At 30.0% G+C, this 119,082-nt stretch overlaps 4 protein-coding genes across 9 annotated transcripts; 1 reads left to right on the top strand and 3 right to left on the bottom strand.

Moving 5' to 3' along the window:
- Window positions 1-6,784: 6,784 nt before the first annotated feature.
- LOC107441147 (lipopolysaccharide-induced tumor necrosis factor-alpha factor homolog) lies at window positions 6,785-23,031 on the bottom strand. Of its 4 annotated transcripts, none has more exons than XR_015432518.1 (4): window positions 22,283-23,031; window positions 13,167-13,196; window positions 9,773-9,932; window positions 6,785-7,260 (listed from the first exon to the last, which is right to left on the bottom strand). XR_015432518.1 is itself a non-coding variant. In XM_043052462.3 (4 exons), exons 2-4 carry the CDS (start codon window positions 13,174-13,176, stop codon window positions 7,158-7,160), a joined length of 273 nt encoding a protein of 90 aa, XP_042908396.1. In that variant the 5' UTR covers window positions 13,177-13,196; window positions 22,291-22,543; the 3' UTR covers window positions 6,785-7,157. The 4 variants fall into 4 exon arrangements, 3 of the variants coding, with proteins under 3 accessions (XP_042908396.1, XP_015909785.1, XP_087015323.1); XM_043052462.3 differs by having other exon boundaries at window positions 22,291-22,543; XM_016054299.4 differs by lacking the exon at window positions 22,283-23,031 and adding an exon at window positions 15,198-15,325.
- Window positions 23,032-34,582: 11,551 nt separating this feature from the next.
- LOC139424771 (lipopolysaccharide-induced tumor necrosis factor-alpha factor homolog) lies at window positions 34,583-115,404 on the bottom strand. 2 transcript variants are annotated; one of them, XM_087159171.1, is made up of 5 exons: window positions 115,293-115,404; window positions 43,762-43,790; window positions 37,941-38,097; window positions 37,304-37,463; window positions 34,583-34,757 (listed from the first exon to the last, which is right to left on the bottom strand). In XM_087159171.1, the coding sequence occupies exons 2-4, from the start codon at window positions 43,769-43,771 to the stop codon at window positions 37,361-37,363; spliced, it is 270 nt and encodes an 89-aa protein (XP_087015297.1). In that variant the 5' UTR covers window positions 43,772-43,790; window positions 115,293-115,404; the 3' UTR covers window positions 34,583-34,757; window positions 37,304-37,360. The 2 variants fall into 2 exon arrangements, with proteins under 2 accessions (XP_087015297.1, XP_015909789.3); XM_016054303.4 differs by lacking the exon at window positions 115,293-115,404 and adding an exon at window positions 51,684-51,861.
- On the bottom strand, window positions 56,758-115,425 carry LOC107441151 (lipopolysaccharide-induced tumor necrosis factor-alpha factor homolog). Of its 2 annotated transcripts, none has more exons than XM_071180204.2 (5): window positions 115,293-115,425; window positions 67,974-68,002; window positions 63,455-63,611; window positions 62,823-62,982; window positions 56,758-59,465 (listed from the first exon to the last, which is right to left on the bottom strand). In XM_071180204.2, exons 2-4 carry the CDS (start codon window positions 67,981-67,983, stop codon window positions 62,880-62,882), a joined length of 270 nt encoding a protein of 89 aa, XP_071036305.1. In that variant the 5' UTR covers window positions 67,984-68,002; window positions 115,293-115,425; the 3' UTR covers window positions 56,758-59,465; window positions 62,823-62,879. The 2 variants fall into 2 exon arrangements, with proteins under 2 accessions (XP_071036305.1, XP_071036304.1); XM_071180203.2 differs by lacking the exon at window positions 115,293-115,425 and adding an exon at window positions 101,656-101,948.
- On the top strand, window positions 76,843-80,346 carry LOC147816277 (uncharacterized). The gene is made up of 2 exons (XM_087165255.1): window positions 76,843-78,045; window positions 78,244-80,346. Exons 1-2 carry the CDS (start codon window positions 76,843-76,845, stop codon window positions 80,344-80,346), a joined length of 3,306 nt encoding a protein of 1,101 aa, XP_087021381.1.
- Window positions 115,426-119,082: the final 3,657 nt, after the last annotated feature.

Raw genomic sequence — 119,082 nt, 5'->3', positions numbered from 1 at the left:
TAAACTATTAGTTTTATTGGCTTGGGTTAGGTTAACTTAATTCCCAGTTTTTAAAAAAAAGGAAACAATTTACCGTCACTTAGAGTTACTCAAGCTACTTTTGAGTTTAAAACAGCTGCTAATAAATAAGAATTTGCTTTAGAGATCAATCAGTTGTTACAAATCTTGGTTCCACAGTTACTCTCTATACTTATGTAGATGAAAGTTTTCTACAGCATGCATGCTCAATACAAAAATAACTAACTTAATGAATGAAGCATGGTGACTTTAGTAATTCCACGTTCTAGTTTTGTCAACAACAACAACAACAAAAAATCACTATAAAAAAGGCTTAAATAATAGACTGCTCAATATACTTATTAGTTCCAATAATTTTATAGTCCAATCCTATACAAATCAAGGATTTTAATCGTCTAAGAGGAAATTGAGGAGAGGCGCAACATGAAAAGGATAAAGAAACTTCACGTAATATAAAGAAAAGGACCAGAATAAATAAGTACAAAAAAAGAAAATATCAATTTGAACTCATCAAATATAAAATGAAAGATAACTGCCTTCAAATCTATGTTAGTTAAACAATTTTAGATCATATTAGTTGTTTTTCATTAGTTTATTTGAAAATTTCTTCAGATACAGTTATTGACTATAACTTTTCTCCCAGCATTAAATTGTTGAAAAATAGGATTTCATATATCGATTAGTTCCCATCTTTCGATGCTCTCTCGTAGTGGCTCAAACCACCCTCCATCTAACCCAACTTCTAAATTTTTAAAAAATCTGTATTAGAAAGTATATTTTATAGCTTAAGTAATGATGTAAATATATGAAAAACATTAGAAGCTGTTAAATAGTTTCTACTTGAAAATTTTAATATATTTTAAAAATAAACAGTGAAACCGTCTATGTTTCTACTGCTTTTTAATTGAATGTAGTTAGCTGATAAAATTTAACATTTAAAACTGGGAAAATGTTTTTAAGGTCCCGACTTCGCACAACTGGACAATGTCAAAGCTTATTTGACAAATATTTAGTTAATTACACAGTACAAAATTTCTTCGCTTGACAGTGATCAGAGAACGTAAAAAAATTATATGAATTAAAAAAAATTATGTTCTGTAAAGCTATCTTGCCCATGAAAATAAATGTCTGCTCGAAAAAATTTTCTCTTAAAATATATATGGTCACTAACTGTAAAATTAAAATTAAGTTTGTAAAAATTATGTATTCAGGCTTTGACGTTGTTAGAGACTCAAAGCGATTATTGAATAACGCAAACCGCGTGACCAGGTAAAGTAGTGAGGTGCCTGCCATCTGTCGAGGAGTGAGAGAATTGCGTGTTCATTTTCTGTGGTCACTAATGTGGAGTGGGCGCGAGAGAGACGTTCTATGGCAACGTCTGGAATCAAACTTGGGTTGTTTTGCTCCAAAACCAGTTGCTGTTGCCACTATGAGAAACTGTGTACTCTGCGACCAGGAGGAGTTAGGAAGCTTTATTTTACGCAACTTTTTCTTTTGAAGAAGGAGCTGGCCGTAAAAACAACGGTCCTTCTGCTAAATTTGCTGAAATTTACGGACACTGGGATTTTTTCTAAGTAAAGGAACAAGCTGTATAAATTGACGATCCAATCTCAGAATTTTGCAGACATTTCTTAGAATGTAGAGTCAAAATAATATTAAGTTTTAAGTAATATTTTGGTATTTAAAAGAAACAGTTCACTCGAGACGAAACACACAGTAAACTCGGTTACTTATCGTAATTGTTTAGGTATAGGTTCTAGTTTGAAAAAAGCTGACAATTTCAATACCTTACACATTGTGTGTGTGACAAAGAAGCAATACATGATTATCTATCTTCTCATGAAAAAAAGAAAATAAACTCTTGTTGGAATTCTTTCATTTGTCAAGATATTATTGAGTTCTAAGTAATATTTCGGTTGTTGAAACATGTAATAACGCAGTTACTTCTTGTAAAAGGTTAGGTATAGGTTCTAGTCTGCTGACAATTTCAATACCTTTCACATTGCATGTGAAACAAAGAAGCAATACATGATTATCTATCTTCTCATGAAAAAAAAAGAAAATAAACTCTTGTTGTAATTCTTTCATTTGTCAAGATATTATTGAGTTCTAAGTAATATTTCGGTTGTTGAAACATGTAATAACGCAGTTACTTCTTGTAAAAGGTTAGGTATAGGTTCTAGTCTGCTGACAATTTCAATACCTTTCACATTGCATGTGAAACAAAGAAGCAATACATGATTATCTATCTTCTCATGAAAAAAAAAAGAAAATAAACTCTTGTTGGAATTCTTTCATTTATCAAGATATCATTGAGTTCTAAGTAATATTTCGGTTGCTGAAACATACAATAACACAGTTACTTCTTGTAAAAGGTTAGGTATCTGTTAGGTTCTAGTCCGAAAATTCCTGACAATTTCAATATCTTTCACACTGGAAGTGAAACAAAGAAGCAATACTTTCTTATCAATCCTCATCTAAAAATAAATAAATAAATTTTTAAACTTCCTTGGCGTGAGTGCAATACCTCTTAGTTTTAGTTTCTCTCATTTTATCTCATTATTATTCATCATTATGGTCATAATTTAATTTTATCACCACTTTGATTAATTTTTATCATTTTGATAGGATGCGAAATTCATAACGTTATGTTGAAACCCATCTTGATCATATTAAAAATCTCTAAAATTAGAATCAAAAGGGTTTTATTTTTTCCTAGTTTCATTTTATAATATCAAAATGTATAATATTAAAAAAGCGAGTTGACCTTCAATATTTTGTATCGTTATTCTGCGCTTTTATTTTATATCATCGTGACTTTTTCAAGACAGATTGTCTAAAGTAACAATGGTAATTTCAAGTTTTTAAGATAACCAGAGAAGGCGTTCCCCATCAAAACAATAGCACTGAAGAGATAAAGTTAATCTACTAACATCATTTTGTAGGCTTCCTTTTTGATGTTATGAAATTCTTTACAATTAAATAATCTAAAGCTTTATTTAATTTTTTTAATTGTATTCCGAAGCAAAGTGTCTTCTGCCAAATATACGAATTCAGAAAATTTTCGTGGAGAGTGCATCTCTCAATCTGATTACTCAAAAACTAATTGTTGAAATAATGCGAAATTTTGCAAATTGTTCGAGAAATGTTTAAAGAACTTTCGAATATCAAAAAATTATAACTGCAGTTATTATTGTTTGAGGTATACATGCCAAAAATAAAGTTGTTTTTGTTTGCTTCGTGTAGTTTTGTTTGGCGAAAATTATTAGCATTAGGATTATGAATTTACAGACATGCGGTATCTGAAAACGATCGATGACTTTTACTTTGTTTAAATTTCTAATTAGTTTTTGAGTAATGAAATTACAAAGTTGCTGTTTTTTACATCAATCCATTACAATCCATTCCAATATGTCTTGATATTTTTCCACTCTATATCAGTAATTCATCTTTCTGTGTGTTGAATAGGTGAAAAGAGCAAACGAAGCGAGCATCCGGCGTCGTCTCGAATTCAATTGAACTATAAAAGATATTCAAGCATAAGAACTGGAATATTAATCAAGACTAACGTAAAAGGAGTGAGTGTAGCTATCTGAAATTAATACCTTCTTCAGTTTCAGTGGTTGACAAGCATATGGTGGGGCCACTTTCAGAACATGCACATTAAATTCGCAAATTACTTTTTGAACGAAGAAAATCGAAATGTCATTAAAATATAACGCATCACCATTGGGAAAGTAGAAATTAAAAACATCAAAACCTATTTGATTGCTGCTGAAAACGTTGAACAACTCAATTGCGTTAGAAAAGGATAAAGTTTCCTTCAGCAATCAAATTAATTTTGTGTTTTTAATCCCGTCCAGAGCCGTTTTTAAGGATGGACCCTGGCCCAGGGTCCCGAGTTCTGATGGGGACTTCGAAAAGTCTGAAATCTCATTGCATTAATTGTTTTTTAAAATTCTAACTCATTTATTATTTATAACTTAAAAGGGCTCCCAGATCCCACTTTTCTTCTCTTTTTTTAAAGTTTTATTCAAAGCTGGGGCCCTCTGTAGCCCATAATATATATGTATATTTTTCTTTCTTACATTGTCGGATGCTTTTCAAAATCTAATCGAAGTGTTTACAAATATAAAATAACTGTTACTCTTCACTTTTCTAACCAAAAGAGCAGTAAAACGCTCTTTCCACTGATGAAAATATCCATACTTTCGTAGCTACCACCCACAGAGTTGTCAAATAGCCTTCTCACTTAACACTGTGAGAATATGTTTTTAGCTTCTTTATATTGGCTTGGGACTTTTTTTTTTCTTCCTAACTTCCGAAATATCAGATATCCACAGAAACACTCTTTTGTCTGATTTTTGGTCATAAATTTCTGGGAAGAAAAAATTTCTGGGGCTGTAAATACGGGGAGGGTCTTGTTAGTATTTCTTTGGGTCACTCTGTCTTGAGATTTCCATAGTTTCATTAAATTGGGCCTCGTTCAATTCAAAATTTTCTTTTTTACAAAATTTAGATATTTTTTCTAATTTATTATAAAAGCTTTTTTTCCTTTAATCATCCTAAATGTTTCAACTAGCCTAATTGTTTAATTTACTTAATTATTGTAGTTAATTTTATTTTGTTATTTTCTAATTCAATCGTAAACGAATCCGCGAACTAGGAATTTCTATATCAAATTTTCGTAAGATATTAAGAAGACATAAATCTTTAACTTTGGAGGTAAGCAAATATTTTTATTATATCAATTTTGGTTGTGGTTAGGGAAAACATGAAAGGTTTGCGCAGCTTTTTTATATATACATTGTGACTTTTTTTGTTTATTTATTTAAATGGCGGGCCACTGTTCAATTCCCTCTTTGACTGGCCGGTCTGCCAAAACTCTTGATTTGGTCTGTTCTGGATGAAATTGAGATAACAAAGTTAATTTTATTTTAATTTTACTTACTGCTAATGGACAGAAACAATATATGATTTTGCTTAATAGAGCATTGAAATCAAATGATCATCAGCTTAACAAATGTTTAAACATGAGAAAAAAATTGTTTAAACCTCCTGTATGACCAAATTTTTCATGTTTCCCCTAAATATGAAATATGTTCAATTTGTAATATTATATTAATTTATTTAGTTAGCTTATGATTTTATTGTTTATTGATCATATTTGTTTCTATTTTTAACTTCTTGATTTTTGTTGTTATTATGCGTTTAAAATTAATAAGGCTTCTCAATTTTTTAATTATTTAGGCTTTTAAATTTCCAAATCAAAGTCGAAACAATTACTTAAAATTGTAAATCGAAATTATATATGAAATTTTGATAGCTTTGTTTTTTATTTTAAACGTGTACATTTAATGTAATAAAATAAAAATAAAATTAAAAAATGAAAAAAAAAATACAAATAAATGACTGAATAAAATAAAAAAATTCGTTGTCATATAATCTTTTAATCAATTTGAAAATTAATAAATTATTTAAAAATAAGTTCGAATTCAGCCGTCTGAATAATACCCATGTGTTAAATGGTGACTGGTGCATGTTAAATCTGTCGGGGTCATAAACTCCTCCAAGTTCTCATAACAATTCAATACCTCTGGGTACTGATCTAGGAGTTCTTTTGTCTTCTAGATAGGTTTTAAAATTTCAAGGTCAAGTAGTTACACATTGGCTCAAAATTGAGTCAGTTTTTCAACGCCGATTATAAAAAAAAAGTTAAAAAAAACTAATAATCAAATTGCATTTTCTTGCTTTCTTCCTAACTCCTTGCATATTTTCTACACACCTTCATAATTTGATGTTTCTGAGTCTTACAGATTTTGAGCTACAAAGCAAAATGTACCGTAAAAAAAAATTGAAAACAATTTTGCAAAAAATCATTTAAAATTGCAAATAACATATACATATATTCAAAATTTATGTATAAAAAAAATTCAAACATTTTAAGCATTACTTGGCTCAGGAGAATAAGTTAGGACAATTAGGCATGAATGACATGCATAAAATAGTGAGAAACAATAATCTCGAAGATACATTTGCAAACATTGACATTTCACTTCGAATTTTTCTGTCACTCATAATGACTAATTGTAGTAGCGAAAGTTCATTCTCCAGACTAAAATTAATAAAAAATGAGTTAAGAAACAATATGACTCAAGAAAGATTGAGTCATTTGTCAATTATGAGCATTGAATATGACGTTTTGTAGGAAATTGATTTTGATGATGTGATAGAAGATTCGCCTCTCAAAAAGCGCGAAAAGTATTGTTACCTTAATTTTTTTTATAAAAATAATGTATATAAGCTTTTATAATTAATTTAAATGTTTTTCACTCTTAAAATAAAATAATTTTTAAAAATTATTCAAAAATAAATTTCCCCTCTCTAAATTTACTCATAAAGAACCCCCAGATAATGACAGGCCCAGGGCCCCTATAAACATAAAAACGGCTCTGATCCCATCAGATTCTTAACGTCAGATTTCGAGATACGTTTTAGCTTTTCTATGCTAAAATATTTATCCAAATGTGTATGCATGTTTGAGAAGGATTCAAAAAATAAATATTAAAGGCGGTGAAGGCAGAACACTTTGTATACATTTTTAAAGTAGACATTGTAGATCTTTTTACTTCGCTTTAGTTACGAAAATATTTTAAATCAAGGTTTGTGCCTTTTGTACAAATATATCACCATGTAAACCATTCTTGAATTGAAAAACATCACCGTTCTTTTTATAGATAACAAATAAAATAAGAATGCTACTCAATTAATTCAAAATATTTTATTTTAATAAATTTCAGCAATGATTATTTTTAAAATTCTGAACATAAATGTGTTAAAGAACTTGTTTCATATTATTCATAGCTTAATCTAAAAATGTTACAAAAGTGTGTTTAATAATAGTCGGACATTTTTTAAAAGCAAAGAAAAAACATTTTAGATATAGAAACGTTTTAATTTTTTCTTCCTCCTAAGAATAACGTTTTTTTTAAAACAAATTAATTATTAAAATACACTATTGGTGGTAAATTCCTGTTCTTTTTCCAAGCATACGAGTATAATACATGATAGTTTTAGTTTCTAACATAAAAGATCTTGATTGTTATGGAAGAATAAATGTAGATAAAGTTCCGTTTTCGTTATATTTTTTTGTATACACCAAGATGTGCATTGCAGTTAGGACACTTGTGATGAATATCAGAGCATGAGTCGATGCACAGCGGTACCCAGAAGAATGGAAAACTAGAAAATTCAAAACAAGTTTTAATTTTATTGATATCTTATATTGATATTGATACGTTTTAATTTTATTGATATCTGTGATACAAACATGTATTTACATGTTTAAAATTACAATATAATCACATTTCAAAATTTTATAATTCAAATTATTTATGAAATGAATAAATATAAAACATTGAATAGTAATATATATCTATATAATTCCTTTGTACATAATTTCCTAAACGACGCGTTGATGCAATATTCCCCTTCAGAGACAGAATTGTTTATTTATTTATTATTGCCACCTACATTTGGAGGCTTGTGTGCTCAATTAAGATTTATAAACCATTATCAAATAGGAGGACAGATAGCACAATATTGAGAAGGACAACATCCTGGGTAATAGCGGGTTTTGAACCCACTACCACCACGTTTGGCATAGCGTTTGGTGGGCGATAACGCTCGGTCAGGGGAGCCCCGACAGAATTGAGTTAGAACCTGTGAGTGATTTAACAAAACGTGAGTGATTTTGAACAAGGAGTGTTGAGTTTTAGCTGCGTTGTTCAACACTACATTTAAAGGGCTGAATAAGGCTGAGTTAGTATCTATAGTGGAGCCATCTGGTGTGAGAGAGTGCCAGAGTGTATCATAAAGTTATTCGGATGAATGTGAAGGTATAATATAGATATGCTGCTTTATGTACTAGAATTAAAGATTTGTGTTTTTATACCACGTCCCGGTCACTGAGTAAAGTGTGACCTGAGCACTAAATGAAAAAAAAAAGGTTTTTCCGAATTGAGAAAAACTGTGTCAAAATAGTTTCGAAACAAATAATAGGGAATTTGAAAACACCATGTATTCAAAATTAAAACAGCATATGTGTGACTGAGATATTGTGCTCGTTGGCTGCAGGCAGGACCTACGGGTTCGTAGTAAAACGCTCCGACCACCGTAGTTGTACACCTCAGTTCAGGGTGAGTTAGGAAGGTTTATTTAGTAGCCGTCCCAAAGACGCATCATGAAATACATTCCATTCACTTGAAAGATATTAAGATTAAGCAAATAATTAAAATAACTGATTTCCCGACATAGCTATTTGGACCATATTCGAATTCGAATATCACAATTATTCAATTATTACAATCCTTTGTACCATCATTGAAATTGGATATTAGCAGCCATTGATGCAATGATGAGTCGTTACGGTGACCACTTTATAAAGGTTTTTAACTCTACCTGGACTCAGCTGAACATATACGGTGGTATTCTACTAAGAACCCGGAGTTCCTGGGTTCGAATCCCATCGGCAGTCCACGAACATCTCTCTCACAATTTCCTCCCTCCCTTTTACTTTTGAAACTATGTATTTTGGTCAAAAATGAATGTATGCTGTTTCAATTTTGATTACATGAGGTTTTCAAATTCGATTATTATTTGTTTCGGAGTTATTTTAACACATTTTTGGTCAGTTTTGAGAAATATCTCGTGACGGTGAAGGATGAGACCTGGGTTTTCAATCGAAGGCGATTGCGAGCTTTTTTTTTTTTTTTAAAAAAAAGCTGCGTGATTGCCATCTTTTATGAAACTGGCACGTCACAGACAGTAAAAATCGTGATACTTTCCTTGTGTTCCTCGTTCCTGAAATTACATTAAGTCTGTTTTATGAATTTAATATTTTTAGATTGAATAATAAGTCTTGAATCTGAATTTTTTAGATGAAATTTATTTTAAACAAAAAAATAATTAAATTTTCCTATTGAAAAAAATATTTGTTAAAATAAAAAAAATTAAAAATATTTTTTTATTTTTTTATTTTCAAAAATGTATTAATAATAAAACATAAAAATAGAGTGAATATTAAACATATTTTTTCTTCGTCTTTTTTTTAAATGTCAGTTTGATATCGCCTTTATAATATTTTTCCTGATATTTAAATGATATCATATTTTAGATTGCATGTCGTCCCCATTTAATTACATATCGGATAATCGCATTAAAATTACATACGATTAACATACGAGTAAAATTTTATGGAACCAAATCATTTTACACGAAACTAATGTAAAATTTCCTCGTCTAATTGCATAGATAAGAGAGACTAAAAAGAAAAAAAATATTTATTTAAAAATAATTTAAAAAAATATTTCACCGAATAGAATGTAATTTCAGTTTTTTCATTAAGAAGATGAGAATACAATGGTGGCTACTTCAACGAGGACTTCCTGTTCATTTACTGCTCTAAACAGATGTTAGGGACATAGTTTAAGAATTTAATCAAATTTTGTCAGCAGTTACACATTGGAATAAACTAAGGGGGATATATCCCTCTTTCTGTCTCTCTAGAGATCTATCTCTCTAGAAGTTTCTCACTTCTTTCACTCATCATTTAGAATGTAGGAAGGAACAGAGTAATTTATTTTGCGATCAAGACTTGTGCCCCTTCCTGGTACGCTATTAGCTTTGATAATAAAATTTTTCATATTCCTTTAAGCGGGGTTGACTGTATTGGATATTTGATCAAGGTACCTACCAAATCAATAATACTATTAAAGCAGCGATCCAAGCAGCTGCCCCATTTTCTGAAGTTGTAGTTGTAACAACGGTGGTATGGCAGACAGGGCAAGTTACTTGTACTGGAGTATCTCCAAAAGGTAATTGCGACACAATCACTACAGGTGGATTAGGATAGCCTGAAAATTAAAGTGAAATTACAAAATGTACGTGAAAATTAAGTGAAGTACAAAAATATTCTATAAGGGAATCTTATAAGATCTCTAATGAATCGTGAAACTCTTAGCAGGCAAAACTGTATTTAAATTTTTGATTCTTTGAGATGTCCAACTTGTGAAGTTGAACTGGATCAGTTGCTCTTCAGCAGTCCATCAATTGTTTGCGTCTTTTGGTTGATAACGTAAACGATGCAGTTTCTCTATTTAGTCTTGTTGCCATTGCCGTCAAATGAATAAATTGTTGTACAATTGAAAGGGAGGTATTTTAACATGTTTTCAAGTTACAACATTTAAATTAGGAACTGATTTGTGTGATAGGAATGCAAGTAAGTATTAATTCAAAGTAAAAAAATTGAGATTGATTCAATAATTATGTGAAACTATGTGACTGTGACTTATGAATAGTGATCAAAATAATTAGTTTAATAAAGCGTAATGCTATTTTGCATATTATACTGAACGCGCTATGCTTTCTCAGAGAAGAAATTTTCTTTACTGCAGTTCAACTCGGAAATAGATAGAATGAATGCAGATTGTGCCGTAGATTGGATTTACTTTTATACAACAATCAAAAATCGATATGTAATTTTTTCTAATATTTAATCGAAATATTAAGGAGAAATTTTTGATTTAAAAAAAATAATCGTGTCTTTAATAAGGGCCCGGTTTACTGATCTAGGGGCCCTGTGCCTTTTAAAAGAGTTGACATGTTTCAGTTAGCATACATGTTTTTTGATCACAATGAATATTAATTTTCCGACAACAGAGAGAAGTAAACAACTTGATATCTTAATTAAGAGTATATCATATAAATTCAAAATTCAATTCAGTTAAATTATGAAAAAAAATACTAAAATTTAATAGAAAGAGTAACAATTTTAGCAACATTGATGAAAATTGTGCAGGATACAAGATATTTATTCGAATTACCTAGCAAACCATCTCTATAATTCTAAAATAAAATCATTTGTAATATTTATTATTTTCATAAAAAAACATTATTTATCAAATTTATTTGAGGTAATAATAATTTTATGAAATTTAAACAACTCGCAATAAAAGTATTTCCCATTTTAAAACCTTTGCATGAAAGTTGACATTATAATATATAAAAAGTCAAAGAAAATTTTGGATGGCTTATAAATTAATGACTAAACTAATTTTGAAAAAATATTTATTTCATCTTATGTAATTTGAGGTGGGGCCCCTCACAAGTTGAGAAATCTGAGCATGTGTTCCGAGCCCTTCCGTAAATAAGTCCTTGGCTTTAATAAAAATAGATTCTATTGTAATTTTTTTTTTTGGAATTTGTGTGATGTTGTAATAGTTACGCAGGAGATATTATGAACGCCGTAAAACAAATAATACAAGATTTTTAAATCTATAACATTTAACAGTGCAATCTATACTGCAAAATCTGTTCATTTTTCTTATCACTTCATTTTTTATCTAATTTAATGCAAACAATGATAATAAGAGGTAAGCGGTTAAAGTACGTTTGGAACGAAAAAAATAAAACACTGTTTTAAAAATAAAAAAAAAATATTTGTGCAACCTCTTTTTTCTATCCTTTCAGAAATCTGTCACATAACCTTATCTTTCATCGAACATTACGGAGTAGGCGTTGATATCGATTTATGTAAAATGTTATGTGTGTAGAATATAATACTGAAGATTAGTTTAACGCAACTATTTAAAAGTAAAATAGTATGAGTAAAGATTTTGTTTCTAGATGTTAAGATATTGAGAGTGCAGTATGAAGTGAAAAATTTATAGTTCTTGTTCGTTTTTAATTGTTATTTTAGTATGCTCAATAAAATATTATTACAGGATAGACAGATAATACTTTAATATCTTAATAATAAAACTTCATTATAAGTATGAACATACATTTAAAGACATACATACTGGTGTGTTCTAAAAATATTCGATATAATAAGAGGGCTCGACCCCCTGCTTGCAATTACTCTCTAACGCCAAATAATTTTTGTTTGCTTCCTGATAAATATTTTATCGTAATTTTATCCGGTTAACATAAAACAGTTTTTTTTTTTACAAAAGTGGAAAATATTCATTTCTATATATGTTACGCTTCCCTACGGACAACATTTCCCTACGGACTCTATTAATATCTATTAGTGAACTTAAATAATTTGCTTAGTAATTATTTCCTAAAATAATATTTAAAGTTTATTGTTATAATAAATTTGGTCAGTTCACTAACCGCAATTTAATATTTTTGCTTACGAAACAGGCTGATATATTAAATACAATTTTGCATGCATCATCACATTGCGCCTGAAACTGATCCTTAAGTTCTAAGTCATTTAACGAATATCTTTAACTATAATTTATATTAGCATATTAATGTAATTTACATTAAAAATGAAAATAATAACGCAAGTTGTATAATGGTTAATGAATTAAGACACCATTTTAAATAAGTTTACCATAAAATGTAGCGTAATAAGGTAATATCGTGGAATTACGTTATAATAAAGATACAGCTCTTTTAAACACTTAATTTAGAAATATTCAAAATCAAAAACTTAATAATAGGAGAGTAAAATAAAAGAAATAAATATTATAGGCAAATTTTCATTTTAAATAAATACAATTTTCTCCTCCAAATAGCACAGCATACAAGAGAAAAATGCATAAAATTGTTTTCTCTTGTATATTACACCATTCCCTCAGAAAATATTTGCAAAAACAAATACTCATTAGACGAATGCTCATGTTGCGCCATCTGTTAACAGTAATGTAATTAATTTTGAGACTTGTCGGAAGTAAAAGAACTAGTTTTCTAAGCAGAATTCAACAAGCAGTACATTTATATCTCCTTCCGTTTTTTAAGTTTATTTTTTTAAATCACCTACCATTTTTGTAACTACCGGTACTTAAAAATAACTTTTAAATTTTTAATGGATATTTTAAAATAAGAAAATACCGTAATACGAGAACAGAAAAAGTGAAATGCCTCAGTTAATAAAACTTTTTAGAATCTTTTCGTTTACTTTTATTTGCTTTTTTTTTTGCTAAATTTATCGTAATAAAATTATTACACCAATTGAGTAAAATACTTTTAAACTACACCATTACATTTGATAAAGCAATTGGGTGACAATGTTTAGTTAAAAGTAGATAACAGGTATAGTCTCATATTATAAAAAGGAATACCAATAAAATACTTACTTTTTTCCATTATCTTTCGTATTTAAGAAGCTGAAAAAAAGAACTATATTTAGTTTTTATATGCGTTATTTAGGAGAGAAATGTTAGAAAAAAAAATTATTAGAAATCTTGCAACGAAACATTTTCTTACCTACTTGTGATATATTAACGAAGTCGGTTTTCTAAGTCGATAAAAATACCTAAATACTTATATTTATTATTTTATAAATCCTGATAATAAAGCACCTAAATAGAATGTCTAAAATATAGATTTTACATTAAAACACTTGTTATTTTAAGCACTTTATCTTTCGCTTACCAGCCCACGTAATTGCTTTTCATTCATTACCGTTTTTTTCCCCTTCTAAACGTCAATATATTCTTCAGAAACACAGAGTATTTTGTTTCCCAAATATATAAATACTGTAGTTTTATGTAAGAATATTTTGTTAATATGTCAATTGCAACGAAATTAACGTTTACCTAGATTTGAAAATTAAAAAAAAATATATTAACTAAAGAGTACAATTTGTGTAACTTTTTTCTTTCCAATGCCCACCTGGAAAATGACCCTTCGTCATACAGGCATCTGAAGGGCAGATTTGTTGGTCACTTTTTCAGGGGCACCATATTAGGTTTGCCAATGTTGCTCTCACAGTAAGGACAGATAATACAGAGAATGAAAGAGCATCCATGCCTTGCCCAGGATTCGAACCCAGAGCCTTTTTGATGCAAGGCCAGTTCCCTCACCCGATCCCTACACAGGCCGGTCGTCCCATTTGTGCAACTGAATATAATCAAATAAATAAGAAGTAGTTTTACGCTTTGCAAAGATATAGACTAATAACAATTCAAATAAGGAAAGGTTTTTATTTTGTTTTTAAGCGTTTTTTTATTTTTAAAATTTTCAATGTAAATGTTAAGATTTATATCTGAAAACATGCAATTTTTTCTCTTTTTATTTATTATTTTTATTTTGCTACTTTTGTTTGTTTAATTTTATAGTTCCATCATATTCAAATTAAGGACTCTAATCATCAGAGTAGTATAACATGAAAAAATAAAGAAACTTCATAAAATGTAAAATAAAAGGCCAGAAAAAAAATTAAGACATGAAAACGGAAAATATCAATTTGAATACCTCAAATATAGAGACAATGAGAAAAAAGAAAGATAATTGTCTTCTGAAAACTAATATGATTTTGGTAAATTAACAATCAAATTATATTTGATTGTTAATTAACCAAAATCGTTACCAAATCACTTTGGTAAAATTACCGAACTTTTCAGTGCTTCCATGGAGTCAGAAACACGATCAATTTTACCATATTCTGGTAGACTTTTCCAACCTTTTTTTCTCTGTGTGTGAGTTTTGTAAGTTTCTTATATATACACTTTTTGAAAGATATTAACGTGCATGACAAAACCAAAATTTATTAACATCAAACTTTCTTTAAGAATATTTTTTAAAAATTATTTTAGTCATTTAAAATGAAATTTCTGTAGTATGAAACGTAATTCAAAAAACCAAACAAACAAGCATCTGGGTATTACGACAATAAAAATTACATCGAAGAAAAAGAATAAATGAATTAACTCTCATCAACTATTTATTATTGTCTGTATCTTTTTATGAAAGATAGTTTCTTAAATATTGTTCAAGTTTCTATAAAGTTATAGAGATTTGGTGGCAAAGCAAATGAGCCTGAGCTGTTGTTTATTTAAAAATAATATGTTAATTTAATACGTAATACATATGGAATGTTATGTTCTTCAACCAAATCTTTATATTCAAAATTTTTATCGAATTTAAAGCATATTGGAACAGAATTATTAAAATTTTTATTCGAGTTAAATGGGAAATAAATTATTTATACTCATCCGAATTAATAAAACGTAAAGTAATGATAATAAATGCTATGATTTTTATATTTTATGATTATTGCATTAAGAATAATTGTTTTCTTTTAAAATAAGAATAATGAATTTAATATTAGATTGAAGTGTCATGATATTAAGCTGTAAACAAAGATAGAAACTAACCTCACTTACTTCGAATTGGCAAAAACAAATGATTTATTTTTGTCAGATGGGCATATCTTTACACATTTTTATCTAAGACTGATAAATGATTTTTTCTAAGTTAAGGTGAAATACGATTGTGTGTATCTCAAGAATATTTCTCTCAATAACTACATATTAGCAACTAAATGAAACCAGATTACTAACCTTTGTAAAATCAGTCTTCACTCTACCTCAACTAGATTAATTGGAGTGACTAGACTTTAGCCATATATCTATATATATATATATATAATCTTCGTTTCGGGCTAATAAAAAGCACTCTATCATGGTTAGTAATGTGTAATACTTTAGCCGTATATTTATTTATAATCTGTGTTTTGAGTTAGGGAGTCAGTAAAAAACATTCTTTCTTAAAGTGAAATACTTTAGCCGCGTATCTATATATAATCTATGTTTTTTACTAATAAAAAGCACTCTATCTTAATGTGTAAAACTTCAGACGTATGTCTATAGATTATCTACGTTTTGAGTTTATAAAAAGCACTCTTTCTTAAACACTTTTTCGTTGTTTTTTTCCTTTTCTTTTAATTTACTGGGCTGTTCTACCCCCTGCTAGCTGTCACTCATAAAACACGGAAAAAAATTCTGGTAAAATTATTTTACTGTATGACATATTTGGTAATAGGAGACATAAGTTAGGTTAATAAAGCCGAAATATACAGTATTTAAAACATTCATTTGGTAATTTTTCTGTCCATTTGGTAACGGTTTAGCGGAAATTCTGATTTTAAAAATTATAGTTCTTAATGCCACACATTTAGTAAAAATACAAAACTGAAAAACAAATTTATGGTTTTAATGGCCAATTTTAATGGCCATATTTAATCATAGATTTAAAAACCATATTTTATTGTTGATTTTATCAAAATCGTAGTGAAAGAGCTCTGGTAAAAGTTATCGAGATTTTTGGACTTTTATAGAGCCAGAAACACGTTAAATTTTACCATATTCTAGTAGTTTTTAACACATTTTTTTCTCAGTGTGATAGCGCAAATTTTTTAGTTTGCTTTAAGCCGTTTAAATCCAAAATATTTCGTACTTTGTTTATACTTTATTTTAAATATATTAGAGGTTGCGTAACATCTTTTATACACCTAGTTTCTGCTTCAGCTTACATGGCTCTTCAACCCTTAAATGTAGAAAAAAATTTAACTTGGGCATCAGTTTATTCAAAAATTAACGTCTGAATTTTCATATCAGAATGCTTAAATATTTCTCCTAAATTCCACAAAATTTCATAGTTTTTTTAAAAAATAGTTTTTGCGTTTTCAGACTAAGAATTGCGATCAATGAAATCTTTTAAACAGCATAAACGGTACTAATTTTTTTTAATAAAAAATAAATACTTTTTCTAACAATTCCCTCTTTTTGGCAGTCTGTGTATATTTTGAATTTCTGCATGTTTCAAGTGTTTTAGAGCAAGTTAAACTGTGTTGTAAAAAAACAATCAAAATGGATTATAAAAATGTGCAAAAATGTTACTATTTAATATTATAAAAATGTGCAAAATGTTATTAATTATTTCTATTGATATATCTTCGAAAAAGAAATACAATAATTTCAAAGTTTTTGTTCTTATAGGCATTTTTTCTTCAAAAGAAATTAATTGCAAACTGCTCTTTTGATCATCAATTATTTTATAATCAGCTAAGGAGGCTTCGCTGAGTAAAGTATCTAATTATTATAATTCTATTTAAGTGCATTTTGTTAAAGCTAACATTAAAAAAAAATAAGGATTACCTGCATTTTATTAATAATCAACTGTATTTGAAAAAAATTTAAACTTCGAAATAATGTGACACAATTAGAAGAAATAACTGAGAAATAAATTTAACTTGTTGTTGTTGTTGTCGTCGTCGACCATTAAGGCAGAGAAGGTGCGACAGTACTTGTTTCTCAATGGTGCCATCTATGGTCAAGAATTCGACTTTGCCACATCCATACGTCATACCCGTTTTTTAGGGTGGACCCATTCACACTTCCATTCATTCATCCACAGATCGTAATTTTGACCTGAACCAGAGAACGATCAATCTCCAATTCAGTACCCCCAGAGGTACAATTTGTCATGGGAACTTGGAGGGCTTTGTGACCCGACAAATTTAGCGTGCACCAGTCACCATTTACTACACGGGGAGTCTTCAGCCGGATGGATTCGTACTCGTATTTTCATGAACATGAGTCCAGCGCCTGCCAACTAGGCTATCCCAGCCTAATACATTTTACTCGTTAACATAAATAATGATAGCTTCATAACGTTATTTACAGTTGAAATATGAAGTGGTTTTTAATTTCTCTTGAATTAGTTTTATTATTTTTTTATATAAATGTCAATCTAAGTATTAAGATTTAGATCTGGAAATATAAAATCTCTCTCTTTCAGTTATTTTCAGCATTAACTAAAACACGAGCTTATAAAATAAACACCTCGAGAAAGATAAATAAATGGTCATTATATGGAAAAATAGTCATTATTTGAATTTTTTTTAAAATGTTTAAAAATATTCACGAAGAAAGCACTTAAAATTATAGTAATTTTCGAAAAGAATTGTTTCACAGTTTTAATTCTCGTGTTTAACTATAAATTAAGAACAGGAATTTTTAAATTTAAAACTTGTAATTTTTTTCGACAAGTTCGCAGTTCATTTCTCAAAGAAATTGTTAATTCTTTTTTTATTCTATCAACTCACAGTACATTTTTTTACACATCTTTGTAATTTCAAATTTCTGAATGTTATAGTTTTGCACAGTTAAGAAAATGTAACGTAAAATCGACCACGGTTTGTTAGTAGAGATAGATGATACAATGACATAGTTTTGTTTGACACAATAGATATTGACTCGAGTGAAGATATATTGTATGATTATTAACACACCAGGGTTTTTTTTCCTTCTTTTTGCTGACATGATTTGTTTGTTCCTCATTCGAAAACAAAATTAATCCAAACAAAATTCTATGCATGGAAGTAGCTAAAAAGCAATAATTCCAATAGGAAAAAATTCTTTTAGAATTAAATGAGTCATTCACTGCACACATTAAATGAATTCATAAAACAGAATGTAGAAAGCGCGACAAAAATGTACATTATTTTTCAAATTTCCTCTAATAATGAATTTTTTTATAAAAATTTTGTTGTTTAAACTTTTCTCTGTTAGCACAATTATTCTAAATGGAAAAAGCTATGACAAATCGAAGAGTTTTGACACTAAGAAAAAAATCTAGTAAAATTACTGTACTGTATGGTAAACATTTTTGGTAAAAAAAAAATAAATAAATAAACCAGAATTCTGATTAGTGAAACCAAAATTATTATGGTATTTAAACCATTCATTTGATAATTTTTCCATTCATATGGTAATGATTTGCTGTAAATTCTGGCTTTCAAAATTATAGTCTTATTACCACACATTTTAAGAAATACAAAACTGAAAAGGAAATTTAACCGAAAAAAATGGTTTTTATGGCACGCTCTAAGGTTTCATGCAACCGACAGACTATTCCAACCTTCAACTATCAAATGAAGTTACGATTAAGTTAACATGTGTTATATACTAGTGAATCGATATTTAATAATTGTAGTGGTAGTTACGCCACAACTTACAAAATATTACCACGTTTTCTAAATTTTGTGACATATATGAAATCACATTTTATTAATTTTATCAAAATTATTGCTAAAGCGTTTCGGTAAAAATTACAGAGTTTTTTTGTTCTCATAGACGCAGAAACACAGTAAATTTGACCATATTCTAGAAGTTTAAACCATATTTTCCTCCGTGCCTTTAAACTTAAGAAGTGAAAATAATCGATTTGCCAGTGAATGGCTCATAAATATCTAGAGTTTAATAGTCTAAAAAACAATAAATAAAGAAATTTAGAATGTATCTTCGTTTTTAGTTTTATTAATTAATTTTTACTTCCATGAAGTTCAGTTGAAGTTGGCAACAACTAAATTCAACAAGGCCTCTGGGCGGACATTATGTCATGAAAGAGAACAAAATCATAGGTATTTTAAATAGAACTATTGTGTCTACTTCATATTATGTTTGATGTAGCACGTTTAATTATGATGAGATGTGAATGGCTATAACTGGATTTAACCTTGAGAGTTTTTCAATGCCACTTAATAGTTTCTAGTGTATATTTTTGAGCAATCTTTTGTAAATTTCCATGAAATGTGAGGGCATGCAGACAATTACTTTGATTTTTTTTCTTTCGAATCTTTTCATAAATAGTTTAAAATAAGTAGATAGTGTTAATACAGCAACAGACAAAATCGTCTGTGGCTGTATTAGAATTATTACAAATCACAGTTAAAATTTTTAACTTTTGTATCGTTTTAACGATTCATTTTTACTGTTCATTGTTAGATAATCCATGGTCATTAGTTAAATACCTTTATAAGAATTTTGATTCATTACATGTTTCTCTGAAAATTTTTTTAAAGACGTTGCCTAATCCGGGAAAGCATAGATTTTCACAACATCGTTTGACTCTGTATTAGAGTTATTATACGCTCAATCCACAAAAAAGTGAACATGAGTATGGAAATTTAAACTCCCTAAAATATGGTTTAAACCTTTCACATTACTCTAAACGTGTTTATATTTTAATGAAAAAGAATGCATTTTTGTCATTAGCCTGCTAATTTTACTTTTATAAAGTGACACTTCCCTGTATAAAATCGTTATGTTTCATGGTTTCGAACAGCTGAACAAATAATTCTGTAAATTTCTAAACTTATGTGTATAATCTGACATCTATTATTGAGATTTAAACTCTCTTAAATATATTTTAATGAAAAAGGAATGACATTTTTGTAATTAGCTCGCTAATTTTAAATTATAAAGTGGCACTTTGTCTCTTTGAAATCTTTATGTTTCATGGTTTCGAACAGCTGAACAAATAATTCTATAAATCCCTAAACTTATGTGTATAATCAGACATCTATTATTGAGATTTTTTGCTGGCTGAAAAGTGTTCACCAATATTCGTTTCAAAACATAAGCATATTTAATATTATTCTTAATTATTGTCACACGCGCAACAAAAAGTCACATTTATATCACCGCAGAAAAATTTCTTTGAGTGTGAGTTTTGAAACTTAATGTTTAAAAATAGTTTAAGGCCTTTTGAATTACAAACACAAAAAAATTATTTAATATTTTAATTATAGTTATTAAGCGATGCGGGTGAGACATGCATTCGACATACCAGCGACATCTTTTTAAATTGAGCGAAAATTTAATATAAATAAATTATTTACTAAATTTATGTAAAATAATATGCTGAATAACACGCCGATGGCATCAATAACTATGCCCTTTGAGTTACTTGTGTCAACCCTAGTTAATAAATCACAGAGTCTCATTCGAACATGTGAAATTGAGTACATTCAGTTTGGATTAAGGTGCAGCTTTTATATATTTGCAAATAATGTATGATTCTATAAATAAATTGGAAAAAAAAATTCTATTGAAACTGAAATGAAAAAACAAGAATTTTTTTTAATGTATTTGCATAATTGTGTTATTTTATAGCATTTTTTTTTTTTTTTACTTTTTAAAATAAATAGATTATATTCCCTTTTTACTATAAATATAAAAAACGAAACCATAAGAAAATAAAAATCATTGAAACAGTTATTCAAATATTTATGAGGTTATCATAAAATGTATAGTTTGAAATAAAACAAAATTTAACATAACCTTTCTCTAAGATAAAAAATTTCAAAACATTTCAACAATAAATATTAAAATTTTTTTAAATATATATTTTTGGAATTTTAGTGTTATATAATTATTTAACATATACTATATACATATAATAGTTATATGTATATATAACTTACACACTGTATATATAACTTACAATTACAGTCAAACCCCGCTACAGTGAACCTTCCAGGGACCAAAATTTCGGTTCACTATAACCGAGGGTTCACTATATCCGTAATGCAAACAATCTTAACTAATTTTTCCGAGCCTTTCCCTTTTATTGCACATCATTTAAATAAATGTCGAATAAAAAGAAATACAAAAATGATTAAAAAACAATATGTAGTAACAAAAAATGTGTTAACTTTTATTTTAACTTACTCTTCGTCTTGCGTACAAAAAATTTAGAGATGGGAAATTGTGATAGCACTTAGCAAACAATTAAAAAACGCTTATTTCTACATTCCACGTAATAGATGGTTTTAAAAATCGGTATATGCGGTTTATGTCGAAATTTCAAAATTACCAAAAATTGAAGAAGAAAAAATCAATCGAAGACAGAAAAAAGTTCACAATACCCGATTTCCTCTCTTCTTTTAGTTCACTATATCCACAAAAAATAATATTATGTGTGTATAGAAGTATAGCAAGGTACGGGCGGAGCGAACATTTCGTTCACTATATCCGGGAATTCACTATAAACCATGCTCACTATAACGGGGTTAGACTGTATTTCATTTCAGAAACATCATGAAATCTTCGGGAAAAGATTAAAGAAAACCCTTTTTTTATGCAGATTATCGACAAAAGAAACAAAGCAGGGGGGGGGGGGGGTAAAAACAGCAGCAGTACAACCAAGAAGGAAAAACAAAACAACAGTCAGTTTGTTAGGGATTAAATTAGTTTGAATTGCTTTACTGCCTATCTGTTCTGATTTTGTAGAAAGAAATGGATTTTCAATGGATATAGAGCAGTGGTTCCCAACCTTTTGTGAACCATCGCCCCCCTCTTGGGGTTGGCTGACACATATCGCCCCTTTCTCTTTTTGCTCAAAAAACCATTCATTGTTGCTTGTGAGCAACCAAACACTGAAAATATGCTATGTTATTTGATTTTAATTTAAATTGTAATGGAAATAAGGAGGCACATTTATCCTGTCATTTTTATTAATTAAAAAAAAATTTGCATCTTTTTTTTCGAAAAGGAAATGATATTTAAAACGGAATAATAAAAACAAAAGTACATTTTTTTAAATTCATATTTTAATGTAATAAAAAAAAGTTAAAACGTTAACAACTAAAATTTGAGAAAAAAAATGAAAAGGGAGAAAGTACATTTTTACCTGTGCCCTGTGCTTGGTGTCAGGTTTAATGCTCGTCAGATTTAAAGGCGGATCTCCTTTGAAGCAAATGTACAACCTATCTCTTTGCTTTGTGAGCAGCTGGAAGACAGAACTAAATCCTCTCTCCACTAAATATGTTGACGGGAACGAGATGAGAAGCGGCTCAGTTTGTTTCCACAATTGTGGATAAGTGTCCATAAGCTTTACCCAAGCTAACTCGTAACCGTATTTTTTAAAGACGACTTAAGCCTCACAGTCATACTTCAAATCTGAAATCTTAGTCTACAAAGAGGAAGTGAGCTTATCCACAACTTCAAAAGAGAAGGGATCGAAAATCCAATCCGGAATTTCTAATTTCATCAAATCTTTAAATCTTGTAACTGATCAAGGTGATCAGTAAAAATTAAGATTTTATTTTCGAGAATCTCGATATCTGCCATTGAACACTTTTTAAGAGTTGGAAATTGCATTAGCTCTTTGCGACCAATGTTTGACTTGTAGATATCAAACTTGGCGATGAATGAAGATATGATTCCCTTAGCCTTGATAATGTTCATTTTATTTCCTTGAAGTTTTTCGTTGATTTACTTCATTTTTTCAAAACTATCAGTGAAGTACGTAGCTTCCAACTTGTTTTGCTTCAAACTCTCACTTAAAACAGGATCAGTGGTGTCGAGAAACTCGGTAACCGAATCCATCAATTCGAAGAAACGGCTCAGTTTCCTTTTGAAAGCCATCTCACAGTTGCATGTAGGAGCAGGAATTCAAAATCTTCATCATTTTCATGGCAAAATTCTCGAAACAAACGGTTATTAGGAGAATTAGCTTTTATTTTACTGATGCCAAAGATAACCAATTTTTCGCAGCCAAAAGTTGACGATGACTGACATAATGAATGGTGAGATAACTTCTGGTACTTTTTTTTTAAGGTGACCCAGAAACCCAGTATGACAACCAGACATGGTTGAAGCACCATCTGTTGTACAAACACTAACATTTGTGAGGGGAATTTTGTTTTACCTCAAAATAATCTTTGACCAATTTAAAAATCGACGATCCTTTTGTATCTGTGTTCAAAGTTCTCGTAAACAACATTTCCTCGTTAATCTCCTTACTCTCATTTATGAATCTCACGTAAGCTAAAACAGCTTTGTTATCTATCACAGTTGATTCCAAGAGTGGCGCTAGACTTAGCCCGACAGGGGGTCAGCAATGCCCCGACAGGGGGGCTAAGATAATTTTGAAAATAAGCAATAATTTTTAATATACGAAAAATAATTAATATGACATAGACATATTTGTTCTGTCATGATTCAAATATTAACAAAGAAAAAATATAAAAGTGATATCTGAATAAATAAACAATATATGCACATCCATCATAAGATTCTACACTGTTCTCAATTAAATATTCTACTCAAACAATGCAACTCAAACAATAAAAAATTTATGCACAACTAGAAAAAATTCCAAAAATTCGAGCTTACTACTACTAATATTTAATTCCGTAGCCTTGTAATTTTGAACCTAATCCAGCAGACAAGAGAACTCCAGGATCAAGTACTGGAAGAAATTTTTGCATTCGTGGAGGACGTTTTGATAGCCCGCATTTGAGTTACATGGAGAGGAAAACCACGAAATCCTCCTACGGTTAGTCTGATACCAAGGGAACTCTAAGAAATGATCCGCTTACCACTGAGGATATTTCACGTCAGCACTGTGGTCGATAAAAGCCGGGTGTGGAATTCATATCACTCAGCCATCACTGGGATTCGAACTCGGTGCACCTCATTCGGAGGAGAATGCTCTATCCCTTGAGTCCAACTTTATTGAGTAATAACTCTGCGGCAGGTACCAATTTTATTGATTTACTTAAATTTAATCACCTTCAAAATGTAAATGGTAATTCAATCATAATTTTTGTAGAAAAAAAGGGAAATAAACCATTTTTCCTCTAAACCTGCAATGAATGCAGAAGCAACCACGAGGGTTAGTGAGCAAAATGAACAGGTAGCGGAGCCTTCCAGTTCTTTAAATAATTGTTAAATTACTAGTTAGTAACATGCATACTTAAAAAAATACGAAAAACATTTTTCAGTATTAAGAAATAATAATTAAAAACTGCCATCAGGTGGAATAGAGCCCCCGATCTCACAGTTTTGTGTTAGATTTCATAATCATCAGCCCCAAATATACAAACCTGCCTTGCGGATATTTTTTAAAATTTTTTTTTAAATTCAATAAATTAAGTCATTTGGATACTTAACATTCTTGAAAAATGCTTTCCAAATTGATCAGTTCATTTAGAAGTAAACCATAATTCGGCTTATCTTATTCATTTTCAGCTTTTGTAAACTGCAGCATACACCAAAAATTATTCAAAACTAGATTAGATATAACTCAAGGACTGCAAACTTAATTGTCGAATATAAAACCTTATTTAAGATTGAAAATGGTAAAACGAGGAAAAATCTACATTCCTCGAATTAAATATTTTAAAAATAGTCTGTTTTTAGGTTATAATATTCGTAATTACCTTAATAAACTTTAATCGTAATGTCGGGGTTCCGCCGATGGAAGACATTTAATATATACACACTAACGCTTTATATCAATTAGTTTTAGAATTACAATTATAGAATAATTATTATAAGATTATTATAGAATTAATATAGAATTAATAATTATTATAGAGTGAAAGGTTTTAAAAGACAAATATTTGTTAATGTTTAATATTTAATCTATGAAAAAACATAACACATATTGAAATCTAACGAATAGCCCCTGATAAATTTTGTGACAAAAAAAAGAAGAAAAGAAATTGAAGCTTGATTGATTTCCGGATTTTAGAAACACCTTCTAGTTTTACTATTCAATCAAATTGGTTTCGATGTCGTTCATCCCACCTGTCTCACTAGTGATTCAGCATATATTGATATCATTTTTGTTTCGTTCTTACTTAATATTAATTTGCTTGCGACAATTATTTTTTTACGTATTAATTGTTTAAATATTAATTGATTTTTGAATTGACAATTTCAATCATCTCTTAGGTATTTAAAACTGCAGCATATCACATGAAAATACTAAGTATATATCATTTTTACAATAAAGTAAAATGAAAAAGAATTCTGATCCTTAGGAACAGATATTAAATAGTCTCATGATCGAATGATGGAGCATAATTACCTTTTAAACAAATCAAATTTTTTTTTTACCTTTTAAACTAAAAATTTGCTTATTTTTATATAACTTATTAATACTCAAATTATTCAAAAGATGATATGACAGCGAAGTTTTTTTTTTTTATTTAGTCATTTATTTACATTTTTTTCACTTCTTTATTTAATTTTATTTCATTAAATTAAATGCACACGGTTAAAATAAAAACAAAGCTGTCAAATTTTTATATATAGTTTCGATTTATAACTTTAAGAAATTGCTTCGACTTTGATTAGGAAATTTAAAAGCCTTATTAATGAAAAAATTGAGAAGCCTTATTAACTTTAAACACATAATAACAACAAAAAGGAGTTAAAAATAGAATGATCAATAAACAATAAAATCGTAAGCTAACTAAATTAATTAATTTCGTGTACGAACTATAATATTACAAATTAAACATATTTCATATTTAGGGGAAACATGGAAAATTTGATCATACAGGAGTTTTAGACAATTTTTTTCTCATGTTGTAACATTTTTTTAGCTGATGATCATTTGATTTCAATGCTTTATTAAACAAAATCATATGTTGTTTCTGTCTATTAGCAGTAAGTAAAATTAAAATTAAATTACATTTGTTATATCAATTTTATCCGGAACAGACCAAATCAAGAGTTTTGGCAAACAGGCCAGTCAAAGAGGGAATTGAATAGTGGCCCGCCATTTAAATAAATAAACAAAACAAAAAAATCTCAATGTATATATAAAAAACTGCTCAAATCTTTCACGTTTTGATTGATTTACCAAAATTGATTTAATAGAAACATTTGCTTACCTCCATGTGAAAGATTTATGTCTTCTTAATATCCTACAAAAAGTTGATATAGAAATTCCTATTTCATTCTCTTACGATTGATTTGAAAAATAACAGAATTAAACCAACTACAATAATTAAATAAAGTAAACAATTATGCTAGTTGAAACATTTAGGATGATTAAAGGAAAGAAAAGCTTTTATAATAAATTAGAAAAAATATCTTCTAAATTTTGTAAGAGAGAAAAATTCGAATTGAACGAGTCCCAATTTAAGGACAGTATGGAAATCTCAAGACAGATTCTAACAAGACCCTCCCCCTATCTACAGCCCTAGAAATGTTTTCTTCTTAGAAATTTATGACCAGAAATCAAACAAAAGGGTGTTTCTGTGGATATCTGATATTTCCGAAGTTAGGAGAAAAGAGCCCCTAGGCAATATCAAGAAGCTAAAAACATATTCTCACAGTGTAAAGTGAGGAGGCTATTTAATAACTCTGTGGGTGGTAGCTACGAAAGTGGGGATATTTTCATCAGTAGAAAAAGCGTTTTATTGCTCTTTTGGTTAGAAAAGAAGAATAACAATTATTTTATGTTTGTAAGCACTTCGATTAGATTTTGAAAAGCATCCAACTATGTAAAAAAGAAAAAATAATCTGAATAAATCTCTGAATAAAACTTTAAAAAAAGAAGAAAAAAGTGGGATCTGGTGGCCCTCTTGAGTTATAAATAATAAATGAGTTAGAATTTTTTTTTTAAAAAAAAAAAAAAATTAATGCAATGAGATTTTAGACTATTCGGGGGCCCCATCAGAACTCGGGGCCCTGGGCCAGGACCCAATGAGCCCATCCTTAAAAATGGCTCTGGTTCAAAATTACAAGGCTATGGAGTTAAACTTTAGTAGTCGTAAACCCGAAAATTAGGTCAGCTGTTCAACGACGGATAGAATAAAATAAAATAGCAAGATATACAAATTTTTATATTATTTTGTGGAAGGTAATTTTAAATTGTAAAATACAAAATTTGAATAAAATTGATTGAATAAAAGATAAATGAAATTTAAACAAACCGACGTTTTTAAAATTTGAACTCAGAAACTAATCGATCGATTGCTCTGAAAGTTTGTGTTTTGAAATTAAAAGGATGTAAAAATATGTAGAACATGCAATTCAATATATTTTATTATTATTTAATAAACTAGTAAAAAATAACAAATAATTATTTAAAATTATTTTTGCTTAAAAATTTGTCCATAATTTTTTCTTCTTTTTTTTGTAATTTAATGTATACATTTTTCAATACACTCAAGAAGTTCTCGAGATAATGCGCAATAATCGAAGCATGAAGTTAAAATTAAAGGACCCAAACTTTCCATCTCTCTTTTTGCCATAACTTTGGACACTATCATCTTCCAGATTGCGGCTGTTTCCGCATTTTGAAAATTAAAAACCTAAAACTAAACTTTTGACAAACTTGCATGTTTATCCTGAACAAAATGCGCTTTAGTGCTCTTTTTCGTAAAAATATGGTATTGACTCTTTATACGTGAATATACGATTAAATCAAAAGTTAATCAAGGTGTTCCCTTTTTCCATTTCATACACTGTACATAAAATAAGTCAATGAGAATCTATTATGTTGATTAATATATATTTTAAGATATTGAATACGGACAGTTTAATTGTTTCTCTGAATCAATCAACAATCTTTTTACTACTAAGAAAATGATTAAAAAAAATAATAAATTAAATCTGCCAAAAAAATTAAAATAAATTACAAATATTTTGTTAATGTTTGTTTTTCTTTTTTTCCGACTGCTTATTTAATGCGTTGATTAAAATATAAACCTTGAATCCGAATAAGTAAATGATTTTCCTCATTTAAAAGTATTAAAAAAATGAAAAAATTAAAACTGAATTTTTTTTATTTAATTCTTTTACTTTCATTTTGCTTGAAAATTTCACAAAGCAATTATGTGATCCCATAAACCATTAATAAACATGTTACATAAAAAAGGATTTGTAAAGAGGACCTGCCTCTCTCTCTCTCTGTCCCTCAGGCTTTTGTCAGTTATTCTCCCAGTAAAGAGGGGTGATTATCTATCCCCTCCTCAGTTCTCGAGAAAAAAGAATAGCAGTTTGAAAGATAAGTTTCCAAGAAAATCAAGATGTGTTTGAGGGGAAAGGATTTCTATGGGTCTTCGAAAAGTCTTCAATTTCAACCATGTCTGATCGCATCCGGACTCTTGTTTAACAATGTATGAGCAAAGTTAGGAGTAGTGCAGTGAAACTACAATTACATAGAATTTACAATATATTTTACTAAATTTTGTTACTAATTCTTAAAAATAAATAAATAAAAAGTCAACTACAAAAATTTTAATTAGGCATTTGTAAATGAATTTTTGACATTTTTTAGAAAAAAAATGTGACCAGACTATTTTCCTGACGAGACTTTAAATTTTTCCCGATGGGGGGGCTGGCCATGCCCGACGGGGGTGCTCCAGCCCTCCCTGACCCCCTACTGGCGCCGCCCTTGGTTGATTCATCAATCTGCAACGCAAATTTACCTTCTTTCAGAAATTTGATGAGTTTTGATTCAACGTCTGCGGCCATCTCATCAATACGCCTGGAAACAGTATTATTGCTCAGAAGAGCAGAGTGACTTATCAGATTTCCGCCTGCGATACCAAAACGTATGACGAAAACGATCCTGCACTTGAATTTTTTTTAAATTTTTAACTATCATAATTCTTTGTCTACACCAGAACCATAGGTTTCATATATATTTTTAATTTCATTCTCAAATAGCCTTTATTATTAATATTATTAGCAATTTTTATCTTTGGAGTACTCGTCGCCCCCTGATCGCCCCCCTAAGGATTATCGCCCCCTTGAGAAGCTCCATCGCCCCCTTTGGGGCGATCGCCCCCAGGCTGGGAACCACTGATATAGAGGATTAGCCAAATTTCTAGTTATTTTTTTAAGAAATTTTCAACAATTTTGATAAAAACATGTATTGTAACAAAAATGACATGTGTTGTAACACATTTCTACAAATATTCAATAATATATAATTAAAATGCTGTTAGTGTTCTAGTAAAACAATTTCTGATGATAAAACAGTTAGAAAATTCAAAAATAAGAAGTTGGGAAAAACTGTTTTAACTTAATTGCTTATCATACTAATTTTAAAATAGATGCCACAAAACATCTCAACTATTAATCATCACATCCACTTTGTCTCCGTTAAGAGTAATGGATTTGTTTATAAACTTGAAAACTCAATATTCAATAATTAGTTTGAAAGTCAATTATTTTTATCAAATGATTCAATATTAGCATTTAAATTGATAAGAAATTAATTTCATGTTGTATTTCTTTATTGTACAACTAGATGGCAGCACTATTTTTGTTAATAATATTCAATTTTATCTGATGTTATTTTTGAAGAATGAAAATAATAGAAATAGCATTTTTTTTCAGTATTTCTTTACTTATTTTCTTGTTGTAGTTCTATACAAACCTATTAAAAGGTTTAAAGAAGCTCCCATTTTTTTCCTTTGTGAAAGAAATTAATGTTTTTAAAAATTGTTAGATTTCTTCTAGGTGCCGTGGAATTAGAATTTTAGTTATTAAGACGTCAATAAGATTTAGACAACAAAACTGTTTTTAACTTATAATTATATGTTGAAAAAACAGCATTGTGAATAGATTGGTTAATCCCAAGATAAATATTTCTAGTAAATTCATACTTTTTTCAAAGTTACAGTACTTGTCTATAATTTGACGTCTATAATTCAAATTATAGACAACAAAACTGTTTTTAACTTATAATTATATGTTGAAAAAACAGCATTGTGAATAGATTGGTTAATCCCAAGATAAATATTTCTAGTAAATTCATACTTTTTTCAAAGTTACAGTACTTGTCTATAATTTGACGCCAACTTAAAACGGTATTAAATTAAATAGTTTAGTGCAAATAAGTAATTCTTAAACGTGACAGCACAATAAATAGAAATTCTAAATTTAACATCTGAATTAAAGTTGCCCGCAACAATTTAATATTATTGAAGTTCCACGTAAAAGTGTTTAATATATTTGAGAAAAAAGAAAGAACACAGTATTTCAAGTATAGTTAAATTTACTGTAATTTTTTTATTTTTGTTGAAAGAATTAAAATAATTTGTTTGCTCATTTGTAAGGATATTTCCTTTAAATTTTTTAAATTCTTACCGTGCAAAGAAAATGTATTTCAAAATAGTGATAAAAATATTGATGTTAGAGAAATAATAGTAGAGCAATTATTTTTGTCTTAAGTGGAAATTTTTTCTGTTGATTAGAGATGAAGTTTGAAGTTTTTGAACAGAGGACATATTTTTAAAATGCTAACATATCATTCCGGGTATCAATAATTGTTTTAATTCTACAATCTTATCAATACGTTAATCATGAAATTTTTTGTATTCTAAGTGGGGTATCAGAATATATTCTCTATATTTTAAATTCCGACATTTAAGTGCACAGCGAAAAAAGAAATCAGAGTAAAATTATCATACTGTACGGTAATAACATCTCTGGTAAAAAAAATAATAATTCCTGTAAATAAAACCAAAATACACAGACCATTCATATGATGACAGTTTACGATATTTAAGAGCTGGATGATAGTAGTGCAATTATTCTTGTTTTAAGTGGAAAATTTTTTCTGTTGACTAGAGATGAAATTTTTGAACAGAGGACATATTTTTAAAATACTAACATATCATTCAGGGTATCAATAATTGTTTTGATTCTACAATCAACTAAGAATAATTTCAACTAGAATTCAGCTATTCTGTTTTTAAGCTACATATTCAAATTCACATCGAGATATTACAATTATAAAATTTTGATGTGTGGTATGTTATCTAAAAGTAATAAAGGGATAATCTATGCATATATTTTTTGAAAATAAAATTTTCAAACGAAGAGTATTTCACTTGGAATTCTGCGGATTTATAAAATAGGTGAGTGTTATGATTTTTATAATAAAAAATTTGCTTGTAATTCTTTTTCTTATTTGATGATCGTCTCTACAGAATGGTTTTTGACGTCTGATTAAGAACTATAAGAATGAAAAAAAAGAAACAATATGAAAGTTTTTATTTCAATATGAAGAATTTTTAAAATCGTTTTTTATAATAAGAATTCCTTATTTTACGTTGTTTAGTGTGTAGTTTTTTGAAAAAAATTGTTGTCAAAATACTTTTTTTGAAAAATTAAATGGTATAACATTATGTGTTTATGTATACTTCTTGCATATTCTAATGTTTGAAGTATTATGATTCAGAAAAGTATGGAATAAAAATTCGATACTTACGTATTAACGCCACCGCGCAGCTACAGATTTGGCGGTTTTTAAGTGCCGCCAATCTACACTTAAAATTTTTGTGACAAATCATAAAATGAAACACTTTATTTAAAATCAAAGTAGTGAATCGGATTTTGGTGGAAAATGGGTAGATATAGACTTTAGCATAGATTCAAAACAATCTTTTATTTTCTTTCACTTGGTCGCTATATAAACTCTAATAAATAAGATTTCAAATGAAATTACATTTCCAAAACGTACGTTTACAAAGATAAAGCTTCATGTTATGGGAATTGGTACATTTTCGTTTTTTCGGTAAAATATTTCGCTCCTGAAAAAATAAAATTGTTTTTTTTTTTTTGGCGAATTCCAAAGACGCATTTTCGTAGCACTAAAAAATGGCGTCAAAAAAGAATTTTTTCGTTTTTTGTTTCGTAAGCATTCTTTATTTTACGTTTTTAGTTTCTAAATAATGATTTTTATTGAAACTTGAAATTTTTGATATAAATTGTTGTCAAAAAACTTTGTTTACAAAATTAAATTATATAAAATTATGTCCCACTTTTTGTTCATTTTAGTTTTTGAAGTAATATGATTCTTAAAACCATGGAATGTAAAGTTTAAATGTTAAGTTAAAGTTTAATTAACCTTTCATGCTATATCATTGAATTTGGTAAAACTATTTCTCAGGCATAAGGTTTTAACTCTAATAAGAATATACATATTTTTTTCTGCTTATTTACAAACATTTTTCTGATGTGTTTTGGATGTTCCTTCTCTGAAAAAAAAAGAGATACCATTTTGTTTCCGTTTGCATAAGAAAGAATATTAAGTATTTTTCTTTTTTAAATTTAATGAGCCACTATAAAGAAGGAACGCTGCAATGCTACACGCTACATTAAAGGCGTCTCAACAGTAACTGAATGACTGTTCATATAGAAATCGCAGGTATTTGTCTCATACAACAACGCCCCCTATAGTTCGTTGCGATCGCGAATACAGATCCAACTCTAGAGAGACTTCATTTTATTTGTTCACTGTAATTTGGTTATAGCTTTTTCTGTTTACCTCTTATTTTGTCTGCAGTTGTCTTTGTAATGCCATTAATAAAAATAAAAAAAAAAGACTAACTCTACTTTGAGGAACATTTTGACTGAAATTTACATTGCATGAAATTGAGAGGCCCCAAACCTATACTTGAGTATATCGGCTAGGGGACTCAAACCCTTGATTGGTCAACCACCGAGGATACTTTTGTTCATTCTGTGGTGCACTCTCATTCTTGATAATTGAGCAATCCTTGTGCAAGTATTTCGTTAATTTTAAGAATCATTTCGTCCCGAAATGACGTGATTTATGGCGAAAAGCGAAATTTCAAATGTAAGACGAAAATGTTTAAAATCGAAGCATCATCGCTGTGCATTTAGGGTGAAGTCACGGTGACTTCACCGTCAATTACTCATTCACAGACCAGCAGTTGCAGTGTGAACAGTTTTGTCTTATCTACCGTGTCTTCCGTTGTCCTGTCTTATTAAAAAGTTGTTGTATTTTTCAATCTAGCTGCGCATCTTACAGGTATTTTTATACGATTTTATTACACCTGCTATGTATGTTTGTGGTACAAAATTTGTAATCGATTTTTGATAACTTCTATTTGTCCAAATGTATGAAGTTTTCTTCCGATGCTTTGCAATAATTTTAATATGAGGGAAGCATTTCTCAGCAGGTTTCAGGAATTAAAAAACAGTAGAGCAACTTCAGCATTTGTCGAAAATCCTTTCAATACTACGATAACCGAGTTGAAATTTTCTCCTTTTGAAATTGACATTGGTAGCTTTGAAATACGATTGCTGGATTTAAAAAACAAGGAGATATGGCGCTCTAAATTCGAACGTCTTTGTGTTGAATTGGAAATATTGGAGAAGAAAAAATGTGATCTCAACACAAGTGGTCTGCTTTGAATGACCTGGAGAAGGAAGACATGATCATTTTCAACGCTTGGAATAGTATTCCTGACTCTTACGATCAGCTGAAAAAGCTCGTGTTTGCTGTTCTTTCCCTTTTCGGTTCTACACATACATACGAACAATCTTTTTAAAGCATGAACATTATCAAGAGTAAACTGAGAAGTCGTCGTTATTGATGAGAACTTGGAATCATTCCAAGGAGATGCAAGCACTTTGTTCGCATTAATAAATATTTATTAAGCATGAAATTTAATTTTATTTAGTGTACTACTTGTTTAGTGTAATAAAAGTTTACTAAACAAGCAGATTTGGCTCCCAATTTTTAAAAAAAAATTGTTGTAAAGTTCATATTTGGCTAATAAGTTTGCCGACCACTGCTCTAGACAATCAAAAATAAAGCGACAAAATAAGCCAATCGATTGTATGGCGGTCAAGGCTTTGTACCAGAAAGATCCGGAGATCGTTTCCCAGTTTGGGTGTTATTGTAATACATTCATTTTTTTCTATCTGTTTTTGTTGTGTTGTGCCACGGTTAGAGAGCCCAAGTGAAGTGATTATTAGAAAAGGATTAAGGAAGGATTTTTAAGAAGATTAGGCACTTTAAAGTTTTTTTTGGGGGGGAGGGGGGGAGGGGGGGAGAATAGAATGACGATTTATTTTTTTAAAAAACTTTGATGAAATTTGTTTTCTTGAAGAAGTCATTTCATCACTTGATTTTTTTCCCCTCTCATAGCACATACCAGGAATCGGCTTCGTCAAAAATGACGAAAGTTTTTACAATATGTGAAGAGGAGCAGTATACTAATAAACCTGGTTCCACCGATTGAACTAAATTGCTTGATTTTGAGCCGAGTGCTATATCTAATGCTCTTAATTATGACAAACCTTTTTAAATATAAAATTTTTCCGTAAAACTACAAGTAAAAAAAATCTCAAAGAAATAAAACACAAGTTGCACACTTACTAAAAAAAAAAAAAAAATACAAATCACATAAGCAAAAATATTTACTCGTACAAATTCACATTTATATAGTTTTCAAGAAATCACATATTATTTATATGTAGTTCCAAAAGAAGCTCAAAAATTCTATAACTCTTTATAAACACTATTTATCAGCATTTTCCTTAATATTTGAAAACAGGGGTAGGAATATGAGGACTATGAATCTGAAAAAAAAAAAAAAGAAAATAAGCAACCTTAAAACTTTTCGAATTATAATTTAGTGATTAAGACTTACATAAACTATAATTGATGAATTTAAAAACGAATCTTTAAACTCTGAAGCAGTGGTCGGAAAAACTACATTTTTTTAAAAGTTTATTACAATTGCAGCTACTTTGTTACAAACGTAGTTAACTACAACTCCTCTTTTTTTTTAAATGCAGTGACAACAAACTTTCAAAAGGTAGTCAATATTTCATTACTTTAAGGAACCAAACTTTGCACGAGAAATTAATTTACTCCTAGGTTCATAATTGTTTTGAATGAAAAGTTGGCTTGCATTAAACATGAAGAATTATTCAGAAATATTTATTCATGTTTGCACGAGCCAATTCGTTATTCTGAAGCATTTTTTTAGAATTTGTTCATTTAATCCAACTTTTTATGCTGTTATCGACAGTGAATATTTAGTTAAAAAAATGTTAGGAAATAGTCAATAAATTCCAATTTCGTGAGGTGTTTAATGTTCTCTTATTACTTCTATGAAATGAAGTGCATCGAAAATATGTTTCCCTCTTTAAAAATAACATCAATATTTCACAAGTGTGCATTCGCATGTGAAAATGTGACCAAGGGTAATAAATTATATATTATTCATAATATTTAACTCAAATATTAGTTATACGTGACGCTACAGGACATTCTTGTGAAAAAAAATCTTAACTAGGAACTGTGCAATAACAAAAATCATTTTTTCTACCTCTTAAAGTTCTTAATTTAAAAACATAAAATCAATAAAAATTCAAAAACTTTGCATAATTATGATAAAATAACTAGTTTCTGATAAATATTGCAGAGAAAATTATAAAAATCATGAATTTTTTGTAATTTAAAACGACAATCGAAACGCAAAGAAAAAATCTCTTTTTAAAAGATAAAAAATTGAGCACTTTTTACAAACACCATATAAAAAAAGCACCTTTAAGGGCGTTTAAAAAACGTAAAACAAAAATAATCGAATTCTTGGCCATAGATGGCGCCACTGAAAAACAAGAAACGCACACTCTGCTTTAAATTTGCTCGGTTTCATCAAGCAGGCTTGCCCGTGTGGCAAGTGGCATTTGAACCAACCAAATTGCGTCCATTGACAGAGCCGCGAAGATTTTATACAAATCAAATTCATAGAGTTAGTTCTGTCTGTTTATTTTACTGTGTTAATGTAAAAAGTAGTTGCTAGGAATCGCTACAAACAACTGTTTTTCTGTATTACACTACTCACTACTTTTCTTTTTTTTAAAAAAAAGTAACACACTACACTACATAAAAAGGGAGCGACTACAGTAGTTTCACTACTTGTAGGTCGTGCGCTTCTTCCGACCACTGTCCTGAAGCATAAAACTTTTATTTCTGACGATTCGACAACCCTACCCTTCATCTGAATGTTATTTTTGAAAATCATTAAATCAAAAATCACATGACTTTCGACGAAAAGTAAATTCTTGAATATTTGAAGGCACTGTTTTCTCAATCGTGAGTCATGCTAGTACATTCTGGGAATTCTACAACATTTTCCACCTGAATTCAAAACCGTTAACACTTAATGACGCTATTGGGCAGGGATCAATTCTGTTAGTCAATTAGATTTTCTGGGATTGATTCCAATAGATGATTGAGTGATCCAATGATGAATAGATATTTAAAAGTGTATTATTTATTATAATTTGTGTAATTGATATGTTGGATTAAACATGTTTTTGACGAAATTCGTATTTTCGAAAAAATGAAGATAATAATTTCATCAATTTGACAAAATGTTCGCTGGGAGCATTGGCTAGAAAGCATTTTCGTCAAAAACGAAGATATTTTCGAGAATTTTGATTATATATTTTTAACAGTATATTAGTATCACTAACCAATATTAAAAATTTGGCGAAACTATTTCCTCATTCGTGCATCTCAATGCATTGCGGGAGTTTTTCAAAAAAATTTTATTTCAGTTTAAAACCATTTACTCAAAATGACAGAATGGTGCAGAGGTTAACATTTGTAGTAATTCTACAAGCTTTGGTTTGAGATCATGAATGAGTAATTACTCACTCAAACTCTTTTTATTTTATGTTGCACTTCTTAATCAATCTTGTAATCAATACGTTGTACTAAGCTTAATGCCGCTGGCGAAAGTACTACCTCCCAAACAAGTGACGATATTAACTTCCTCAATTTGACAAAATACTAGCTCGGAGTTTTACCCAGCATACTGTTTTGTCAAAATTTTTATACCTTTCGTGATTTTGAGCAACCATTTTTACAGCGTAGAAAAACAAATTCATTTTTTTTCAAAGGAAAAAAATGCATTGAAAAATCACTTGATTACTATATGTAAGGTAAATACTGCTGTGTTTAAAATTAATAAATTTCTGATAATATTCTTATGTATTTCAAAAATTAGAGAAAATATTTTTACTTTTAAATCCTTAAGTTTGAGATTTAATATTAAACGTAATAACAATATATTTTTTTTCAAGTAGAAAAGGCGTTAAAAAATCTATACCTTTAAAACACCGAAAAATAATCCACAATAAGAATACTTTGTCCAGTTTGGTTGAATTCAAATTCTCTTGTAAGCACCAAGGTATGCTCCACACGACGGACACTGATGTTGGACATCTTTACAAGAATCACTAAAAAGAGGTACCCAGAAAAGAGGACAGCTGTAGGGAAACAAAGGTTTTTAATTTATATGATTAGTATACTACATTTTTCATATTAACTACGGAAAACTAAATGATTGACCTTCTTTTGACAGAAACTCGACTTGAGTTTACCAAATATATGGGTCAAATAAGCCGATTTCATAAGATATTGCTCACCGTACAATGCAATGGTTATAGTTCAAAATGATTCCTGGATTAAAAATTGTTAGATCATTTAAGAAATTCGTATGCTCGTCGTCATGTTGCTCCAATAGTCTTGCTAAGATTTTTCCTGTGAAAGAACATCTCACCGAGTAGAAGGACTGATTGAGGACGAATTAAGGAAGATTGAGGAAGAGTTAAAAAGTGAAATAGGGATATAGCGTATATAACAATTAACTTATAAACTAGTTCACATGAGAGCATTTAAAGTGAATGCAAAAACATGTAAAAGAGGAATGCACTAAGATAAAAAAAATGGTAGGTTTTATTTACCATAACATGCAAACCAATAATGCTGCTATCCAAGCATAAGCACCATTAGAAGCGACAGTTGTAGTTACAATAGCTTTGTGGCAGTTTCCACACGTTATTTGCATAGGATCGGGTCCAAAGGGAGCTACAGGCATGACCACAACAGTTGGTTGAGGTGCTAGGAAAAAGACACAAAAATTATAAAATAAAAGTATACTGTTATCAAATACTTAACCATTGAATCTTGGTATATTTTCTATAAATATACATAGAATGCAACTGTATTAAAAAATACGTCACGTGTTATTTCTAACAACATTCCGGATCTATTCGAGTTTTCATCAGATTACTATGAAAAAAGTGTCTCTTTGTGAAAAGTTACTTAAATTCAGAAATTAAGGATTTTTTAAGTAGCAACATCTTTACAAATGAGGTGAAGAGTTTGTCAGTGTAGTTAGATGGCTAAAAATCTTGTTCTGGCAAATTGGAGATTCCAGGTTCGCTCCCTCCAAGATGTTAGAAATGGTAAACCTTTGAAAAACAAGACAAATAAATTAAGGTTCAATTTATTACTTAAACGTCTTCTAGAAGTTTATAGAACATTCTATAAAATCATTTATAGTTAACTGTTTAAAAGTTTATGTGTTTCAATAAATTTGTTCTGTTGTCAGGATTAAGTTCGATTCTTAATATTTATGAGTATAATTATATATGTAATGTAATGTTGCATATTACTTACATTTTATTTTACATACTCATACATTAATAATTAAACCTTGAATATTAAGGTAATATTTTTAATAACCTTAATTTATCTAATAATCTAAATTCTGAGTTAAAATTTTATAAAAATATTTGCTCTTTGAAACCGGTTCTTGAGAATAGCCGAATAACAAATAGGCATTTTCTGGGTAAAGTAATTTGTAAAGGATCCTTTTTTATGATAAAATAATTTGTTAAGGATATTTTTTACGGTAAAAGCATCCGAGAGATGCTCTATTTCTATGATAAAATAATTTGAGAAGGTTCTTTTTTACGGTAAAAACGTCCGCGAAGTGCTCTATTTCTATGATAAAATAATTTGTGAAGGGTCATTTTTAAATAAAATAATATGGTAGGATCTGCTTAATTTGCGGAGCGACTTTTATGATAAAAATGATTTATAAAGGATCTCTTTTTTTTAAAAAAAATTAAAAGTTGAACAAAACTTGATGACAGGTTACGTGTTTGTCGTGCATCAAGAAGGTCACACCTCGAATATTTGTAATTGAAAAAACAAACTTTTGGTACAATCTCAGTCATATATGGCAACGTTGCTTTTAAAAGGTAACGAGTAAAAGTACAAGTATTTTTAAATAAAGTAACGAGTAAAAAGTTCTTATTTTAAAAAGTAACGAGTAAAAAGTACAAGTAAAAGTACAAGTACTAAACAAAAAAAGTAACGATTTAAAAGTACATTTCTAGAAAATCGAAAATTCAAAGTAACCTAAAATTTTATTGAATAATATTCTTATATTCTTTAAAGTTTTTGCAATATTGATCGTATTTATTTAATTATTTTTAATTTTGAAAGTTATGGACACTAATTTATTTTTAAATTCGGAAGAATATTATAATATAATTTTATAATATAATCGTATAATATAATTTTAAAAATAAATATAATTTTAATATCAAATTTTTGTGGATTTGCACGAAGAAGAAATTTTATCTATTGATTTTAATTTTTAGTTTATTATTTTTATTTATTTCAATTACCATTGATTTAAAATTGTTTTACTCTATAGAAACGCGTTTTAAAAGCAGAAAAATAGACAAAGCAAACACTGTGTTTCAGAAAGCTTTGTGATCTTTGAGCTAGTAAAAAATAATTGAATGTGCAGTATAAGTTGAAACAGAACAGTCCACAGTTTCATTTGTAACAATGGCTAATGCTGAAGTCATGCGAGAAAATCATTTTCCGAGCAATTCTGCCTAATGGAATAATTAAAATTTGTAAGCGAATTTTAGTATCAGCGGCTAAATTAATACCTTCGAAATTTCAAGAGTTTAAAAAACCAATTATAATAGTTTTCAATAGCACAAATAGTTCAAAAGTTCTTAGAGATTTGACTGGGCGTTGTTTGACAAGGTCGGGCATAAACATAATTTTAGTAAAAAATGTACTAGATAAAAGTGAATTAAGACAAAAATGTATTATCAGTGAGTTCAAAAAGAAAATTGAAAAACGTAATAACAAAATCCAACGTTTTTCATTTAAAATGTATTAAATAAATGCATAAAACTCGAAAATGAATGAAAATAACTTGCTAATTAATATTTTTTTTCATTTTGCAAAATAATTGGAGTGGTGTCACTGAATTTTCAGAGAGTCACGAGAATTTCTCAGAACGTGCTTACCCACGCTGAATAAGCGCTCCACGGGAGCACTAGAAGGCACTGTAGTATTATATTTCACATATAATTTTTTTAAGATTGGATATCGATTCAAAATTTATATGCTTTCCGTTTCGACATTTGAGCTCATGCATGCCATAAATACTTCTGCCGCTGTTGATTGGTATGATGTTTTCAGCTTTAGAAAATTTAAAATCCCTGGTTTTTTTTTTTCCTGTTACGTTATTAGTTATAGCAGGATGTTCAGCTTGGACAATTCTTTCCAATTTTTTTGTAGTCTCCTCCCTAGCTTTTTCTTCCAACCAATTAAATTTGTTGCAAAATACCAGACCAGCAGCAAACTTTTTTTAATTAAATTTTTTTTATTTTTAGAAAGCTTACCGAGTTTTAGAAAAAAGTAACGATTTCATTCGACATTTCCGTTACAAATACTTGTACTTTTTCCCTAAAAAAGTAACGAAAGTACAAGTAAAAGTACTGAATTTAAAAAGTAACGAAGTACAAGTAAAAGTACGTACTTTTTACTTGTACCGGCGGTACAAGTAACGAAAGTAAAAGTACTGCCATATATGATCTCAGTGGCAGAATTTGTTCGAGCTATCTGAGAAAAAACGAACTTTTAGTACAATCCCTGTGGCAGAATTTTTTCGAGCTATCTGCGACAAAACTCCCTAACACTGATATCTTTTAGCAAAATACTTTTAATAATACATAATATATGTTACTAATTTAAAATAACAAAAGCGTTGTGTTTACTAAAAAAAAAACTACAATATTTTTTTAATTGAACATGCGATAATTTTTTATTCTGATATTATTGGTGATATTCTTGCATTTGGTCGGGGGGGGGGATGCACAATTATTACCTTTTTCGCATTTTGTAAATAATCATCACTATAAAAATAATTAAGAAAACCCGTAGTAGTAATTGCGAAAAAAAGATCGATTACGAAATCACGCGAATCGGACTTCTCAAATGCGTGTTTGGTTTGGAGATTAGTTGCTTTAATTAATATCATATAAAAATATCGGATTTAAAAACTATGGAGAAATCAATAGCAATAACTGTCGAAAATTCTTCAGAATTAAAAAGTAAGAACTCAAATGCACGATATGAATTTTCCATGCTGTTTGAAATGTATCGGGATATTTAAGATCTATGCAGTTACACACAAACTTTTCGTTTATAATGTATGTAATAATTTCAAAAGTATAAATATTTAAAATACATTTGTGCTAGCCCTGTACTTCTTGTATCCCTGAACTCTTTTTATGCTAGCATTGTACTGCGCTGGAAATCCATTATTTGCTCGACATACGAGGGCTGTAAATTAAATAGTGGCAACTTAACCTTGAAACTCACAGAAGGGCGGGCATGCGAAATAGGATATGGGAACGGTGAAGTGGAGCTGTTGTCGATGTGTAGAGTGCAAAAAAACAGTCGATCTGCTTAGAAGGGTAGTTGTTGTGTGGCGTTAAAGTGAGGAGTTTCGTGTCCATCGCTGTAAAGCATGTTTTCAAAAGGTGATCAGCGGTTGTCGCTTAAAATCGAGGTTGTCCGTGGCAAAAATGCAACAGAATGCTATCCAGGATTAGTGGAAACCTGTGACGCAAATGCTTTACCGTATTGGTCAGTAGAACGATGGGTTCAAGCATCTCGTCTTTTTCGTCATTAAGCCTTTTGAAAACATGCTTTAGAGCGATGGAAACGAAACTCCTCACTTTAACGCCACACAACAACTACCCTTCTAAGCAGATCGACTGTATTTTGCACGCTACACATCGACAACAGCTCCACCTCACCTCTCCCATATCCTACTTGCGCATGCCCACCCTTCTGTGAGTTTCAAGGTTAAGTTGCCACTATTTAATTTACAACCCTCGTATAATTCCTAACTATCTTGAATCTATATAAAAAAAAATTTTACTAAATTTTAATGAACATTCAAAAAACTTTAATTTCATTCCTCTCTGAAAGCTTTAAGCTGGTCTTGTCTTCTTAACATCCTCCGATTTCATGATTCAAAACCTTCCAGATTTTTCGTGATGCAAACAAACAGAAATGTCCGTTAGATAAATTTCTTACGTTTGTCTGTAAATAAGGGTAGGATTTGCTAATTAAATTAGATTAAGTTTTAAATGTGATAACGGATACGAATGACATATCTTTGTATGAAAAATAACAGATATTTGATATAATTTTTGAAAGCGGTTCTTAATGCTAGAAGAATTTCTGAAACTGCACCCTCTGTTTGGTTGATTTCTTCTGAGTTCATTATGAAGATATTAATAAAAGGAGATAAAGTGTCAAGCTTTTGAATCATTTTTAGTAACAGTTTTTGGATTTTGCGGCGGCAGAATCGCTAAGAACTGATTAATAAGTTCCGAAGTTTCACTTTTTTCTCAACATGAGCTGATGTTAAAAGTAATATTTATTAGAATATACAGGGAACCCTAAACTAGACGGACGATTTTCCAAAATTTATAATCGGAAAACGGTTAAGGTAAAAAATAAGTCTAGCAGAAAATTCATGTGTCAGAACATATATTTTATTTTCCAGGGTTTTTGATTTCAGGTCAAAACTTTTCAGACGGATGACACAACAGATAGCAAAACCTGTAAATCAAAAAGAAAAAAAAAATAACTGAAAACAACTTCAAAGTGCTTCGAAATCTTTCATGAATGAACGTTAAAATTACAATATTTAAATACAGAAATAAGCAGCTCTCAATTGTCGCAATGAAAGGGTAGAGACTTACAGCTCCATCTTTCGAAAACTTTTTGAACTAAAATTAAAAACTCCGAGAATATAAATTTTGTCCCGTCACATGAATTTGCTGCAACGATTGTTTCTTTTAGCCTTAAGCTGACTGTAATAAATTTCTTTTTATTTAACTGTAGTTAGTAATAAAACTTGGATAAATTTTTACACATTGAGTTTTTTTTTAATAAATTACACTTTGAACGTGTCTTTTTATATTATATGTCAACTTAATTTGCAATTTTACTTTATTAGCATGGTTAAAAAATCAACTTTAAAGATTGACACGTTTAGAATATTATATTAGGAAAAATACACAAACGATAATTATAAAAAAAGTTTAATTTCACAAATGCTCTTTTCATTAAAAAAATTAAAATATTTCCTACAATAACCAAAGTAATGGTGTATAATAAAATAGATTTATAACATTGAGCGTGTAACTGGACGAAACAGTTGAAATATTATGGAACATAAAACATGTTCTTTTTCTATTTTTAGTGATAAAGCAGGAAGAAATGTTAACAACTAGCAGCTTTGCTAAAAACTTGTGTAATACGAACCAAATCTCAGGAAATAATAAATAAAATTGCCTATTATATATGCGAGAAATATATAAATATAAAAATGTAATGCAAATATAAAATATTGTTTTAAAATATAACATAAAAAAGTTAACATACTTTGCTCCATATTTCACTGCAGTAAAAAGCTGAAATAAAAAAATATGTATAAATATTTTGCGGAAATACAATAAAGAAAAATGTTAAGGGTTTGGAGTAGTATTGAGTTAGATCATGCATTTTCCAAAGGTTAAATTTTTATATTAAGCTGTTTATTGCTATTCCAAATCCGTTCTTAACAAGTCTTTGGAATCTCCGCTAGGAAACAGTACTATACACAACAAAAACTTACTGCTTACGTGGAAATCGTGGTGTCCCCCAAAATATTAATACAGTACTGAACAATTCGAAAATGTGGCCTATCAAATCGGCCTCAGGCCTTTATATCTGTGTTTTGTAATATTACAATTTAAAGTTAATTATAAAAAAATTTTAAATATAAAAAACTTTATTTTATATAGATAAAATCATTTCCTGTTTGTCTCTTGTCTCATTATATTGTATACATAATCGATATGTTACCGGCAAAGTATGAAATCCGGCATTGTATAGAATGACTAGGCATTGTATAGATTGCCTAAAATTAGCCGGCAAAGTATGAAATGATTTATATTTCACACATTTCCTAAGTATTCTATAGATTCAATTTTCTTTCAACGTTTTGCAATGGCACTCTCAGTATTTTTTCAGAATAACATTTTTATTTTTGTGAAATCCATGTTACTGTGAATGACCGAAATTAGTAGTTTTACATTTATTCGATATTTTAATACTTACTGACGATAGATTAGAAGAAACATCAGTGTAGTGTATACCGGGCAGTGGCACTTCACTTTACAAAAAACATCAGTGCATGGTATACCGGGCAAATTTATACCGGGCAATGGCATTTAACTGGAATTAGTATGACTGGACCTTTGGTAAATGTCCGAAATATATACTAGATCTAGTTAAGCGCCATTGCCTGGTATACCCTACACTGTTGTTTTTTTTAAGATCAAGTGCCATTGCCCGGTATATATTTGCCCGGTATACTCTACACTGATGTTTTTTTAAGATCAAGGGTCACTGCCAGGTATACATTTGCCCGATACTCCAAACACTGATGTTTCTTCTAATCTATCGTCAGTAAGTATTAAAATCTTGAATAAATGTAATTATATCCACGAATAAATTAATATAATATCGGATGTAATAAATATTTCGGACATTCACCAAAGCGACTATGTGATTGTCAACATTCACCGGTGAAAGTCAACAACCACCGATGTCGCTCATTCACAACAACATGCACATCATTTGCGTAATAACTTCATCAGGACGTTTATTTCATACTTTGCCTAAATACCATCCGACATTGTATAGAATGCCTAGGCATTCTATACAATGCCTAGGCAAAGTATGTAATACTTCTCACATTTTATACTTTGCCAAAAAACGTCAGGCATTCTATACAATGCCTAGTCATTCTATACAATGCCGGCGTTTCATACTTTGCCGGTAACAAATATAAAGATATACGGTTATCATTAGACATCGTTAACGAGCAAAATTACTTCTCTATTATTCCCTCTTATTTTGTTGCACATTCTATTTTCCAAACTTTACTTTTTTTCAAGAACTTATGAATGTCAAAGTAATCAATTATTTCAATACGATTAACATATGAAAAAAATGGGCTTACAAAAATTATAATAATTTTATATTTTTTAACTCACTATGCGCCAAAGCTCCGATTATAGGAACATTGATTGTAACCACCATTTATTTCAAATAATGCATCACTAAATATAAGCTTATTTGATTATATTTCTATGAAAAGGAAAAAGATTTCTTGAGTTTAAATTTTTTATAATGAAAATAGGCCAAAACTTATAACTTTTTTTTCTATTCCATTTTTGAACACAGTCCTAAAGTATATTTTTTTCTATAATTGTAGAAGATCTTTAGAAGTTAGTTATCTTCTATTCTAGTTAAAAGATGATTTAAATAATTATTTAAAGTAGTTGATAACAACCTTACTGTTCATAAGTTCCGATTTGGGAGCTTTAGCGGGAAGTTTGAATCTTAAACTAATTAATATTTTAGGGCAAAATCTTTTATAATGCTTCACACGTACATTATTAAATGCAATTATTGTAAAAAAATTAAACAAAATATGTATTGTTCTTTGACACAATGGAGCTTAATGGGTTTTGACAAAATGATTAACATTTTGAAATATAAATAACTTAATTCAAGAGAAATAAAAAATAACTTCCTATATTTGAATAGTTATGAAGATATAAATCTCATAAAATTACTAATTTCTGATACACATTCTGTATTACAGAGTTTTAGTTATTATTATTTTCTTAAAGTACAAAGTACAATTGAATATTTTACAAATCCAGGAAATAGTTTATTTTAACAAAATGTGCACTGCGAATATATATATATATATATATATATATATATATATATATATATATATATATATATATATATATACAACAAAACACGAAGAAAATTAAGAAAAATAATAAGTTTAATTTATTGGGCATAAGCTGCAAGTAAACAGAACTCATTAGATAAGTTCAAAATGAAGATAAAACAAAGGAAAATTACAGACATATTAAAAAAAGGGGGAAAAGAAAAATAATAATGAAAAAAAAAACAAACAAACTGGGAGAAAAAGGGATAAAATTTTTTTTCATCAGCCCACACGATTATTTTCGCAAAAAAGAGTGCTTTCTGATATTGTATCAATGTAGTCAAAGAAAAATATATTAATACAATAGTGTGAGGAGCACTCAAAAAATTACTACAAATAAAATAGAACGCAATAATTAAAAATAACTCGTAAAAACAGAAAATAAGATAAAAAGAAAAAACAGAATAAAACAAAAACTATAAGGCAAGTAGCGAATTCAAATGTACTTACATGAACGAAAATTTTTTCAAGAATGATTTAAAAAATATTTTCGTAACAAGATTGCCATATTGAAAATATGGCAATCTTGTGATATGAAAACTAAAACGCGAACCGAGCGTAACTAGAGGAGTTTTGTTTTAAAGTGCCGTTCTTACTGCATTGCTGAAGTGCGTTTGACTTGTTAGTTACCAAGGATGGGCCCGAAATGGATATGTGCAACGCAGTTTTATACTGGATAATTTAAAGAAGTTGACCATAAATAATTTTAGAAAATGAATATTTATTTAAGAAAAATATAGAAAATAGAAAAGAGAAACATGAATTGCCTGTTTTGCACATAATTTTAACCATGGATTTGCCCGAAATGGATTTGCACATGAAAAAATTGTATAAATTTATAAAGAAATTTATACTAAATAATTTTTGCCATGGATTGGCCCGAAATGGATTTGCTCATGGAAAAATTATATAAATTAACAAAGGAATTTTTTTTTAGTAAATGAATTGTTTGGTAAATAATTTTGACCACGGATTTGCCCGATAAGGATTTGCACATGGAAAAATTATACAAATTAACAAAGAAATTATTTAGTAAATAATTTTGGCAACGGATTTACCCGAAATGGATTTGCACATGGGAAAATTATATAAATTAACAAATAAAATGTTTAGTAAATATATCCACAAAAATATGAAATTGTTAGGTAAATTGTGAGATAATTGTGATACAAATAATAAGGAGAAATAAAAGAGAAGGAATTATATTCGTTAATGATACTAAATGATTACCTTACATCAGGGGTCCCCAACCCTTCGCCCGCGGGCACCATGGTGCCGGTCGATCGGTCTTGGTGCTCCCGCTGCTTGTGCCCAATAATAAAATATTTCAGTTTTCCATTTTCCCGTTAAATGCTATGCAACTTTTATTCTATGCAAATACATACTGAATTACGCTGACTCAGTAAAGACAAAGTACTTGATAGATTTCTACATTTAATTGAAGAAATAAAAAATAATCTTGCAATCAAAAATCAAATATTTTTAGAACTAAGAGATCCTCTTTGGCTAGCAGATTTGTCTTTCATAACGGACATAATGGAAAAACTAAATAATTTAAACTTGGCGCTGCAGGGAAAGGACAAACATATGGCAAAAATGATAGAGGCTATAAACTCGTTCAGAGCTAAGCTAGTTTTGTGGGTATCACATTTGAAAATGAAGTCTCTTGTGCATTTTCCAAACATAAAAAAAATGATAGGTGGCAGTGAAACTCGCTTATCAACATTTGTCATCAATCTCCAATTGCTTCAAGATCAATTTGAAAAGCGATTTCAACAATTTAATACCATCAAGCCATTGATAATCTTTTTTGCTAATCTTTTTACCAACCAAATAAACGTAACCGTAACAGCAACATACATTTCAGAATGTCTTCAAGTAAGAGAGAAGAAGTGGAGATAGAAATTGCGGATCTGCAGAATGACATTATCCTAAAAACTATTATATCAGATAAGAAATTCTGGAATATAGTTGAAGGAATAAATTCCATTCTTAAAAAGAGCAGCATAAAATAAAGTAGTTTTTTCGTTCCACATACTTCATTGTTTTTGACAATGAATATCATAAAATCAAAATGTCCGACCCCGACTTACAGATGAACACCTTGACGATTGCTTGCGACCAGGAATTTCATCATATTGGCTGGCCAGTGAAATACCATGCCTAAGACCACATTGACTGTATTTTATAAATAATTTTTATACTTCGTATGTTTTGAAAGCAATTTAATAATAATTTATTCTACACAAGAATATTAATACTTATTATATTCATATGTTAGATTAATTTTTTCAATTACATTTTTGTGCATTATATGTAGTGTGTATTATTACTTATGTCTATCATCTATAAATTTATCTTGAAAAAATAAATGGTGCACGCCATTCGACCGATATTCTGGTATTTGCTCGTAGGTACAAAAAGGTTGGGAACCCCTGCCTTACATCATTTATAAAGCCAGAAAACAAAAATCATAAAAATTAAGATATGTGTGTTAGCAGAACAGCACTTCATCAGGAGACACACTGCCTGCAAACACACAGGAGCCTTTCTGTTGTCAGTAGTGAAACCAAAAATTGACAGTGCCCCGAATGGAAAATCAAGTATGAAAAAGCAATTAGAAAAATTGAAATGTAAATGCAAAGAAAAATAAATGACAAACAATCACAAAGTAATTCTTAATAATAACTTAAAAGTGCACAAAATAAGGCATAATGAAGAGACGCCCACAAATAAGAAAAATAAGATAAAGTTACAGTTAGAATAGCCACATTAAAATAAAATATAAATTGAAAAATAATTAAGAAAATTTTAGAAATAAATCAAGTGATGACCCTTTTTTTTTGAAAATCTTGAAAAAATAAAACAGAAAAAAAAATTCAAGGAGTAAACACAGAAAAACATTCAATGAGTAAACACAGAAAAGCATTTAATGAGTATTATTTTTGATATCAAGCAAAGTGCGAGCTTATAAAAAAGAAGATCTCAATAAAGATAAATGCATTTTTTTTGACACTGGATTAATAACCATTTTTAAAGCGAAAAAGGTAGATAAAAATTTCATATAAAGCACTTAAAATTGCAATAAATTTCGAAAAAAAAAAAACTGATTCGGTTTAGGTTGATAAATGAAAATGGCTTTTTCAGCGCGTCAAATTTTAATTTCGTAGTTGCTTTTCAGCTAGCTGTAGATCGGCCCATGATGTATTTTTACTTACAAGTTTAATAGATAATTATTCTCGAATTAATAATCAAATTTTAATTTCTCTTAATCCATCGTACTCTCTATATATTTTTCTACACACTTTCATAATTTCCTGTTTTCTTATAGTTTTTGCGGTGTTGAAAAAATACCAAGCGAAAAGCAAGAAGTCGTTACTGAGTGACTTAAAAAACAATTTTTATGATGACTTCTATTGATTAATATGATTACGTAAAATCAATGCTTTTTTATTTTTCATATTACTAGCATTTATTAGCAGAAATAAAGTCGTCAATTGATTAAAATGTTTATATACATGCAGTATCATCTATTTATTTGCTCAATCTAACACATCACCTAATTTTTTATGCACAAAAATTTATCACGGCGCACAGAGTAAAATAATATTGCATTTTTTTATTAGATTCATGCATGCAACGTACAAATTAAGAGTTCATAAATTATGACATTTTGTATTTACTTTCAAAATGTTTCAGTTGTTATTATTTATATAGTTTTTTAGAAAATAAAAAATTGTGACTATTCTTAAGATCTGTTCGACTATAGAATGACTTTGGAGATTGGGTAAGAGTTTATAGAATGACTTTATATAGTTTATTGAATGTAATATTTACTGAGAAAGGAACAAAATAGTGCAAGAAATGCGTGACTATTGAACGCATGATTATTGATCACAGCATCGATTAACAATGAATTTTGTGAAATGTGTTAGTATTTGTTACACCTAGCTACCATGACTCACTAAGTCACTAATCTACTTTTTTTTCATATTAACATTTTTAATAAAATCAGAATTAACTTTCTTTTTATTCTAAGTTTGTTACTATAAGTATTTTATGGCCGTTAATTAGGAATCCAATGTATATAAATATTTTTCTCATGTAAATAGATAGTTCATTTAAAAAATAATAATTTACAGCAATACAGGGATTTATTTAAAGAATTAATAAGAAGCTAACTGAAAGAAAATTTTGATATTTTGTATTATAAGTATCCTCTATGATAACATTATACTGTAAAATTATCAATTAACAATAGCCTCTAATCATTGTAAATCTCATGAGAAATTAAAAACGTTTACGAAAATCGGCCGAATCTCTAGATGAAAAGTATTTTTACACGATTAATATATGATAATGCGATAAGTGAAATTATTGGACTCTAGAATTTTTTGTGCGGCTAAGATTCCTAATCATTCTGTTAGAAATTACTAAATGAAGAAATTTAATTTGCTTTTATTTTCCAATAAATCCATGTTTATTAATTAAGTTTGCAAACATATTTCATTACAGTCGAATAAGTGTTCATTTTCATAAAATTTGCGCCAAACAGCTCCAATCAAATTAATTTTATTTTATAATTTTATAACCGGCGTTTAACAGTTGACCTTCTCTTGAGTTTTCAACTATAAAAATTCAACTTCGCATCCTTATAATTTTCAACCCAGAATACATGGGAACTCTTGGATAAAATATTGGAATGAGCTAACCTTCGTGGAAGACTTATTGATGGAACAATTAAACCTCATATGTGTTATATGGAGAGGAAAACCACAAAATGCTCGCACGGTTAGCCATACGACAAGGGGAATCTAACCCATGATTCGTCAATTTTCTACCATTAAGAATATTTTACGTCAGCACTGTAGTTGGTGCGAGCCGAAGGCAGAATTCGTATCAACCAGCCACAGCTGGGATTCGAACCCATGTAACCTTATTGGAAGACGAACGCTCTTTTCCTTGAGCCACCACGGTTCTTTTCGTTGTTCATAAAAGTAAAAGAGGGTTTAAAAAAAACAATTTTGACTATAACAAGAGCCGTAAATTTTTAAATGTCTAAACAATATTTCTCTATAGATCTAATTTTAGATTGAGCAAAGCTATGTTGTAAAACATGCTGTTTTGACAGTTCCGTAGAATATTTAAAATTGATTTAGTCTATATATTGGTGCACTGATTTCAAAAAATTTTTAGTCTCTATTTTGAAAAATTTATTTCAAGTTTAAGCAACACTTTGAGTAGATACACTAAAATTCTAAAATTAGAATAATTAACAAAGAGAATTTCAGTTTTTAAAATATGCACATCGAATATAATTGAAATAATTCCAAAGTATCAGACAATTTAGCTGTGATGAATATCCGAAAAAATAACAGATGAAAGTATATTTGAAACCAACGTAATACTCCGAATGAAGATCAGTTACAAACTTTCCTGCATCAAACGAAATAAAAAAAATTGTAAATCTGAGTAACATTTTATACAATGAAAGTATAATATTTCTTACCTATTTTCGTAGGTGGATAGCTAAATGTATAGCAATTGAAAATGGAAGCTTATTGATATGTTTAAAACTAAACGAATTTTAGTAAACAAGACACAAACGTTGTGTACATTATTTCTGATTTTACAACGGAAACTTGAAAGGAAGAGAATCTACTGATGAATCTGTAGATATTAAGAGTATCTCTTTGGAAATATTAAAGGCATTGTTCGCTTCGGCCGGAAATTTACCGTTGAGCTTCCTCTGTTAGAGATTCCTTTCCAACAAAAATATAGATTTGAATCTAACATAAAAAATAAATGCATTTCTGGGAGCAGTTACACTGTAGTTTTTGATAGTCAACTGTTCTATATAGCATCAAGTTCTCCCTAAGCGTTTTTAGAAGGACTGCTTGCCCTGCCTGCTTTTTGATCCCTCTTAGCCCTTTTTGAAAAAGTAAGCTGCCATACCTTTAAAACACTGCCGTTTAATTCATATTTCATTTTTATGAAAAATTAATTAACTGTAAAAATAATAATTACACTCAAAAATTAACTGCGTCTATAGGTTTAATTCTGGTTACTATTAAAAATATTCACTTTTTTTCGGGTTATTCTCAACTAGTTAAATTCTTATAAGTTTCTCTTTTTTTCTCAAGGTGGTATATTAATAAATTTGTAAGTAATTTTAAAATTATTTCTTGAATAAAAACTTTTTATTTAAAAAAATAGCATTTTAAATGTTTATCCTCCAATAATTTTCAACATAAATTATAAAAAAAAATTTTTCATTTTTTTTTTAAAAATGCAGTCAGCGGGATTGTCTCTTAGCATGCCTTTTATTATTGATTAATAGATATTGAATAATATGATAATTATTGATTGATCCTTATTGATAACTATTTTTGGAAATATACACATAAAATAGGTAGCTTAAAAATTTTTGAGGATCAACCTTAATTATTGCATGATATTACAGATTTTAATAAATTTTGACGGTGTTGAGTGAGTTCCCTTTCAAAACTCAAATTTCTGTGAGGAAGTAAGTCTTTTTATTATTACCACGTTTATATAAACTTGCCTTAGTGTATGTCTGTCCGGGTGGAATTTTGTAATCGATTTTAAACTAACTTCCCGACTAGCTACAAACTTCAAATTTGGCACATAGTTCAGAATTGGATGACAATGCATGAAAATGAAGAGAAAAAAGACATACAAAGTAAAATAAAATTAAAAAAATTTTGAGATTGTCTTTTGTTGTCGATTCCATTATTTCAAATTAGTATTACATGTCAGGTGAAAAGATTTTTATTGTCGGAGTATCTTTATTGGCTGAAAAATCACGTGGTAGGATCCAGTTTTTCCTCATTCATTTCCGGATTGTTTTGGTTGTCATCAGCATAAAACTAATGAAAGTCGTAAAGGTACTGTTTTTCTATAAAGATTTTTGTATCCCTAATTTAAAATGAAAGTTCTATTATTTTAGTAGTGGTCTTGTAGTAGTCTTGACTACTCTTGACTAAGAAAAATAATCTAAATAAAAATATATATTTTTAAAAACCACGTTTTTTGTAGTGAAGAATATTAATTGAAAAGTAATAATTTTTAAAAAATATAAAATAAAAATTAAAAAAATTATAATTTAAAATAAAAAAATTCAAAATAAAAAATAATATTTTTAAAAACCACGTTTTTGTAGTGGAGAATAATAATTAAAAAGAAATTGAAAAACGTGGGGCGCATGAAATACATAACAGTATACATGCACATATATATACACATTTTCTTACTCATACACATGCACAGCCACATATACATATGCATATACACAAACATATTCCACATCCACATACAATTACAGATATACCATACACATATTCTCAAGAGCACATATACACACACTATAACATTACTGTTATGTATTTCATGCGCCCCACGTTTTTCGTTTTCCAATTTTTTTTAAAATTATTATTCTCCACTACAAAAACGTGGTTTTTAAAAATATTATTTATAACTAGGGAGAACTATGAATCGAGGATACATTCCTTTATAACTTATGAAAGATATCTTCCTTCACGTGATACCATTAACAAACATACACTCTACATCAGAGGTTTTTAAAAGGTATTCCGCGGAGCCTTAGGGTTCCGTAGAAGGGTTGCTCCCAGTAACTTAATATCATTAAAGTTCAGCGTAAAACGTTAAAGAAAGAAGGAAAAAACACAGTTTTTCAAATATAGTTACATTTATTGCAATTTTTTGTTGTTGTTGAAAGAATAAAAAAAATTTATTTGTTCATATGTAGTGATATTTCCTTTAAATTTTTTAAATTCGTATCTCGCAAAGAAAATGTATTTCAAAATAGTGATGAAAATACTGATGTTAGAGGGATAATAGTAGAGCAATTATTATTGTTTCAAGTGGAAATTTTTTCTGTTTAATTAGAGATGAAGTTTTTGAACAGAGGGCATATTTTTTAAACGTTAACATATCATTCCGGGTATCAATAATTGTTTTGAATCCTACGATCTTATAAATACGCTAATCATGAAATTTTGAAAAAATTGTATTAAAAGTGGGGTATCAGAATTATTCTCTATATTTTAAATTTTAACATTTAAGTGCACAGCGAAAAAAAAAATCCGAGTAAAATTATCATACTGTACGGTAATGACATTTCTGGTACAAAGAAAAAAAAACAATTCTGGTAAATAAAAGCAAAATACACGGTATTTAAACCATTCATTTGGTTATTTTTCCGTTCATAGGATAACAGTTTACGATATATTCTGGTTTTCAAAATTATTGTTTTCATTATTGCCCATTTAATTAAAAATATACACAACTGAGAAGTAAATTTAACCAAATAAATGGTTTTTATACCATGCGCAAAGGTATCATGGCAAAATTACCAAATTTTACCACACTTCACAAATTATAAAACCAGTTTTATTGTTCATTTTATCTAATTAATTACCAAAGCTCTTCAATAAAAATAACGAAACTTCTTGGTGATCCCATAGAACCCAAAACACGGTAAATTCTGGTAGTTTTGACAATAAAATTTTTTGCAGCGTGACGCAAAATTTAAAAAAAAAATTAAGATGAAGAATCTGGGAACGCAACGATATTTTCAAAGACAAGTAATTTATGTCGTTGTAAATGGAAATAAATTGAACTGAATGATTATTTTTTTAATATAAAACGTTTATTAACATCAATAAACATTAAATATAATAAGCATAAAAACATTTAGGGCAGTATAACACAACAACTGAGAACATTATAAAAATTAGACCAAAACACAGAACACAAATTTTACGAATCAGAACAAAACGGGATTAAAACTCCACAATTTAATAATCATAATCTTTATAACATGATAAAAATAAGTAAATATATATAAGATTAAAGCTTATATTTTAAAAGGCAGTGATTTTAAACAAGTGATGTTAAATACCACTTTATAATCATTAGTCATGTAATAGAAAAAATAATAATTTGAATAATAATTACAATTATACTCATTACATTAAAAATATTAATTATATTCATAACATTAAAAATATTAATTATACTCATTACATTCGTTTATTAAAAATTGTCTTCATAACATTTTACAATTTAGATAATATTAAAATTTAATGCATTTATGAAGATGAAGTTTCAGAATAGCTTTATTGTTCTTAGGAATAAAAAGTATCAATTTCTACATTAAAAATAATTTTTTATGCATAATACAATATGCCTTTTAGCTATATACTAAAATACATTGTATTAAAAATAATTTTGCTTCACATGTAATTAAGTTTTTTGTTTATTCATACTTTTTTGCAAAATTTAAAGTACGTCTTAAATTAACTATAAAATTACAACTATAATAATCAAACAGAAAGTTTTATTTATAAATCGATGTACATGTTAGATTCACATTTTTGTAAAAGCTCATTTCAAATATAATATAAAAATTCTAGGTGGTATATAGTGAATATATAACAATATAATTATCTGAGATTATTTTTGTAAATTTTTATTAAGCTTAGAGAAAAATAAAAAACCAAAAATAAATTTTTTAATGAAAACAAAAATCATGTAACAAATTAAAGAAAAAACTCGAAAAGTTGTTTGTAAAAATCATACATAATTTACAATTTAAAAACATAAAAGCAACATTCAAAAAAATAGTACAACACACAAGTAGTACACCATACAAAAAATTAGTATTACACAAGTAGAAAATTATAACAGGGTGGCCACAAGCACAGAGAAAAAAAAATCCCGACTTTTCTAATCTGATTTATCGAATTTCCCTAATTTTTGTAAACGAGGGCACACACTTAATATTCAATTTTCAGCTGCACGTTATTTTTATGCGCAAAATTTTGTTTTATTATATATTATATTGATGTATTTTATTTCATGTTAAAGGGTTGAAAATAAACAAGTTTTAAAAAAAATAATTAAAAAAAAAATTACTAATTCAATAACATTTTGAGTATTTTAATTCAATTCTCTAACTTTTTCCTGTTGTGTGGCCACCCTGCAAAAATAAAATTTTGGTGCACAACATTAAGTAAATTTAATTTTCGCACTAGTGCGAGGTTTGAGTCTTAAAGTTAGCATGCAACTTTATTACATTTCTAAGAAAGCATAAGCCGTTCTATTTCACTGAATAATTTTATATTTCAAAATAGATTCAAAGCAAAGTATATATTGTTCTTTTTATTTTACTGCAAAATCGTTATTGTCTTCAATGTATGGGGAAAGTTAAAACGATGCGCCACTTTTGAATTACAGGAATCTTAAAATCCTTTAAATGAAGGTAGAATTAGCAAATTGTGTTTTTTTTTTTTTGACTAAAGAGAAAATTTTATCTTATTACTGGCATTGACTAAATTTATGGAATTTGGATTTATGGACATCTTCACGCTCAACAATTTTAAACCCAATTCTAGATTTTTCGGAAAGTTTTTTGTTTTTGCAAATGTAAAATTTTGCGAATTCTTAAAAATAGAGCTCAGAATTTGCAAAAGAAATTAGAATTTTGTAAAAAATTAAAGTCTGTTTAGAATTGTTAAAAAGGTTATTGTGAATCTGAGAAAAATTTACTCATAATTTTCTAAGTCTTAAATTATTACAGAATCAGATTTTTTCTGCCAGAATTCTATTTTTCTGAATAAGCGAAGACAAGGTCCTGTTCTTATGAAGAAAAAAAAAAACCTTAAACAAACAATGTCTTTCAGGGGGCTGCGGTTAGAAATTCCAAATTTAAGACAACTTGCGTTTATCAAACGATTAATGAAGTGGAAAAAGTTGTTCAATTTCCTAATGAGATAATGGTCAGTCATGATGGTGGTCACCAGTTTATTCCTGTTGGTAAATCATAGAAAAACCGAACAACCTTGATCGGTCAACCACCGAGGATACTTTTGTTCATACTGTTGGTGCATTCAGAGAAATGAAACTCTCATTCTTGATAATTGAGCAAGTATTTCTTTAATTTTGAGAATCATTTCGTCCCGAAATGACGTGATTTACGGCGAACTCTCAAATGTAAGACGAAAATGTCGAATTCAAATCGAAACACCATCGCTGTGCATTTAGGGTGAGTGTTAACAAGAATGACAAAACTAGAATAACGTCTAGACAAGGGATCTATGCTCGCGGGCACCATAGCGCCCGTCGATCGGCCTATGTGCGCCAGCTGCTTGTGCCCAACGATAAAATATTTCAGTTTTCCATTTTCCCATAAAATGATATGCAAAAATTAATGCGGTAAATTACTACAATTGCTACACGTAATGAAATTTATTACCGAAATAGTTAACTTAATTCTAGCAGCTCCTTTGCAACTTCGAATTTTCAAGGCAACAAAAACCTGATGATGCTGACCTCATTTTACATACTGAAGTACGCTGGCTCCATAAAGGCAAAGTACTTGAAAGATTTAATCGAAGAAATAAAAATTTATCTTGCAGCCAAAAATCAAATATTTTTAGAAGTAACAGATCCTCTTTGGCTAGGAGATTTGTCTTCCGTAACAGACATAATTGAAAAACTTAATAATTTAAACTTGGAGCTGCAGGGAAAAGACTAACTTATAGCAAGAATGATAAGAGCTATACACTCGTTCAGAACTAAATTAGTTTTCTGGATATCACATTTGAAAATGTCACATTTGAAGTCTCTTTTGCATTTTCATAATTGACAACAACTGCAATTTCATTTTGCAACATAAAAAAAATGATAGGTGACAGTGAAATTGTCTTATTGACATTTGTCATCAACCTCCAATTGCTTCAAGATCAATTTGAAAAGCGCTCTTAGCAATTTAATATCATCGAGCCTATGGTCACATTTTCTGGAAATCCTTTTACCATCAAATAAACGTAACCGAAATAGCAAAATGCATTTCAGAATGTCTTCAGGTTAGGCGAGAAGAAGTGGAGATAGAAATTTTGTATCTTCAGAATGACATTATCCTCAAAACGATTATATCAGATGAGAAATTCTGGAATATAGTTGACAGAAATAATTTTCCATTCATAAAAAGGGCAACATATATAATAAAGTAGTTTTGTGGTTTCACATACTTGTGAGTATCATTGTTTTCGACAAAGAATTCAAAATATAGATCCCGATTTACAGATAAACACCTTGACGATTTCTTGCAAGTAGGAATTTCATCATGTTCTCTCAATTATGAAGCGATGGCCAGTGAAATGCAATGACAAAGATCACATTGACTGTATTTTATAAATAATTTTTATAGTTTCGTATGTTTTGCAAGCAATTCAGTAATAATTTATTTTACACAAGAATATTAATACAAATTATATTCATATGTTAAATTAATTGTTAAAATTAAATTTCGTGTGCGCTATATGTAGTGTGTGTATTATTACCTATGTCTACCAACTATAAATTTATCTTGAAAAAATAAATGGTGCCCACCATTCGAGCGATATTCTGGTATTTGCTCTTGGTACAAAAAGGTTGAGGACCTCTGGTCTAGACTATAGACAATCGAAAATAAAGCGACAAAATAAGCCGATCGATTGTATGGCGGTCAAGGACTTGGCTTTGCACTAGGAGGATCCGGGAATCGTTTCCCAGTTCGGGTGTTATTGTAATACATTCATTTTTTTCGATCTGTTCTTGTTGTGTTGCGCCACGGTTAGAGAGCCCAAGTGAAGTGATTATTAGAAAAGGATTAAGGAAGGATTTTTAAGAAGATTAGGCACTTTAAAGCTTTTTTTTTGGGGGGGGGGGACGGAAAATAGAATGACGAATTATTTTTTTAAAAAATTTGATGAAATTTGTTTCCTTGAAGAAGGGACGATAGTTATTTCATCATCTGATTTTTTTTAACGCTCATAGCACATACCAGGAAACGGTTTCGTCAAAAATGACGAACGTTTTTACAATATGTGAAGAGGAGCAGTATACTAATAAACCTAGTTCCACCGATTGAACTAAATTGCTTAATTTTGAGGCGAGTGTTATATCTAATGCCCTTAAATGTGACAAACCTTTTTAAATATAAAATTTTTCCGTAAAACTACAAATAAAACAATCTTAAAGAAATAAAACACAAGTTGCACACATACTGGAAAAAAATACAAATCGCATAAGCATAAATATTTACTCGTACAAATTCACATTTATATGTATAGTTTTCAAGAAATTACATATTGTTTATATGCAGTTTAAGAAGCTCCAAAGTTCTATTAATCTTTATAAACACTATTTATCAGCATTTTCTTTAATATTTGAAAACAGGGGTAGGAATTTGAGGACTATGAATCTGAAAAAAAAAATAAGCAACCTTATAACTTTTTGAATTATAATTTAGAGATTAAGACTTACATAAACTATAACTGATGAATTTAAAAACGAATCTTTAAACTCTCAAGCAGTGGTCGGAAAAACTACATTTTTTTAAAAGTTTTATTACAATTGCAGCTACTTTGTTACAAACGTAGGTAACTACAACTCCTTTTTTATAAATGCAGTGACTACAAACTTTCAAAAAGTAGTCAATACTTCATTACTTTAAGGAACCAAACTTTGCACGAGAAATTAATTTACTCCTAGGTTCATAATTGTTTTGAATGAAAAGTTGGCTTGCATTAAACATGAAGAATTACGAGGAGCATCCAGAAAGTAAGTTTCCCTAATTTATAAAAAAAAAACGAACTAGCACGTTCAGAATCATATTTAATGGCAACAAGTACAACAATGTTTCAGCTATTTTTCAACATAGCCACTAGCAGAATTGAGACACTTTTCGTATCGTGGGATCAACTTTTGTATCCCTCTGTCGAAGAACTCTGCCGCCGGTGAATGGAACCAACGTTTGACAGACGTCTTCAGTTCTTCGTCGTTGCCAAAACGCTCACCGGAAGACAGGAATTTCTTGAGGTGCCAGAAAACGTGAAGATCACTGGGGGCAATATCAGGGCTGTAGGGTGGATGATCAAACAACTTCCAGCCAAATTCCGTCAAAACAGCTGCTGTGCGTCATGCCGTATGTGGACAAGCATTGTCATGGAGGAGCGCAACACCTGCAGTAAACATTCCACGACTCCTGTTTTGAAAGGCAAGTCACATTTTCCGCAGTGTTTCGCAGTAACAGTAGACGTCTGTCACACGCTGGTTCCATTCACAGGCGGCAGAGTTCTACGGCAGAGGGATACAAAAGTTGTTCCCACGATACGACAAGTGTCCCAGTTCTGCTAGTGGCTAAGTTAAAAAGTTACTTAAACATTGGTGTACTTGTTGCCAATAAATATGATTCTGAAAGTGTGAGTTCTTTTTTTTTATAAATTAGGAAAACTTACTTTCTGGATGCTCCTTGTATTCAGAAATATTTATTCATATTTACATGAGCCATTTTGTTATTCTGAAAATTTTCTTTCGAATATGTTCATTTAATCCAACTTTTTATGCCGTTATCGACAGTGAATATTTAATTAAAAAAACGTTAGGAAATAATAAATAAATTCCAATTTCGTGAAGTGTTCAATGCTCTCTTATTACTTCTATGAAATGAAGTGGATCGAAAATATGTTTCCCTCTTTAAAAATAACATCAATATTTCACAAGTGTGCATTCGCATGTGAAAGTGTGACCAAGTGTAATAAATTATATATTATTCATAATGGCTAACTCAAATATTAGTTACACGTGACTCTAAATAAGCAATTCTTGTTAACTCACAGCTCACAGTCACAGGGGCATTCTAAATTGCGTCCGGCGCCGGGATAGCTTGGTCGGTAGGGCGTTGGGCTCATGTCCGAGAGTTCGTGGGTTCGAACCCCGCCGGCCGAAGACCCCGTGTAGTAAAGTGAATGATGCACGTTAAATCTGTCGAGGCGCAAAAGTCCTCCACGTTCCCATAACAAATCAATAGCTCTGGGGGTACTGGGAGATCGACCGTTCTCTGATTCAGGTCAAAATTACGATCTGTGGATGGAAGTATAAATGGGTTCGCGCTATAAACGGGTACGACGCATGGTGTGGCAGAAGTCGAATTCTTGACCATAGATGGCGCCACTGAAAAACAAAAAACGCACACTCTGCCTTAAATTTGCTCGGTTTCACCAAGCAGGCTTGCCCGTGTGGCAAGTGGCATTAGAACCAACCAAATTACGTTCGTTGACAGAGCCGCGAAGATTTTGTACAAATTAAATTCGAAGAGTTAGTTGTGTTAGTATCCTGTTTATTTACTGTGTTAACGTAAAAAGTAGTTGCTAGGAATCGCTACAAACAACTGTTTTTCTGTATTGCACTACTCACTACTTTTCTTTTTTTTAAAAAAAGTAACACATTACACTACATAAAAAGGGAGCGACTACAGTAGATTCACTACTTGTAGGTCGTGCTCTACTTCCGACCACTGTCCTGAAGCATTAAACTTTTATTTCTGACGATTCGACAACCCTACCAATGATCCGAATTTTATTTTTGAAAATCATTAAATCAAAAATCACATAACTTTCGACGAAAAGTAAATTCTTGAATATTTGAAGGCACTGTTTTCTCAATCGTGAGTCATGCTAGTACATTCTGGGAGTTCTACAACACTTTCTACCTGAATTCAAAACCGTTAACACTGAATGACGGTATTGGGCAGGGATCAATTCTGTTAGTCAATTAGATTTCCTGGGATTGATTCCAATAGATGATTGAGAGATCCAATAATGTATTAGTTGTAGTGTATCATTTATTATCATTTGTGTAATTGATATGTTGGATTAAGCATGTTTTTGACGAAATTCGTATTTTCGAAAAAATGAAGATAATAATTTCATCAATTTGACAAAATGTTCGCTGGGAGCATCGGCTAGAAAACATTTTCGTCAAAAACGAAGATATTTTCGAGAATTTTGATTATATATTTTTACAGTATATTAGCATCAATAACCACACTAACCAATATTAAAAATTTGGCGAAACTATTTCCTCATTCGAGCCTCTCAATGCATTGTGGGAGTTTTTCAAATTTTTTTATTTCAGTTTAAAACCATTTATTCAAAATGACAGAATGGTGCAGAGGTTAGCATCTGTAGTAATTCTACAAGCTTTGGTTTGTGATCATGAATGAGTATTTATTCACTCTAAAAGTTTTTATTTTATGTTGTACTTCTTAATCAATCTAGTAATCAATACGTTGTACTCCGCTTAATGCCGTTGACGAAAGTATTACCCCCAAACAAGTGACGATAGTAACTTCCTCAATTTGACAAAATACTAGCCGGAGTTTTACCCAGCAAACTGTTTTGTCAAAATTTTTAAACATTTCGTGATTTTGAGCAACCATTTTTACAGCGTCGTGGGAAAAAAAAAGAAATAAACAAAATTAACGTGTTGATTAGTGATACTTCTTCTTTCCAAGTTATGATTATTGTTCCACTAAGAAAAACAAATTCAATTTTTTCAAAAAAAAGGAAAAAAAAAATATTGAAAAATCATTTGCTTATTATATGTAAGGTAAATACTGCTGTGTAGTGAAATTTTAATAAATTTGTGATATTATTCTTACATAATTCAAAAGTTTAAGAAAATATTATTACTTTCGAATCCTGAATTTTGAGACTTAATATTAAACGTAATAACAACATATTTGTTTCAAATAGAAAAGGCGGTAAAAATGCTATACCTTTAAAATAGCGAAAAATAATCCACAATAAGAATACTTTGTCCACTTTGGTTTATTTCAAATTTTCTTGTAAGCACCAAGGTATGCTCCACATGACGGACACTGATGTTGGACATCTTTACAAGAATCAATACAAAGAGGTACCCAGAAAAGAGGACAGCTGTAGGGAAACAAAGATTTTTAATTCATATGATTTATATACTACAATTTTCATATAAACTATGGAATACTAAATGATTGACCTTCTTTTGACAGAAACTCGACTTGAGTTTACCAAACATATGGGTCAAATAAGTCGATTTCATAAGATATTGCTAACTGCACAATGCAATAGTTCAATAGGATCCATGGATTAAAAATTGTTAGATCATTTAAGAAATTCATAAGGTCGTCGTCACGTTGTTCAAATAGTCTTGCTAAAATTTTTGCTCTGAAAGAACATCTCACCGAGTAGAAGGACTGATTGAGGAAGAATTAATGAAGATTGAGGAAGAGTTAAAAAGTGAAATAGGGATATAGCGCAAATAACAGTTAACTTATAAACTAGTTCACACGAGAGCATTTAAAGTGAATGCAAAAACATGCAAAAGAGAAATGCACTAAGAACAGAAAAATGGTATGGTTTTACTTACCAACAAATGCAAACCATTATTGCTGCTATCCAAGCACAAGCACCATTAGTAGCGACAGTTGTAGTTACAACAGCTTTATGGCAGTTTCCACACGTTATTTGCATAGGATCGGGTCCAAACGGAGTTACAGGCATGACCACAACAGTTGTTTGAGGTGCTAGGAAAAAGACACAAAAATTATAAAATAAAAGCATACCGTTATCGCATACTTAACATTGAATCTTGGTATATTTTCTATAAATATAGGTAAAATGCGACTGTATAAGAAAATACGTCACGAGTTATTTCTAACAACATTCCGGATCAATTCGGGTTTTCATCAGATTACTACGAAAATAGTGCTTCTTAGAGTAAAGTTACTTAAATTCAGAAATTAAGTATTTTTTAAGTGACAGCATCTCTATGAATGAGGTGAAGAGTTTGTCAGTGTAGTTAGATGGTCAAAATCCCTGTTCTGGCGAAAATCCCTGTTCTGGCATTTAAAAAATAAAACTAATAAATTAAGGTTTAATTTATTATTTAAATGTCTTCTAGAAGTTTATAGAACATTCTATTAAGACCTTCATAGCAAATTGCATATAAGCTTATGCGTTTCAAGTGAAAAGGCTATTTATCCTGCATTCTATAAGCTGGAAGTGTTTCAATAAATTTGTTCTGCTGTCAGGATTAAGCTCGATTCTTAATATTTATGACATATAATGCATATTACTTACATTTTATATTATATACTCATACATTAATAATTAAACCTTGAATATTAAGGTAATTTTGTTTTTTAATGACTTTTCTAAAGTCCGAGTTGAAATTTTATAAAGCTATTTGCTCTCTGAAACCGGTTCTTGAGAATAGCCGAATAACGAATACGGATTTTCTGTCATTTTCACGGTAAAGTAATTTGTGAAGGATCCTTTTTAATCATTAAATAATTTGTTAAGGATATTTTTTACTGTAAAAACATCCGCGGGGTGTTCTATTTCTATGATAAAATAGTTTGTGAAGGTTCTTTTTTACGGTAAAAATGTCCGCGAAGTGCTTTATTTCGATGATAAAATAATTTATACGAGGGTTGCTATCTATATTTCTGGCCTAATAATGAAGAAACAAATATGTAGGATCGAAATTGGTTTTATTGTTTTTCAAAATATTCTCCATGATGATCAATACACTTTTGCATGCGTTTGAACCAATTTTCAAAGCACTTTTTCCAGTCCGATTGAGGTAACTCCAAAACATGCGTTTTGAATGCATCAACCGCTTCTTCGGGGGTCGAAAATCGTTGTCCACGTAAATTATTTTTGATGTGTTGGAATAAGAAGAAGTCATTGGGTGACAAATCAGGGCTGTACGGCGGATGACCCATCAGTTCTTTGTTTGAGTCGATGTGTGAGAGCTCGCATTGTCATGATGAAGAATGATTAGCCTGTTCTTCTGCTTTTTTCGAATTTCTCCGATGACTTCTGGCAAACAAATGGTCGTGTACCATTCAGAATTGACCGTCCTGCGTTGCTCTAAAGCCACTGTTGCCATATGACCGTTAATGCCGAAGAAACAGGCAATCATTTGCTTCGATGTGCTTCTTCCTCGAACAACTTTTGTTGGTTTTGCCTCGTCTTGGAAGACCCATACAGTTGATTGCTGTTTTGTTTCCGGCTCATATGCATAGATCCATGATTCGTCACCTGTGTAGATGTTAAACACAGCCTTTGATGTACCTTGAACGTATTTTTCCAACATTTCCTCGCACCAATCGACACGAGCCTTTTTTTGAGCGTTTGTCAGATTATGCGGGATCCAACGCGAACAAATTTTTTTTACGCTCAAATGTTCATGCAATATTTTATTGAGGCTAGTCATTCTAATGTCCAAAGACGCCTCTATCTCACGGTATGTCACATGACGATCTTGCTTTATCAGTTCACGCACAGCATCGATCTTTTCTGGCACAACAACGGATTTTGGACGACCTGCACGGGATTCGTCCTGGATCGAACATCGACCACGATTAAATTCGTTATACCAATTTTTTACAGTGCTGTATGATGGCGCTTTATCGCTGAATAAAGAATTAAGTTCATCGAAGCACTCTTGTCTTGACAATCCCCGTCGAAAGTTATGAAAAATAATGGCACGAAAATTTTCATGATTCAATTCCATTTTTTGAAAGAGAAGAACTTTTCAATTTACTGTCAACAACACAAATGAAGCTATAATGGTAAATCGTCTGCTGAATTTATGTTTAAAAATATCAAACTTTCGATTAAAATCGTCTGCGGTCGCCTAGCAACACTTACTGTTGCCAAGGCCAGAAATATAAATAGCAACCCTCATAAAAGGACATTTTAAATAAAATAATATGGAAGGGTCTGTTTAATTTGGGAACGGATTTTTATCATAAAAATGATTTATAAAAGATCCTTTTTTTTTTAGAAAAAAATTAAATGTTGAACAAAACTTGATAACAGGTTGCATGTTTGTCGTGCAACTAGGTCACACATCGAATATTTGTAACTGAAAAAAACAAACTTTTGGTACAATTTTCGTGAAACTATGCAGTTACAAATAAACTTTTCATTCATAATATGATAGTTTCAAAAGTATAAATATTTAAAATTCTGTCATTCATTTGTGCTAGCCCTGTACTTTTTGTAGCCATGTACTCCTTTTGCGCTAGCTCTGTACTGCCTAGAAATCCATTTTTTGATTGACATCTAAATCATAACTAGCTTGAATCTATATAAAAACTGAGAATGAAGTTCGATACATTCAAACAATTGGTATGATGTTTGTTGTTTATCACACATTTTCTCTTTCTGTACCTCTTTGATTTTGCTTATTTTTCAATCAATTTTACTTTCGTTTCTAAGATATTGTTTGCATTCAAAAAACTTTAGTTTCATTCTTCTCTGAAAACTTTAAGCCAATCTTCTCGCCTTAATACCCTCCAATTTTATGGTTCAAAACCTTCCAGATTTTTCGTGATGTAAACAAACAGAAATGATCGTTAGATAAATTACCAGTGAGTTTTTTTTTCAAGAAATTTCTTACGTTTGTCTGAAAACATTGGTAGAATTTGTTGATTAAATTAAATTATGATATAATATTAGATTATGATTTAAATGTGATGATAGATACGAATGCTACATTTTTGGATGAAAAAGAACAGATATTTGATATAACTTTTAAAAGTGGTTTTTAGTGCTAGAAAAATTTCTGAAACTGCAGCCTCTGTCTAGTTGAATTCTTCAGTGTTAATTATGAAGATATAAATAAAAGAAGATAAAGCCTAATGCTTTTAAATCATTTTTAGTAGATATCCAAATGTTTTGGATTACGCGAAGACAGACTCGCTACAATCTGATTAATAATTTCTGAAGTTGGGCTTTTTTCTCAACAAGAGCCGATGTTACAAGCAATATTTATTAGAATATACAGGGAACCCTAAACTAGACCGACGGTTTTCCAAAATTTATAATCGAAAATCGGTTAAGGTAAAAAAATAATAATTCTAGCGGCAATTCAAGAGTCAATATATAGTTTTTATGTTCCAGGGTTTTTGATTTCAGGTCAAAACTTTTCCGACGGATGACACAACAGATAGCAAAACCTGCAAATCAAAAAGGGGAAGAAAAAAACTGAAAACAACTTCAAAGTCTTTCGAAATCTTTTATGAATGAACGTTAAAATTACAATATTTTCGAAGTGACAGAAATAAGCCGCTATCAATTGTCGAAATCAAAGGGTAGAGACTTACAGTTCCATCTCTCGAAAACTTTTTGAACTAAAATTAAAAACTCCGAGAGTATAAATTTTGTTCTGTCACATGAATTTGCTGCAACGATTGTTTCTTTTAGCCTTAAGCTGACTGTAATAAATTTCTTTTTATTTAACTGTAGTTAGTAATAAAACTAGGATAAATTTTTACACATCGAGTTTTTTTTAATAAATTACACTGTGAACGTGTCTTTTTATATTATATGTCAAATAATGAGAGTGCTTAATATTTTAATTTAATTTTAATATTTTAATTTACTTAATTTTAATATTTTAGTTCTTAATATTTTAATTTACAATTTCACTTTATTAGAATGGTTAAAAAATCAACTATAAAGATTGACACGTTTAGAATATTGTATTAGGAAAAATACACAAACGATAATTATAAAAAAAATTTAATTTCACAAATGCTCTTTTCATTAAAAAAAATTAAAATATTTCTTACAATAAAGGAAGTAATGGTGCATAATAAAATAGATATATAACATTGAACGAGTAACTGGACGAAACAATTGAAATATTATGAAACATAAAACATGTTTTTTTTCCTCGATTTTCAGTTATAACGCAGGAAGAAATGTTAACAACTAGCAGCTTTGCTAAAAACTTGTGTAATACGAACCAAATCTCAGGGAATAATGAATGAAATTACCTATTATATATGCAAGGAATAGTATAAATATAAAAAAAGTAATGCAAATATAAAATATTGCTTTCAAATATAACAAAAAAAAAGTTAACATACTTTGCTCCATATTTCACTGCAGTAAAAAGCTGAAATGAAAAAAAAAAATATTAATATTTTACGGAAATACAATAAAGAGAAATATTAAGGGTTTGGAGTAGTATTGAGTTAAAGGTGAAATTTTTATATTAAACTGTTTATTGATTCCAAATCCGTGCTTAACAAGTTTTTGGAATCTCCGCTAGGAAACAGTACTATACTCAACAGAAACTTATTGCTTACATGGAAATCGTGGTGTCCCTCTCCCCTCCCCCCAAAAAAATTAATACTGTATTGAACAATTCGAAAATGTGGCCTATCAAATTGGCCTCAGCTCTTCTACGTAATGCACGTAATGGCCTCAGCAAGTCTATATAATGCGGATATGTCATCTGTGTCAAATCAACACCATTTTCGGCAAAATTTTATCATACCCTGTTGGATTTAGATCAAATTTGGCACAGTGGCAATGTTTGTAAATAAACATACCAAATTTTACTCGAAAATATTGATTCATTTTAGAAATAAGGCCTTTCAAAAATTTAAAAAAAAATGACCAAAAAACCTTCACAGACCAATGATTAAAATGACTCTCCTAGTTTAACTAGAGAGTTGTGCAAGGTACCAATTTAAAGCTTTTTTCAAGACCTTTACAATGATACACAACACATTCACTAATAAAAAAAGATTCTCATTTAATTAAAATTAATTTTTTTAAAAATGGATAAAAATTTAATTTTTTTAAAAATGGAATTAAAATTTAAGTTTCAAAACTTGATGGGTTCCTGGTGAAATAATTATTTGAATTGTGATTTGCTTGTTAAAAAAAATATGCGACTACACAATAGAAATTAGATAATATATGAAAATAAAAAAATCAGTTTCTCAAATATAGTTTTAGTAATTTTTATATGACTAGTGTCAGCAAGAAGGGGGTTAAGCCCCCTGCTTGCTGACACTCACCAACCCCAATAATTGCTGTTTCTTGGCATAAAACAGTTGAAACCATTCAACTAAAAATATATGTACTAAAAAGCATTGAAATAAGTAGACCATTACCAGAAATAAAAGATTGCATGAGAAAATGGAGAGAAATTGAAGTGTCTAAACTATTAAGTTTGTGCAACTTGACGGAGGTTTACAGAGTTTACAAAAAAAAACTTCCTAATTTGAAAGTCAGTTTTTCGAAATTTGTTGAACTCAGACCAAAGTATTCCATATTGGCCAGTCAAAGTGGAACTCATACAGTTTGTATATGGACTATCCACCTGATTGTGAAATGCTATTACTAATTGGAATAAGTATTTGATGAAAACATGATTGAGAAGGTAACTTTTCGACAATGGAAGAAAAAAAAATGTGTTGATGCTGTGGGGATACGAGTAATCTGCAATGTCAACCTTCATCTATGAAAAGTTACCCCGTCATAGAATCTAGTTAACATGCCTTATATACTAGTGAATTGTAATTGTAATTTTGTAGTGGTAGATACGTTACAGTACTCCCCCACCAGAATTATATCTGTGGCAGAATTCGATACATGGATACCAGTAGTTGCTGTATTTGTGACAGACTGGGAGAGCTGGATTAAGGTCACCGGGTTTGAAACATTAGTCATGAGAGCTGTATTAAGATCATGGTCGTAGTCGCTCCTGTGTTGCCTTTAGCAGTCGAGTGTATGCAGGCTAACGTTGTGTGTGATTGATACGAGACTGAGTAGCAATAGTGCGAGAAGGTGGATACGCTACAGATGTTATTTAGAAACTCTATTAAAAAACCCGGAAAGGAATTGTTTCCCGAAGAAATTAATTAATGCTTAAAAATTAAGTTTGATGGAAGGATTAAAAAGATTTTTCACTTTTTCGACGATTCAGCTGCTGAATATAAAAATATGAAAAACTACACTAATTTGTGTTTCCATCAAGAAGATTTTCATATTAGAGCTGAGTGGCACTTCGCTTATAAGGCTACGGAGTTGTACATTAGTAGTCGTTAACCCAAAATGGAGTCGCCTGTTCAATGACGGTTGTAAAAAAAGTATAGGGGAGAGTGGGGTCAATTGTAACAGGGTACGATTGTAACAGAGCAAAAATTTCGAGTGTCGGGTTCTAGATTTGGTTCCTCGGTGGCGCACAAGGTGTATTTAATAAATCTACATGTACACCCCTGTTGGCAACCATTTTTATGTACTTTTGAAAGAGTTACATCACAAAAGATATTTTCACGGCACGCAAGTACTTTTTTTGGTATTAGAATGTTATATTGTAACAAAGTAATTTCGTTTAAACAAATAAAAATTAGTAACCGAATATGTAAGTGGACACCTTAATTAACATTTCAATAAAAAAAAAGATTAGTTTTGCTAATTAACTAGCATTGTTTTTAACAAATGAAGCTAAAATGGCGTCTTGGGGACAATTGTAACAATAAGTAACGGGACGATTGTAACAGCTGAAAATAAATAATCTTATGTTAACAAACCATTACTTAACTCTTTAAGAACCACCAATAGTTTCCTATATCATTTATATTATGTTGCATGTGCATTATTTTATTTGTCACCTTTCACAGCATAAATTAAAATTTTTAACCCCTTAAAGTTAAAAGTTTAACCCTTTAGGTCTCTGCTCATTATTATTTTTACTCCTAAAATATCACTACTATTTTGATCAATAAAAAAATATATCACAACTATGATAACATATATAATTAACTATGTTTTAGTTGAATTTATGAACTGTTACAATTGTCCCCACTTACGGGGTCAATTGTAACAGTTGAACGACTGTCAAAAATTGTTAATAACTAATATAATAATATTTAAAATTAGGTATTTATTTTTTTTTCTAGTAGAGGATAGTCTACTTTACTCGTCTGTCAATTAGTACTAATAATATATTGAATTTTTTGTTAGTTAAAAATAGTTAAGTAAAAAATGTTACAATTGACCCCACTCTCCCCTACCTATCAGAGCAGTGATGGCTCAGGGGAGGGAGAGTTCGCCTTCTAATGAGGTGAGCCGGGTTCGAATCCCGGCGATGGCTGGTCGATACGAATTCCGCATCCGGCTTGCACCGACCACAATGCTGACGTGAAGTATCCTCAGTGGTAGACGGATCATGGGTTAGAGTCCCTTTGCCGTCAGACAATCCGTGGGAGGTTTTCCTCTACGTGTAACGTAAATGGGGGTTAGTTCCATAAAAAAAAATTAAAAAGAACTCCACGACTAAAAGACACATTTCTCCCAATACTTGATCCAAGAGTTCCCTTGTCTTCTTGATTGGGCTCAAAATTAAAAGGCTACGGAGTTGAACATTAGTAGTCGCAAACCCGAAAATTGGGTCGGCTGTTCAACGACGGTTATAAAATAAAAAGTAAACCTATTACTGGTTATTTTAAAATGAAGAAGAAGTGAAAGTACTTTTCCGACATCCAGCAGAACGTTCACCCTTTTTTTTGCTCACATAAGAAGGCCAGATGTAGTTTGGGTTTCTGCCAGTGAAATTGTTTGTTTAGTTAACCTCATAACTCCAACAGGAGATTGCCAGAAATTGAAATTTTACGTATCAATGAAACATACAAGAATATAAAGCAATAGGTACTCACAGTTTCATTATTATTTGCTTTATATTGATACAAAACAAATGTCAATTTTTAAATATTAAAAAAGCGTATTAATTTCTTAATTATGTTTTTTTTTTCTTCATAACTTGAACCATTTTGTAATGTAGTTACCCACATTCAAACATACCCAATCACTTTAGTATTATAATAAGTATTATTCAAATAATTTTTTTATATTTTCTTATTTTGCGCATTTTAAAAAATTAAAATTTTTATATTTCAATTTAAAAAAAATTTTAAACTATCATTTCAGAATTCAAAGTGTGTAAAATAAGTTTGTATTTGCAATTTAGAATGATTAAATGAAAAACACAAAAAAAGGGGGGGGGGGAAGAAATATATAAAGATTTCAGGAAAATATATATTATGTAATTGTTAGCTTGATATTATATGAAAAGTACTACAATTAAATTTGCACAGCTTATTTAGTACTTTTTATTTTCCTTTATTATCTAATTTCTATTGTGCAATTGCACATTTTTTTAACAAGCAAATCTCAGTTCAATAAATTATTTTTCCATGAACCCATTTATTTTACCATGAACCCATCAAGTTCCCACCTTTAAACTTTCACAATCACTTTATTATGCAAAGTATTATTCAAATTTTTTTGAAAATGTTTGAAGCAGAGCATTTAAAAAAACTTAAGTTTTAATTAAAATTTAATTTAGGAAACATTTTTATAAGTAAATGTGTTTCATATCATTGTAAAGGTATTGAAAATAACTTTAAATCGGTAACTAGCAAAACTCTCTAGGTAAATTAGAAACTTTTTTAGATCATTTTAAAAAGTGCTTTGTAAAGATTTTTAAAATTTTTGTAGGGCCATATTTTCAAAATGAGTAGATATTTTCAAATAAAAATTGGTATGCTTCTTTACCTACACAAATACTACCTCTATGTCGAATTTTATTTAAATCTAGAAGGGTGATGTAAAATGAGTGGGTTGACATGGAATGAATTACCCTTATACACTACTGGCCATTAAAATTGCTACACCAGGAAGGAATGCAAATAACAGAATGGTATTTATGGGCCACATACATTATAGTTGGAAGAACAAGTGATTAAATTTTCAGGATACTTGGATGTATAGATCCTGAGGAATCAGTACTCAAAGCAGAGGCTGCAGCAATAACAGCAGTTATTCTCCTGGGCATCGAGTCGAACAGAGAATGGATAGCATGGACGGGTACAGCATTCCATGCAGCTTCAACATTATGGCACAATTCATAGACCGTAGTGACTGATGAGTGGTGGCGTGCCAGTCGTTTGGAAACCACTGACCAGACGTTTTCAATTAGTGAGGGATCAGGATAACGTGCTGGCTGGGGCAACAGGCGAACATGTTCTATGTCAAAGAAGGTCAGAGCAGTACAGGCAACACGTGGTCGTGCATTGTCCTGCTGAAACGTAGCGTTATGGAGACCTCGAAGATAAGGCAGAGCAACTGGCCCTAACACATCAGAAATGTAGCGGCTGCTGTTCTAAGTGCCGGCAATGCGAACAAGAGGTGATTGAGACCTGTATCCAATAGCACCCCATATCATTACTCCAGGTGATGGGCCAGTATGACGATGTCGAATGCAAGCTACCAATGGGCGTCCTCCGCGATGTTTCCAAACACGGATGCGGCCATTATGATACTGTATACAGAACCTGGATTCGTCAGAAAAAAAATACGTCCTCATGCGGATAACATGTCTGTCTTCTCGGCTGTTAGTGATGGGGGGGGGCACTGAGATCCTGTACGGCGTTCCATATGACCGTCATGAACCCATCGATTCCATATTCTGCTAACAGTCATGGGATCTCGACCAACGCGGGCAGCAATACGTCGGTATTATAAACCGCAATCCCGGTAGGCCACAATTCGACCTCGATCAAACTCAGACACGTACTGGTAGGCTATTCTCCTTTTTACAGCGGCATAACAAAAACTTTTTACCCAAGAACAATGCTCAAATTCAATTTCTGTAAGAGAAACTTAGTGTCAAATTTCTTATTTTATACACATTGTAGGTGTCGTTACCGCCGCTTGCTTTGCATGAATGTGCTGATAAGCTAATCATTTGCATACCCAACATGCTTCATCCATCCTGCGAATTTCACGTTCGTGGTGTGTCGCTTTTCTGGTGTAGCAATTTTAATGGCCAATAGTGTACACAATTCAGGATGCCCTGTATGCATTTTTAAAAATCAAAGCTATGCGCGTTAAGAGAATTAAATCAAAATTTTAAAGAGAGAAAAAAAATTTCTAAAAATCTGGCGAATTACTGTAGATGAATGAGATATTAAAAACATTCAAAACACTCAATCTAAACTTTGAGAGCACATGCTTAAACAATATTACACTTTTTCTTGTATTTTCCTTAAGGAAGGAAATTATTTAAAATATAAATCAAAGATTTAAATTAAGTAAATTACATAATGAATAATAAAGAGAAGTTGAGAACTATTTTATTTTAATTATACTAGTATTAAACTAGTTTCAATTCTTTTCTAAAAATTATTATCCTCTTCTTTTTATGTATCCTTATCCCAGTGGCAGAATTGTTTTTGAGCTATGCGACTAAACTCTCTAGCACTAATATATTTCTGCAAGATGCTTTTAATACTAACAAACATATGTTACTAATTTAAAATAACAAATACGCTGTGTTTACAAAAAAAAACTATAATTTTCTTATGTAATAATTTCCTAATTTTATATTATGGGTGATATTCTCGTATTTTGTTGGGGGGGGGGGAAACGCACATATTAATTACTTCTTCGCATTTTGTAAATAATCATCACTGTTTAGTTTTAAAAAATTTATTATTCATTGCTATTTAATTTTCAATCTGAATATAGTATTTTTTATTTCTTAATTGTAACTTTAAACGCTAGCAGCATCAATTCATCATATATCATTTTATTTTGTTTAATTCAAATTCAGAGATGTCAGCACAATTTTTGTTTGAGTCTGCGCAGTAGTAAGTTTCATTTTCGAACCTTTACCTTTACTTTGTTTTTCGCCACGGAGCAAATAATATATACGAATTCGATGTGTTGTAGATGGTTATAATTTTCTTTTCGGGACCAGCTCCCAAAGATATTACGATGATACATTCAAAATTGTTATTTATCGATAGCTATTAGCTATATTAATTTACGAGGTGAGTCGTTTTTATGTTTTGTTGTCATTAGTTGTGCTGAACTGTCTGAAATCGTTTTCATGTTTAATTAACTAAATAATTTGCTGCTATCTTATTTTCAACTTGTTTACTGTTAAAAATTTCAATTCAAGTTTATATTTTGTGAAATCAATTATTATCCAGTATTGTTAATTGTTCAATATATTATTTGCAGAATAAATGTTCTTAAGATTCTTAATTTGTCAGGGTTTAAATTTTACAATATATTTTTTTCTTTCTCTTTTTTTATTTTGGTAATTAATTTTACCTGGTCCGTCGTTTTACAATTTACAACTATACATTTTTTGGTCCGTCGAGCCGGAGACGGCCACTGAGCTATTGTTTTGTCGTGAGAATTTGCATTTTCGTGCTTTTGATTTCGTACCGGAAACGACGCTGAGTCTTTTGTTTGTTTTGATTAGCATTTCGTATTTTCGATTTCGATATGGATATGTTAAAAAAGAAGTGTGTTAAAGGGGAAAATTACTAGAATTTCAAACATTCTTCATTTGATGTTGTTTTTATTGATGTCGCAGAATTAGAAGTATTTAAAGAACAAATTAACGAAATTTGGTCTGAATTAAACAGCATACATAACGATATTATGTTACAATGTAAAGAAGATGAATTTGAAACGAATTCAAATGAATTTGATGAAATCGCATCTAAAATTGATTTATTAAAAATCAAAATTGCTCGTGAATTTTCAAAGAGTAAAACGGAAGTATGTAGTAATAATGCCGCTAATGTTAGTAATAATAAATCGAAACTTTCAGAAACTTGTTTAAGGCTCCCAAAATTTGAATTACCAACGTTTTTTGGTGAAAGCGAGAAATGGTTGTCATTTAAAGAATTATTTTTGACGTCTATCGATAAAAATTCTGATTTAACGGAACTTCAGAAATTTCAGTATTTATACGCTAGCGTAAAGGGATCCGCTCTTAAATTAATTTCAGGTTTTTCACTTACCGAAGAAAATTATAAGCATGCTTGGGAAACTTTAAATTTAAGATTTGATAATAAAAGAGAATTAGCGTTTGCTCAAATTTCCAAATTATTTCGATTAAAGTCTATGAAACCGAATTCAGCTAAGTCTATTTTTGAAATTTTAGACACTTGTAACGAAGTTACGCGAATTTTATTAACTTTAGGTTTAGAAGTAAACTCGTTTGTCGATTTAATTTTAATTCATTTTATTTTGGGTAAATTAGACGAAACACTTAGGCAAAGATGGGAACTAAGTTTGACAAATCAAGATTTTCCAAAATTTTCTGATTTGGCTAAATTTTTAGAGCAACAGGCGAAAGGTTTATCTTGTAAAGATGGAATGCAAACGGAAATAAAACAAAATTCGATTCCTAAGAAAGCATTCGTTAACAATATTGTTCTGAATAAAAAAGAAAATTCATGTTTTACATGCAGTGAAAGTCATCCAATTTTTAAATGTCCTATTTATGGTAAAATGACCATCGATGACAGGTGGAATCTCATAAAAAGCCACAAAATTTGTGCTAATTGTTTAAGGAAGGGTCATTTTCCGAATTCTTGTTCTTCGAACTCTACTTGTAAATCTTGTCAAAAAAGACATCACACTTCACTGCATCGATTTTACCCTATAAATTCTAATGTTTACAATTCAGTTAGGCAAAATTCAAATTCATTTGCTAATACTGCAGCCAGATCTGAAAATTTAGTTGAAGCTAGGGATAATATTCAGCTCAGCACAACTTGTCAACAAAACTTTAAAAGTGAGGAACATACTTTATTATCAACAGCTTTAATAAAGGTTAAAAATGCTGAGGGGCATTTCGTTAATTGCCGAGCGCTGATTGACAACGGCAGTCAGAAATCTCTAGTGAGCAAAAACTGTGTTAAAAGACTGCAATTATCAAAGACTGTTACAAATCATTCGATTTCAGGAATTAATAATACGCTAGTAAAATCTTCTTTATCTGAAGTATCTTTGGTCTTTTCTCCACATTTTAATGAGAACATTTTTTGCTGTAAAGCTTTAATTGTAGACTGCATAACAAGTGATTTACCGAACTTCACATTTTCTTCATGCAACTGGCCACACCTGCATGGTCTAATGCTTGCAGATCCAACATTTCATGCAACTGGTCCAATAGACATTCTGTTAGGAGCCGACTTATACGCTGACTTGCTAATTGGAGAACCAATTTTAGGGAAGAAAGGTACTCCATCTGCACTCAATTCTCATCTAGGCTGGCTATTATCAGGAAGAGTGTTCTCAAACTCCAATAAGGAAAACTCCTTTGTGAACTGTCATCTTACCTCATCTTTGGATTGTCAGTTGGCTAAATTCTGGGAGCTCGAATCTTTACCTCAAGCTGAACTGAAATCAAAGAATGATATAGATTGTGAAGCATTTTACGAAAAAACGGTTGCTAGAGATCCATCTGGACGGTATATTGTGAGAATACCTTTCAAACATTCTATGGAATTTGGTGACTCAGCTACTCAAGCAAGTAAAAGATTCAATTACATTGAAAGAAAACTAAGTAAGAATAATGAACTTGAACATCAGTACACAACTTTCATGTCGGAATATCTTCAACTAGGTCATATGGAAAGAGTTCCTTCCGACGAACTGATTAAGAAATCAACATTTTATCTACCTCATCATTTCGTTATTAAAGAAGACAGCAACACAACCAAACTAAGAGTGGTCTTCGATGCGTCAGCTAAGGATTCTTCAGGGAATTCTCTCAACAATGCATTGCATGCAGGTCCTCGTTTGCAGCCCGAATTATTTTCTCTATTACTAAAATTTAGAACTTTCAAAGTTGCATTTACTGCTGACATCGAGAAAATGTTTCGCCAAATTCGTATTCATGAAGAGGATGCTGATTACCAACGAATACTCTGGAGGTTCAAACCTGAAGAAGAAATCCAGATATACAGATTATTAACTGTCACCTATGGAACAGCCTGTGCTCCCTATCTTGCTGTAACAACACTTCAACAACTCGCTAAGGACGAAGAGAAAGCTTTTCCTGATGCTTCAAGAGTTCTTAAGGAAGAATTTTATGTTGATGATCTGTTATCAGGTACAGATTCCATCCCCAATGCCAAAAATCTAGTTTCAAACTTAAAATCACTTTTGCAACGAGGAGGTTTCAATCTCAGAAAATGGTCGTCTAACTGTTCAGAGGTTTTATCAGATCTTTCCAAAGACTCTCTCTCACAGCAGCACAATGTTACTATAGAAGAAAATCGATGTCAGAAGGTCTTAGGACTGTATTGGAATACACAACAAGATACTTTTCAGGTCAACATTTCATTTCCAGAGATAGTTACCTCAAAAAGAGAACTGCTTTCTGTCATAGCTAGGATTTTTGATCCCCTGGGCTTTCTTTCACCTGCCACAATCATCTTAAAAATTTTGATGCAAAGCCTATGGAAAAATAAATTAACTTGGGACGAACCTTTAACCGAAGAACTCTTATGTGTCTGGAAAACCTTCCAGGCTGAAAAACAAGCTCTAAAGGAAATAGCAATTCAAAGAAGACTGATCTCTATAAATAATATAATCATTGATGCCCAGTTACACGGATTTTGCGACGCCTCACTCAAAGCATATTCAGCTGTTTTTTATTTGAAAGTAGTGGACAACGAAAATAGAGCTTCAGTGAACATAGTGGCAGCAAAAACCAGGGTCGCCCCTTTGAAAACAGTACCACTACCTCGCCTCGAACTGTGTGCAGCTCATTTGCTAGCAAAATTGTATAGTAATCTTCAAATTTCGATAGATCAATTTTGGAAGCAAGTGTTCTTATGGTCGGATTCAGAAATCGTTCTGAGTTGGATTCGATCAGACTCTTTAAAGGATCAGTTCGTAAAAAATAGAGTTGCAGCCATATCATCACTTACTAATATTGGCGACTGGAACCATGTGGCTGGTATTACCAATCCTGCCGACTGCGCCACTCGAGGAATTTTTCCAAAGAAGCTTATGGACTTGGAACTTTGGTGGCAGGGCCCGGAGTGGCTATCTAATGCAAAATCAGCATTCACTGAAGAGGTTAAACCAAACTCTGTTCACACTTCCAACCCTGACACTTTAATACATGCCTCAGCAGTTGAAAGTAATTCGATGCAAGAGTTAACTCAAAAATATTCATCATTCAGCAAATTAATAAGAGTGATTGCTTGGTGTAAAAGATTCGTGTTCAACTCGAGAAATTCGGAAAATCTGATAAACGGTTGCCTTCAGGTTTGTGAACTGGATAATGCTCTTATCGCAATTATTAAAGAAATTCAAAGGGTGGAATTCAGTGCTGAAATTAAGTCAATCAAAAATAAAGGCTGTGTTCCAAGAAACTCTAAAATAATAACCCTTTCACCTTTTCTAGATTCTGACAAGGTCTTAAGAATTGGTGGGAGACTCAAAAATTCAAATCTGCCACTGTCGGCTAAACATCCTATTCTTTGGCCGAAAAGTCATCATTTTGTCACGCTTATTATAGAATATTATCATAAGCTTTCGTTACATTCTGGCATTTCTGTAGTTTTATCTTTAATTCGGCAAAAATTTTGGTTTCCAGCTGGGAGAAACACAGTAAGAAAGATCCTCAGAGGCTGTATAACTTGTTTAAAGGTAAATGCTGTTTCTTCAAGCCAGCTCATGGCCGATTTGCCACGTGATCGAGTTATTCCATCTAAACCTTTCCAACGTGTTGGGTTGGACTTTGCAGGTCCAATTTCAACCAAACCAAATTTACCAAGATCTAAAGTCACCTTAAAGTCGTACATTACACTTTTCATTTGTTTTGCTACGAAGGCTGTCCACTTGGAACTTGTCTCTGATTTGTCAACAGAAACCTTCCTAGCATCCTTTCGTCGATTTATTGCTAGACGAGGGTTGCCATCTGATGTATACAGTGATAATGCCACAAATTTTAAAGGAGCCAGTAACTATTTAAAGTCTCTGTACAAAATTGTTCGAGACAATTCAGTTCAAGATTTTTCCAGCAATCTTCAAATCTCTTGGCACTTTATTCCTCCTGCAACACCTCATTTTGGCGGACTCTGGGAGTCTAATATTAAATCAACCAAGAGACATCTGCTAAAAGTATGCGGCTCAGCTATACTAAATTTCGAAGAACTGGCTACGCTCTTGTGCCAAATTGAGGCTTGCCTCAATTCTCGACCGTTATGCCCCTTAACCTCAGAAATAAGTGATCTAGAGGCTCTTACCCCTGGACATTTTATTGTGGGTGCTCCACTTCTTTCATTGCCTGAGAGAGACCCATCACCATCCATGTGTCTCAAGTCTAGATGGTCTTTAATTCAAAAACTTCGTGCTCAATTTTGGAACAAATGGAGTAAAGATTATCTCCAAACTCTACAAACTAAATCTAAGTGGACTGGTACATTAACGAATGTTGCCGTTGGGGACTTAGTTCTCTTAAAAACTGACTCGATCTCCACACCTTTAAAATGGACTTCAGCCCGAATAGTAAGGACTTTTCCTGGCAGTGACGGACTGGTTCGGGTCGTAGAAGTCAAGACTTCCAATGGACAATTCACCAGACCCATTACAAAAATCTGCCCATTACCGAAGAACTGACTCCTCCACCGCCTTGGCCGGCAGGATGTTTAGTTTTAAAAAATTTATTATTCATTGCTATTTAATTTTCAATCTGAATATAGTATTTTTTATTTCTTAATTGTAACTTTAAACGCTAGCAGCATCAATTCATCATATATCATTTTATTTTGTTTAATTCAAATTCAGAGATGTCAGCACAATTTTTGTTTGAGTCTGCGCAGTAGTAAGTTTCATTTTCGAACCTTTACCTTTACTTTGTTTTTCGCCACGGAGCAAATAATATATACGAATTCGATGTGTTGTAGATGGTTATAATTTTCTTTTCGGGACCAGCTCCCAAAGATATTACGATGATACATTCAAAATTGTTATTTATCGATAGCTATTAGCTATATTAATTTACGAGGTGAGTCGTTTTTATGTTTTGTTGTCATTAGTTGTGCTGAACTGTCTGAAATCGTTTTCATGTTTAATTAACTAAATAATTTGCTGCTATCTTATTTTCAACTTGTTTACTGTTAAAAATTTCAATTCAAGTTTATATTTTGTGAAATCAATTATTATCCAGTATTGTTAATTGTTCAATATATTATTTGCAGAATAAATGTTCTTAAGATTCTTAATTTGTCAGGGTTTAAATTTTACAATATATTTTTTTCTTTCTCTTTTTTTATTTTGGTAATTAATTTTACCTGGTCCGTCGTTTTACAATTTACAACTATACAATCACAATAAAAAAATTGATAAATATCATGAAATTCGTAGTAGTAATAGCCAAATAAAAAGATCGACGACCAAATCACGTAAATCGGACTCCTCAAACGCGTGTTTCGTTTCAAGATTAAGTTGTTGTAATAAATAATATCGTATAAAAAATATCGGATTTAAAAACTATGGAGGAATCAATAGCAATAACTTCCAAAAATTCGACAGAATGATTGCCTTAAAAAATAAATACTCAAATGCACGATTCGAATTTTCTATATTGTTTGAAATATATCAAGATGCTTAAAAACCACGTGGAAATCAATATCAATAACTGCCGAAAACAAAATCGAAACATTACATCGATTTTCGATACTATCGGTGTAAATTTAGCGAGTCAAAAAGTGATTATCTAAATTCAAATATTACGTGTAAATTTCTGTAAAAGAGAAAAGTAAAATTTTTTACTTTTCAAAAGAAAAATCTATCTGCAAGAACTATGTAAAGCTCTGCAACAATGTCGCCGTGTCGCTGAGATTCTGCCATGGGGATCCTTATCAACATGGGGATCCTTATTATTGTGAGCCCAACTCAAAAATCCTGAGTAAAATCCTTAATGCCGCATTTCAAAAAATTAAGGTCTTTATTAATTTAACTGGCCCCACCCCTGACCAGCAAGCATTTGGCAGGCAGTCAGTCAACACAAGCTGTTGTCCGTGAGGCAAATAAAATTTAAAAAAAAAAAAAAAAAAAAAAAAAAAAACTCAAGCCCGATCCACACAAACAAGAGATGGCTTAACTGTCTATAAACGCACACACAATAAAAAACAGTAATCTATATCATGATCCGCCACAACACTGCCTCAACTACTACTCATAAGAAAAATAGGTAAAACACGCAACACAACATAAACAAAACATACATACCACACAAGCCTCACCACTGACCCTGCTCCCAGTACCTGGGGACAGACAGTGAGTCCGGAGCTTTTCAGCTACCCGTGATGGCCATTTATGTTAAATGTTTAAAAAAAAAATACCTGTGACGTGGCTAGCTATTTTATATTGTACTGTTATTGTCGATGTCCATTCTTTGTGGCTGTAATGTAACGCTGCTAGTTAATCTATGTAAAATTAAATTGTCGCTACTAGGCCGGGATAGCCTGGTCAGTGGGGTGCCGGGCCCATGTCCAAGAGTTCGTGGGTTCGGTCCCTGCTGGTCGAAAACTCCCCGTGTAGTAAATGGTGACTGATGCACGTTAAATCTGTCGAGTCTCAAAGTCCTCCATGTTCCCATAACAAATCAATACCTCTGGGGGTACCGATCCAGGAGTTTCCTTGTCTTCTGGATTGGTTCAAAATTACAAGGCTACGGCGTTGAACATTTGTAGTCGTAAACCCAAAAATTGGGTCGACTGTTCAACGGCGGTCATAAAATAAAATAAAATATAAAACATGGCATTCTAAATAAATTGTATACAGCATAATTAAAATGAATAATTACGCATAAGTTAACTTTTATCTCTAATCACATTTATTATTCTACCAGAAAAAATATTTACAAATGAAAGAGATGCCAAATATAAATTCTAGATCCAATATTTTTAAATAAAATTTACAAGAACAGGGTGCGTAGCGAAATTATTCAACAAAAATAAGCACCTTTTAAGCACTTTTCAAGCACTCAAAAATATTTTTAAGCACTTTAAAAAAATATCATAACCAGGCAAGGTTGGAAAGTTTTTGACAATTGACGGTTTTACCTTGTTTTAACCTACATGTCGAAAAAAAAAAAAAAACCTTTTGGCATTGTTTTTGACTATTGTCAAAAAGCATGAAGTTTTGAATCATGTAAAAAGAATGGCGTTTCCATACGCTACAGACAGACTGACAATACGCCGAAGTAGATTGATTGGGTTTGAATTAATTGTGAAAACGTTGAATAGAACAATGTGAACTGTGTTTTTTTGCATAATTCGTAGCGAAAATCAACACGGTAAAGGAAAAATCTCATTTTGAAAAAAGAAAAATTAAGCACTTTTTGAAAACACCCAATAAAAAAAGCACCTTTAAGGGCTTTTAAAAGACGAAAATCGAAAATAAGCACCTTTAATCACTTTTTAAAAACGCTACGCACCCTGAAGAATTTTTATACATAAATGTGGTTGATGATTTCTTGAAACTTCTGGATCGCGGTTAACGAAAAATCCGGTAATTCAGGATTTAATCCTGAGCAAAATTATCTCTGCATACAATACAGAAATACTGTTCTTGAAAACATGTAGAAAATAAAGGTATTCACTTGATTAAAAGCGTATTGTAAAAAAAAAAAAGAAAAGAAAAATGCAACAAAGAACGATTATAGAGTGAAAAATAGAGCGAGATACATTTTTTTCGTGATTAACGTTTTTTGTTTATCTAAGCGCATACTTATCTAAGGAGATTCATAATAATAATAATAAAAACTTAGACAGGCGTTTTTATGCATATCTAACAGATGTCATTCATGACCTTGTCACCTCTGCCTATCCTTCTATTTAAATATATGCAAAAACACAGATAAGAACGAATCAGTTTATGACGAAGTGCTTTTTTCCTCGAAATATATTTATTTCATAACACATATGTAAAATACTTAGCTTATTGTTTGCCACAGAAGAATTAAAACAAAATTTTCTGTGGCAGTTTTCATTTGCCACAGAGAAGTTTATAATACAAAAACAGAGAATAAAAAAGATTTCTTTAGTTTTAAATATTTGTTCATTCTTATAATGCAGTTTCATTTTTATATTGAAGTAGTTATTCAACAGAAAATAGATTTAACTATTCGTTGGCACTTGGCTCTGCCTTCATCACGACGAAACTATTACCCTATTTTTGAGAGAAGGATGCGAACAATTCAAAACGAGGTTGCTATTTGGCTATCGTATGACAAAAATATTTATTTCGCTAACTTCTTGTGCATTTCTTATTATATATTTCAAAAATTTGATGATATTTCTCTCTTTTGAGTGAATAGTTTGTCCTTCTTGAAACATTTTGCTGGGAAAACAGCAGTTTTTAAATTTAAAATATATTTAATTAGCTAGAGAAACGAAAGGTATAATAGCAGAGGATAAAGCAAAGTAAGTGACTAAAAAAGAATTCACTGTTTGGGTTTGGAGCTCATTAAGGGTTGTCTCAAATTCAAGAGCGGAGATGTTTCTCTTCTTACTCCTGCGCTGAAATGAACTCAGCGTCCGAGGAGGTGCGAACTAGGATACTAAATTTAAATTGCTCCCCTTTTATTACCGTTTTCGCATCTAAAGCTTAAGATAAACAAAAAATTTCAGTCAATGACGTTACGGCGGAGCAGCATCAACTTTTCCCTTTAAAAATAAATTGTTTCGCATGTAACTAGCATTCTTTTTTGAAAATTATTTCAAGGCAATTTTTGTTTTCCCTAATTGAGTATTTTGAGTTAATTTTCTTCTTATCTGATTGCAAACATTTAATAGTAGTAGTCAAATATCACAGGCAAGAATTATTATAAAACACAAAATGAGAAAACGTAATTTTCCATGTTTTACTTCAGAAAATATAAAGGTGACATCAAATAAATTATAAAATGAATACAAGAAGAATTTATCCTGCTGTGAATAACGAAGCATTCTGCTTTATGTTTTTCGTTTAGACATTTAAGAACTTAAATTAGAATTTCGCCATTGAAATCGAATCCGTCTCGTAACTTATAACAGAAAAGAAGAAAAAAATGTACTAAGTCAAAGAATAGAATACTCTGAAGTTCAAAAATTAAACTTATTAATGCAAAAAACATTCGTTAAATTTCACTATGTCACTATTCAAAATATTTAGGTGTTTTAATTATAATGCATTCATTTTAAATATTTATAAGAAAGTGTAATATTTCCATTATTATAGGCTCGAAGATTATTTTTTTTAGTAATTAGCATCTAAGACTTTTGTTTCTTAGTGATAATGTATAAAAAAAAATTTGCCATTATATTCATATATATAAATTAAGACATCCCCATTAATGAACTATTGTTATCGAACAATGAACTAAACTCAGTGGCGCGACAGCACACAGAGAGCCAAGGCCTACTTTGCCCATCTCAGTTTTCTTGACCTTTGGGCTCTAGGGTGCAAGAGCAGATGTTCCGGTTGGGTAGTCAGCCCAACGTGGAATCCTGAGTGTTTAGTTCTCAAGCATGCTTGGTACTCATTTTATCGACCCACTAAAGGAATGAAAGACTGAGTCAACCTTGTCCGGCCCGAGAATCGAACCAAAAACTAGTGGCACGTCAAAGCGAAGAGCTACCACTCAGCCACCGGGCGTCGCTATCGAACAACATGTAACTATAAAACTGCTTTTATATGCTTTCTTTTATTTAACAGCAAAAGTTAAAAACTAAAATTAGAAAACGACAATGAAACGATGACGACAGAATGAGATAGACAGTTAGAGAAATTTTTCGAACTTGTTTCCTGGATTGGTTCAAAATTACAAGGCTACGGAGTTGAGTAATAGTAGTCGTTAAATAAAGCATTTTTGATAGAGTTAATTCTTTTACTGTCACGTATTTCCTGTACTGTGAGACAGATTACCAGTAACATAGAAAACAGTGATTTTCAACTTAGAGTTTTATTTTAAGATTTGAGAAATTTTTTTGTCTATTTATGCACTGCTGTTTTTGTTAACTTTCTTTTTATCAGCGTTCTTAATATGACAGCATTTTTTAAAAAGCGTTTCTTATGAAAGTTATTTTTTTATCGTCCGTTTTTTCTAAAAAATACTGCTACGTGAAGAAGTTAAATTGAAATTTTTAGCGTTAAAATTTTCTCATCTAAAAAGTAATATTGATTTCTTTTTAGCTTTTTCTTTTTCAAAAAACTTTTGATTTAATCAACATTTTTACTATGACACTGCATTTAGGCTTAATTTTTTCTTCTTCAGCTTTTCTTGAAAATACGGCAATTGGAAAACTGAGATGTCCAGTTTTAAACCTTTCGTTCAAAAATTAAGATAGATTTTTATTTTTTCTGTTTCCCTTTTGTATAAGTCTTTTAATTCTCGGCCGTTTTTACGATAGCGTGGCATTTTTAAAGGCGTTTCTGATAGACTATATCTCTTTTAAGACGTTTTCTGGATAGTTTTTTCCCCCCGAAAAATATTAATTTTAGCATTCAAGTTTTGTCTTAAGAATGAAGAGGATTTTTCCCCATTTCTATTTTTTTAAACTTCTTTTCAACTTTAGTCTTTTTTAATAGTTATTAGTTAGTTTTTTATTTATCTCAAATATTTCTAATGGATAACTATTATAGTTTTTTCTCCTTTAACCTATACTAATAATATAGCTAAGTTTTGATTGATTATTTTTCAATAATGACTAAACTTATTTATAAATAAAAAATAATATTTAAGAATGATTTTAAAAAAATGATGCAATTCGGCAGAATTTTTTGGTCGAATATTCGGCTTTTGGCTATTCGGCAAAATCACTATTCGTTACATCCCTAATAAATGGGATACCGGTGTCCCATTAGCGTCAAAGGGTTACAATAAATTTGAAATACTTGATTTTGAAACTCAATTTTTATTTATTTTTCCGTATAGGAAGATCTGAGTGTAAATTTCTTGCCAGAAATAAATATTTCAGTAAGGAAAAAAAAAAGATTTTTTAATAGTTTCCAAAGATGCCAAGTTTTTCCAACCAGGTTGGGATCTAACCAGGAAATAGCACACTCATAAAAAATAATTAATTCACCAACCAAAATATATTCTTTTAATTAATATTAAATAATTTTTATTTTTGAACATGAAGAGCTTGTTTTTCATTCGAATAAAAATGTAAATAATTTTATTCACTTAGTTAGGAGTTAGAACTCAGTTCTATCCAACTTTCTTTTATTCTGTGTCTTTATTATAAGGCATTCCAGAAGAAAAATGCACACTTAAGGACAAGAACAAAAAGTTTTCAAAAGCGGCTGATGTTAATCCATGACCTTGTCAGGTCTAACTTCTCTACCCTTTTCATCACAAAATGTCTTAATTTATAACGGATCAGCTTGAAATATTCTCGGTGCACTATTTTTACAACAAGCAACTTTTGTTGTTGTTACAGCTTAGCTGAAACAATGCGTTCTGACTAGGACTGGGCGATATTAGAAATTATATATCGTGATATATCGTCAGTTTTGCATCGCGATATAGCGATGTATTGCGATATAGTATTTTTGAATTTCATTTACTTTAAGGCACAGAAAGTCAGATTTCTATCAAGACTTCATACGCATATTGATTTAAATCAATTTATAAATTTGAAAATATATATGTTTTGCTAAAGAAAGATATTAAATAAATTGACTAAGATGTACAAATCTTACTTAAAATATTTATTGAAAAAATGTGTGTAGATACAGAATGAAATATTTGCACTTCTTTATCGTTTATAAGGTATAAGCAGTCTTAATTTAAGTTAACCCCTAAAACACCCTTAATGAAAAAAAATATTGTTATTAAACAAAAGCTGATTTTAAAATTTCAAAATATATTTTAATTAAAATAAAAGTTAGATTGACTAAAAGCCGAAGTTTAAAATTAAAAATGTTCGAATTTTAAACTAAAAAGTAAACATAAGATTTGTAATAATTTCTTAAAATTTTCGTTCTCTGAAATATTTCACAGTTTAAAAATAAAAAGGGAATTTTATAAAGATATCTAGCTGAAATTATTGAAAGAAAATTTAAAAAATTAAAAAAAAAGCTTGTTAAGAAATTCATTATACACTTAAAACAAAGTGTTAAAAATATTTTTCTTTTTTTAAAAAAAGAAACTTTTTTTAACAAATCAATATTTGCTTGTACTATTATGCGTAAATAATTACAGAATTATTAAGTTCGATCGTAATGTTCAAATTCTTAATGAAGAAGTAAACACAAGTTTTGTTATATTTTCTAAAAATGATTACGCGAATAACTAAAGATTTCTTAGTTTAAAAATAAAAGTGAAATTTATCAATATATTTACCTAACAGCATAGGAACAAAATTTAAAAAATAAGTTCGTTAAAAAATTATTTGTATGCTTAAAACAAAGAGCTAAATAAATTTTAGGAAAAAAAAATGCTTCTTAAACACTATTATTATTATTATTTCATATAAATAATTAAATTAAATTAAATAATGACCGAATTATGAACGAAAAACAAAGTAAGGCAAAGTTTCTTAATTAAATTCTTAAAAATAAAAACAAAAGAATTGTGATATTCGGTAATATATTTAGCTAATTAACTAATAATATAAAACGAAAATTAAAAAAAATAATGATTTTACTCTCTAATAAAACGAAGTAGTAATTGATAAAAAAAAAAAAAAAAAAAAAAAAAAAAAAATGAATAAAATTCGCAAACTTTTCAAATTCTTTTGAACAAATAAAGTTTATTGACTTATGTCCAAAAAATAAGTTTTGTTTTAACTTTATTTCTAAAAATAAAAACAACTCAAGATTTATAAATTTAAAATCAGTAATAGAAGCCCATTAAATTATTAGAAGTTTTATCCGAAAGGTTTTTAATAAATTAAAAGAAAGTAAAAAAATAACCTAACAAATTTATTTACTTTGTAATTTAATTCCTTATGGGTGCCTTAAATTAGATTTCCGATAATTTTCACATTTAAAAATATAAAAAAAGTTTTGTCAGAAAATAAATAAAAAACTTACCTAATTAATGAAGAAACTTTTCTTTATAAATTCTTTTCAATAATAGATTGCGTTCAGAACAAGGTTACGACGGCGATCACGAAGTTAATCCCATTGAAAATAATCTACAAGAAACGATTTCAAATCGCGAAGTTGCGAAAACGAACATGTGATATAACGATATAAGGTCTCAAAAGTGATTCTGATTCTACCGCTCATCAGTCAAGGCCGTCTCAACATAACGAAACAATATCGTCTTCCACAGCGCGAGTTGACATCGGAACGTAAGAGAAAGTCCTTGCGTGTATCGCTATATCGTTATATCGTCTTCTTCCCTCGACGGCTTAAATCAGATTTCTGATGCATCGCTTGGAATGAAAGTCGCTGTAGCGGTTTGCCGATATAGGCGTTAAATCGATATGTCGCGATATATCGATTTATAGCCCAGTCCTAGTTCTGACTTACTTTAGCTAGAAAAAAAATGCACAGAAGCGGTACAGAAAATGCTTTGAACTTTCTTACATTATTCATTTTTTTTAACTGTATCAGAACTCTCAGAAATAAACATTAAATCTGGTTTAAGTATTTTTTGGTTAGCCAGAGGCAAGCGAATAGTCGCCAAAAAAATGAAGCCATTCACCAACTTTATTAAAAAAAAATTTTACTAATTATTTTATTTTAATTATTTTTTAAAACACTGAACAAATTGATGTTTATAAAAAACTGAAAAAAGGAGATAAAAAAAGAATAGTTTAATTTTCTTGCTCCCGGCTAACCGAAAAGTACCCGGATTAAAAATCCAATGAAAATTGTATACAAATAAAGAATGCTCCACGAACATCACTTATCTTTTGTTTGTAGCCGTGCTTATCATTTAATTACCTAGAATTGGCATTAAAATTGTTTGAGGTTTATTTTAATTCAGCTTATATTTAATTCGGAATATATTTATAAATAGTGAATACTTTATCCGGTGTTAAATTGAATATAATTTTGGCAGAAGAAAAATATCACTCTCAATATCTCAAACTTCGATGTCCCGCAAACCTTGTTATGGCAAAGAAATATTTCCCCCTTAGCATTATTAATCCACCTTATGTTAATTTGAATTTCTGTGTCGAAGAGTTACGTCGTTTGATTGATTTTTTTTACCCTTTAATTACAGATTTTCCTATTCCGATAATTTTAATTCGGTATTGTGATAGAGGATTGCTGTGTACTAATTTGGCACCGAATCAAGCCTAAGTTTTACTGCTTGCTTAATATTATTTGAATTTTGGAGTAGCTTAGCTCAATTTTAGAAAAAAGCGGCATTTCATTTCGTCGCAGTTTGCGCATACACTTTTACCCTGTAATCAGGGGTCTGTCCAGACATTTTGTGAAAGGTTCGTTTTTCGTGAAATTGTGAAAAAATTACTCACATTCTTTCAACCAGGGTCCGCTTTTATGAATTTGTGCAAATAGGGTCCGGTTATTGCAAAAAACTTTTTCAATGACTTTTTAAATTCTAAATAGATACAAGATTATGCTCGGCACTGTAAAATTATAATAAAAAAATTAAAAATTTTCCAAAAAAAAAAAAAGCAGTTGCTGCTTCTAAATTAGAGATGCAACATTTGGTATTTAGCCTATACTGCTGAACGCAGAATATTCATTTCGGACGAAAAATGGAAGAATCGTCTGCCGAAGACAAAACTTAATTCGTTTACATCCATCTTTCTTGTTTTCTGCCCTGGGAAGGGTTTATTCGATTAACAAAACAATAATGAAGATAAACAAATTTGTGAAGGGTCCAATTAAAAGAAAAATCATTTTGTGAAGGGTCCGTTTTTAAATTAAAATATTTTGTGAAGGGTCCGTTTTTAAGTTAAAATATTTTGTGAAGGGTCCGTTTTTAAGTTAAAATATTTTGTGAAGGGTCCGTTTTTATGAAAAGATATTTTGTGAAGGGTCCGTCAACGGACCCAAATTTCCTCTAAACAGACCCCTGGTAATGATTGTCATTAATTTACCCATAATTGACACTAAACATTATTTTAACTTACTTTTTTTTCAGCTTCGAATATTCAACACTGCCACATGTTATAAATCCAGGTTTATAATATGACAACCATGTTCATATATTAGTTAATAACTGATCACGTAGTACTTATGGAAAAAAGATAGTTATTCTATTCTTAGGAAAGAAAGGGAATTTAGAAAAGCCAGTTTATTTTAGTCCTTGACCTTGTCACATCAGTCAGCTCGCTCATTTTCATCAGATATGTCATAAATGAAAACGGATGAGCTAACCGGAAGCGAGACAAATATTTCTCCACCAGAAACGTTGAAATCATTCAACACCTGTAGTTATTAAAATGAGGATGTGGCCTTTCGTGTGCATAGAGTGTTTAACAGAATTATTATTTCTCAGTTATTGTAACGGGAAAAAAAAAAAAGATTCGAGAGTTGTTGTAGCAGCAAAATAGTTTGGTGGGTGGAGCTGACATTGGGTGTAACTTATTTTACCATCACGGCACATATTTATTTTATCTGCTTTAGTCTCTTGTATGTTCATGAATCCATTTATTTTTCTGCATATATTTGACATCATGGGTTGCCATAGCTACCTGAAGCTTTAAGAGGAACACATTGTGTTTGTTTTGAATTTTTATTTAGTTATTTTTTTTTTTTTTTTCAGAATTGATCAATTCTTTTTTTTTTTATGTCAAACTCTGATATTATTTTTATTTAAAATGCTTCATTTTATAGTATCACTGAAAAACTATATTTTTTTGTTCCTTTGAACTAAATCGTGAAACTGTTTGTAACATATTAATGAATAAAAATCATCTCTCTTGATAATCTCTTGTAAATTATGCATATACCTATACTATTTATTTTTCATTCATTCCTGATAATATTTTCTGTTATTACGTTTTTAATTTTGATAATTACTCAAAATTGAAAGGCATTAAACTTAAAAGTATTTTTCTTTGAATATAAAGTGATGGTATTGTTATCATGCACTTTTATGAAGGACAGGGGATCGATTATCAATGCCGGCTTGAGGCCCACCCAGCTACATATCGATCGATGCCCCCAGTAAGTTTATAAATTATTGCAGTCGCCATATGTTTTTAAAATTAAATTTTGAAAATTATTCAAGGTACTTTTTAAATTTAGCAAACACTTTTTAAGAAATCATACCGAACAATATTAAATTACATTTAAATTTCAAAAATTAAAATTTTATGTATCAAAAATTAATTGGTTTCAAATAAAGTTTATTTCCTACGTCAATATTTAACTTATAGTATTTATAACAGATCACTTGTAGATTAAATTTAAAAGTACATCATGCATTAGAAAAATTTGAGAAATAGATCAGAAATTTTTATGAGTTCTGAATTGGGGAAAAAATATGACAAGCTGAAAAAAACGGATGAGAGTTTTGAGGCAATTTAATGTCATAATCTATGTAGCAAAGATATGATCTCCCCTTTTAAAGTAGAGCAATTTATTAAATATAAAAAAAGCATAATTCAGTTTTTTCCAAAATATCTTGGCTATCTCCAGAGAATTGGGCTGGCACCTCATATAAATGATTATGCACAATACGCATTAAATTAAATTGTTATAATAAAACAATTGTTATATTATATGCAACAAAAATTATAAAATATAAAGGATTGCAGATCTTAAAATGTTATCTTTAAGTTTAAATGTGAATTAACTTTACATAGAATCATCCTTATCAATCAATTCCATCAAGTATAAATCAATTTAAATAGAATTCGATAAATACTCTGATACGCATGAATGTTGTTCTAAACAACTGTTAGTATAGACTGTTAGTTACAATATAAAAACGTTAAAATTAAAGTAATATGACAGAAAAGTAACTTGAATTAACATGCCTTAACTCAAACGATGGTTGTCTTATTTACAGACGCATGACATTTTTTTAAAAAAATAAATATGTTACAGAACGTCTAGTGTGTAATGCATTAATATGCCATAAAACACGAACAGTGTTCATTTCAAAAGCATAAAGAAATTCGAAGAAAAAAATGAAAGAAACAAAATAAACCGAAAAAAAAACTAAATGCACTATGAAGTCGAAGTCAGGTTAAGTGTCATTTAAACAAGGAATGTGTTGTTTGTGTGATGAAGCTTCATACGAGATGAAGGACAAATGCTTTAAAGAACGTAATATCTGCAGTTTCAGTTTATTCCATGGTTATATTTAATTAAACTGTTAGGACAGTTGATATGAATAGCTAAGTGCTTTAGTGATATCATTTATCTGCAATAATGAAAACAAATCGAAGATTGATAACTAGGTGTCGGTAAACATTCAACTTCTAGAGTAGGCGATTTATGGTTTTATTAGTTTTTATCCTTTAATGCTTATCTTAAGACACTTTTTTTTAGTGAAAACGGCGATCTTTTTGTCTGATTGTATAGTTTTTTAATATGTTCCTTATTCTCTCTATATTAAATAATCGTAAGAATGCTGGCTTTGCTTGAGTGTTCAACTTTACGTACATATGAGTTAGAAAATTGAAATTAGCAAGTTGTGTATAAAAATGCTAAGGGAATACGATGGAATAAAAAATGTTCTATAATTTATTAATTGCTAAATTCTTAGTAAGTATAACCTGTGGGCTAGTAAGAAGAATGTAATTTAAGAGTTGAATTTTGACTTGCAAAAAGATATAGTTTTATTTCTGAGCTAGATCCGAAGTTTTACAATGTGCTTTTCTCGTAATTTTTTTTATTTTTTTTTATTTTGCTTAAAATAATGATTATCCATTTGTTATTGAAACCTTTTTATCATCTCTCACAAATTTTATATGTCCGCGTTTGAGTTGATTTCAAAAGTAACAAAAGAAATAACAATAATAAGTTAGAAGCAAAGATATTAGATGTTGCTAGATATACGTTTTGTAATATTAAAATTTAAAATTTATTACAAAAATTTTTTAAAATATAAAAACTTGATTTGATATAGATAAAACCATTTCCTGTTTGTCTCTTGTCTCGTTAGAATCGATATAAAGATATACGGTTATCATTAGACATCGTCTAAGCGGAAAATTACTTTTCTATTATTCCTTCTTATTTTGTTGCGCATTCTATTTTCCAAACTTTTTTTTTCAAGAACTTATGAATGTCAAAGTAATCAATTATTTCAATACGATTAACATATGAATAAAATAGGCTTACAAAAATTATATTTTCCCAAGTTTACTTTTTTTCAAGAACTTATGAATGTCAAAGTAATCAATTATTTCAATACGATTAACATATGAAAAAAATGGGCTTACAAAAATTATAATAATTTTACATTTTATTAACTCATTAGGCTCCAAAGCTCCTATTATGGGAATATTCATTCAAAACCTTCATTGATTCCAATAATGCTGTGTTTCCCAAAGTGTGGTACGCGTGCCCCCAGGGGTACGGGAACAGTTGAGCGGGGGTATGCTTTCTTAAGCGAAATATCTTGCAACAAACTAAAATTTCAAAACATTTTATTTGAAAACAAAGCTAGCCATGAAAATTCACGATTGCGTATTTTTCCATTGGCTATTTTTTTGCAGAGTTAACAGTTAATAACTAGTGATGTCAACAGCCAGTTGTGATTTTTAACTTTTGTGCAATTTTCTTATGGTAAAGGTTTTTAATAAATTCTACTTATTTTGATTATTTTTAAAAAATATAATTTTTATCCCTAACATAGAATATGGATCGCTGGTTAGTATCTACAAAACTTTGTACCAAAAAATAAAAATGTTTTTAAAAAAATACATTCATTTTTTTAATTAGTGGTACGCAGCGTTACGAAAAATTTAGAAAGGGTACACATAAGTCATAATTTTGGGAAACACTGCAATAATGCACCACTAAGTATAAGCTTATTTAATAATCTTTTTTATGAAAAGGAAAAAGATTTCTTAAGTTTAAAATTTTTATATTAAAAATAGACAAAACTTAAAACTTTTTTTTTCGATTCCGTTTTTGAACACAATCTTAAAGAATATTTTTACTATAAATGTCGAAGATCTTTAGAAGTTAGTTATCTTTAATACTAGTTAAAAGCTGATTCAAAAAATTATTTAAAGTAGTTGATAACCACCATCGTGTTCATCATTCCCGATATGGGAGCTTTGATTGGAAGTTTGAATTTTAAATTTAACTAATTAATATTTTAGTGCGAAATCTTTTATTCTGCTTTACACGTACATTATTAAATGCAATAATTCTAAAAAAATTAAAGAAAATATGTATTTTCCTTTGACACAGTGGCGGTTAATGGGTTTTAACAAAATGATTAACATTTTAAAAATATAAAGAATTTAATTCAAGAGAAATAAAAAACAACTTCCTTTATTTGAATAGTTATGAAGATATAAATCTCATAAAATTATTAATTTCTCACACTTTTATTTATTATTATTTTCTTAAAGTACAATTGAATATTTCTCAAATCCAGGAAATCGTTTATTTTAACTAAGTGCACTGCGCAAAAAAAAAAAGATATCTCATTTGATAACTTTTGTTCCAATGATCGGAATTTTACGGGTGTTTCTGGGTGTGAGCATTAGCCACATTCTGGCACGCACACACATATATATATACTATAGATATTATAAAAAAAGTGTACTAATCACATAGTTGAAAAAATATTTTAGATTTCATGTCGTAATTTGGTGAAATTTTTAAAGACTTGAAAGATTGGCTTGCTACAAATACTCATTAAGTAAAAAATTGTAGAAAATTTGTGCTTATTTGCTGGTCCTCGATGACGCCCAAAAAATTAGCTACAATTTAAAATATCACTAAAGAAAAACGGAAGGAGATAAAAATGAAGGGTTTTGTTTCGTTCTGAAGTAAAGTTTATTCTTAACGAGTTTCAAAATTAATCAGAAAAATCGTCAACGGATTAGCGCAGATAACTGAAAAAAATTATACCTCAATATTTTTTTTAATAATTTAACGCAGCAACGTGATGCAGTTTGATGGCATCAACAGACGCTATCCCAAACATTTCAACTGAAATATTTTGAGCTGAAGCACAAAACACTGTTCTTGTGTTTTACCAGCTATCTATCAGCGCAATTTTTAGGCGAACGTAACTAATTTTAAAACTATCCAAAATAACTAGTTTCTTAAGTTGAACTCAACAAGTAGTTCATTTAAAAAAAAAATTTAACTTCATCTGTATTTTTTTAGTGGATTTTATAAGATCAATCATTTATTGGATTCTGTTATTGACAAATATCATATTTCAAACATCAACTAATATAAAATATGGATTATTAACATTTGATTGCTTTAAATTGTGCTAAACTAAATTTACTAAATTGAATTAACACAGCAGATATTGAACTATCATGATCATTCGAAATATGATGACAAATGGATTTATAGAGATGCATTGCTTGTCTCCAACAAAAATATGGTTTAATATTCGTGAGAGTTCTGTCTAACAGTCATTAAATCAATCTTCATATCACGTGAGGATGTTGTCTTTAGTTTTAAATGGAAATCGAAATAGGTAAATATCATTAGATTTACTTTCGTTATTAAGTATAAATCAATTCTTGTTTTTAGAAATAAAATGTTTTGAGACATGAGTGATTTTAAGTAAAAAGAAAGGTTGCCAATTTGTATTAACATTAAAAAATGTTGCAACTAGCAGAAGAACATAGCTGTATTATATATATTAAAATACTAGATAGACTTCTGGTCTGGAGGGCCACTGACAACTACATAATGGCTTATCAAATTTTAGCGATCCCGGACCAATGGCCCTAATTTTGTAGATCAGCATTTAAAGCTAGATAATGAAACATTGATGGAAAATTTTTAAATTGATAGAAGAAAACGCATTTCTAAACAGTTGTAACGAAGAAAAGAGAAAATTTTTACGTTTTTAAAAAATTATACACAAGCAATTTTTGCAAGCAATACTTTAAACTAAAAGTAACAGAGAATTAATAATTTCCAAATCTCCGTTCTATTAATTAAATAAATTCACCTCAAGTAATGTTTTAAATATTAAAAGGCCAAAATAAAAAACAAAAATTACCTAAACGTACTATTGTTTCCTATGATATACATATAGTGAACAAAAAAAAAATATCACAGTAAATATCTTTCCATTAAGGCTGTTTTTCGAAGACTCTGTCGTAATATGAAATAATGCTTTCTTTGCAAATAATATGCTATTTTTATAATTAGTGTGAGTTTGCAACTGTTTCTCATGCAAGTTTAGCCTATCAAAAACGGTACTTACGTATTAACGCAACCAGGCCAAAATTCGCATAAATCGCCAAATTTGGCGTAAGTAGAAAAAATGGAAATAAATTTTTTTTTATAAAACAAAGTATTTTATAAACAAAATTATAAGCATATATTTTAATAACCTTTTAGATTACATATTATTTCGACATCACATAGTGCAATATTTCTCATAACAAATACAGTTTTTTATATTATTTTGTTTTAAAATATAAAATATAAATTAAACCCTTCCGGTTTCGAATTTGAATAAGTTGCAGAATTATTTTTTCGGCGGAAATCTTTTGGCTATTGCTTTTAGCACTGATTATAACCAGTTCATTCTAACCAGCATTCAATCTAACAAGTAAGCAAAATAATTTGTTTACGAAAAACCACGTATAACACGTAGGGTTGCCGTAAGTAGGGTCGCCAAATTTGGCGGTTTATGCGCATTTTGGCCTGGTTGCGTTAATACGTAAGTACCTCAAAAACCAGCGTTGTCTACGCTTATTTTGAAACCGGAGCAAAACGGAGATGTGCTACAGGAGATAATATGGAGAAAGGACACAGTTCTGTGAAAATGAAAAGCGTTCGTGGTCTAATTTTTTGAATATTTGAAAACTTACTCCAATGATTGCTTGGCCACATAAAAATTTGCAAAAACTGAGAATAAAGCTGTGATTTTGATAATTTTCTTCCAGCTGGAGAAATGCCGCCAAATTGGCAATTTTTTTAAAAAAAGTTTAATAACTTTTAAAATATTTAAATTATTTGTCTGTTCTGAAACCCAGATAATTTTTCACGGCAAGATTTAATATACAGTTTAAAATCATCGCATTGCTTCAAGTGAAAGGCACTTAATCTAAGGCTTTCTTTTTACTTCTTGGTGACAGAGCATCGAAAAGCAGCATTAACACTAGAAACACTGACTTTAGATGCATACCTAGAAAGTCTGAAAGGGGGCTTCAGTCTGTTTGTTCCTAAATTGTCGTTGTGTAGATGAATTAGACATCCAGTATCTTAAATTATAATCGAAATTAATTAAATAAGAAATATACTACAGACTCGGTCATCAATATTCTATGGTATTTTATTCGATTTGATTAAGGAAAATGTTCGATTAAACGAAACACTGACTTTTCAATTATATTTAAATATTAGTATCTTAGATAGTTGAGTTTCCCTTTCTGTGTAAATAATAATTGAATATGTTTTAATGAATCTGGGCTATTTTATACTTACTAAAGGTTATTTTATACCTAAGGATACATGGGGATATGGGTTACATACCAAAATAAGTTGACCACTATGGCCCCTCCCGTCATTCTAGATATAAGGTTCTATATTAATTATATCTAATATATGAATCTACGATATGATCCTATAAGGTTATCGCGCAGTAATTAAGAAGGCATTTAAATTGGTTCAAATTATGTAAAGTCAGAAATACTCAATACTTTTAGTAAGCTATTATTTGAATTACAGAGTAATAAAAAAAACGAAAGGGACTAAAATGTTTTTTGTCGTCTTTCTAGTGTGATCGGATTTTTTGCACTAAGATAAAAGCCTAATTTCACTGCAAAAAAAAGTATGGTCGAAACTCCAGAATATGGTAATACTTACCATGTTGGTTCTATGAAAACACCTATACCTATAAGCTCGGTAATTTTTATTGGAGCGCTTTGCTAATGATTTTGGTAAAATTATGAAAAAAATATGGTTTTATTATATAAGATAAAATTTGATAACTATAGTAAAATTTGTTAATTTTATGATGATACCGTAGAACATAGCATTTCTCTTAGCGCAAAAAAGAAATACGAGGTGAAATCGTTGTTTAAACTACGCAACACATGTATAAAATATTCTACTAAGGCAAAGTTCAAAATTAAAGAATGAAAATAAGAGTGGCCTTATACTTGCGAATGTAATTGTAAACAAAAATAAAATGATGTTTAATAGCCTTACAAATGAGATGTTCAAAATTTGAAACGTGTTTTAGCCAGACAAACGGATATGATGGGTAACATTAAAGTGAAAGAACCTTGAGATTCTTTTCTTTAACAGCAAGATAATCCGGTGTCTCAGTGTTAAAAGGAAATACGAAGTTTCATCTTCAGCAGCAACAGGTTTCATCAATGTTTTCACTCTTAGTTTTTATTTTTATTTCATAAAAGAAGAAATGCAGATAACTTTCACTTTCAACATCTTGCACTTGAAGGTGCAATTTAGAAACTAAAGCTCTACGCCATTTTATAATATATGCGAGAAATTCAGTATTCAGAACTTCGAAGAGAGAGAATGTTGTTCTGGTGATTTATTCCGAAGGACCCGCTTATAAAAAAGGAGAAAAACTAGGCGATTTTTTTTTTAAAAAAAACCCCACTTAACCCACTCCACCACCAAATAAAAACGCTTAGAAATTTCGTAATCTATTTGTTTTTGTAATTTCTTTAATAAATTAAGAGGTGATCAAAACATTATGGATTAAGAAAAATTAAATTATTTTAATTAAAGGACTTAACACAAACATTTGTCAGAATTCAATATAAAGAGGTGTGCAGATCCATATGGTTTTCCATAAGGTATATATCCAGATTTATCCATATGGTATATAAAGAAATTACGGTAAATAGACAAATAGCGTAAGTTAAAAACCTTGGTAAGTTAAAAAGTAAGTTAAAATTCTTGGATCACTTTCAACTTCACAAAACAAAAAAAAATTTAACACCCATTTCGAAAAAAATATAATAGAAATAAAATAATAAATAAACATTAATTAATGTTTTACTCCCATTTTTAATATTTTTGTTGTAGTGCACTAATATACCATTCAAATTTTTAAAAAAAATATCAAATGATAATATATGTATGGGCTTTAATTACACTACTTTAGATCAAAATATATGTATGTAAAATTTTTAAGGGTTAACATAAAAATAAATCTAATCTATCACTTAGTTAAAACTAAATACGTAACCAAAGATTATTTTTCAATGTATAATAAAATATGATATAATATAATAAAATACTGTTTATAAAAAATAATCAGGTTAACATGCAACCCATTACCTGTGTTTTATAGTACAGAAAATTGTGTGAAAAACTTATTTCGAAATCAAATCAGAGAATATATTTTAAAATAATAAGATCCAAAGTTAATTTATATTTAAGTTAATTACATTTTCTTAAATAAAAAAGGGATATTTCAAATCCCTTTGAATTATCAAAGGAGAAAATACATAAATTATCGGTAGAATTATTTTTTTTACGTCTCATTAAAATCGCAGTCTCTTTTCTCTCTAGGGTGGTAACACTAATTCATCTGTAATAATTCATTTTGTTAGTTGCCTTAATTAAAAAGGTTGCTTTCATTTAAGAAGTGTTAAATATCTAATTTTTCATTAAGCATTAATTTACATTCATTTATCAGGTAGTCTTTGGTGATAGTTTAAGTAGTGCTGAATATAGTTAGTTAAACGTTGAAGTTTTTAGTAAGTAAAATTTTTAGTTATTTAAACGTTTCCGCTGCCTAATGAAGCATTTTCCAAACTCATGGCACCACGTGGTTTGTGAGATTTAATGGCTGTCAGATTGATTATACATTATTACAAAACTTCAAATTTTTTTTATTATTTTATTTAAATTTTTTAACATCAATGTAAATAGTATAATTAATTAACGGTAAAAATGCCACTATGGTAATAACGGTAAATATTTTTCTCAATATTAAAAATGAGGCGTATTGTACATCGAAAATTTGAGCTTTGGATTTACAGTGGTATAATAACTGCAAGCCATCTGAAAAGTTTTGACAATGTTCTGCTTAATGTACATTTACCTTAAATTTTTCATCAGAAATAATCTTTATAAACAAAAGGCGAATGAAAGCTTTATAGAAGTTTAAAACCAACCGTATAAATACATGGTTCTATATCTGCCTTTAATATTCAAACTTGGTCTGTTATATTATATACTCTACTACCAAACCAAAGGAATTATTATAGACAAATTAAGGTGCCCACAGCATGGTACAATATTTAAGTAAGTATATATAGATTTCAAAGTACGTGTAGTATGTAATATGGGTGTAGAAAGAAGTATGCAAGTCGGGGATAATAACCGCAAGCCGTATGATAAGTTTTGACAATATGTCGCTCAATGGAAATTTATCTTACATTTTTCCTTAGAAATAAAATTTATACACATATATGTGAATGAAAGTTAGAAAAAATAAAAATTTAAAACCAAAAACTGAATAAAAATTATTATTTAAAAAGTATTAAAAAGCACTAAAAAAGCGGCTATTAAAAAGAACCCGCTTGATATCAGTTTTGTTTATGAAAAGCCCGGGTAATTTAAAATAATGCTAGACAGAGTTGTTTTGATGCAAATTTGTTAAGGCATTTAAAGGGTTAAACAATAGTATTTTAGCATCATCGTTCTTTACCGTACTCTGAAAACAGGTCAATAAACAATAGCGTATATGATTGGAGTTACATATCTAGTTACAATTAGATAACATATGTTGCTAGAGAAAATTAAACGTATCGATTAATTTTAACCGTGAATTCCACACGCTTTGTCTTATGTAATTTAAAAAACCTTATTATTTTTTTTAAAAAAAGAAAGCAAATGAGCACTTACTTTGTGTGGGTGGATAACTAACAAAGCGTCTGTGGAAAGCGGGCAATCCAACCGAAAATAAACAACCCTTCCCGATAAAAATTCTCAGCATCCAGAGCACTGAGAAGCTACAGACGAGAATTCTCTTCTCTACTGTCCTTGGCGCTTTCACCACTCCCTTCCTCCTCCCAGAAACATTCGAACCATTCTCTTGCTTTAACGCGAAAGTCGGCTGCCTCAACAGGAGTAGGGGAAAAAACTGATTAGTATTCGTTTTTGATCGTCAGACTTCAGAACATCTAACGAATAGAGTGGCAAAAAAAAAAAAAATGTTTTTATTTTCGAAGACTATAAATTGAAAGCAGACCTATTCGTTTTCTACGAGACTGATAGACTTGTTAGAAGATAACGTCATCCCTTTAATAATATTTCTTTCAAGGTTGAGTATTGTGTGATTGCAGCTGTAATTACAATTATATTTTTCCTCCTTTTGGTCTCCTTTTTTTATTTATGTAAGCGAAGCCAAAAGAAGTGTCAAACCTTTCTTTTATGTATAAAAATGGCATTTAATATCGAATTGATACATATTTGTTCTTAAATTAAAGATCAAAGGAACTTAACGTGTTTCAGGACTTCGATGTTGATACAAACAATATTTGATAATCCATTATAATTAATTATTTAAATCATAAGAAGTCTAATAATTGACTTTTGAATCGAAAAGGCATCTACAATTGATGTCACGCTTTGAGGGGAGGAAAGGGGTTCTTGAAATGTGAGATTTAGTCACAAGGGGGAGGAGAAGTTAACAAGAAATGTGACACATGACAGATTAAAAATATTGAAAGCAGCAGATTGAATATTTTATATTGCTTTTTTTCATATTTCTTTAATTCATCTTTTTCATAACAAAACCTGATTTGTGGTGGCTTATGGAATAGAGCGTTCGCCTTCCAATGAGGTGAACCGGGTTCGAATCCCAGCAATGGCTGCTCGATATAAATTCCTCCCCCAGCTGACGTAAAATATCTTCAGTGGTACACGGATCATAGGTTAGAATCCCCTTGGTGTCAGACTAACCTTGGGAGGTGTTCGTGTTTTTCCTCTCCATGTAACGCAAATGCGGGCTCCACGAAGGCAAATTTCTCTCAATACTTGATCCAGTAGTTCCCTTGTCCTCTAGATTGGGTTCAAAATTTTAAGGGTGAGGAGTTGAACATTAGTAGTTGTAAACCCAAAATTGGGTCGACTGTTCAACGACGTTTATAAAAATTAACGTTGGTTAAAAATCACAACCACGGTTAAAAATCACAAAAGCCCACATAGAGTCTTATTTATGCTTGGTCACTAATGCTTTAAAAACACTTTTTTAAAATTTAAGCGATTTTAAATTTAAATACTTTTAAATTTAAACACTTTTAAATTTAAAATACTTTTTTAAATTTAAAGCACTTTTTAAATTCAAAACTTATTTAAAAAATTGTTATAGTATTTAAAAAATAAAATTTAAAATATGACTCCTTATGCATTTTATTTCTAAATTGACAATATATGTTTATGTAATATAGTGTGACATGTTTAATTCAATGTGACAAGAGAGCGTCAAGTGTGAGAGTGTCATAGGGAAGGAGAAGGACAAAATATTGAAAAGAAATGTGACATCACTTTTATAGACTGCTTCTTATGAATTAACCTCAATGCATTATTATTTCGTGGTGTATACAGATTAGGAAAACACATATTTAATTAAAATTTGTTTAGTAATTAAACTATCAAGAGGACGCTTTACCGAAGAAACCTTTCACTGTGAATTCTGTTTCATCTTCATGGATAATTTAAAATATCAAGTACACTGTAAGTAATTCTAAATTAAATTACGATAAAAAGTTTTGATACTCAGAGTACTTTTTACCGTAAAATCCATTTTTGCCCAAACATGCTATGAAAAAAAATCTGATACACCGTAAATTTTCACAGCAATAATTACTGGAAAATCACTGAATCACTTTAATTAAATAAATGTTAATGTAAAAATTATGGTATATTATTTTACGGATGATGTATCTTAAGTGTCGGTACTTTATACCGTAATTTGATCTAGAATTTTTTACAGTGTATATATAAATATGAATTCAGGCAGTGGCCCCCATACTCCCCCCCCCCCAAGCTCTTGGGCATCATTCTTGGGCAAATTCTAAATTCCCCCCAAACTATTCGTTTTATTTAGTATAAAAATCACCCCCCCCCCACCCAAGCTTTAAGTGGGCGCATCGTGCGCCCACCTCCCCCCGTGATGGGGGCCCCTGAATTCAGGTGAACCTAGAATAAACCATAAAGTTTCAAATGTTGAAAAAATGTCTTCAAAATGTTAATAAATTATGGCAGGAATACGCAATGGAGAAGTAATTCTGCAATAATTAATTTGCATTTTGATATTTTAACGACATTTTTTAAACGTGTGAAACTCCATGGTAAACTCTAGATTTGTCTAAACTCATATTTTTCTTACGTTATATTTTAAAGTATTTTTCTGAGGTAAAACAGAATTTGAAATTAAGAGTGAAAATAAATAAAAAAATCTTTCAAAATCAAACTAACAAAAAGAATCGAAGATACTCTTCTAAATAAGAGCTCCAATTTAAAGCAACCATTACTTTTTCGCCAACGGCAGATGTCTTGCCAAAAGTAGCAGCTGCATAAATTATAAGCTCTGTTTCTTTCATGAAGGAAAGCGCGGAAAATGACTGACGACGAGACGGTGAATAATTTTATTAAGTAATGTTTTAAGAACGATTTTATTATTTTAGTCGTAAATAAAATGGATGGATATTTTCTAATTGTCTGCTTTGACGTCACAGTTAACAAACTGAATTAAAATTGTGGAAGCAAGCAAGATAGTTATTTAAATTTTTTATTGATTATCAACCACTGTTTCAAATTTGCAACGTTTATTAATATCAATTGGTAAGCAAACTAGGATAAAATTTAATTTATCCAAAGAGCAGAGGTAAAAATAATAGCTTGTTTATAAGCGTTTTATAGACATTTAAAAGCAGCAAATTGAAATTTGTTACATCTACGTTTTTCAAGTTGGCTAAAATAGGAAACATTTTAAATTTTTTCTGAGATCTAAAGTTGAGAACCGATACCCATTTTAGGTGTGACCAAATTCAAAATATTTTTCCAATTTCAAACGTTTTAGAAAAGTAGTTTTTAAAATTTTTATTCTTGTTTTATGTCAGTAAGTTTTTTCGAGTTCCAACTTAAAAGTGGTAGAAATTTCGATAAATAGAGTGGCAATGTCGCTATTAATTTTGATCGTATATATTAATTAAAAAACAGCATTGCCGATCAGCCTGTGTAGGGGGTAGGGAACTGTCCTTGCATCAGAAAGGTCCTGGGTTCGAATCCCGGTCAAGGTATGGATGTTTCTTTCTCTGCGTTCTATGTCCTTTCTCCTTTGTGTGTGAATGTGACCCGCCCTATAAACGGGTTGTGGTTGTGTGAATGGCGTGGCAGAAGTCGAATTCCTGGCCATAGATGGCGTCACTGAAAAACAAGAACAATCGCTCCCCCACTGCCTAAACAGGCATACGGCAAACAAAAAAAAAAAACAGTATTAAAATAGATTAGCATCAAGCTCTAGTTGAAATTTTGAGCACGATAGTTTGTTGGAAAGTGATCGCAATTTCGATGGACATTAAGTTCTCGTAGATGTTGAAATAGTTAGAAAAATTTTGTTTCTGGCTGTTCAGAAAACGATTGATACAGTCGAACTCGTTTATAACGAGCTCGGATTTAACGAGAACTCGGATTTAACGAGAACTCGGATTTAACGAGGGAAACGAGAATATTTGGTTGGATCAATGTTAAGTCTATGGAACAGAAGTCGCTTTTAACGAGCAAGACCCGGTTTTAGCGAGCAATATTTTTCTGTCTGGCAATCTTTTTTCTCATCTTTCTAGTCTTTCTGTCTTATCTTTTTTTCAAAATGATATGAAATGCGCGAGTTAAAAGTAAGCTGACAAACTATTTTAAATATGTAGATTAATGAAAAAAATAAATGTTTTGGTAAGAATCTTTTCCTTTATTTTTCTTTCCGTTTATATTTCCTTTCCTTTAAGACTGTAGCGCAACTAGAAATTTTTTGCTGGTTTGGGGGGGGGGTTAGTTGTCACTAAATTAAGATAAATATTTAATTAAATTAATTAATGTAATTAAAGTAAGTAAGTATTAATTAAATTTTAAGTCAACTCAATCATTTGACCTCCCAAGCCCCTCCCCTCTTCTGGTTGCACGTCTGCCTTAAGGACCCGTTTATTACGAGCACTCGGATTTAACGAGTACATGTTACGGTCCCTTTGTGCTCGTTATAAACGAGTTCGACTGTACTTGTATTGTCAACCAACTCAGAGCTCCAATAAAAACTTAAACACACTAACAAGTCAGTGCCGGAATAAGCGTGCGCGGGGCCCATAGATTAAATTTTTTTTCACGTATCTTTTTTATTTATTCAAATATAAAAGTAATTGTATATCTTTTCATTTAAGACAGCCTATTTAAAATAAAAATAAATAATAATAAAATAAATGTTACTTTATTTTGTTAAATTTTGTAATTATTTATAGATCAAATAGAATTATGGACGCGAACACTAAACAATTATAAAACACTAAAAAAATTACGAGACACTTCAGTCAAGGCACTAAAAAACTTTTTCATTTAAAACGTCTCAATAATATCAACAACATTGAATTCTTTGCTTCTTGTTTAAACAAGTCTCAGCTTGCTATAGTACTGCCTTCAATTTTTTCACTATCAAATCAATATGACAAATTTGAACTTAAAAAACATTGATAAATCTTATAATACATAAACTATAATAGTACTTATAAATAATAACTAAAGTAAGTAATAAATAAATATAATTAACATTTTGTAAAAAAATATCGTATTTTATTAATATATATTAGAAATTATTTTTTTTTTTAAAAAATCCTTCTCTTTCTTAATTTTTTAAAATTTATTTTCAAAAAATCCATTTTAAGGGGGCCCTAAATCATTGAGGGCCCCAGGCCATGGCCTAGTCTGGCCTAATGGGTATCCCGGCACTGTAACAAGTCAAAATAATATTCAATATCGATTAATTCCAGAAGAGATTCCAGAAGACAAATTCTACTTGAGGTGGTCAGAAAGAGATTAAAACTTATATTGTTCTCGGTCACAGAGCTGCAGTTGAAAGTAGAGTACGTAAGTTATTCGGAAAGTGATCGAAAATTTGGATGAACGAAAATTTCGATTTGGTGATTGTTAAATCCTGTTGTTATAATGCCTCTTAGAGCTCTGGGCGGATGCCCTCTCTCGATTGTTCTGAATACTAAAAGTCATTTTTAGTTCAATGGTAACACTGAGATGTCTGTATAACTGCGGTTAAGCAATTTCAAATGCAAGTCATTTTTGTTTTAACCAATCAACTCTATTGTTTAATAAACACGCGGGTGCTATCTGATCAATTTTTTTCATGGAGATTTTTATTCAGTATTATTTTTTTTGCGCCTCTCATTTTTAATTGAATATATTTAAATCGAAACTCAGGAAGACGATTAAGGCTAAGCAAAGGAATCACATTGCGTGAAAATGGGGTTTGCCAGAGAAGGAACAGAAATAGGCACTATTGTTCCATTGGCGAAATTTAATTATGGAGAGAACTAAATGATGTCTGAATTAGAAAGGTGCCACCCGCACAGCGACATAGCATCTTCATAAAGGTTTGAGTAAAGAATATTCGTTTCTTCTCATGAAACAAACAAGAAAAAAACTATTTATCTCTAGGATTGGAAATTGAAATCAGATCTGTTCATTTTCCTGAGACTTTTATAGTTATACGATCTAACGTCAACACTTGAGTTCTTTTTAAGTCAAGGTTGAGTTTTTTGTGATTACAACAGTAATTATACATGTTTTTTTTTCTTCCTGTTTTTTGCTGGTCTTTGTTTTTGAAAAAGCAACATGCCCTTATTTACTTTTATAGAGATTTCTGTAATTGTAATTATTGCCCTATTCTTACATAAACAAATTTCAAAAGTTGAAGTCGTAAATTTTTGAAAATTATTTACCAGTGCTAAAATACGGCTTATCAAAATGAAAATGGTACATTTCAACAGAGCTATGTGATTCTTTAGGGTTAGTAGTAATCCTATACCTTATTAATCTATATAGTAATTAATATAGTTTAAAGTATTGCATTACGTTAATAAAGAAAAACAAAACTATTTAATGATATTAAAACAATTCGGCCTTGCCTAACGTTGAAGTTTAATAATTGTATATTGAAGTACAGAAGGCTTCAAAACTGCTTTTGTTTTTTGTAATCGTATGCTTCAGGTAAAGGTGTTAAAATGGGAGTAAATGAAAATTGATTTTACATACATAATGAATAAGATGATTGTTGAGAGTTGATTGTTGTTTTATTTTTATTTTCAATCATTTAACCAATTAAAAGATTGGATAAATTTAAATTTTACATAGTTTCATTATAATTAGTTAATATTTTCTACACCAAAATTTGGGTTTTTGACAGTGATTGTGAACACAAAACAGAGTTTAATATCCAAATAATTCAAGGACATAATTGATTGATCACTTGCAATTTTATATGCATGTTTATTTATAAATAAGATGTTCATAATTTAATAAAATTTTGGGTTTTGACACTTGTCAAAACTATGTAGAAAAGTGTTTTTGTCATGACGGATAAAACCATTGTTTAAACCAGAAAACCGTCAATTGTCAAAAACATGCCAACCCTGCCAGTAACACCGTAACTAGATTGCAACGAAAATACGACGGTTGACTCGATTGTAAAGTCACATGTGAATACGGCTACGTCGACGCGTGGGTCTAAAAAGGTTTCTATGTCCATTTTTGATGACGTTATATTTTGCCGTCACCCAGACGTCAATATGAGACTGTAATGGGACATTTAATTGTCACAGTGACGTTACCATGTGATAAAAATATGACAAATTCGCAATTCAGCAAGTTCACCGTATGACGAAGATGTGACGTATTCAACTGGGTCACCATGGGACGAAGATGTGATATGTTTACGTCTCAACTGGGTCAGAGTGAGACAAAATTGTGAAATGTACGTCTCAACAGGGTCTCCGTGTGGCTAAGTAGCGAAGTGAATATGTCACATCTTCGTCACACTGTGATGTCACGGCGACAATTATATGTTTCATCGTGGTCTCATGTTGACGTCTCTGGGTGACGTCAAAATGAGACGTCCCTAAGGGAGGACATGGTAACCTTCAAAAACCCCGGCATCGACGTCGCATAGGTGACATGTGACTTCATAAATGAGTCTCCGTGGCTGTCGCAATTTGATTGCAAACTGGTAACGGTTCTATCTGGGACAGAATGTAATTGAAGATCATAAGCAAGTTAACGTGTTTCAAAGCTAAATTGCAAATGCGTGACTCAAAAAGTGCTTTATAATAGGTGATAGGTAATTTTTGTTGGCATAAAAAATAAAAATAAAGAATTCTACTGAAAATAACTTTTATACATCAAATAGATAAATATTACAAATAAAAAAAGATTTTTACTTGAAATTTGTTAATCTAAAATATTAACTTGAAATTTGTTAATCTAAAATATTTACTTGAAATTTGTTAATCTAAAATATTTACTTGAAATTTGTTACTATATTTATCTTTTCTGTCCTATAGCCCTCTTTTAGATTTGAATACCACTCATCCCCCAGCCCCTCTAAATCACCCTTACCGATCACCTATCGACCCTTTTTTTTCTCCTTTTTAAAAGAAACCATGTGTTGTTGCTAAAAAGCATCGATAATACTGAAGTGGAAAAAAAATTAAAAATAAAACTTCACGTTTTCTTTCTATTAAGAAAACCAGATATTTGAAGGAAACAAAATCGAAACAGCAGTAAATATTTAAATTTTTTAATTGGAATCTGGAAGAATTAAATACGTTGACAGTTAAAATTCGAAAACTCTATTGTTCATCTTTACAACGACTGCCTTGAGCTTTCAGTTAAAGCTTGAATGTCATGCTTTAAGTTCATCAAAGGTTCCCTTTCAAGCATATGTTCAACTTAGTTTATTGTTCTTAGAATCTGGAAGACAGATCCTTGTTTAATCCAAGGTATGACAAAGACGCTCCTGGTAATTTAAAATTTTTTTAACTCCTGATTCTTTGTCTGAACTCTGAACAATCGGTTTCGTAAACATTTTCAATTATGATATTCGCTACCTTTTTATCAATGCTTTTATTTACTTTTTATCATATTCATCGCCCTTCGATCACCCTTTCTGATGATAATCGCCCCTATTGAAAGGAGAAATTGCTCATTATGAGGGCAATCTTCTCCAGTTTGGTAACCCAGTGATCTAAACTAACCATCAATTTGAAGGGGATGGTTAACAAATCTGCCTGGTATTCAGTTCTAATAATAAACATATGGGGGGGGTGAGTGCTTTATTTCTAAGAGTAGATCATTCGATTCTGTCAATTCTCAGAAGATTGATAATAATCAATAAATAATTAAAGGTTTGCCGGCGTATCTCTCTTATAACTTCACAACCGTTTGAGCTTACATCCTTAATTTTGGATAGTGGGTGATGAGAGAAAGTTTTAGCTCCGATAAAAAAGCGAACAAAATTAGTAAATTTAGTTTGGGAGTTAGTTTTTTCATCGGTTTGATTTAAGCCATTGCTATGAATAAAACCGTAGACGATTCTGTTTCTTTTTTAATTCTAATATTTAAACGATATTAAACACTGTCAGTGATTTTTGGATGCTTTTGAAATGTGATCCTATAAAGCTAAATTTAAAATCAATTGCAATTAAAACAAAGTTACGTACTAAAAAGCAAAGTTAATGTGGAAAAAGTTGCTTCTTCGTTTCGTTATACTATTTTAATAACAGATACTATTGATGCTAAACTAATTTAAATAGTGTATACTATTGGTATTGTGGTGATAGGTGATGTTTTAATAGTTACCAAATGTGCTAATAAAGGTATTTAATACATATACCAAATATAGGAGCTATGGTAATACGTTTTTTTGTGGTCACGTAAAACGGATAAGTATTGGTGAAGATTGGAATTTTTGAGTATTATTAGAAATTTTGGATACTATAGGCTGACTTTGAGCAATAGTGTCAGGTCAAATGATACTGAATATAGTTAATATTTATTTTGGTGAGATGATCTTCTAAAGACTTGTTTTTCTTAATCTAATAAGGAAAATTCACAGGGAAAGACAACAAATAATAATTAATAAAGACAAATTATTGGAATTTAATAGTGTCTGTGTATGCTTACAGTTTTGTGTATGATTTTATAATGTTGATTAATACCGATTTATCGATATTAATCAACACTACACAATCTTTTTTTAACTTACATTTTTTTAACTTGCATTTTTTTAACTTCATTTTTTTTTAACTTACTATTTTTTAAACATTTTCGAAGCAACTATTATGTATTTTTTCTTTGTTTGACTTCTTTTATATCTATGCATACAGAGCCAAATTAATTGTCTAACGATTTTCTCTCTCTCAATATATAAATAGCTTTTAACATAAAAACAGTGATAATTTTTTTAATACTTGGTGGCTCCGTCCTAGCTCGCTCCACTCACTAACCCTCGTGGTTGACTCAAATTTATATTTATATTTTTTTTAAAGTCAACTATTTTTTAAAGTTAATTATGTTATTAAACTCTTATATAATTATAAAAATTTTAAAGAGGAACAGAACGTTTCACAAATATGTTAATCGTTAAAAAAAATGAACCATTTTTTGGATTGTATAACAATTAAAATTGGAAACGGCATTTACGAATATCTCTTGAGTCTTTTATCCATATTTTTTTTTACATTTTTATATTTGTTATGATTTAATCAAACAACATATAATCTCTTCCTCTATTCATTCATTCATTCTATTCATTAATTTCATTCATTCATATTTTTCGTTACCTATGACATCAAGTCAAACACGAGTTTATAAAATTAAGATTTCGAGAGAGAATTTTCCTCAGTGATAGTTAAATAGTCATTAAGTAAAGCAAAAGAATGAAAACAAATTCGGGAAAAAACGAGCGAAAATATCATTAACTTTCGAACAAATTGGAATTTTGAAAGAAATTACCAGTTGAGTTTATAAACAAACTGATTGTAAAATGACCCAGTGGATAAATATTTTATAACATGTTAATCTTAAATTTTTTAATCTTACGAAACTAAACATAATTAATCGTGACGAGTAATTAAATATATTAATCGTAATGAAATGAAAGATGACATGAATTCGAAAAATAATCAACTTTATCTAAAAAAAAAAACGTATTCGTACTAAGGAATACAGATTGTGAAATAAATAATAAGGAGAAATAAATGCGAAGGAATTATACTCGTTAAGGATGCAAAATAATTACCTTTCATCATTATAACAGCTCAAGTTGGAAGTGGCTTTTATCATTTTTTTTAAAATTATCTTAATTGAAATGTTTAAATAAAAATTATTTAATATCTGGTGAAATCTAATCTCTCTTTCTTTCTATCTATTATTTTTTTTAATTAATTGATTATTTCTTCATTATTTTTGACATCAAGCAAAGTTTATTAAAAAGAAGATCTCGATGGAGATAAATGCATTTTTTTTGATAGCGGATAAATAAATCATTTTTAAGGCATAAAAGGTACATAAAAATCTCATTTAAAACACTTAAAATTGCAATAACTTTCGAAAAATTTGAATTTCTAAAAAAAAAGGAAAAAAAAAAAAACTTGATTTCGGTTGATAAATGAAAATGGCTTTTTCAGCACGTCAAATTTCCATTTCGTAGTTTGCTTTTCCGCTAGTTGTAGATCGGCCCATGATGTATTTTTACTTACAAGTTTAATAGCTAATTATTCTCGAACTAATAATCAAATTTTTATTTCTCTTAACCCACCGTACTTTCTCCATATTTTTTCTATACACTTTCACAATTTCCTGCTTTCTTATAGTTTTTGAACTGTGATAAGTTGAACAACCAACAGCTCCAACAGCTGAACAGCTGTGGCAACAGTGCTTACAATTTTTAAATATAAATTTTTAAATTTAAAGTAAAAGGAAAAAAAATGCTTTTGTACTCTTTTACTTATGCAGAATTTATTTCTTAATATTTTCTTTAAAACAAAGAAGTAAATGAAATAAATAAAAAAATGTTATAGATATATTTTCATATCAAAACAAATTCTTCATTCAAAAGAAATTTCAACTTCAAAGTACATGCAATAAAATTACATTTTATAAACTGTCCGTTTAAACACTTGATGATGATTTAGTTAATAGAGGAATTAAATTTTGTTTTAGAATGCTTTCATGACGAAAAGGGAAATGAATATTTCATTAGACTTATTCGGGTAAAGCAGGTTGCAGTCTTTAATAATAAAAAATACCGAGCAAAAAGTAAAAATTTGTTACTGAACGACTCAAAAAACAATTTTTAAGCTGACTCCTCTTGATTAATGTGATTTACGTAAGATCAATACCTTTTTAAAGTTCATTTTACTAGCATTTATAGACAAAAATAAAGACGTCAATTGATTAAAATATTTATATGCATGCAGTATCGTTGCATCATCTACACACTATTTACACAATCTATCACACCTCCGAATTTTTTAATCACAAAAATTTATCAATGCGCACAGAGTAAAATAATATTGCATTTTTTATTAGACTCATGCATGCAACGTATAAATTAAGAGTTCATAAAGTAATGATATTTTGTACTTACTTCCAAAATCTTTCAGTTGTTATTATTTATATAGTTTTTTAGAAGATAAAAAAAAACTGTGACTATTCTTAAGATTTGTTCGACTATCGAATGATTTTGGAGATTGGGAAAGACTTGTATAGAATGACTTTAGAGAGTTTATTGGAAATAATATTCACTGAGAAAGGAACAAAATGGTGCAACAAATGCGTGCCTATTGAAACGCATGATTATTGATCACAGCATCGATTAACGATGAATTCTGCGAAATGTGTTCGCATTTTTTATACCTAGCTACCATGACTCACTAAGTGTTTTGTTCTACTTTTTTTATACTAACATTTTTAATGAAATCAGAATTAACTTTCTTTTTATTCTAAGTTTGTTTCTATAAGTATTTTTATGGTCTTCAATCAGGAATCCAAAGTATATAAATATTTTTGTAACAGATAGTTCATTTAAAAAAAATAATTTACAGCAATACAGTGATTTATTTAAAGAATTAATAAGAAGCTTATACTGAAAGAAATTTGTAATATTTTGTATATATTTTTGAAATATAAGTATCTTCTATGATAATATTAATCTGTAAAATTATCAATTAACAATAGCCTCTAATCATTGTAAATCTCATGAGAAGTTAGAAATGTTAACGAAAATGGGCAGAATCTCTAGTTGAAAAGTATTTTTACACGATTAATATACTATAATGCAATAAGTAAAATTATTAGAAACTAGAATTTTTTGTGCTGCTTAAGATTCCTAATCATTCAGTTAAAAATTATAGAGTAAGAAAATTTCATTTGCTTTTCACCTTTTAATAAATCCATGTTTATTAATTAAGTTTACAAAAATATTTTATCACTGTCAAAAAAGTATTCAGTTTCATTAAATTTGCTCTAAAATTAGCTAGTTTTCAACTATCAATATTCAACTCTGCAGCCTTGTAATTTTGAACCTGATCCAGAAGACATGGGAACTCTTGGATAAAGTATTGGAATGAACTAGCTTTCGTGGAAGACTTTTTGATGGAACAATTAAACTTATATGCGTTAGATTTAAAGAAAAACCACAAAACTCTCCCACGGTTAGCCAGACGACAAGGGGATTCTAAGCCATGATCCGTCTACTACAAAGAATATTTTACGTCACCATTGTATTCGGTGCGAGCCAAAAGCAGAATTCGTATCAACCAGCTACTTCTAGGAATCGAACCCGGATAACCTCACTGGAAGACTAACGCTCTTTACTCTTAACGCTATTTACTTTACTAAAAGAGGGCTTTTTTTTGAAAAAAAAATTACTTTTAACTATAACAAGAGCCGTAATTTTTAAATGTCTAATCAATATTTCTCTATAGATCTAATTTTAGATTCAGCAAAGCTATGTTGCATGCTGTTTTTAGAGTCCCGTAGAACATTTAAAATTGATTTGGTCTATATATTGCTGCCCTGATTTCAAATAAGAAAACTTTTAATTTTCTAACCTCTATTTTTGAATCTTTTTGCAACTATAAGCAACTTTTTGAGCAGATGCAGCGTAGATGCACTAAAATTCTAAACTTAGTTTAATAAACAAAGAGAATTTCAATTTTTGAAATATGCATATCAAATATAATTGAAATAATTCCAAAATATCAGGCAATTTTTCTTTCCTTTTTCTTTGGTAGAAATAAATGATTCGCATTTTTTTTCGATAGCTGTGATGAATATCCGAAAAAATAACGGAGGAAAGCATATTTAAAACCAGCGTAATTTTTCTAATAAAGATCACTTACAAACTTTCCTGCATCGAACAAAATAATAAAAATTGTAAATCTGAGTAACATTTTATACAATGAAAGTATAATATTTCTTACCAATTTTCGTAGGTGGATAGCTAAATGAATTGAAAATGGAAGCTTATTGATATCTTTAGAACTAAACGAATTCTCGTAAACAAGACCCAGACGTTGTGTACAGTATTTCTGATTTTACAACGGAAACTTGAAAGGAAGAGAATCAACTGATGAATATGTAGATATTAAGAGTATCTGGAAATATTAAAGGCATTGTTCGCTTCGGCCGGAAATTTACTGTTGACCTTCTTTTGTTAGAGATTCCTTTCCAACAAAAATATAGATTTGAATCTAACATAGAAACTAAATGCATTTTTGAGAGCAGTTACACTGTAGTTTTTGATAATCAACTGTTCTATATAGCATCAAGTTCTCCCTTAGCGTTTTTAGATGGACGGCTCGCCCTACCTGCCATTTGATGCCTATAAATGAGCCTTCTAAGCCTTTTTTGTAAAAGTAAGCCGCCATCCCTTTAAAACACTGCCATTTAATTCATATTTCATATTCAGGAAAAATTAATTAACTGTAAAAATAATAATTACACACAAAAATGAACTGCGTCTATAGGTTTAATTCTGGTTACAATTAAAAATATTCACTTTCTTTCAGATTATTCTCAACTGGTAAAATTTTTATAAGTATCTATTTTTTCTCAAGGGGTATATTAATAAATTTTCAAGTAATTTTAAGTTTTAAAATTATTTTTTAAATAAATACCCTTTTCTTTTCAAGAAAAATGACATTTTTAAATGTTTATTTTCTAATAATTTTCAGTATAAATTATAGAAAAAATCTTTTAAGCTGTTTATCAATTCTTTTTAATATCATTTCTTTTTTAAAAAAATAGTATTCACAGAGATTGTCTCTTAGCATGCCTTTAATTTATTAACTACAAATTTTTATTTAGATAATGAGTAAAAACTATTTTTTGAAATATACACATAAAATAGAGTAAGAGGGTAACTTAAAAATTGTTGAGGATCAAATTCAATTATTGCATGATATTACAAAATTTTAAGAAATTTTTTTCGGTGTTGTAGGAGCGCTCTTTCAAAACTCAAACTGCCCTTTTCTGTGAGGAATTAACCCTTTTTATTACTAGGGAGAACTCTTCATCAAGGATACCTTCCTTTATAACTTATGAAAGATATTTTCCTTCACGTGATACCATTAAGAAATATACTCTACATCAGAGGTTTTTAAAAGGTATTCCGCGAAAGCCTAAGGGTTCCGTGGAAGGGTCACATAGGTTCCGAGAGTTACGGGATTTTAAAACTGTTACGATTTTCGAAACCTGTCATTAAATTTATATCTAACTAATTATAACTTATTTATTTAATTGTTCCGTTACTTTTATAAAATTATTTAAGCAAAATACTTGGGAAGAAAGAAAAGTTAAAAGAAAAAGATATATTTTCTAGTAACAATATATTTGATGAATAATGAATGCATTTATGAGAAATTGTATCAATACCTAGCATCAAATAAAAATAGCAATGAAGAAGTTTTGCTGATAACCATTTTCAACATTTATTTTCGAAATTTTTTTTTTCAAAGAAAATCATATTTTAGCTGACTATTTTTCAGTTTTCTTTATACATTAAAATCAAATGATAAATTAGACTATATCCTATTCAACTTTCCGACACAAAACTCAACTTGAATACTAGTATTGATAGAACGATGCTATGAAAAACTTTTATGTTTCGTACAATCATTAAATATTTTTAAAGTAATTAATAGTCTATATTTGGTTAATATATTAACAATTGTTTATGAAATATATTTATTAAGTCTCGGTTTTGATCCTTTAAGGAGGATCCTCCAGGGCTCCATTGCCCCCTAAAAATTGAAGGCCGCTGACCCACATAAATTTACCTTATACTGTAAGAAACATTCGATACACACACATGATATTATAGCAAACTACTTTAGCCACAGGTGCAGCCCAAACGCCTTGCTCTAAGATGTTCATACTAGTGCATACATATAACCTTAAATGTAAGAAAAAATAACATATGCTTATAACTTTAAATATTAAAAACACGTAAACATTTTATACGTATAATTTTTATATATAAATGGAAACCTACTTATTTATATTGGCGTGAAATGAATTGATAAAAGAAGTAAGATTTTGTATTTAGTTTTCATTTAAAAGCATACGTAAAATAAATTAAAGTGGTGTATCAGCATTATCCAATTTATTGTAAATAGAAATGGGCAAATAAACATGTAAATAATACGGAATAAGCGGGAACAACATTTACCATCACCATGAAATTCAGACGTTAATAGAACTCAACTCAAACGAACATATTAAGGCATGAAGAGCATATGTATTTTAAAGCTTATTCATTAAATAAAGTATATTACAAATATTTTTATGTCATTTAAATTAGGATTCATTTCTACAACTGTATATCTGAAGAAAAAAAAATAGTTGTCGAAAAAATTTTGTGAAACTAATTTTTTGCCTAGATGTGATTATATTATATTTTTTCTATCATTGTATGTATGAAAAAAGTGCCTACAATGTAAACAAATTCCGGTAAAAAGTACCGGCACTCAGCAGCGCTCAGTGCCGGTATTAGCTCAGCACGTTAGTACCGGCACTCAGCGTGGTCTGGGTAGCAATGTAACAGCCATATACTTCAGACGATAGTAGAGAGTATTTAAATTGTGGATGTTACTTATAAAAGGAATTGACGGAATCATTAATTTGATGATTTATTAAGACCAAACGATATAATAAACAATTTAGTTTCGCTTCAACTTATACAATGTTATTTTTATAAGACTTTTACAAGGATATGCTTTAAGGCATGCTGTATTGAAGCAAACTAAAGCTGTGTTGAAGCAAAAGAATGCTGTATTGAAGCAAAATAAACTGTCATCAGGCCTTATTAAAATCTGATGCAATGGTTCGAAGAAATAATAACGTGAAAGTTTTAATTTATTTTGCATTTATTTAGAATATTTGCGTGTTAAGTTTTTCTAAAACATTGAACCCTTTATGGATGTAGTTGTAAGAGACTGCAAGCGGTCCAAAAGTGGAACTTAATTTATGTTTTCAAGAAAATTAGAAAAAAAACTCAGCAATTAATTTTACAATTAAATATTGTTATACTCCACTACTGAATTTGTTTGTCGATGTCAGCACAAGCGTGGCCCTTTTGATTTCCTGAATTTATTGCTGTGTTCCATGGCTATAAAAGTTCGAAGACCCCTACTATAAGCCGAATAAATCTATACAAAAATGTGGTTTACAGAAACAGTTTAAAAATGTAGTTAGCACTGAAAATACTTAATGTGCAAAAATCCCTAATCAAAACTCGGGAGACAAAAAAAAATTGCATATTTTTGTGACGCATTAGGGAAAATGCTCCTAACTTTTTTTTAAAAATGACTATTAGCATAATTAATATGATGTTCATTTTTATTATATCTAATATACACGCGCAAAAAAAATGAAACATAATTTTAGATTTAATGACCAGAATTTCACGAACTAGGACTCAATCTTAATAGTTCAAACCGGTGACTTCAAATATACTAATTAGTTAATGCAGACGATGTTTTAAGTTTCGAAATCAGACCCGAAAAAGTTCTTTCTCTGGAAAACATACCCTTTTAACGACGAATTCACTTCTTTAACCTTCAAAGATAGGGGGTAACCGTGATCTGGAAAATATGATCCCAATAGTTTGGTCAGGAGAGCGGTCCAATGTTAGGAACACTCAATGTTTTTTGCACACATTTATAAAATTCGTTTTCCAAAAATAGGTTCGAACGCAAAGAAAAAATTATT

The sequence above is a fragment of the Parasteatoda tepidariorum genome, chromosome 1 (genome assembly GCF_982258835.1).
Source record: "Parasteatoda tepidariorum strain Cologne lab strain chromosome 1, Ptep-v5.0, whole genome shotgun sequence".
NCBI lineage: Eukaryota > Metazoa > Arthropoda > Arachnida > Araneae > Theridiidae > Parasteatoda > Parasteatoda tepidariorum.
The sequence above is the reverse complement of the archived record's forward strand: the minus strand, read 5'-3'. Positions and strand labels throughout refer to the sequence as shown.

Coding starts and splice junctions, on each gene's coding strand:
- LOC107441147 (XM_043052462.3), bottom strand. Junction 7,261..9,772: donor TTAATAGTATTATTGATTTG/GTAGGTACCTTG, acceptor TGAATTTTCTAG/TTTTCCATTCTTCTGGGTAC.
- LOC139424771 (XM_087159171.1), bottom strand. Junction 37,464..37,940: donor TTATTGGTTTGCATGTTATG/GTAAATAAAACC, acceptor GTTTCCCTACAG/CTGTCCTCTTTTCTGGGTAC.
- LOC107441151 (XM_071180204.2), bottom strand. Junction 62,983..63,454: donor ATAATGGTTTGCATTTGTTG/GTAAGTAAAACC, acceptor GTTTCCCTACAG/CTGTCCTCTTTTCTGGGTAC.
- LOC147816277 (XM_087165255.1), top strand. CDS start 76,843: ATGCTTGCAGATCCAACATTTCATGCAACTGGTCCAATAGACATTCTG. Junction 78,046..78,243: donor CACAACAAGATACTTTTCAG/GTCAACATTTCA, acceptor AAAACCTTCCAG/GCTGAAAAACAAGCTCTAAA.